This window comes from Dendrobates tinctorius, unplaced genomic scaffold (assembly GCF_039654945.1).
Source record: "Dendrobates tinctorius isolate UK_male_01 unplaced genomic scaffold, ASM3965494v1 ptg000025l, whole genome shotgun sequence".
NCBI classification, from domain to species: Eukaryota; Metazoa; Chordata; class Amphibia; order Anura; family Dendrobatidae; genus Dendrobates; species Dendrobates tinctorius.
The window spans coordinates 912,653-1,056,831 of NW_027361693.1; positions in this window are offsets into that span (position 1 = coordinate 912,653).

Consider the following 144,179-nt stretch of genomic DNA (forward strand, 5'->3'; position numbering starts at 1 on the left):
ACCTAGTAACAGTCACCAATAAATCCACCAAACACTTTCTCCAATAACAACCACCAGCCATGCAGCAAAAGCTAACTCTGACACTGAGTGCTAGCCAATGCCAAGATTATATAGGAGATGGGAGTGGGTAGCAGTGAACAGCTGAGCCTTAATGCAGCAAAGCTACCAGGAGCTCTGAACTGAGCAGATTACCCCCTGCACTGCTAAAAGAAACTTGCACCATTTAAAATGAAGGTGAAGAGCTTCTAATTATTATTATTATTTATTATTATAGCGCCATTTATTTCATGACGGTTAGCATGTGAGGAGGGGTATACATAATAAAAAAACAATGAAATCAACCCCAGATCCAAAAATAACTTGTGTTATATAAAACATCATAAAACCATTTACTGCCACTCCAAACTCTACTGCCAGAGATTAAGTGGACAGAGAAAACACAAGAACAAAAAACAATATACATTTTCAAACAAATTGCAATTTTATTAAATATACTATAAAAATTATATGTATTTATAATCTCTACTCAGCTTTTTATTCACCCCAATTAATGTAGGTCAAGGAGGCGCTATTAAAAAAAATAAACAAAGCCCACAATTAACAGCCTGAATGAAGGACTTGCATAAATGTGTGATGTCATGACGTCCCCTGAAGAAGTGTGGACGAAACGCGTGTAGGGGTGGAGGAACACGGCTCGGAAATCACACATTTATGTAAGTCCTTCATTCAGGCTGTTTATTGTGGGCTCTGTTTATTTTTTTGATAGCACCTCCTTGACCTACAGTACATTAGTTGGGGTGAATAAAAAGTTGAGTAGAGATTATACAATTGGAGGTGATCATCTTCATTTGCACTGAGTTGGTCTGCATAGCACTTTATTCATAAGCAAAATAGGCCCCTTTTTTGTCATGAATAGATATTGTGTTCTTTGATTCCAGGTGTGTTTAATGAAGTCATTAGCCTAAGTTGTTCCTTTAATCCTTAATAGGGTACTCAATTTGCTGTCATATTTTATACATATCATTTTTATAGTATATTTAATAAAATTGCAATTTATTTGAAAATATATTATTTTTTGGTTCTTGTGTTTTCTCTGTCCACTTACTCTCTGGCAGTAGAGTTTAGAGTGGGAGCAATTGGTTTTATAATAATAAACAAGTACAATAATCATAATCAATACAAGTCATATCTGGTACAGGAGGAGAGATGACCCTGCCCACGAGGGCTCACAGTCTATAAGGGATGGGTGAGGATACAGTAGGCGAGGGTAGAGCTGGTCGTGCAGCGGTTTGGTTGATCGGTGGTTACTGCAGGTTGTAGGCTTGTCAGAAGAGGTGGGTCTTCAGGTTCCTTTTGAAGATTTCCACGGTAGGCGAAAGTCTGATATGTTGGGGTAGAGAGTTCCAGAGGAGGGGGGATTCTAATCAATGCAAAAGTAGGAGAAATCAGATGCTGAGATCTTCTGGCTCCTCTCTTTCACGGTAAACAGATAGAAACGTTCATAAGACTGTGTACCCGCTATCTCTTGTATATATTCTCTACCAAGATCCCTTTCAGTAAAAAGTTTATTTTGGAATGATGGTCTCCCTCATTGAGCTAAGAAATATCTGGTTCTGGCAAACCAGCAACATCGGTTACATGCGGCCTGCACAGGCATGGAGCCCTGACAACACAAGTCCGCATACCCAGCCAGGACCCCCCACTTTCATGTAGCATACAGATGGCCAACAGACGAGTGCCTAGCCCATGGCTACAGCCCTGCACCTCTTTACACCAACATGATCACCATGATGCATCTGGATGTTATATTACAGGAACTCAAATAACTGTAATATCAGTGTAACATAGAAAAATTAAAATCCATACAAACATCCCCAGAGAAGGGGACATATTACTCTCACATTGAATATATAGGTAAAGGAAGCGAGTTGCCATCGCAACTAAGAGCATAGTAAGGGTCCCCGTGACTCAGCTCTATGGTGGTACTTCTGTAAAGACTGGTACGTGGCTGGGGTCCATAGGAGACTGTGATTAGAACTATGTACTGCAATTCAGTATTTAGAATTAATGATCAAACAGTCTCAGGTTCTAGTCCTCTATGTCTGTGTATTAGAAAAAGGTGAGAAGTAATATAAAATATTTCAAAAAAATATAAAAATTTTAATCACCCACCTTTTCCCAGTTAACTGCTATTATGTGGGGCATACCAGTGTTTAGTAAAACAGACACGTCAGGAGAGCTGCAAATGATCTCTATAAATTAGATATTAATTCATAAAGAATGATAAAATGAAGGAGCGGTTTACTTATCTGATGTAACCCAAGTATTTTTCACCTATAATGTAGTTTAAGAAAAAGCATTCCCCTCTCTGCCACTAGATGGCACTTTTTACCTTTTTATTTTTGCTGAAGCTCCAGCTCATCACATCTTTACCATGGCATTGCAGGACATTTATGAGCAGACAGCATCGTATTAATTTGCATGTTTAGTATAGGCCAATTATTTTTTGGATTTTCATGTCTGATCAACTTCTATAGTGACTCTAAATTTGAAGTCATAGTAGTGCCTTTACTAGAGAAAGCAACCTGTATGCTGTTTCTATTTTGGCAAATCAATTAATATGTTTATTATGTAAAACTAATTTGTTGCTGGAGATTAACATCTATTGGCAAGGCACAATTCACACTAGTACTGAGTCACGATGTCATTGCTTTTTGATGATCTGCTCTGTAATTTACTGGTAGTCATAACGCACTTTGGAACACAACCTCACTACACTGAAATAATAGGAATCTATCGTCTGACATCCCACTTTGACTGATTAATCAGAAAATCATTCAATCAGTAAGGCTATGTGCACACGCTGCAGTTTTTGCTGCGGTTCCACTGCGGTTTTGGCCCTGCGGAACCGCAGCAGTTCCGCAGACATGGTACAGTACCATGTAACCCTATGGGTTTTCAAAACCGCAGCATGTCAGTTGTGTCTGCGGATTCTGCTGCGGTTTCACACCTTTAACATAGTAGAGGTGTGAAACCGCAGAGCAAAACCGCAGGTCACTTTACCTGCGGTTTTACCTGCGGTTCCACGGGGAAAAACCCGCAGGTGATTCCACAGTGTGTGCACATAGCCTTAGGCACAAGCATGGTACAAAATGATTTAGCAGATATTGCCAAATTTGTATCCACATGATGATAAGCAGGTTTATGAACTAAATATTAAGGCATGAGATATTAAAATGCAAACCATACATTCATTAATACATTATCTTCAATCCCGTCTGCAGTTTATGATCATGCTGTGTAGTGCATTGCAGTAAATTCTCTCCAATAATTCAGCTGTTTCAGGGTAAAAGGTTGATTTTTATGCTTTTTTTTTCCTTCTTTCCCTTGGAGTTACTATGGAAACAACCAATGTTGCTAAGGAAGTGATGCTGTAGCAATTCAATAGGTAGAGACGCGTTTTACATCAGGCAGTAGTATCAGGCCATATTCGGTAAGAAGTGGCATGATGCACATTAATGCGTCCCTGCCACCTATCATGAGTGCGTACATGTGCAGCGCGTCTAGTACATGGAGAGATGCTCAGACACTTCATCTTTGTTCGCTCATGGAAGTGTTTTCTCTAATAATCCAATGAGAATCAGTTCTACCTGTAGAGAATTCGAACATTTGCTTACTTCTTTCTTTTTTAATTTAGCACCGAAAACAGAACCTTAATTATGTTACCATTTAAATCCTTTCAAAGCAAACAGGTGCATGAAAGCCAGGCTCCATTAAGAAAGAATACTGTGCCCATATACAGCATCTGTCGGTAGGGGGTTCAGCCTGTCTGGAATATCCCGTATTCTTAGCATGACTTTACGCTACAGCTCAAAAATGATTTTTCCTCCCTGAAAAAATACCATATAACAACTACGATATAGAGAGCAGATTCCTAGGGAGCTAAAGACACTTAAGTCTATCACTTTATACGTTTTGCTCTACAGTGGATATAAAAAGTCTACAGACCCGTTAAATTGCCAGGTTTTTGTCATGTAAAAAATCATAGCAAGAAGAATCAGTTCAGAATTTTTTCCACCTTTAATATCACCCACAATTTCTACAAATCCATTGAGAAACAAATGTAAATCTTTTCAGGTGTAAAAACAAAAATAAAGAACATAGTAAAATGGTTGCACAAATATGCACATCTTTAAACTTATACTTTGTTGTACCTTTGAGTTTATGACACCTTTCAATCTTTTTTGGTAGGAGTTTATCAGAACGGCAGATATAAAATTGGCCGTCTGTTATCTACTCTTCCTTGCAGTAGTGTTCCAAATCTGTCAGAGTGCAAGGACATATCTCATGTACAGCACCCTCTTTAGGTCAAGCCACATATTTTCAATTGGCTTCATGACTGAGCTCTGGCTGTCCCATTCCAAAACTTTGATCTTCTGGCATAGCCATTCTTTTGTTGATTTGGTGGTATACTTAGGGTGGTTGTTGTGCTGAAAGGAGACATCCCACTTCATCTTGACCTTTCTAGAAGACTCCTGAAGGTTTTGATGCAAAATTGATATTTGGAGCTGTTCATAATTCTCTCCACCATGATTAAAACTGTAGTTACAGCCATCAAAAATCATCCCAAAAACAATGCTGTCCACAACATGCTTTACTTGGGGTATGGTGTTCTTTTGCTGAATCGCCAAACTTACCTTTTGGAATTACGACTGGAAAACGCAACCTTGGTCTCATCAGACACATTTTCCCACATACTTTTGACAGACTTGATGTAGGTTTTGGCAAACTTAGCCGGGCTTGAAAGTTTTTCTTTGTAAGAACAGACTTCCATTTTGCCAATCTACCCCACAGGCCAGACATTTGAAGAATATTGGAGATTATGGTTACATGCTGTACACAACTCGTACTTGCTAGAAGTCCCTGTAGCTCCTTTAATATTGCTTTAGACCTCTTGATAACCTACTGGACCAATATTTTTTATTATCACCAGTTTTTTGGGGGGATATCTAGTTCCAGGTAATGTTATTGTTTTGCTAAAGTTAAACCACTTATTGAAGACTGTCTTCAGAGTTTTCTATAGTATGTTTAATGTGTCTGATTTTTTGTACTATAAGGCTGAGTTCACACGTAGCGTTTTTTTCGCGTTTCCGCGGCGGTTTTAAATGCATGATTTTGCCGTGAAAATGCGAAAAATAAGCATCCTATGCATTCCTATGGGATTCCGCAATGCTGTGCTAATGCGGTTTTTTTCCGCGGCGGAATCGCTTCGCTGTAAAAAAACGCAGCATGCTCATTAATTTAGCGGAATTGCGGCGATCCCGCACCCATAGGAATGCATTGTTCTGCTTACTTTCCGCATGTGGCTGTGCACACCATGCGAAAAGTAAGCAGAACATTTGGGGATGGTACCCACGGTCCAGAGGAGAGGAGACTGTCCTCTGGGCTCTGGGTACCATATCCCTGTAAAAAATAGAATTAAAATAAAAAATATTGTTATTCTTACCTTCCGGCGTCCCGCGCAGTCTTCCCGCCATTCTCCACACTCCCGGTCTCAGTAATCCTTTGCAAGAATGACCGCGATGGCGATGGCGTCCGTTCTGGCGGTATTGCGACGTCTCACGGTCATTCGCGATGATGATGTTCAGTTTGGAATAATAAATTAAGAAAGATTGTTTTGCTAGGGGCAATACACCCTCCTACTCCTATACCCTATAGTAGAATGGTCATACTGGAGTGACTTTTTTGCACTGACTAGCATGGATGCAGGTGGGCTTTCCCTCAAGTTTGACTGAGGGGCACGTGGTCAGCTGCATTTGGAATGAAATATCAAACCATGGGTCTAAGACTTCTGACGTGTCTGCGTATAAACATTCAATTGTTCTGGATATACAGCTCTTCTATAGCGAGAGGATGCTTAAGAAGAGTTGAACTCCATCAAGATAGCAGTAATAAGGTTCTTGGACCTCCAAAAGAGAGAAAGTGTTGAAAAAAAAATGTATTCCGGGTTATCATTATAATCAATTCAGAGAAATGTAGTAATATAATATTCGGTTTCAAAACATGGACCTACAACAGATACAGATTGCTACGAGATATATAGGAGAAATGGATTCAGCTAACGCACATGTTCTAGCATTAGAATTTGGCATTGATGAAAACACATGTTTAAGCACCAGGATGAGTTTTTCCTATGTCTGCAATGTCCTTTTAGATAGTTATCTTAAGTGTCCCATGTAATCTCTCCACTTTTCCACTGTTCTGTGGATGATTATAGGAATGGAATGCCTGCTCTATTCTCAATACCTGGGAACTTCCAGTTGTGTTCGACGCGGTTCACCGCACCAGCAAAATGACGCATGCGAAAGCATCCGCATACATCGGCATGGCCTGCATACTTAATGCTAAAGATAAGGTACGCAAGCCACATACCGATGTAGGCGGAGCTGACCGGAGGAGGTGCGGATGTGGGCAGAGCTTCACAGAGGAAGTCCGCAGCCCTCGGCAGCCCTGCCATACGCTAGTGTGAAACTAGCCTCAGCCAGCTATGTTTTATTTTCCCAAGGGTAACAGGAGAAATTGGACCACAAAAGTTGTTGTGCAATTTGTCCTGAGTACGTTGCTACCCCATATGTGGGAGGGAACCACTATTTGGGCGTATGGGAGAGCTTGGAAGGGAAGGAGCGCCATTTTGGAATGCAGACTTTGATGAAATGTTCTGCGTGCATCATGTTGCGCTTGCAGAGCCCCTGATGTGCCTAAACAGTGGAAACCCCCTACAAGTGAACCCATTTTGGAAACTAGACCCCCCAAGGAGCTTATCTAGATGTGTGGTGAGCACTTTGAACCCCCAAGTGCTTCACAGAAGTTTATAACGGAGAGCCGTGAAAATAAAAAGTCTTTTTTTTTCCACAAAAGTGATTTTTTAGCCCCCAATTTTTTTATTTTCCCAAGGTTAACAGGAGAAATTAGACCCCCAAAGTTGGTGTGCAATTTGTCCTGAGTACGCTGATGCCCGATATGTTGGGGTAAACCACTGTTTGGGCACACGTCTGGGCTCAGAAGGGAGGGAGCATGTTACACCCGGTCCCTGTCCTGGTGCGGTGCCCAGGCCTGCCTCTGCTCTCCATTCTGGGCACTCACCTCGAGCCTCACATGCTGCCCTTAGGCAGCAGCCGGCCTCCTCTGGATCTCATGCTGCTGCTGAGCATTCTGGCCTCCCTCCTGCCTCCACCTCCTGGCATCCTGTGAGAAGATCTGTAGCTAAGGCTTTTTGGGCACACCCGCCTACTCTCTTGCCTTCTTAAAGAGGCGGCGTGCATTATTCAAAAAGTGCAAATAACCAATGGCAGCGCACTGGCTATTTCTGGCCTTTCCTCCATAGGGAGAGCGCCGGAGCAATGAGTATCTATCATTGCTACATCCGGTTCTCATGCTAACCCATCTGCGCTGCGTCTGCAGTCTCTGTGCATTGTCTAATGCTCTCTGTCTCCACAGCATATCAGTATCCTGTGCTTCCTGGTTATATCTGCAACCATTTGGGCCTAAGCCATCCCTTTCCGCTAACAGCTATCCGTATCTGAGGACTGTGTGAAGGTCACTGAAACCAACTCCTTACCATCTACTCGGATCCAGGACCCAGCTCATTACGGACTCGGCTGTAACTACTGTTATTCCTTTTGGTGCTGCTGGGACAGCTGCCACGTGTTCGGGGTCTAACTGGAGGTAGCACCTGTGTCCTCTGGGTATTCCATTCTGGCCCTGTCTGAGGGACTTTGCTATGGGTACCCGGGGCTCACTAGTCACGCCCCCTTTGGAGTCCCCTGGACCTTGGACCCGAGGTTCCACTTAAAGAATAAAAATGAATGTGAACTTCACCATCTCTGCCTCCGCTTCCATTCGTTACAGAGCACCATTTGACTTTTTGAACACAAAATTGGCTTGAATCAATGGTGGCGCCATGTCGCTTTTGGAGACCCCCTGATGTGCCTAAATAGTGAAAACCCCTCAATTCTAGCTCCAGCCCTAACCCCAACACACCCCTAACCCTAATCCCAACCCTAACCCTAATTCCAATGCTAATCCTAACCCTAACCCTAATTCCAACCCTAACCCTAATTCTAACCCTAACCCTAATTCTATCTGTGGTTGTTTTTAGGGGGCTAATGCATTGAGATAGATGCAGGGGGTCCATTATGTATGGCACAGCACACACACAACGTAATTACATAGCATGGTGAATGGCGGAAATAGCCTTAAAGGCAGAAGAAACTATTCAATAAAATATCATGAAGAACAGATCAGCTGCAACTGCTATACAGTGAGCACTAGCAAGGGAATATAATAACTCAGCGACTGTGCTATGTTGACTTAAGAAACCAGAAGAGCTGAAAATCTAGAAACACAATCAGCTTCCAAGAGGCCAAGATGGCTACTGCAAAAAGGAAGGGGCGAGGCTAGTGAAGAGTCTGATGGAAAACTATGGAGGCCTAAGGAGCAAAGGTTAGTCTGCAAAGGAAACAAATGAGGCAAACATGAATAGGCTGCAATGAGAAAATATGTCAACAGATGGCGATGTTGGTTAAACTATCACAAGACAATAAATTCTGTGACGTTACAAAGGCATAAGTAATTGGTTATATGCATTTCTGTGAAGGAATGACTCTCCCCTCTGGTATCCATGGAACACCACATGAGAACTTCAACTAGAGAGAGACAAAATAAGTTTAGAAATGGGTCTAAGAAGCAGCTTTCCACTTTGCTTTGGGACCTTGATCTCCACCTTCCTGACCTTTCCATCTTGGCTTTAAAAGGTTTTAGTCACCAATCCTGGAGGCCACTTATTTCTTAGGGCTTATACTCACTTGCGAGAGACTCACAAGATTCTCGTGCGAGTCTCTCGCATGAAAACCAGGCACTGCCGCTGGCACTGGGACCGGAGTGTGTGGCTACATGTATTTCTATGCAGCCGCACGCTCCTATCCAAGTGCTGGCGACAGTCCCGGGTATTCATGAGAGACTGGCACGAGAATCTTGTGAGTCTCTCGCAAGTGAGTTTTAGCCCTTAGAATGGATGTTCTTTACCAGGACGAAATTTCTAGGTTCCTTGTTGGGCCCACCAGCTTGCCATTTGTCTCTTGCCTGTAACTTGGAAAGGTATTGTTTTCTCCACTTGGTCCAGGAAAGGTCTCCTAATATCTGGACTTTCTTCCACTGGGTTATCTATAGTTAGATATATTGTCGGATGTCACTACTGGGTGTCATTATCTTGCACTTTTTATTAATGTCTTGTTCTTGTCTATTTATATTGCCTCAATAAAGATTTTTGTATTTTTATAAAACAAAACACTCCTTTGATTCTCCTCTTTAAACATGCTATTTTTTGAGTGGTTTTGTTTTTGTGGCTATGTGCATTGCACTGTTTGCTCATAAAATTTCCATGAGACTGAGTACTTGTTTAATGATCATTAGTTACCAGGTTGTATAATGGCCCCCGCATTAGCTCCCATGCTGAGTAATGGCCCCCACATTAGTTAGCAGGCTGTATAATGGCCCCCGTATTAGCTTCCATGCTGAGTAATGGCCCCCGCAGTAGTTACCAGGCTGTATAATGGTCCCCGCGTTAGCTCCAACGCTGTATAATATCCCTTGCATTAGCCCCCACACTGTATAATGGACCCCAAATTAGCTCCTATTGTGTACAATGGACCCCAAATTAGCTCCCATGCTGTTTAATGGCCCCCGCATTAGCTCCCTCGCTGTATTATGGACCCTGAATTAGCTTGCATACTGTACAATGGACCCCGAATTAGCTACCATGCTGTGTAGTGGCACCCGCATAAGCTCCCACGCCTTGGATTCTGGTCTCTGTCTGTCCCTTTGATCTGCAACTTGCAGAAAAATAAAAACAGCCAGTAAGTGTGTATAGAGTCCAGAATATGGGTATAGCTCCCTGAATGTATCCAGGTAACCTTAAAAGGAATAGACTTGTCTGGACAAGACCCTAAAGAGGGGAAGAGAAAGAAAGAGAGAATCAGTAGAAAGAGGGGAAGACAAAATATCACACATGTAAAGAAGAAAGTGCACCCCCTTGTATGTCTTCTCTCTTTTTCCCTTCTCCCCTTTGGGGTCATTTGTCCACACTGAGTATACACTGTTCTCAGGTGTGACTTAAGCTTGGCCCAAACGGGTTTTGAGCATCAGAGCTGGCATTATAGTGGGCAATAAGCACATTTTCACACATTTGAATAAGTACCAGATATTTTAAAAGACTTTAGGCCACTATTCTTATATCACAGACACGCAGATAGGCATGCCAAACATGGGTTCTGGGCATCTAAGCTGGCATCAAGAGTGGGCAAATAACCAATTTTCACAGATTTGAATAAGTAACCGGCGTTGCTTTTGAAAGGGTAAATGACTTTGGGCCTTTGATTTCACATCACCGTTACACAGAAAGGGATTGTCCCGCATCAAACGCGAGTCATTTCAGGCTGGACCTAACAGACTCACTCTAGCCATCGGAGCTGGCATCAAAGTGAGAAATATCAAATTGTAACAGATTTGAATAAGTAATTGGTGTTTGAAAGGGTTAAATGACTTTGGGCCACTGATCCATCCATGCTCACACACAGAAAGTGATGGCCTATATAAATATCAGTTCCTGCCATCAACCTGGCGCGGCTTCAGTCACCGCTCAGTTCATAGTGAGTGGTGGCTGTAACAAGACCCTGACACTAACTGGCAGCAGGCTCTTTACTAATGCACTGCTGAGCCGGCTGTCAGTCAGTGCTGGGGTGTGATTACAGTCGTCGCTTACTATGTAGCGATCAGTGACTGAAACTGAGGCTGTGTCTCTATGACTGAAAGCTGCAGGCTGCCAGAGGAATAAAGATCATTCCCTGCCAGTAACAGGGCTCTCAGGGCAGGCGCCGGGCATATTTAGAACACCATTAACCTATAGATTAAACCCATATCTGCAGGTTAATAGTGTTCGGGCACATGGCAGGTTCACTTTAATAAAGCACCCACATGAAATTGTTTAATTTAAAAACTGTCAAATACCTAAGAAAAGTGCATGTAGAGAAGGTGATCACTATCTTCCCTGGTGTCACGCCGGTCCTCTTCCGAATCATGTGATGGCGATTCAGGTTTGTTGTCTCACACTGCGCTCTGTTTGTGAGCGGGAATTATTACAATGTAAGTGTATGGAGCCACGTGCTGCATGGACTTACTATATAATAGTGACTTCCGGCTCACACATAAAGTGTAGAGCGAGAAGGCAAGTCTGAATCGCCAAACACCAGTTACTCATTCAAAGCTGTGAAAATTGGATATTTGCCCACTTTGATGCTAGTTCTTATGCACAGGACTAGATTGGTCCAGGCTTTAGATGCCAGGCATGCTCCATCTGTGTAACGGTGGTGTGAGATCAGCGTACTAAAGTCATTTAACCCTTTAAAAACATCAGTTACTTATTCTAATGTGTTAAAATTTTCCATTTGCCCACCTTGATGCCAGCTCTGATGCCCGGAACCCGTTCTGGCCAAACTGGAGTGTAACGTGTTTGAAGCAGGGTATCTCTATCTGTGTAACAATGGTGTGAGATCATTTAACCCTTTAAAAACACAAAAATTGGATCTCCATCTGGCCACTTTAATATCACCTCTGATTCCCAGAGCCCACCTGAGCCAGGCTGGAGTGACCTGCATTTGTTAAGACATCGCTATCTGTGTCTGAAGTCTGAGATCAATGGCCAAGAGTCATTTAACTCTTTCTATAACAATCTTCGGTGCCTACTTTGATGCCCATTTTTATAATTTTTGCGATCACATCAAGACACCTCGCTGCATTGTATTTTATTAATGTGATTTTTTCTGATTAGTACTAAACCCTGTAAAATAAAGAACATTTTGCAATAAGAACCCAACTACAGCATGGAAGAAGGCTCTGTTCCATTCCATAGAATGTTGGAGGAGACCCCCAGGGTCATCGCCATTCATCTGTGTGTGGGGGAGGGGCTTAGGAAACGCTATTACTATATGTGAGTGGATGCTGCCTAATATTACTGTGTGTGGGGGAGGGGCTCAGGAGACACTATTACTATATGTGAGTGGATACTGCCTAATATTACTGTGTGTGGGGGAGGGGATCAGGAGACACTATTACTTTATGTGAGGGGACACTGCCTAATATTACTGTGTGGGGGAGGGGTTCAGGAGACACTATTACTATATGTGAGGGGACACTGCCTAATATTACTGTGTGTGGGGGAGGGGATCAGGAGACACTATTACTTTATGTGAGGGGGCACTGCTTAATATTACTGTGTATAGGGGAGGGGCTCAGGTGACACTATTACTATATGTGAGTGGATACTGCCTAATATTACTGTGTGGGGGAGGGGCTCAGGAGACACTATTACTATATGTGAGGGGGCGCTGCCTAATATTACTGTGCGTGGGGAGGGGCTCTGGAGACACTATTACTATATGTGAGGGGGCACTGCCTAATATTACTGTGTGTGGGGGAGGGGCTCAGGAGACACTATTACTATATGTGAGGGGACACTGCCTAATGTTACTGTGTGTGGGGATGGGGCTCAGGAGACACTATTAGTTACTATATGTGAGTGGACACTGCCTAATATTACTGTGTAGGGGAGGGGCTCAGGAGACACTATTACTATATATGAGAGAATAATGTCTAAAATTACTGTGTGTGGGGAGGGGCTCAAGAGACACTATTACTATATGTGACGGGACACTGCCTAATATTACTGTGTGTGGGGTAGGGGCTCAGGAGACGTTATTACTATATGTGAGTGGATACTCCTTAATATTACTGTGTGTCAGGGAGGGGCTCAGGAGACCCTATTACTATATGTGAGGGAGCACTGCCTAATATTACTGTGTGTGGCGGAGGGGCTCAGGAGACACTATTACTATATGTGAGGGGGCACTGCCTAATATTACTGTGTGTGGGGGAGGGGCTCAGGAGACACTATTACTATATGTGAGGGGACACTGCCTAATGTTACTGTGTGTGGGGATGGGGCTCAGGAGACACTATTAGTTACTATATGTGAGTGGATACTGCCTAATATTACTGTGTAGGGGAGGGGCTCAGGAGACACTATTACTATATATGAGAGAATAATGTCTAAAATTACTGTGTGTGGGGTAGTGGCTCAGGAGACGTTATTACTATATGTGAGTGGATACTCTTTAATATTACTGTGTGTCAGGGAGGGGCTCAGGAGACCCTATTACTATATGTGAGGGAGCACTGCCTAATATTACTGTGTGTGGGGGAGGGGCTCAGGAGACGATATTTCTATATGTGAGGGGCACTGCCTAATATTACTGTGTGTGGGGGAGGGGCTCAGAAGAAACTATTACTATATGTGAGGGGGCATTGCCTAATATTACTGTGTGTGGGGGAGGGGCTCAGGAGACACTATTACTATATGTGAGGGGACACTGCCTAATATTACTGTTTGGGGGAGGGGCTCAGGAGACGCTATTACTATATGTGAGGGGACACTGCCTAATATTACTGTGTGGGGGAGGGGCTCAGGAGACGCTATTACTATATGTGAGGGGACAGTGCCTAATATTACTCTGTGAGGGAGGGGCTCAGGAGACGTTATTTCTATATGTGAGGGGGCACTGCCTAATATTACTGCGTGTGGAGGAGGGGCTCGGGAGACACTATTACTATATGTGAGGGGGCACTGCCTAATATTGCTGTGTGTGGGGGAGGGGCTCAGGAGACACTATTACTATATGTGAGGGGACACTGCCTAATATTACTGTGTGGGGGAGGGGCTCAGGAGACACTATTACTATATGTGAGGGGACACTGCCTAATATTACTCTGTGGGGGAGGAGCTCAGGAGACGTTATTACTATATGTGAGGGGGCACTGCCTAATATTACTGTGTGTGGAGGAGGGACTCGGGAGACACTATTACTATATGTCATGGGGCACTGCCTAATATTACTGTGTGTTGGAGGGGCTCAAGAGAACACTATTACTATATGTGAGTGGATACTGCCTAATATTACTTTTTGGGGGGAGGGGCTCAGGAGAAACTATTACTATATGTGAGAGGGTAATGCCTAATATTACTGTGGGGGGGCTCAGGAGACACTATTACTCTATGTGAGGACACACTGCCTAATATTACTGTGTGTGAGGGAGGGTCTCAGGAGAAACTATTACTTTATGTGAGGGAATAGTGCTTAATATTCCTGTGTGTGTGAGGGAGGGGCTCAGGAGACACTATTACTATATGTGAGGGGATACTGCCTAATATTACTGTGTGTGTGGGGGAGGGGCTCAGGAGACACTATTACTGTATGTGAGGAGATACTGCCTATTATTACTGAGTGGGGGGAGGGGCTCAGTAGACACTATTACTAGCAGTGAGGCTCTGGAATTCTCTTCCTGAGGAAGTGGTGATGGCCAACTCACTGAATGAATTTAAGAAAGGAATGGATGCTTTTCTTTTGAGTAACAGTATAGAAGGTTACGAATAACAGAATATTATAGGTAGATGGTTGACCCAGCTTAGGGGAAGGAATTTTTTTCCCTATGGAGAAAATTAGCTTCTACTCTGTGGGTTTTTTGCCTTCCCCAGGATCAACAATGCAGAACAGCTGCACTAAAAATAGACTGAACTAGATGGAAATAAGGTCTTCCTTCAGCCTTCAAAAAACTATGTTGCTATGTTATGTTACTATATGTGAGGGGATACTGCCTAATATTACTGTGTGTGTGGGGGGTCAGGAGACACTATTACTATATGTGAGGGGACACTGCCTAACATTATTGTGTGGGGGAGGAGCTCAGGAGACACTATTACTATATGTGAGGGGACACTGCCTAATATTACAGTGTGTGGGGGAAGGGCTCAGGAGACACTATTACTATATGTGAGGGGACACTGCCTAACATTACTGTGCGGGGGAGGAGCTCAGGAGACACTATTACTATATGTGAGGGGGCACTGCCTAATATTACAGTGTGTGGGGGAGGAGCTCAGAAGACACTATTACTATATGTGAATGGACACTGCCTAATATTACTGTGTGTGGGAGGGGCTCAGGAGACACTATTACTATATGTGAGGAGACACTGCTTAACATTACTGTGTGGGGGAGGAGCTCAGGAGACACTATTACTGTATGAGAATGGACACTGCCTAATATTAATTCCGGGAAGACCAAGGAATTGGTGGTGGACTTTCGCAAGGGAAAAAATCCACCAGTAGTGGTGAACATTCAAGGAAATGACATTGAGATAGTCGACACCTATAAGTACCTTGGTGTGATCCTCAATAATAAGCTTGACTGGGCCCATCACTTGGATGCAGTGTACAGGAAGGGCCACAGTAGGCTTTATCTGCTCAGAAGGTTTGAGAGCCTTCGGAGTTAGGGGGGCACTCCTTGCATCCTTCTTCAACTCTGTTGTGGCATCAGTCATCTTCTTTGGTGTGGCGTGCTGGGGTAGTGGCATATTAACCAGGGACAGGAATAGGCTGGACAAACTGATTAGAAGGGCCAGCTTTGTCCTGGGATGCCCCCTTGATCCAGTTCAGGAAGTAGGCAACAGGAGAATACTGGCCAAGGTGAGCTACATGGTGCAGAATGATTCCCATCCCATGCATCAGACCGTGACAAAGATGTGCAGTACAGTCATGGCCAAAAGTTTAGAGATTGACACAAATATTATATTTTCACATGATCTGCTGCCCTCTGGCTTTTATGTGTTTGTCAGATTTTTTTTATCACATACAGAAATATAATTGCAATCATATTATGAGTAACAAAAGGTCATATTGACAGTTAGAATGAGTTAATGCAGCAAGTCAATATTTGCAGTGTTGACCCTTCTTCTTCAGGACCTCCGCAATTCTCCCTGGCATGCTCTCAATCAACTTCTGGATCAAATCCTGACTGATAGCAGTCCATTCTTGCAAAATCAATGCTTTTATTTTGTCTGAATTTGAAGGTTTTTGTTTGTCCACCCGTCTCTTGATGATTAACCACAAGTTCTCAATGGGATTAAGATCTGGGGAGTTTCCAGGCCATGGTCCCAAAATCTCTATGTTTTGTTCCCTGAGCCATTTAGTTATCACCTTTGCTTTATGGCAAGGTGCTCCATCATGTTGAAAAAGGCATTGTTGATCGCCAAACTGCTCTTGGACGGTTGGGAGAAGTTGCTCTTGGAGGACATTCTGGTACCATTCTTTATTCATGGATGTGTTTTTAGGCAAGACTGAGAGAGAGCCCATTCCCTTGGCTGAGAAGCAACCCCACACATGAATGGTTTCAGGATGCTTGACAGTTGGCATGAGACAAGACTGGTGGTAGCGCTCATCTGGTCTTCTCCGAATAAGCCGTTTTCCAGATGTCCCAAACAATCGAAAAGGTTGATTCATCAGGGAAAATGACTTTATCCCTGTCCTCAGCAGTCCACTCCCTGTATCTCTTGCAGAATATCAGTCTGTCCATGATGTTTTTTTCTGGAGAGAAGTGGCTTCTTTGCTGCCCTCCTTGAGACCAGGCCTTGCTCCAAGAGTCTCCGCCTCACAGTGCGTGCAGATGCACTCACACCTGCCTGCTGCCATTCCTGAGCAAGCTCTGCACTGCTGGTAGCCCGATCCCGCAGCTGAAACACTTTTAAGAGACGGTCCTGGCGCTTGCTGGTCTTTCTTGGGCGCCCTGGAGCCTTTTTGGCAACAAGGGAACCTCTCTCCTTGAAGTTCTTGATGATGCGATAGATTGTTGACTGAGGTGCAATCTTTCTAGCTGCGATACTCTTCCCTGTTAGGCCATTTTTGTGCAGTGCAATGATGACTGCATGTGTTTCTTTAGAGATAACCATGGTTAACAGAAGAGAAACAATGATGCCAAGCACCAGCTTCCTTTTAAAGTGTCCAGTGGTGTCATTCTTACTTAATCATGACAGATTGATCTCCAGCCCTGTCCTCATCAACACCCACACCTGTGTTAATGGAGCAATCACTGAAACGATGTTAGCTGGTCCTTTTAAGGCAGGGCTGCAATGATGTTGAAATGTGTTTTGGGGGATAAAGTTAATTTTCTAGGCAAATATTGACTTTGCAAGTAATTGCTGTTAAGCTGATCACTCTTTATAACATTCTGGAGTATATGCAAATTGCCATTAGAAAAAAATGAAGTAGTAGACTTTGTAAAAATTAATATTTGTGTCATTCTCTAAACTTTTGGCCATGACTGTACTGTCAGTGACTGGCTACTTCATCCTAAATGTGAGAATGGAGCACTATCGAAAGTCCTTCCTTCCTGCTGCAGTTAGGCTGTATAACCAGCACTGTCCAAAATGGAGAACGACCCAAACAGTGAACTGATAGATCCAAAGTTGTGATAGTCCGGTTATATCTTTTTTTTTTTTGTACATATACATACCTACTGTCAATGTAATGGTTTTAAGCATCTGTATCTGTACTTGTTCCTGCCTTGCTGCTGTAATGCTCTGAATTTCCCCATGGTGGGACAATTAAAGGTTTATCTTATCTTATCTTATTACTGTGTGTGGGGGAGGGGCTCAGGAGACACTATTACTATATGTGAGTGGATACTGCCTAATATTACTGTGTAGGGGGAGGGGCTCAGGAGACACTATTACTGTATGTGAGAGGATAATGCCTAATATTACTGTGTGTGGGGAGGGGCTCAGGAGACACTATTACTATATGTGAGGGGACACTGCCTAATATTACTCTGTGGGGGAGGGGCTCAGGAGACACTATTACTATATGTGAGTGGATACTGCCTAATATTACTGTGTGGGGGAGGGGCTCAGGAGACACTATTACTATATGTGAGAGAATAATGCCTAACATTACTCTGTGGGGGAGGGGCTCAGGAGACACTATTACTATATGTGAGGGGATACTGCCTAACATTACTGTGTGTGTGAGAGAGTGGCTCAGGAGACACTATTACTATATGTGAGGACACACTGCCTAATATTACTGTGTGTGAGGGAGGGTCTCAGGAGAAACTATTACTTTATGTGAGGGGATAGTGCTTAATATTTCTGTGTGTGTGGGAGCGGCTCAGGAGACACTATTACTATATGTGAGGGGACACTGCCTAATATTACTGTGTGTGAGGGAGGGTCTCAGGAGAAACTATTACTATATGTGAGGAGATACTGCCTAATATTACTGTGTGTGTGGGGGGAGGGGCTCAGGAGACACTATTACTAGCAGTGAGGCTCTGGAATTCTCTTCCTGAGGAAGTGGTGATGGCCAACTCACTGTATGAATTTAAGAAAGGAATGGATGCTTTTCTTGTGAGTAACAGTATAGAAGGTTACGAAAAACAGAATATTATAGGCAGATGGTTGACCCAGCTTAGGGGAAGGAATTATTTTCCCTATGGAGAAAATTAGCTTCTACTCTGTGGGTTTTTTGCCTTCCCCAGGATCAACAATGCAGAACAGCTGCACTAAAAATAGGCTGAACTTGATGGACATAAGGTCTTCCTTCAGCCTTCAAAAAACTATGTTACTATGTTATGTTACTATATGTGAGGGGATAATGCCTAATATTACTGTGTGTGTGGGGGGGCTCAGGAGACACTATTACTATATGTGAGAGGACACTGCCTAATATTACTCTGTGGGGGAGGGGTTCAGGAGACACTATTACTATATGTGAGGGGGCACTGCCTAATATTACTGTGTGTGGGGGAGGGGCTCAGAAGAAACTATTACTATATGTGAGGGGGCACTGCCTAATATTACTGTGTGTGGGGGGGGCTCAGGAGACACTATTACTATATGTGAGGGGACACTGCCAAACATTACTGTGTGGGGGAGGGGCTCAGGAGACACTATTACTATATGTGAGGGGGCACTGCCTAATATTACTGTGTGTGAGGGAGGGGCTCAGGAGACACTATTACTATATGTGAGGGGACACTGCCGAACATTACTGTGTGTGGGGGAGGAGCTCAGGAGACACTATTACTATATGTGAGGGGGCAATGCCTAATATTACAGTGTGTGGGGGAGGGGCTCAGGAGACACTATTACTATATGTGAATGGACACTGCCCAATATTACTGTGTGTGGGAGGTGCTCAAGAGACACTATTATTATATGTGAGGGGGCACTGCCTAATATTACTGTGTGTGGGAGGGGCTCAAGAGACACTATTACTATATGTGAGGGGGCACTGCCTAATATTACTGTGTGTGGGGGAGGGGCTCAGGAGACACTATTACTATATGCGAATGGACACTGCCTAATATTACTGTGTGTGGGGGAGGGGCTCAGGAGACACTATTACTATATGTGAGGGGGCACTGCCTAATATTACAGTGTGTGGGGAAGGAGCTCAGACACTATTACTATATGTGAGGGGGCACTGCCTAATATTACAGTGTGTGGGGAAGGAGCTCAGGAGACACTATTCCTACATGTGAATGGACACTGCCTAATATTACTGTGTGTGGGAGGGGCTCAAGAGACACTATTACTATATGTGAGGGGGCACTGCCTAATATTACTGTGTGTGGGTGAGGGGCTCAGGAGACACTATTACTATATGCGAATGGACACTGCCTAATATTACTGTGTAAGGGAGGGGCTCAAGAGACACTATTACTATATGTGAGGGGACACTGCCTAATATTACTGTGTGTGGGGAGGGGCTCAGGAGACACTATTACTATATGTGAGGGGACACTGCCTAATATTACTGTGTGTGGGGGAGGGGCTCAGGAGACACTATTACTATATGTGAGTGGATACTGCCTAATATTACTGTTTGTGGGGAGGGGCTCAGGAGACACTATTACTATATGTGAGGGGACACTGCCTAATATTACTGTGTGTGTGGGGGGCTCAGGAGACACTACTACTATATGTGAGAGAATAATGCCTAATATTACTGTTTGTGGGGAGGGGCTCAGGGGACACTATTACTATATGTGAGGGGACACTGCCTAATATTACTGTGTGTGTGGGGGGGCTCAGGAGACACTATTACTATATATGAGGGGTCACTGCCTAATATTACTGTGTGTGAGGAAGGGGCTCAGGTGACACTATTACTATATGTGAGGGGATAATGCCTAAGATTACTGTGTGTGTGGGAGGCGCTGAGAAGACACTATTACTATATGTGAGGAGACACTGCCTAATATTACTGTGTGGGGGGGAGGGGCTCAGGGGACACTATTACTATATGTGAGAGGACACTGCCTAATATTACTGTGTGTGGGGGAGGAGCTCAGGAGACACTATTATTATATGTGAGGGTATAATGTCTAATATAACTGTGTGGGGGAGGAGCTCAGGAGACACTATTACTATATGTGAGGGGGCACTGCCTAATATTACTGTGCGTGGGAGAGGGGCTCAGGAGACACTATTACTATATGTGAGGGGATAATGCCTAATATTACTGTTTGGGGGCTCAGGAAACACTATTACTATATATGAGGGGAAAATGCCTAATATTACTGTGTGTGTGGGAGGGGCTCAGGAGACATTATTACTATATGTGAGGGGATAATTAAAAAAATTCCAGAAAAAGGAGTTAAAACTTGCTAAAATAATAATAATAAGCAGGTATACTCCAATAAAACTTATAAATAAAAAAGAAAAAATTCAGGAGCATCAAATACCATATATAAATAATATTTTATTGAATATATTCATAAATATTTATTACAAAATACATAAAAAATTTTTTTTAAAAAAATCAAAACGACGTGAAGGACACAAGACATAAGGTCCAACACAGTTACTATAGTCACAGATCGGTGAAACTATAATCATATAAACAGCCTTATAGTATCTTCAAATGTACCACTAGTACCAAACATATAAAGAAATCTCTATGTCACCTTAGATATATTTATATATATATATAATGCACATACCAATCTGATAATCAACCCACAAAAATCTGATAAAAATCTGGATACTAAAACAGTCTCACCCGAATGTATGTGTGTAACTGGTCACACCAAGCAGCCCCAAGGGCACACTGCCTAATTTTACTGTGTGAGGGGGAGGGGCTCAGGAGACACTATTACTATATGTGAGACGATAATGCTTAATATTAATGTGTGTGGGGTGGGGCTCAGGAGACACTATTACTATATGTGAGAGGAAAATGCTTAATATTAATGTGTGTGGGGAGGGGCTCAGGAGACACTATTACTATATGTGAGGGGACACTGCCTAATATTACTGTGTGTGTAGGGGGGCTAAGGAGACACTATTACTATATGTGAGTGGACACTGCCTAATATTACTTTGTGGGGGGAGGGGCTCAGGAGACACTATTACTATATGTGAGAGGGTAATGCCTAATATTACTGTGTGGGGGGGAGGGGCTCAAGAGACACTATTACTATATGTGAGGGGGCACTGCCAAATATTACTGAGTGTGGGGGAGGGGCTCAGGAGACACTATTACTATATGTGAGGGGATAATGCCTAATATTACTGTGTGGGGGAGAGGCTCGGGTGACACTATTACTATATGTGAGGACACACTGCCTAATATTACTGTGTGAGGGAGGGTCTCAGGAGAAACTATTGCTTTATGTGAGGGGATAGTGCTTAACCCTTTTCTGCCATGAGACGTACTATCCCGCCCATGTGCCCTGGGACTTAATTCCCAGGGACGGGATAGTACGTTATAGCGATCAGCGCGCTCACGTGGTGAGCGCTGCTGATCGCGGCCGGGTGTCAGCTGATTATCACAGCTGACACCTGGCACAATGTGTCAGGGGCGGTCACGGACCGCCCCCGATACGTTAACCCCTTGTACAACACGATCAAACATGATCGCGGTGTACCGGGGTTAAAGGGAAGCATCGGCAGGGAGGGGGCTCCCTCCGTGCTTCCCTGAGCCCCCCACGGCAGCGCAATGTGCAGCGCTGCTTGGGGGGCTCTTTCCCTACAGGCCCCTGGATCCAAGATGGTGACGGGGACCTTCGGGGGCCTGTAGGGAGCTGACTTCCTCACTGCCCGCAAAGCGCAGGCATGAGGAACTCTGCAGCAGTGCCTGTGACAGATCGCTGATTTCCCAGTGATGTCCCACCTGGGACAATGTAATAAAGTTAAAAAAAAGTGTAACAATAATTCTAAAAAAATCGCTAAATAAATTAGTAAAAAAAAAAAATTCCCCAATAAATTCATTTTTTGAAAATAAAAAAAAACAATAAAAGTACACATATTTGGTATCGCCGCGTCCGTAACGACCCACCCTATGAAACTGCCCCATTAGTTAACCCCTTTAGCGAACCCCTTAAAAAATAAAAAACGAAGCAAAAAATAATGATTTATTATCATACCACCGAACAAAAAGTGCAATAATGCGCGATCAAAAAGACGCATATAAATAAATATCCATGGTACCGCTGAAAACGTCAGCTTGTCCCACAAAAAACAATATATAATTATTTTTTATATAAAATAGTTTTCATTACATAAAACCGCCAAAACATAAAAAAGACCTAAATGAGGTATTGCTGTAACCGTACTGACCCGAAGAATAAAACCGCTTTATCAATTTTACTGCACGCAGAACGGTGTAAACGCATCCCCCCAAAAGAAATTCATGTCACGTGCCCGAAAATGGTACCAATAAAAATGTCAACTTGTCCCGCAAAAAATAAGACCTCACATGACTCGGTGGGTCAAAATACGGAAAAATTATAGCTCTCAATATGTGGTGATGCAAAAACTATTTTTACAATAAAAAGCGTCTTTTAGCGTGTGACAGCTGCCAAACATAAAAACCGCCTTAAATAGTAAATCAAACCCCCCGTTATCACCCCCTTAGTTAGGGAAAAATAATAAAATATAAAAGTATTTATTTCCATTTTCCCATTAGGGTTAGGGTTTGGGCTACGGTTAGGGTTAGGGCTAGGGTTAGGGCTAGGGTTAGGGCTAGGGTTAGGGCTAGGGGTGTGTTGGGGTTAGGGTTGGAGTTATAGTTGGGGGATTTCCACTGTTTGGGCACATCAGATGCTCTCCAAATGCAACATGGTGTCTGATCTCAATTCCAGCCAATTCTGCGTTGAAAAAGTCAAATGGTGCTCCTTCCCTTCCAAGCTCTGCCATGCGCCCAAACAGTGTTTTACCCCCACATATAGGGTATCAGCATACTCAGGACAAATTGCAAAGCTACTTTTGGGGTCCAATTTCTCCTGATACCCTTAGGAACATAAAAAATTGGGGGCAAAAATATCATTTTTGTGGAAAAAAATGATTTTTTTATTTTCACGCCCAGGCGTTATAAACTTCTGTGAAGTATTTGGGGGTTCAAAGTGCTCACCACACATCTAGATAAGTTCTGTGGGGGGTCTAGTTTCCAAAATGGGGTCACTTGTGGGGAGTTTCAATAGTTTAGGTACATCAGGGGCTCTCCAAATGCACATGACACCCGCAGACCAATCCATCAAAGTCTGCATTCCAAAACGTCACTACTTCCCTTCCGAGCCCGACGTGTCCCCATACAGTAGTTTACTCCCACATATGAGGTATCAGGGTTCTCAGGACAAATTGGACAACAACTTTTTGGGGTCTAATTTCTCCTGTTACCCTTGGGAAAATAAAAAAATTGCAGACTAATTGATCATGTTTGTGGAAAAAATACGATTTTTTTATTTTCATGGCTGGGCATTATAAACTTCTGTGAAGTCCTTGGGGGTTCAAAGTGCTCACCACACATCTAGATAAGTTTCTTAGTGGGTCTAGTTTCCATAATGTGTTCATTTGTGGGAGGTTTCCACTGTTTAGGTACATTAGGGGCTCTCCGAAGGCAACATGACACCTGCAGACCATTCCATCAAAGTCTGCATTCCAAGACGTCACTATTTCCCTTCCGAGCCCCGACGTGTGCCAATACAGTAGTTTTCTGCCACATATGAGGTATCAGCGTACTCAGGACAAATTGGACAACAACTTTTGGGGTCCAATTTCTCCTTGCACCCTTGGGAAAATAAAAAATTGGTGACTAAAATATCATGTTTGTGGAAAAAATAAGATTTTTTTATTTTCACGCCCGGGCGTTATAAACTTCTGTAAAGCACTGGGGGGTTCAAAGTGCTCACCACACATCTAGATAAGTTCCTTGGGGGGTCTAGTTTCCAAAATGGTGTCATTTGTGGGGGGTTTCTACTGTTTTGGTACATCAGGGGTTTTCCAATCTCGACATGGTGTCCGATCTCAATTCCAGCCAAAAACGTCAAATGGCGCTGCTTCCCTTCCGAGCTCTGCCATGCGCCCAAATAGTCATTTACACCCACATATGGGGTATCAGTGTACTCAGGACAAATTGCGCAATAACTTTTACGGTCCTGATACCCTTGGAAAAATAAAAATTGGGGTGAAAAGATCCTTTTTTTGGAAAAAATATGATTTTTTAATTGTACCGCTGTACGTTATAAACTTCTGTGAAGCCCTTGTGGGTTCAAAGTTCTCACCACATATCTAGATAAGTTCCTTGGGGGTCTAGTTTCCAAAATGGGGTCACTTGTGCGGGGTTTCCACTGTTTAGGTACATCAGGGGCTCTCCAAACGTGACCTGGCATCCGATCTGAATTCCAGCCAATTTTGCATCGAAAAAGTCAAACGGCGCTCCTTCCCTTCTGAGGTCTGCCATGCGCCGAAACAGTGGTTCTCCCCCACATATCAGGTATCAGCGTACTCAGGACAAATTGCACAATAACTTTTGCAGTCCAATTTCTCCTGTTACCCTGGAAAAAAGTTAAATGTTCATTTTTTTAAATATTCAAAAAATTCCTGTGACGCACCTAAAGGGTTAATAAACTTCTTGACTGTGGTTTTGAGCACCTTAAGGGGTGCAGTTTTTAGAATGGTGTCACTTTTGGGTATTTTCTATCATATAGACCCTTCAAAATGGCTTCAAATGTGATGTGGTCCGTAAAAATAAAATGGTGTTGCAAAAATGAGAAATCGCTGGTCAATTTTTAACCCTTATAACTTCCTAACAAAAAAAATTTTGGTTCCAAAATTGTGCTGATGTAAAGTAAACATGTGGGAAATGTTATTCATTAAGTTTTTTGTGTGCCATATCTCTGTGATTTAAGGGCGTAAAAACTCAAATTTGGAAAATTGCGAAATTTTCAAAATTTTTGCCAAATTTCTGCTTTTTTCACAAATAAACGCAAGTTATACGAATGAAATTTTACCACTATCATGAAGTACAATATGTCACGAGAAAACAATGTCAGAATCACCGGGATTCATGGAAGCGTTTCAGAGTTATAACCTCATAAAGGGACAGTGGTCAGAATTGTAAAAATTGGCCCGGTCATGAACATGCAAACCACCCTTTTGGCTTAAGGGGTTAAAATTACTGTGTGTGGTGGAGGGGCTCAGGGGGCAGCTCAGGAGACACTATTACTATATGTGAGGGGGCACTGCCTAATATTACTGTGTGTGGGGGAGCGGCTCAGGAGACACTATTACTATATGTGAGGGGGTCACTGCCTAATATTACAGTGTGTGGGGGAGGGGCTCAGGTGACACTATTACTATATGTGAGGGAATAATGCCTAATATTACTGTGTGTGTGGGAGGGGCTCAGGAGACACTATTGCTATATGTGAGGGGGCACTGCCTAATATTACTGTGTGTGTGGGAGCGGCTCAGGAGACACTTTTGCTATATGTGAGGGGGCACTGCCTAATATTACTGTGTGTGTGGGAGGGGCTCAGGAGACACTATTACTATATGTAAGGCGACACTGCCTAATATTACTGTGTGCGTGAGGGAGGGGGTCAGGAGACACTATTGCTATATGTGAGGAGACACTGCCTAATATTACTGTGTGCGTGAGGGAGAGGCTCAGGTGACACTATTACTATATGTGAGGGGATAATGCCTAATATTACTGTGTGTGTGGGAGGGGCTCAGGAGACACTATTACTATATGTAAGGGGACACTGCCTAATATTACTGTGTGTGGGGAGAGGCTTATGAGACACTATTACGATATGGGAGGAGACACTGCCTAATATTACTGTGTGGGGAATGGGCTCAGGAGATGTTATTACTATATGCGAGTGGATACTGCCTAATATTACTGTGTGTGTGGGGGGGCTCAGGAGACACTATTACTATATGTGAGGGGGCACTGCCTAATATTACTGTGTGTGTGGGAGGGGCTCAGGAGACACTATTACTATATGTGAGGGGACACTGCCTAATATTACTGTGTGTGGGGGAGGGGCTCAGGAGACCCTATTACTATATGTGAGGGGGCACTGCTTAATATTACTGTGTGTGGGGCAGTAATATTAGGCATTATCCCCTCATATATAGTAATAGTGTCTCCTGAGCCCCTCCCCCACACACAGTAATATTAGGTAGTGCCACCTCACATATAGTAATAACGTCTCCTGAGCCCCTCCCCCACAGAGTAATATTAGGCAGTATCCCCTCACATATAGTAATAGTGTCTCCTGAGCCGCTCCCCCACACACAGTAATATTAGGCAGTGCCCCCTCACATATAGTAATAGTGTCTCCTGAGCTGCCCCCTCACAGTATTATTAGGCATTATCCCTTCACATAGTTTCTGTCTTCATGCATAGGAGAGTTAGTAAGCTGCGAAACGCCGAAGGAGGTGGTTAGAGATAAAAGGCAAGTTGCAGATGGAGAGAGGGGAAAAGCAATGGAGATGTTGAAGTCTCCCAGCATAAGGGTCGGGAAATCACAGAAGAGAAAATGTGGAAGCCAGGTGGCAAAGTGATCCAAGATCTGATGGGAGGGGTTTGGAGGACGATACACTCGCATGGAGAAGGGGAAGTAGAGTCTAACAGCATGGACCTCAAATGAAGGGAAGACACGTGAGGGTACTTGAGGGATAACCTGAAAGGTACATTTGGGTGATAGAAGCAGGCCAACACCTCCACCTGCTCTGTTGTCCGATCTTGGGGTATGAAAGAAGTGTAGTCCACCATATGAAAGAGGTGGTGTCTTACTGCTAGATCCTGGTTTCAGTAAGAGCCAGAAGTTTAAGAGAATCAGAAATGAAGAAGTCATGCATAAAGGAGAGTTTATTACACCCTGAGCAAGTGTTACAGGCACTAGCCGGTGATGTGCACACAGCATGGATCCGGTTAAGCCTGAGACAAGTGGAGCCAGGTTGCACCCCGCAGGCTACTGGGAGTGAGCATACCCACAGGGTCACAGGACCTGCGGCATGTGACCGCAGGAGGCGAGATTGGGGCGGAGTCCGCTGCGACACACCAGGGAGTCAGTGGAGATTGCTGGCAGGTAAAGGTCAGCCAAGTCGAGGTAGGGACTGAGAGGGCAGCAATGGTACCAAAGGAAGTATAACAGAAGAGGAGTCAGATGCAGGCCAGGGGTCAGAACTGTGAAGGACAGACGAGGTACAAGAGGGACAGACGAAGCGGGCAGTCAGAGCGGAGCAGGGGGTCAAGTACCAGGCAGACAGCAAACAGTACAGAATCACTAGACACAAACCAGGACGGGAGGATGGACCAGAACAGCAACAGGGAATCAAACACAGAGCAGGCACAAGCACACAAGGGTCAAACTACTCAGCCAAGGGCAAAAGTTTAACTGAGAGGCCACAACTATTAACCCCTGATGTGCAGGTCCAAAACCTGCGCTAGGATCATGACAGCAAGAATTCCAAAGTGCACAATTAAAAGAGACAGAAGGTATTCAGGGAATATTAATATTTTTACGAAAAAGAATCCTGCTGCCACGGGTGAAATAGAAGGCCGAATATGCCCTTTGTGCAGACTCTCGGTTATGTACTCCTTCATGGTTTGTCGCTCAGGGCCAGATGAATTAAACAAACGAGACTTGGGTGACTTTGCTCCGGGGACTAAATCAATGGCACAATCAAAGTTTCTATGTGGTGGAAGCGCCTCAGCCTCGCTTTCAGAAAACATGTCTTTGAAATCCTTCAGGTGTTCCGGAATACCTTCCAGACCGACAGACGACACAGATTTTACAGAGGTGATAAGAAGTACCAGGTTACAACAGTAATCATTATCCTTACATCATCAATGAGTTATCTCCCCCCTCACCCATTCAATGATAGGATTATGGTGTTGAAACCAAGGCAACCCTAGTACCAGTCCTGCAGGCAAGTTATCTAACACAAGACAACTTAATTTTTCCACATGAGTGGGACCCACTTTTAGTGAAAAAACTTCAGACATGAAACAAATACAGTCCCGGCTGAGAGGAGACGAGTCAATAGCCACAATTTTAACAGGATCCTTGAGCCTGACTGTCCCTATCTTATTAACCCTAGAACGCATACCTGGGGCCTCGCAGGCCTGCCAGGTTACTTGTTTTCTATTTTCTGTACTTTAGTTAGAATTTTGAAAATCTAGGTAATCCTCAGGTATATAGTTGTTAGTAATTTCCAGTTATTCATATATTTTTATGTTACAGACATTTCGGTATAACAACCTTTTTTTGGGACTAACCCATATTCACGCACCTGGGGCCTTTTAGGCCTGTACTAGGTTTACATGTGATACTCAGCCTTTTTGTCTGTATTGTTGCTGGGGAAGAACTTTTATGACTCTGCTATTGCTGGGAAGAGTGTGGGTTCTGCATGACAACATGGTCATGTGATCTTGGAAGGGAAGCTCCCTCACAAAGTCATGTGTCTCTGACCTCATCGCAGGTATTTTTGTCCTAATTGCTGGAGAGACTTTGGAGGAAGAAGTCAGCTTTCTTTTGTCTGGAAATAGAAACTTTCTGAGCTCCAAAACCAGAGGCTTCTACTGCACTACAAGAAAGTGATCTGTTGGAGGTAAGAGGAGGGGGGCTGCACTTTACCTGCTTTATATCGCTTGGTGTGCTGGGACCCAAACAAAAAGTCTTATCACATACTGTTTACAGTGCACAAGCCTGATTGTAATCTTTTTTTTTTTCTTTTCAGTTTACTGACATCTAAAATTACAATGGCACAGTCTACTTCCAGGGGATTGACTGACCATGAAATCGAGGTGATTGTTTTCAATAGTGATGAAGAAAGTGAAATTTCTTTGTCTGATGAAGAGTACATGCCACCAGCTAATGTATCAACTTCATCGTCCAGCGATTCTTCAGATCATGAAGAAGTAGTGGATCCAGCAGAACGTTCAAATAGAACATCTAAAACGAATATTTTTTGGAACAGTACTGCTGCGGCTCCTGCACGCACCCCATCACATAACATTATTAGAGTTGCTCAAGGAGCTGTCGGAATTCCCCAATTCATGTCCAAAAGAGATGTTTTCTGTAAATTTGTTTCGGATGATATTGCAGATGAGGTAGTTTTGTGTACTAACGTAGAAGGAAAACGTATCGCGTCAGGAAGAAAAAAAACATGGAAAAATATAACTAAAGAGGAACTATATGCTTATATTGGCCTTACTCTTCTGGCAGGGTCGACAAAATCATACGATGTTCCACTCAGAGAGTTATTTCAGAACCCATTTGCAGATCCACACTACAAAGCTACTATGTCCATCAATAGATTTGAGGGTATTCGGAGATGCCTTCGTTTTGATGAAAAGAGAACTCGCCCTGTGAGGTTGGCAACCGATAAATTAGCCCCTATTAGCTATATCTGGAATCTTTTTATCAAGAACTGTACAAAGCTTTACCATTCCAGTGATAATGTGACAGTGGACGAGCAACTTCTTGCCTTTAGGGGACGTTGCAAATTCATTCAGTATATGCCCAGTAAGCCAGCTAAGTATGGCATAAAAATTTTCTGGATGTGCGATTCAGCAAGCTATTATGGGATGAATGGTCTGATTTACTGTGGCAAAGAAGCTGATGCTCCAGTCCAGAAAGACCTATGTTCCGACATAGTAAAAACACTTGCTCTACGGATTACGGATCCATTACGGATCACCTCCTGGCGGACCCCAGCGCTAGTGGGAATGAATCCTTACTTTGCAATTGTAAAATAAATTTTGAAAAGTATTTTTATTTGAGTTATTCCATGTTATTTGCACACAGGCCTAAAAGGCCCCAGGTGCGTAAATATGGGGTAGTCCCAAAAAAAGGTTGTTATACCGAAATGCCTATAACATAAAAATATATGAACAACTGGAAATTACTAACAACTATATACCTGAGGAATACCTAGAGTTTCAAAATTCTAACTAAAGTAATTTTACAGAAAATAGAAAACAAGTAACCTGGCAGGCCTGCGAGGCCCCAGGTATGCGTCCGCCAGCCTTAGCTGGGGTCACCAGGAGGTCAGATCCATTACGGAATCCCGTCCTGGCGGACCCCAGCGCTAGTGGGAATGCATCCTTACTTTGCAATAAACTTTGAAAAGTATTTTTATTTGAGTTATTCCATGATAATTGTAAACAGGCCTAAAAGGCCCCAGGTGCGTGAGTGTGTAGATTTCTATGGGTATGCGTTCTAGGGTTAAGAGTCATCATCCGGGTATCAATCAGGTTAATGGTAGAACCACAGTCAACAAAGGCGGTAGTCTTGACAGGACCGACAACAAGTTCCAATTCCACCTGAAGCACAAGTTTAGCAAGTGAGAAAAAATGTACCTGAACATCTGGGTAGCCTCCTCGACTACTACCCAGACCTAGTCGTTTCCCGCCACCTTGGATGATGACGGACAAGAGGGACAGTCCTTCTTCCGGTGTCCTGATTCTACACAATAGAAGCACAGCTGCTCATCGCGGCGGCGTTTCCTCTCTTTCTCCTTACAGGTGACAGCGCCCACCTCCATAGCCTCAGGAGGAGCCCTGGCCTCATCTCCACTGGAGAACAATGGTGTTTCATGTTGCATAACGTCTATTGCCCGTAGTCTGCGATGCATACGAACCGCTTGGGCCATGGCATCCTCCAGGGAGTCAGGTGGAGGATGAAGTGCTAAGGCATGCTTCAGACATTCAGACAGGCCTCTGCGGAACAAACCCTGGAGGACAGCATCATCCCAAGAAACCTCAGCCGCCCAACGACTGAATTCAGAGCAGAACCACTCGACCAAGTGCTTCCCTTGACAGACGCTCATCACATTGTCCTCAGCCAAGCGAACTCTATCTGGCTCATCGTAAATTTGCCCTAGGGTCTCAAAAAATGCATTCACACACATTCTCTCAGGGGCGGAAGAGGAAAGAGAAAATGCTCAGGCTTGCGGGGCCCCCCTGAGCAGAGACATATTCACCCTCATCCTGTCTCTCATCCCCAGAGGAGTGGGGTCTCATGGAGAAAAAGAGTTTACAGCCCTCCTTAAAAACTCTAAATTCATTTTTGTTACCAGAAAGTGTATCTGGTAATTTAACCGGGGGTTCAGGGGGGACTAAAGTGACGTCTCTAGCCCCCACCTGTGGAAGCCCTGCGGATAGCACCCCCTGAACTGTGTTCACAACCTGCTGTTGGGACTGGGCTAGGGCTCGGTGCACCAAATTTAACTTCTGCAGCGCCTGAGTCAGGTGCTTCACCTGCTTAGACAGAGTATGCATTGGGTCCATGGTAGAGAACGAAAAAAAAGTTCACGTTCAGTTATAATGACACGGGCACTAACCGGTGATGTGCACACAGCACGGATCCGGTTAAGCCTGAGACAAGCACACAAGGGTCAAACTACTCAGCCGAGGGCAAAAGTATAACTGACAGAGTTTGGAGCTTCTCAGGGCTATAAGAAGACCTCCCTGATCCATAGAGAGGCCACAATCATTAACCCCTGACGTGCAGGTCCAAAACCTGCACTAGGATCATGACAGCGTGAATTCCAAAGTGCACAATTAAAAGAGACAGAAGGCATGCAGAGAATATTAAAGGGGTTTCTGAAGCTACTTCCCTGTATCTGTGTGCAGTGTTGGTGTGCTGCCCACTTTTAAAGACGCATTGAGCATGTCCTATTGTGATCCTCAAAATCGGATCAGAACCGGACATTCTCTGACCCTCACGGATCTCACGGATCTCATTCTCAGATCCATGATATTCATGTATGTGTGAATGGACCTAAAAAGCGCTATAAGTCTGTGTGCCGTCCGATAAAAAAACCTGGAAGCACACGGACATTTCACACAAATGTGAGAATGTAGAATAAGAGATTTTACAAAAAAATCATTATCACTCCACGTCACACAATACAGATACAGAATAATATCTACATCCAGGCACTTACCGCTGATGTTCCATCTGATTAGAGGCGCTTTCTCCTGTTTCTTTTCCATCTTGTCAGATCTTAATGTCAACATCTCCCAGGCACAACTTGTCATGATGATCTTCACAGCCCTGAAAATAACATGGTCACATACATTGTATCACATGTGTCATTCCCCGGAACTCAGATATGTACCCCACCATTAATATACTATTATCCACACACCATTAAAAATATAAATTGATAAGCAACACCGTGTCAACACTAACCCCTTTACCTCGAGATAGTTTGCACGTTAATGACCGGACCAATTTTTACAATTCTGACCACTGTCCCTTTATAAGGTAATAACTCTGGAACGCTTCAACGGATCTCGACGGTTCTGAAACTGTTTTATCATGACTTATTGTACTTCACGTTAGTGGTAAAATTTCTTTGATATGACTTGCGTTTATTTATATAAAAAATGGAAATTTGGCAAAAATTTGGAAAATTTTATAATTTTCAAACTTTGAATTTTTATGCCCTTAAAACTGATAAATATGTTACACAAAATAGTTATTAAAGAACATTTCCCAAATGTCTACTTTACATCAGCACAATTTTGGAATCAAAATTTCTTTGTTAGGAAGTTATAAGGGTTAAAAATTGCCCAGTGATTCCTCATTTTTACAACAAAATTTACAAAACCATTTTTTTAGGGACCGCCTCACATTTGAAGTCACTTTGAGGGGTCTATATGGCAGAAAACACCCAAAACCATTCCACAAACTGCACCCCTCAAGCTAATCAAAACCACATTCATGAAGTTTATTAACCCTTCAGGTTTTTCACAGGAGCAGAAGCAACGTGGAAACAAAAAATGAACATTTAACTTTTTAGTCACAAAAATGATCATTTAGCAACAATTTTTTTATTTTTACAAGGTTAAAAGGAGAAAATGGATAGATAAAGTGGTTGTACAGTTTCTCCTGAGTATGCCGATACCCCATATGTGGAGGGAACCACTGTTTAGGTGCTGGGCAGAACTCGAAAGGGAAGGAGCGCCATTTGACATTTTCAAACCAAAATTGGTTGGAATTGAGATCGGACGCCATGTTGTGTTTGGATATGCCTAAACAGTGGAAACTCCCCCACATGTGACCTCATTTTGGAAACTAGACCCCTTAAGGAACTTATCTAGATGTGTGGTGAGAACTTTGATCCCCAAGTGTTTCACTAAAGTTTACAATGCCCGGGCGCTAAAAAAATTTTTTTTTTTGAGAAAAATGATTTTTTTTAGTCCACAACTTTTTTCCCCCAAGGGTAACAGGAGAAATTTTACCCCAAACATTGTTGTCCAATTTGTCCTGAGTACGCTGATACCCCATACTGTATGTGGGAAAAAACTCCGGTTTGTGCACTCGGGGCTCGGAAGGGAAGTAGTGACGTTTTGGAATGCAGACTTTAATGGAATGATCTGCTGGCATCATGTTCCGTTTGCAGAATCGCTGATGTGCCTAAACAGAAGAAACCACCCACAAGTGACCCCATTTTGGAAACTAGACCCCCTAGGGAACTTATCTAGAAGTGTGGTGAGCACATTGAACCCCCAAGTGTTTCACTAACGTTTATAAGGCCATGCGTGAACATTTTTTTTATTTTTTCCCACAAAAATGTTCTTTTAGTCCCCAATTTTAACTTTTCCCAAGAGTAGCAGGAGAAATTGGACCAGCATCTACCACCTTGTCTTCCACTTTCTCACACTGGTTCTCCTTCTGACTTGCTTTCTTAACATGACGTTTTGCTTTTGCAACTTTGTCTTATCATCTTCCACCTCCTGAGAAAGTAAATGCCATTCGCCACTTTCTGACCATGGCTGCTCAAATATTTTGGCATTATCGCACATATTTTCCTCATGCCCTCTTGAAACTTGCACAGTGACAGGCCAAAAAATCCTAAATGGAAAGGTAAAAAGCTCCCTGGAGTTACTTGTCTCCTGGGACTCCAAATGGTGGGAGGTAGGAGGATCAGGGTGAGGATTATGTGGTCTAGACTCTTGGCTAGCAAGACTGGACCATGTGGAAGACAGGATAGTGCTGGGAAGTGTTATCTTTCACCCTACCCGCGACCTGCTCGCACTGTTCTGGCTTCAAAAGTTGTGTCCCACGCCTCCCTGAATATTGGGATAGCATGCTAGGTCTAGTGGTGGAGCATGTTTGTTGTGCTCACACAGCAGACACAATTTCACCTGGACCACGGCCTCTGTATGCGTGTCAGCAGCTCGTTCACTTCCCCATCATTTACTGCATGCCTTGCACATTTTAACTTAGCTACGCAGCTAAGACCAATATTTGTTATGAATGGGTCACTGAGGAGGAGAGCAGGCCCGAGCTGAGCCACAGAACCCCAGAGAGGTTGGTAACTAAGCGGATTGCAGACCCCTGATCCTATCCACACAACTAGCAGTAGCTGTGGAGCGTACCTACAATGATCCTAGATGCCTCAGCACAGCCGGAGAGCTAACTATGCCTAAAACAAGAAAGGGGAAAGCTAAACTGCCCCAGAGCAGACCCCAAAGGAATAGATAGCACCCAAACATATATTGTCGGTGAGACAAGATGAAAACACAAACGCAGGTAGGAAAATAGGCTGAGCAAATGATGGGGCCCACACTAACTAGACAGGGCAGGAAAGGATAGATACTGTCTGCAATCATGCACAAAAAACCCTGCATAATGTCCAACACGACTGATGCACAAAAACGCTGAAGTCACACGACTTCGCCTCCCACTATATCAGTACTCTGGTAGATTCTGAAAGCAAAGCAACAGAGACCAATATACCAGGAGGGAAAAACAAACTGGCACAAGCAGCAACATATGGCGGTGATGCAGCACAGCCCCAGCAGGAGCTGGCCGACCCGCACAAAGCAGGAATAGACAGAACAGTGAACAAATGCAAACAGAAAAGCAAATGAATCACTTAGCTGGACAATGCAGGGAAAGAGCTGGATACTTTAGACCTCAGGAGGCAAGGCAGCAAAAATCACCAGCAGGGATAGAGGGTGTCGGCTGTCTTAAATCCCATTCTGAAACCTCAGATCTCCAATCGTTGTCCTCATTATCAGGTGGTAAGCCTCTGTCAATCAAATCAGCTCCATTACCTCCATTAACCACCAGAGGGAGCCCAGAAAGAGAATTCACAACAAGTATTATTAGAGAATATAATCTATTTTAATTGTCCCTCAAAGGATTTTTTCTTGTACGTGGCAGCTACAAGATCTGTAACTCAATCAACCCGTGCTGAAATGTCTCTAATACGCTAATTCCTACTCAGGGAGCTAACCCTAAATTATTTTCAGATATGAGCCATATTCTGAAAGAATGAAATTAAATTGTCCCTGAATGGAACTTTTCTTGAACATGGCAGCCACAAGATCTGTAATACATCCTTTCTTTTTCTTTTAATCTTGCAAAAAGTGTTAATATTGTTTAGTATGATATAATATTCACATATTTCACAAGACGTTTTATGAGCCACATAAATTTGAACTACTGTATATCCGTCTTTGTCCCTGTGGTTACCAGAATTCATAGCCCAGTGTACTCAGCTACTTATTTCTGTATCACAATTTAAGTTGAGATCCTATTTCTTCTCATTTCTTTGCAATATTGTATATTTAACATTAAATTTTGTCTGCCATGTTCTTGCCTATACCACCTATGGTCCTAGTAATATTTTCCAGTTAAGCAGAGGCCAACAATAAGGCTCTGCATATTTGAGCAATGACTGTCTCCAATTTTACCAGATTTCCAGCACTGGGAAATGTTTAAGAACATCCTTAATAGGCACTGTAAGCGGCTTATACCTTGTGGGAATAAAAAGACAAGAAATAGGAAAAGCCCAATGTGGCTAAACAAAGAAGTAAGAGGGGCAATTAACAGTAAAAAGAAAGCATTAAAACTACTAAAGCAGGATGGCACCGTTGAAGCTCTAAAAAACTATAAGGAGAAAAATTCTTTATCTAAAAATATAATTAAAGCTGCCAAAAAGGAAACAGAGAAGCACATTGCTAAGGAGAGTAAGACTAATCCCAAGCTGTTCTTCAACTATATCAATAGTAAAAGAATCAAAAGTGAAAGTGTAGGCCCATTAAAAAATTGTGAGGTGGTTGTAGATGATGAGGAAAAAGCTAATATATTAAACACCTTCTTCTCCACAGTATTCACTGTGGAAAATGAAATGCTAGGTGAAATGCCGAGAGACAAAGGAAACCCTATATTAAGGGTCACCAATCTAACCGAAAGAAGAGGTGCAAATCTAGCTAAATAAGATTAAAATAGATAAATCTCCGGGTCCGGATGGCATACACCCACGTGTACTAAGAGAACTAAGTAATGTAATAGACAAACCATTATTTCTTATATTTAGGGACTCTATAGCAATGGGGTCTGTTCCACAGGACTGGCGCATAGCAAATGTGGTACCAATATTCAAAAAGGGCTCTAAAAGTGAATCTGGAAATTATAGGCCAGTAAGTCTAACCTCTATTGTTGGTAAAATATTTGAAGGGTTTCTGAGGGATGTTATTCTGGATTATCTCAATGAGAATACCTGTTTACTGCCATATCAGCATGGGTTTATGAGGAATCGCTCCTGTCAAACCAATCTAATCAGTTTTTATGCAGAGGTAAGCTATAGACTGGACCAAGGTGAGTCATTGGACGTGTTATATCTTGATTTTTCCAAAGCGTTTGATACCGTGCCTCACAAGAGGTTGGTACACAAAATGAGAATGTTGGGTCTGAGGGAAAATGTGTGTAAATGGGTAAGTAACTTGCTTTGTGATAGAAAGCAGAGGGTGGTTATAAATGGTATATTCTCTAACTGGGTCGCTGTGACCAGTGGGGTACAGCAGGGGTCGGTGTTGGGACCTATTCTCTTCAACATATTTATTAACGATCTGGTAGAAGGTTTGCACAGTAAAATATCAATATTTGCAGATGATACAAAACTAAGTAAAGCAGTCAATACAAGAGAAGATAGTATTCTGCTACAGATGGATCTGGATAAGTTGGGAACTTGGGCTGAAAGGTGGCAGATGCAGTTTAACAATGATAAATGTAAAGGTTATACACATGGGAAGAAGGAATCAATATCACCATTACACACTGAACGGTAAACCACTGGGTAAATCTGACATGGAGAAGGACTTGGGGATCCTAGTTAATGATAAACTTACCTGGAGCAGCCAGTGCTAGGCAGCGGCTGCCAAGGCAAACACAGGATCATGGGGTGCATTAAAAGAGGTCTGGATACACATGATGAGAGCATTATGCTGCCTCTGTACAAATCTCTGGTTAGACCGCACATTGAGTACTGTGTACAGTTTTGGGCACCGGTGCTCAGGAAGGATATAATGGAACTAGAGCGGGTACAAAGGAGGGCAACAAAATTAATAAAGGGGATGGGGGAACTACAATACCCAGCGAGATTAGCAAAATTAGGATTATTTAGTTTAGAAAAAAGACGACTGAGGGGCGATCTAATAACCATGTATAAGTATATAAGGGGACAATACAAATATCTCTCCAAGGATCTGTTTATACCAAGGAAGGTGACGGTCACAAGGTGGCATTCTATGCGTCTGAAGAAGGAAAGGTTTTTCCACCAACATAGAAGAGGATTCTTTACTGTTAGGGCAGTGAGAACCTGGAATTCCCTGCCTGAGGTGGTGGTGATGGCGAACTCAGTCGATGGGTTCAAGAGAGGCCTGGATGTCTTCCTGGAGCGTAACAATATTGTATCTTACAGTTATTGTTAGGTTCTTTAGTAGGACGTAGATCTGGGGATTTATTCTGACAGAATTTTATAGGCTGAACTGGATTGACTAATGTCTTGTTTCGGCCTTACTAACTATGTTACTATGTTACATGTCTGAATGTCTGACATGAGAGCATTGCAGCTGGTCCCTTGTTAATACTGTATCACATTAGAATGGTTGTTTATCTTTTGTGTCCGTAATTACTACTGTACTGTAATTACTACTGTTACTACATAAAGAGAAACTGTCACCTCCCAACCCCTCTTTGTTTTAGTAAATACATGAATACCGAGAGAACAATTCTGCATAATCATTTGTTAGAACTCTACGTACAGTGGTATGTAAAAGTTTGGGCACCGATGGTCAGAATTGCTGTTATTGTGAATAGCTAAGCGAGACAAGAAGAAATGACCTCTAAAATGCCTAAAATTAAAGATAGCACATTTATTTTGTATTTCAGAAAAAAATATATATTTTCATCTTTTATATTTTAAAAATTACAAAAAGGAAAGTGGGCAAATGCAAAAGTTTTGGTGCCCTTCATGGTTAGTACCTAGTAGCACCCCCTTTTGAAAGTATCACAGCTTGTAAAGGCCATAACTAGAGTTGAGCGATACCAGCCGATACTTGAAAATATCGGATCGGAATGGATCGGCCGATCTTTAAAAAAAGTATCGGTATCGCCGATTCCGATACCGGGAACCAATGCAAGTCAATGGGGCCAAAATATCGGAATTAAAAAAAACCCTTTCTTTCCTTGTAGGTTAATTCTACATGAAGAAAAACAACTAAGAATAATGTAGAATGTATTGTGGGAGGTGGAGGAGACATTAAAGCCATAGAGGTTTAGCCCAATCAAATGGAATAGCAGGAATTAAACTTTTTTTTTTAAAGATGTTAGGAGTTACAAAGATATTGACTATGTTAGCCTCATTTATATTTTGCCAGACATGTATGTCTTCTTCTTCTACTTCCTTTTTTTACATTCTTCTTCTTCTTCTTCTTCTACTTCCTTTTTTTACATTCTTCTTCTTCTTCTTCTACTTCCTTTTTTTACATTCTTCTTCTTATTCCTTTTTTTACATTCTTCTTCTTCTTCTTCTACTTCCTTTTTTTACATTCTTCTTCTTCTTCTTCTACTTCCTTTTTTTACATTCTTCTTCTTCTTCTTCTACTTCCTTTTTTTACATTCTTCTTCTTCTTCTTCTACTTCCTTTTTTTACATTCTTCTTCTTCTTCTTCTACTTCCTTTTTTTACATTCTTCTTCTTCTTCTTCTACTTCCTTTTTTTACATTCTTCTTCTTCTTCTTCTTCTTCTTCCTTTTCTTACATTCTTCATATTCTTCTTATTCAACAATTATTATTCTACATATTCAGCTTCTTCATCTTCTTCCTATTCTTCTTCATCATATTCTTGTTTGTGTCAGGCATTCCTGTAGTTGTTATCTAGAAAAGTTAGAAGTTTACACCTTCCGTTCTGCCTGTCACAAAAGATTTACAACAGGATTTGTCCGCGTTCAGTTTGGCCTGCAGAAGCAGGCCTTTTCCAGGGGCACCACGAGGAGGAACGGACTCACCCCCATACACTGCTTAGTCTTCTTCTGCTTATAAATAAGATAATATCATTTGCTCAGAGTATTAGTCTTATGCTTAATGTTCTTCTGCTTTGTTTTTTTTATGCTTCTTTGTCTTCTCTCTCTTGTTGTTCTGCATCTTGGTGGTTGTCTTCCTGTTCTTTGTCCTCTTGAACCAGCTGACGGTACTGGCACCCGGAGGGGCAGCAGAAGGAACAAGAGCCAATGGCACTACCGAGGACCAGCTGACGGTGCTGGAACCCGGTTACTAAGCAGGAGGTACCTGTGCTACAAAGCACTACCAAGGACCAGCAGACGTTGCCGGAACTCGGATACCGAGATGGAGGCACCTAGGCCAAAGGCTCTGACGAGAACCAGCTGACGGTGCTGGAACCCGGAGGGGTAGCATAAGCTGCAAGAGCAAATGGAAATAGCGAGGACCAGCTGACAGTGCTGGCACCCGGAGGGGCAGCAGAAGGAATAAGAGCCAATGGCACAACCGAGGACCAGCTGACGGTGCTGGAACCCGGTTACTAAGCAGGAGGTACCTGTGCTACAAAGCACTACCAAGGACCAGCAGACGTTGCCGGAACTCGGATACCGAGATGGAGGCACCTAGGCCAAAGGCTCTGACGAGAACCAGCTGACGGTGCTGGAACCCGGAGGGGTAGCATAAGCTGCAAGAGCAAATGGAAATAGCGAGGACCAGCTGACAGTGCTGGCACCCGGAGGGGCAGCAGAAGGAATAAGAGCCAATGGCACAACCGAGGACCAGCTGACGGTGCTGGAACCCGGTTACTAAGCAGGAGGTACCTGTGCTACAAAGCACTACCAAGGACCAGCAGACGTTGCCGGAACTCGGATACCGAGATGGAGGCACCTAGGCCAAAGGCTCTGATGAGAACCAGCTGACGGTGCTGGAACCCGGAGGGGTATCAGAAGTTACCCCTGAAAAGCAAAGTTGGCATGCCGCAAGCTGGCCGCAGTTACCGAATCACACAGTCCTACAGGGGGTGCTTGTCCTACTGGCACTATGGAACAAACCTTTCTTACCAGAACCCGCAGTCCACATAGGAAGCACCTAAACTGCTGGCACCCTAGCCTCGGCTAACCCAACCGCAACACGACATGGCAACTTGGGGTGGCAAACTGACATTGACACTTCCCGGAAACAGCAGGCAGGGCTGGAACCAAGCTGGGCAGGAGGGAGTACCCGTGCCAAAGTCAGTTATGAGCAGCAACTGGCGATGTTGGAGCCCAGGACAAGCACTTAGCAGGCTGAGGCCTGATGTGCTGTCAATTGGGAGGCAGCAGGACAGATTGCCATCAAAACAGCAGGGGAACAGCTGACGTTACTGAACCCCACAAACACAGGAGCTAGTGTTTTACTCTGTGAAGACGGCACTTCCGAGCAACAACTGGCTGTGTTGAAGCCCAGGGACAAGCACGGAGCAGGCTTAGGCTGCATTGAAGAAATTTTAAGATCGGTTGTAGACTACTAATTTGAACCAAGCTCCACTTAGGCCTGTGGCTTCACTGATTTTCGTATTTCCCCTGTCCTCCAACCCCGCCAGTTACAGCTCCAAAGTGGCGTCTGCACAATCCACACTTGTTCCTGTGTTACAGGTGTTCAGTCCGGTCAGTTAATCCCCTGATGTGTGTCCGGCAATGTCGCCTGCTCTGTCCACATTCCGATAATGGGAATGTGGACAGAGCAGGCGACATTGCCGGACACACATCAGGGGATTAACTGACCGGACTGAACACCTGTAACACAGGAACAAGTGTGGATTGTGCAGACGCCACTTCGGAGCTGTAACTGGCGGGGTTGGAGGACAGGGGAAATACGAGAGACAGTGTAGCCACAGGCCTAATTGGAGCACGGTTAAAAATCAGTAGTGGTACGACTGTGTAGGCAGCAGGAGACTTTGCCATCCACACAGCAGGGGATCAGCTGACATTACTGAACCCCACTGAGACACGGGAGCAAGTGTCTCTTTCCGTGTGGACGGCACTTCCGAACTACAACTGGCTGTGTTGAAGCCCAGGAAATAGGAGGGTGTAGGCAGAGGCCTACTGTATTTTGAATGAGTTTACAGCAGGAGAGACTGCCATCCACACAGCAGGGGATCAGCTGACGTTACTGAACCCCACTGAGACACGGGAGCAAGTATCTCTTTCCGTGTGGACGGCACTTCCGAACTACAACTGGCTGTGTTGAAGCCCAGGAAATAGGAGGGTGTAGGCAGAGGCCTACTGTATTTTGAATGAGTTTACAGCAGGAGAGACTGCCATCCACACAGCAGGGGATCAGCTGACGTTACTGAACCCCACTGAGACACGGGAGCAAGTGTCTCTTTCCGTGTGGACGGCACTTCCGAACTACAACTGGCTGTGTTGAAGCCCAGGAAATAGGAGGGTGTAGGCAGAGGCCTACTGTATTTTGAATGAGGTGACAGCAGGAGAGACTGCCATCCACACAGCAGGGGATCAGCTGACATTACTGAACCCCACTGAGACACGGGAGCAAGTATCTCTTTCCGTGTGGACGGCACTTCCGAACTACAACTGGCTGTGTTGAAGCCCAGGAAATAGGAGGGTGTAGGCAGAGGCCTACTGAATTTTGAATGAGTTTACAGCAGAAGAGACTGCCATCCACACAGCAGGGGATCAGCTGACGTTACTGAACCCCACTGAGACACGGGAGCAAGTGTCTCTTTCCGTGTGGACGGCACTTCCGAACTACAACTGGCTGTGTTGAAGCCCAGGAAATAGGAGGGTGTAGGCAGAGGCCTACTGAATTTTGAATGAGGTGACAGCAGGAGAGACTGCCATCCACACAGCAGGGGATCAGCTGACGTTACTGAACCCCACTGAGACACGGGAGCAAGTGTCTCTTTCCGTGTGGACGGCACTTCCGAACTACAACTGGCTGTGTTGAAGCCCAGGAAATAGGAGGGTGTAGGCAGAGGCCTACTGAATTTTGAATGAGGTGACAGCAGGAGAGACTGCCATCCACACAGCAGGGGATCAGCTGACGTTACTGAACCCCACTGAGACACGGGAGCAAGTATCTCTTTCCGTGTGGACGGCACTTCCGAACTACAACTGGCTGTGTTGAAGCCCAGGAAATAGGAGGGTGTAGGCAGAGGCCTACTGAATTTTGAATGAGGTGACAGCAGGAGAGACTGCCATCCACACAGCAGGGGATCAGCTGACGTTACTGAACCCCACTGAGACACGGGAGCAAGTATCTCTTTCCGTGTGGACGGCACTTCCGAACTACAACTGGCTGTGTTGAAGCCCAGGAAATAGGAGGGTGTAGGCAGAGGCCTACTGTATTTTGAATGAGTTTACAGCAGGAGAGACTGCCATCCACACAGCAGGGGATCAGCTGACGTTACTGAACCCCACTGAGACACGGGAGCAAGTGTCTCTTTCCGTGTGGACGGCACTTCCGAACTACAACTGGCTGTGTTGAAGCCCAGGAAATAGGAGGGTGTAGGCAGAGGCCTACTGTATTTTGAATGAGGTGACAGCAGGAGAGACTGCCATCCACACAGCAGGGGATCAGCTGACGTTACTGAACCCCACTGAGACACGGGAGCAAGTATCTCTTTCCGTGTGGACGGCACTTCCGAACTACAACTGGCTGTGTTGAAGCCCAGGAAATAGGAGGGTGTAGGCAGAGGCCTACTGAATTTTGAATGAGGTGACAGCAGGAGAGACTGCCATCCACACAGCAGGGGATCAGCTGACGTTACTGAACCCCACTGAGACACGGGAGCAAGTATCTCTTTCCGTGTGGACGGCACTTCCGAACTACAACTGGCTGTGTTGAAGCCCAGGAAATAGGAGGGTGTAGGCAGAGGCCTACTGTATTTTGAATGAGTTTACAGCAGGAGAGACTGCCATCCACACAGCAGGGGATCAGCTGACGTTACTGAACCCCACTGAGACACGGGAGCAAGTATCTCTTTCCATGTGGACGGCACTTCCGAACTACAACTGGCTGTGTTGAAGCCCAGGAAATAGGAGGGTGTAGGCAGAGGCCTACTGTATTTTGAATGAGTTTACAGCAGGAGAGACTGCCATCCACACAGCAGGGGATCAGCTGACGTTACTGAACCCCACTGAGACACGGGAGCAAGTGTCTCTTTCCGTGTGGACGGCACTTCCGAACTACAACTGGCTGTGTTGAAGCTCAGGAAATAGGAGGGTGTAGGCAGAGGCCTACTGTATTTTGAATGAGGTGACAGCAGGAGAGACTGCCATCCACACAGCAGGGGATCAGCTGACGTTACTGAACCCCACTGAGACACGGGAGCAAGTGTCTCTTTCCGTGTGGACGGCACTTCCGAACTACAACTGGCTGTGTTGAAGCCCAGGAAATAGGAGGGTGTAGGCAGAGGCCTACTGTATTTTGAATGAGTTTACAGCAGGAGAGACTGCCATCCACACAGCAGGGGATCAGCTGACGTTACTGAACCCCACTGAGACACGGGAGCAAGTATCTCTTTCCGTGTGGACGGCACTTCCGAACTACAACTGGCTGTGTTGAAGCCCAGGAAATAGGAGGGTGTAGGCAGAGGCCTACTGTCTTTGTAATGCGGAGACAGCAGGAGAGACTGCCATCTCCACAGCAGGGGAACAGCTGGCAGTGCTGAACCCCACTAACACTTGAACGAATGTGTTTGGCTCTGTGGAGACGACACTTCTGAACACCAACTGACGTTGTTGGAGCCCAGGATTAGGCGAGGAGCAGGCTGGGGCCTACTGGATTTTGGCAGGTGAATGCAGCAGGAGACTTGCCATCTCCACAGCAGGGGAACAGCTGGCAGTGCTGAACCCCACTAACACTTGAACGAATGTGTTTGGCTCTGTGGAGACGACACTTCTGAACACCAACTGACGCTGTTGGAGCCCAGGATTAGGCGAGGAGCAGGCTGGGGCCTACTGGATTTTGGCAGGTGAATGCAGCAGGAGACTTGCCATCTCCACAGCAGGGGAACAGCTGGCAGTGCTGAACCCCACTAACACTTGAACGAATGTGTTTGGCTCTGTGGAGACGACACTTCTGAACACCAACTGACGCTGTTGGAGCCCAGGATTAGGCGAGGAGCAGGCTGGGGCCTACTGGATTTTGGCAGGTGAATGCAGCAGGAGACTTGCCATCTCCACAGCAGGGGAACAGCTGGCAGTGCTGAACCCCACTAACACTTGAACGAATGTGTTTGGCTCTGTGGAGACGACACTTCTGAACACCAACTGACGCTGTTGGAGCCCAGGATTAGGCGAGGAGCAGGCTGGGGCCTACTGGATTTTGGCAGGTGAATGCAGCAGGAGACTTGCCATCTCCACAGCAGGGGAACAGCTGGCAGTGCTGAACCCCACTAACACTTGAACGAATGTGTTTGGCTCTGTGGAGACGACACTTCTGAACACCAACTGACGCTGTTGGAGCCCAGGATTAGGCGAGGAGCAGGCTGGGGCCTACTGGATTTTGGCAGGTGAATGCAGCAGGAGACTTGCCATCTCCACAGCAGGGGAACAGCTGGCAGTGCTGAACCCCACTAACACTTGAACGAATGTGTTTGGCTCTGTGGAGACGACACTTCTGAACACCAACTGACGCTGTTGGAGCCCAGGATTAGGCGAGGAGCAGGCTGGGGCCTACTGGATTTTGGCAGGTGAATGCAGCAGGAGACTTGCCATCTCCACAGCAGGGGAACAGCTGGCAGTGCTGAACCCCACTAACACTTGAACGAATGTGTTTGGCTCTGTGGAGACGACACTTCTGAACACCAACTGACGCTGTTGGAGCCCAGGATTAGGCGAGGAGCAGGCTGGGGCCTACTGGATTTTGGCAGGTGAATGCAGCAGGAGACTTGCCATCTCCACAGCAGGGGAACAGCTGGCAGTGCTGAACCCCACTAACACTTGAACGAATGTGTTTGGCTCTGTGGAGACGACACTTCTGAACACCAACTGACGCTGTTGGAGCCCAGGATTAGGCGAGGAGCAGGCTGGGGCCTACTGGATTTTGGCAGGTGAATGCAGCAGGAGACTTGCCATCTCCACAGCAGGGGAACAGCTGGCAGTGCTGAACCCCACTAACACTTGAACGAATGTGTTTGGCTCTGTGGAGACGACACTTCTGAACACCAACTGACGCTGTTGGAGCCCAGGATTAGGCGAGGAGCAGGCTGGGGCCTACTGGATTTTGGCAGGTGAATGCAGCAGGAGACTTGCCATCTCCACAGCAGGGGAACAGCTGGCAGTGCTGAACCCCACTAACACTTGAACGAATGTGTTTGGCTCTGTGGAGACGACACTTCTGAACACCAACTGACGCTGTTGGAGCCCAGGATTACGCATGCCGCATGCAGAGGCCAATGGGCATCGGTTTTTATGGAGGTTGTGGACTACTACTGATTCTAACCATGCTCCACTTAGGCCTCTGGCTCCACTGTCTCTACTATTTACCCTGGCCTCCAACCCCGCCAGCTACATCTCTGAAGTGGCGTCAGCACAATCTACACTTGTTCCTGTGTTACTGGTGCTCAGTCCCATCAGTTGATCCCCTGATGTTTGTCCGGCAAGTTCGCCAGCTCTGTCCTCATTCCCACTACTGGTTATGGGAATGTGGACAGAGCAGGAGACCTTGCCGGACACACATCAGGGGATAAACTGATAGGACTGAGCCACAGGAACACAGGAACAAGTGTAGATTGTGCTGACGCCACTTCAGAGATGTAGATGGCGGGGTTGGAGGTCAGGGGAAATAGTAGAGACAGTGGAGCCAGAGACCTAAGTTGGGCACGGTTAAAAATCAGTAGTGGTTTGAATGTTGATGGAGCTGGTGACTCTGCCGTCCACACAGCAGGGGATCAGCTGGCATTACTGAACCCCAGTAACACAGGAGCTAGTGTGTTTCTCTGTGCAGACGACACATCTGAGCGACAACTGGCTGTGTTGAAGCACAGGGATTATAGTTCAGGTGGTAGAAAAATGAACACACCAGCAGACCTGGATACAGTTGCCAACCACTAATTTAGTCTGTAAGAGGAATGGCAAAGTCTTTGGAGATCCAGGCCTTGTTCATTTTCAGAAAAGTCAGCCGGTCAACATTATCGGAAGATAGTCGCGTGCGACGGTCTGTTAGTACACCACCTGCGGCACTAAAGACACGTTCCGATAATACACTGGCAGCAGGGCAAGCCAGCACCTCCAATGCATACTGGCTAAGCTCTGGCCATGTATCCAGCTTAGAGACCCAAAACTTGAAGGGGGAAGAGCCATCTGGGAGTACAGCGACAGGGCAAGACATGTAGTCTGACACCATCTGACGGAAGCGTTGCCTCCTGCTGACTCGAGGCGTCGCTGATGGTGTAGACAATTGTGGTGGACACACAAAACTTTGCCACATTTGGGCCATAGTGGTCTTGCCTTGTGCTGCGGCACTGCCTCTGCTCCCTCTTTGTGCAGAGTTTCCTCCACTGCCTCGACGCACAGAGCTGCTTTGTAAAGCACTAGCAACAATGCTGTCGGGTGGAATGGAAAACATTATGGACTGCACCAGTGACTCTTCGTACTCCCGCATTTTACGCTCCCGGTTCAACGTTGGTATGAGTCTTTGTACGCTGTCCCGGTAGCGAGGATCTAGGAGGGTGTACACCCAATAATCAGCCGAGACGAGAATGTGGGCGATGCGGCGGTCGTTTCTCAGGCACTGCAGCATGAAATCAACCATGTGCTGCAGACTCCCAACTGCCAAAGAACCGCTGTCCCCTGTTTGAGGCGTGACCTCGACCTGCTCTGCATCACCCCACCCTCGCTGTACATACTGAGTAGAGGTTTGTGTACCTCCCTCCTCTGGAGAGATGTCTTCCTCCTCCATCGACTCCTCCTCATCCTCCTCACAAAGTGTCCCCTGCCTAGGCCTTTGTGAGGAAACACGTAGCGCAGACTGTCCAGAAGCAGATGGCATTTGGGACTCCTCATCCTCCACCTCTTCTGAAACCTCATCCCTTAGTGCTTGCAGTGTTTGTTGAAGCAGGCAGATAAGGGGGACAGTCATGCTGACTAGTGCATCGTCTGCACTCGCCATCCGCGTGGATTCATCGAAGGCACGCAAAACGAGGCAGATGTCCTTCATAGAGGCCCACTCAATGGTGCTGAAGTGTGAACGGCGCACAGTGCGACTTGTTTGCGCCTGATGCAGCTGGTACTCCATGACTGCTGCCTGCTGCTCACACAACCGCTCCAACATATGTAACGTTGAATTCCACCGGGTGGGTAGGTCACATATGATGCGATGTTCCGGAAGGCCAAATCGTCGCTGCAGAGCAACGAGGCGCGATCTTGCCGTGCTGGAACGTCGCAAGTGAGCGCACTCTATGCGGACCTTGTGCAACAGTGCAGCAAGATCCGGATAGTCCCTCAGAAAGCTCTGCACGACCAAGTTAAGAACATGTGCCAGACATGGGATGTGTGTGAGGTTGCCTAGGCCAAGAGCTGCCACCAGATTTCGGCCATTGTCACACACTACCAAGCCCGGCTGGAGATTCGCTGGCCCAAACCACACATCGCTCTCCAGCTTGATAGCATTCCAGAGCTCCTGCGCTGTGTGGCTTCGATTCCCCAAAGAAATTAATTTGAGTACAGCCTGTTGACGTTTGGCCACGGCTGTGCTCATATCGGTCGTAACAGGCTCCTGCTCTGCTGTTTCTGAGGAACTTGAGTAGGAGGAGGAGTCTATGTGTACAGACTGGAGTCCTGCAATCCGTGGCGTTGGAAGAACACGTACAGCGCCACTCTCCAGATCCGTACCCGGCTCCACAACATTGACCCAGTGGGCAGTGAGGGAAAGGTATCGTCCCTGTCCATGGTTACTGGTCCACGCATCGGTGGTCAGGTGGACCTTGCTACTAACGGCGTTTAGTAGCGCATGTTTTATTTTGCCCTCAACATGTTTCTGCAGGGCAGGGACGGCTCGCCTGCTGAAATAAAAGCGGCTGGGCACGTTGTATTGGGGGACTGCCAATGCCATTAAGTCCCGGAAGGTGTCAGTGTCCACCAGCCTGAATGACAGCATTTCAACTGCCAGAAGTTTGGCAATGCCAGCATTCAGAGACTGTGCTCGGGGATGGTTTGCCGAGTAAGGGCGCCTTTTATCCCATGCCTGTGCTACCGATGGCTGTGATGGATGGGAACGTGCTGTTATGGGTGGAATCTGACAGGGTCTCCGGACAACAGTGGCAGAGGTTCTTCCTTGGCGATCCTGTGAGGAAGCCGAACCAGCAGTGTGTGAGCTGGAGGAAGAGGGCCCAACACGAACTGAAGAGGTGGTAGGTGGTGCTGTACGTTGGCCTACGTCTTCAGGGTGTCTCTGCAACTCCAACTCGTGCTTGGTGCGCACATGTTTCCACATATTTGTGGTATTGAGGTTGCTGACATTTCTCCCTCTTTTGACTCTCTGATGACACAGCTTGCATTTGACAAAGCAAATGTCATCTGCAACTGTGTCAAAAAAGGACCACGCACTGCAACTCTTGTGAGCGCCCGGTTTGCCTTTGGAAGGAGGAATGCTCCTAACGGGTGCCGAAGTGGAGGGTACAGGCAACCAAGTCTTCCCCCTCCCTCTGCCTCCTGTTTTGGCCGGTAGGGGAATCTCTTCCTCCGAGCTGCTCCCACCACCTTCCTGTTGCTCACGCCATGATGGGTCAAGGACCTCATCATCTTCCCTCCCCTCTTCAAACAGCTGCTTCTCCGGGGTTGTCTCGCCAGCACCGTACGCACCAGAAAGTGGCAACTGAGTCTCGTCATCATCTGATGCGTACTGAGGTGTGCTGACCATAGGCACTGGCCCACTCGCCTCTTCAGATTCAGAGGGACAAAGAAGTTGCGCATCACTGCATACTCCCTCTTCTTCACATTCAGGAATGCTGCTTGGCTGGCCCCCTCTTTCCAAGCCAACAGATTCCGAGAACAGAAGTAGAGACTGTGATGGCTCCTGTCCATGTCTCTCTGACTGCCTGGGCACTTTGGCAGGTGGTGAAGAGACAGATGGTTGCTCTTCGGTGCTCTGACCCTGAGAGGATGCGGAAGTAATTGAAGTCGATGCGTTAGCTGCCATCCATCCGACAACGGCTTCAATTTGTTCCTCCCGCAGCAGTGGGGTACGTTGAGGTCCTACAAAGCTGCGCATAAAGGACTGTTGCCTGCTAAAACTGGGGGATGCTGATCCACTGGTGCCCGCAGCAGGCCCAGAATCCCCACGTCCTCTACCTGTAGAATCCCCACATCCTCTCCCTGCAGAATCCCCACGTCCTCTCCCTGCTGAAACTCCACGCCCACGCCCACGCCCCCGCGCCTTACTCCCTGCCTTCTTCATCTTGCAAGACTGCTTAAGATAGGCAAAAAAGTACAAAGGGGGGCCTTAGTGTGCTTATTCCTGAACAGCTGGTTACAGGTACAAGAAACACTAATTTTATGAAGTGTGTGTGTGTGGACTAGACTTTAATAGGAGCTGATGTGGCCTACACAAGTTCAAAATGTAGTGTTTGGTGAACTTTTTATGTGGTTTCTTTGTTTGAAACAAACTCAAAGTATGAGAACAAAGAATTGAAACTGATAGTATCACCAACTTTTTGGAGCTATTACAATGCAGGCAGGTAACCTACAATGCAAAAGATGAGGCTCCAAAAAAATTGGGTAATACTAATCTGGCTGCACCGGCAGGGCACAAGCCAGAAAAAAAGGCTCCTCTATCTACTCCTATATAGTGTTTGCAACCAACCAATGTTGATGGATACGGATGGATGCACACTAATAGGAGAAGAAAAAATGAGCTGCACTCAGAGACAAATATGTGTGAGGCAGTGACGCACGTTGAGCGTCCTACAACCAGACGTAGCTGCAGGACACTCTACTCAGCGTGAGCTGCACTCACACACAGTCAGAGACCTCTCAGACAGCCGTCAACAGTGCAGCTAAGTGGGCACTGGCACTGACAGGCTGCAGAAAGGCTCCGCTGTGTACTCCTATATAGTGTTTGCAACCACCGTAGATGGAGACGGATGGATGCACACTAATAGAAGAAAAAATGAGCTGCACTCAAATAAAAATATGTGTGAGGCAGTGACGCACGCTGAGCGTCCTACAGCCAGACGTAGCTGCAGGACACACTACTCAGCGTGAGCTGCACTCACACACAGTCAGAGACCTCTCAGACAGCCGTGAACAGTGCAGCAAAGTGGACACTAGCACTGAAAGGCTGCAGAAAGGCTCCGCTGTCTACTACTAGTGTTTGCAACCAATGTATATGGATACGGATGGAAGCACACTAGATTGAAATTATTTAAAAAATGCAGCTCAAAAAATAAAAGATGTATGAGGCAGCAGTGATCACACTGGGTGGCCTACAGCCTGACGTGGCTGCAGGACCCACTCCACAGCGTGAGCTGCACTCACACAGCCCTTGCAGACAGCTGTGAACACTGCTGCTAGGGCAAAGAAGGCTACAGTGGTGGTTTATGTAGCCTGGGTAAAGCACTAGATGTTTGGTGGAATCGCTATTTCTAACTGTCCCTCACAGTCTTCTACAGCAGCCTGTCCCTAACTGAATTCACAGCAGAGTGACCAGAAATGGCGGCTGCGGTGGCTTTTATAGTGCATCATGACATCATTTCGGCAGCCAATCACAGCCATGCCAATAGTTAACATGCCTACATGCCTAACAGGATGTGCCCACACTTCGGAGGATTCCCATTGGCTTAATCAAAGCAAGCAGGCTCATAGCATGATGGGAACTTCCTATTCCGATTCCGATCCCGGAATCCGATATGAAAAAAGTATCGGAATTCCGATACCGCTAATATCGGCCGATACCCGATACTTGCGGTATCGGAATGCTCAACACTAGCCATAACCCTAATAGGATAATTAAGATCTGAAACCTTCGTCAAAGTTATCTGAGCACACAAATCTCCCAGGGCCCATTTTCCTTTTTGTTATTCTTAAAATGTAAAAGATGAAAATATATATTTTCTTTTTTGCCTAAAATACAAAGCAAATGTGTCTTCTTTAACTTTAGGCATTTTAGAAATCATTTCATCTTCAACTTGATTAACTGTTCACAATAACAGTAATTTTGACCAGGGGTGCCCAAACTTTTACATTCCACTGTACATTTTAACATTCCTTTATTATTTTCCTATACATTTTTGAATTTATGGACAACTAGTAACCAGTTGAGGATAGGTCCATACCCTCTACGACATTGTCCAACTAGTGTTACCAGTTTCAAAGACACCCCACTTTTAGATGTGGAATTGTAACATCTAATTGTCAATCTATTCATAAAATTCATAAATACAGTGGGTATGAAAAGTATTCAGACCCCTTTAAATGTTTCACTCTTTGTTTCATTGCATCTGCACCCCACACTGCACCCCATCTTGACTGAAAAAAAACAGAAATATAGACATTTTTGTAAATTTATTAAAAATGAAAAACTGAAATATCACATGGTTATAAGTATTCAGACCCTTTGCTCAGACACTCATATTTAAGTCACATGCTGTCCATTTCCTTGTGATCCTCCTTGAGATGGTTCTACTCCTTCATTAAAGTCCAGCTGTGTTTAATTGAACTGATGGGACTTGATTTGTAAAGGCTCACACCTGTCTATATACGACCTCACTGCTCACAGTGCATGTCAGACCAAATGAGAATCATGAGGTCAAAGGAACTAGCCAAGGAGACAGAATTGTGGCAAGGCACACATCTGGCCAAGGTTACAAAAGAATTTCCGCAGTACCCAAGGTTCCTAAGAGCACAGTGTCCTCCATAATCCTTAAATGAAAGACATTTGTGATCACCAGAAATCTTCATAGACCTGGCCGTCCAGCCAAACTGAGTAATCGTGGTAGAAGATCCTTGGTCAGGGAGGTAAAAGAAGAGCACCAAGATCACTGTGGCTGAGCTTCACAGATGCAGTAGGGAGATGGGAGAAAGTGCCACAAAGTCAACTATCACTGCAGCCCTCCACCAGTTGGGCTTTTATGGCAGAGTGACCAGACGGACGCCTCTCCTCAGTGGAAGACATATGAAAGACCGTATAGAGTTTGCTAAAAAACACATGAAGGACTCCCAGACTATGAGAAATAAGATTCTATGATCTGGTGAGACGAAGATAGAACTTTTTGATGATAATTCTAAGCGGTATGTGTGGAGAAAACCTGGCACTGCTCATCACCTGCCCAATACAATCCCAACAGTGAAACATGGTGGTGGCAGCATCATGCTATGGGGGTGTTTTTCAGCTGCAGGGACAGGATGACTGGTTGTTATTGAAGGAAACATGAATGTGGCCAAGTACAGAGATATCCTGGATGAAAACCTCTTCCAGAGTACTCAGGACCTCAGACTTGGCTGAAGGTTCACCTTTCAACAAGACAATGACCCTAAGCATACAGATAAAATAACAAAGGAGTGGTTTCAGAACAACTCTGTGACCATTCTTGACTGGCCCAGCCAGAGCCATGACCTAAACCCAATTGAGCATCTCTGGAGAGACCTGAAAATAGATGTCCACCAATGTTCACCATCCAACCTGACAGAACTGGAGAGGATCTGCAAGGAAGAATGGCAGAGGATCCCCAAATCCAGGTGTGAAAAACTTGTTGCAACATTCCCAAGAAGACTCATAGCTGTACTAGCTCAAAAGGGTGCTTCTACTCAACACTGAGCAAAGAGTCTGAATACTTATGACCATGTGATATTTCAGTTTTTCTTTTTTAATAAATTTGCAAAAATGTCTACATTTGTTTTTTTTCAGTCAAGATGGGGAGCAGAGTGTATGTACATTAATAAGAAAAAAATGAACTTTTTTGAATTTACCAAATGGCTGCAATGAAACAAAGAGTGAAAAATTTAAAGGGATCTGATTACTTTCTGTATCCAGTGTATGGAGGAGGAACAACATGGGATCGACAAAACACAAACTAATGTGAAAACATGTTTTGGAATTATCAGATGTCAGAAATATTTAATAAAACAGACGTGCCAGGAATTTGCTTTTTCTACTTATAGCTTCTCCTATCTGCTATAGGGGTAGTCCACCCATTTTATTTCTTTATAATAATCAGTCCAGCATGATGTAAAATAAAAAATAATATATTTTTGCTTGATTTCCCAGCCACTTTGCTTTTAGTGCTGCTCATTTGTCCCATCCCATCTCTGTATTTCCTCTCTTGGCAGGGCCAATTGCTTCCAATCACCAGCCACAGTGTTGTCCCATCAGTTACTGCTGTGGCTAAAGATTGACTGAAGCAGTCTCATATCCAACCACACTAAATGAGGAAGCAATGAGACTGGCAGGGGACTAGAACAGTGCTAGGAGAGGAGTGAAAGGAATTAAGGCCCCGTTACACACAGCGATATCGCTGGTGAGATTACTGATTTTGTGACACATCAGCGATCTCTCCAGCGAGATCGCTGTGTGTGACATCCAGCAGTGACTGCCCCCCTGCCGGGTATCGCTGATCATGCTGCATCGTCCTGGGCTGTTTTTTCATTGCTGTTCTCCCGCTGGCCAGCGCGCATCGCTGCGTGTGGCAGCGGGAGCCAGCTATGAGCGACGCTGCACGCTGGTATCCAACGTAAACATTGGGTTTCTAAGAGCCACGGGGCTCTTAGAAACCCGATGTTTACCCTAGATACCAGCGTGCACTGCAGGCAGGGCAGGAGGTGGAGGTGGAGGCAGAGCGGCTCACAGACAGACCGGAGTAGCAGATAGCAAAGCTACTCCGGTCTGTCTGTGCGCCGCTCTGCCTCCACCTCCCGCCCTGCCTGCAGTGCACGCTGGTATCTAGGGTAAACATCGGGTTTCTAAGAGCCCCGCAGCTCTTAGAAACCCGATGTTTATGTTGGATACCAGCGTGCTCGCTGGTCCTGATCACTGGAGGGGCTGTCTATGTCCCAGCCATCCAATCAATGTCGGATCGTTGGTGGGATCGCTGGGACATCGTTATGTGTAATGGGGCCTTTAGTAGGTGAAAAGATTTTTATAAAATATTTTAGGCCATGCTGAGCCTCTTAAGCAAAAATGTAATAACACAAATCATTTAAATATGTAAATAGGTGCAAAAAAGAATCCAGTTTAACCTTCACAAACATGAAGATTAATGGCGTGCCTCTTTGGATGAAATTGGTTGAAAATTCTACAAAGACGTCTGCTTTTTTCACCAAAAGTGAGCACAATTTCCATACATTTTGCATGGGACAGTGCTATGTTTCACATTGTTTGTACAGAAGACAGAAAATAAATTACTGTTTTAACATGATAACAAAGTTATACCATTCTGAGATGTCACCTACCTTCCCATATCATTATTATATGGAAAAATAAAGTTTAATCCAACATACTCTAGTGGCATTCAAGATGGCCGTCTTGCTAGTAGACAAAGAAACCGTGTGCACTAATGCTGAAGGTGCCAAGGTAGGTTCCCACACCATGTGATAAGTATAAAAAGAACCTGGCACTCAACTTAATGCTGGTGAATAGTAGCTTTATTTGTAGTACTAAACAAACGTTTCAGTCCCAAGGACCTTCAGATATATTTGTCTGTACCGCTATACGCATGTTCTGGAACTATTAGTACCTAACTGATGAAGGGTCTTGGGACCGAAACAATTGTTTAGTACTACAAATAAAGCTACTATTCACCAGCATTAAGTTGAGTGCCAGGTTCTTTTTATACTTGGCCGTCATGCTAGTGACATGACCCAACATACTTCCTCCTCCCCCAAAGTCTGAGTCTTAATTATATCTGTCAAGCCATTTTCATTTTATATGGGTCCAGTGTATTAAATTATATATTACAAGGTTTTGCAACTTTGTAATCTTTACAGGATCTCTGCTCTCAGTGCATTGACACATTAGCGTTAAAAATTAGTTAGTGATCAATTAATGGTAAATTTTGGCAAATGACCACATAAATCGCACAACAATTGGTTGTATCATCTGTGCATGTGAAAGCACAATGGTCCTGATTCAAGACTGGTATTCTGTACACCAGACTTGAGGAACAGTGTCTTGGAGAAATATATTCTAAATTCATTAGGAGGCCATATGTGTCTTAATAAATTTAGCGCATCTTTCATCTGCCACCATAAGAAATACACATCGGTCTATGATTCAATATGATGCATTTGTCGTGTAAACATGGCTACACACCCTATAGGACGAGCTCTGCCCACTTTTCAACAAGTTGATGGATAGCTGGGTCTTGTGTGAAAATATACTGCTCAAAGAAATAAAGAGAACACAAACAGCCTGTTGCAAATGGAATAGTGTTCCCTTTATTTTTTTGAGCAGTATACAATAAATTGCCACTTTTTTAAGCAACTTATAATCTGTGTATACATTTTTCATATTTCAAGCTATTTTCCACCAGAAAACAGGTGTAGTCTGCGTGATAAATTGACTCCAAGATATGTTTTTACCACACAAGAAGACAATGATAAGCAATAGCAAGTTTACATATGACATATCATTTGATACATTAGGTTCCCACACATAGCTATGTATTTAATGTTATCATACACCACACCATTTGTGATAACCACCATTACCTTCAGTAGCCAGTACTCTATATATTGATAACGTATTTTTTAAAAAGTCTTTCTTTTATATGATCAGAATAGGTTTTTAGTCCTTGATGTAAACCGGAATATTGTTTTCCACTCAAAGCAGCAAAGATTTGTACGAAATGAAAATGAAACACAGAATAGAATCGTAATTTGCTTACATTTTCATTATACAGTAAATTAGCTTCACACAAATGAAAGTGGAAATCCCTTTAAGAGTTTTGTTTATTGGAATATTACACATTTGTGGATAAAATGTAATTCATTGCAGGGCTTGGCAATCTGTATGCTAAAAAGCAACAGCTCATTAAATATCAAAGAGAGACTTGAAGAGTTCTATTAAGCCCTCTCTAACGTCCAACGTATTATCCCGTCCATGTGACCTGGGCCTGTCTGACCATGGACGGGATAGTACGTCATATATTTTTAAATTGACCACCACAACTTTAGTCGCGGTTATCGCATTAAAATTCCGCCTCCATCTTACCTGTAGGAAGATTGTGTCGGCGTCCTGGGGGGTGTCCACGCCCACCTACACTCACGATCACTGTGACTGGCTGTTCAATTCTGAACAGCCAATCACAGCCTCTCTCATTGTTTCAGCCAATCAGATTGGCTGAAACAGTGATGTCACAGCCTAGGATTGAGTACCGATGTACTCGACCCTAGGCCGGTGCCTGGCATCGGAGAAAACCTCTTGGATTGGCGCGATTGATGATCACATCGATCACGCCAATCACAGGGCACAGCCGCAGTGTTACCGCACTGTGTCCTGCTAGGACTGGACTAGGATCGGTGCTGTAAGAGCACCGATCCTAGGCTGGTGAAAAGGGAAAGGCCCGCAGCTGCTGATTGACGCGATCGATGTAATTGTTGATCGTGCCAATCACAGGGCACAACCCGCGCTGTGCCTTGCTGGTGACGTGATGGTGACATGCCTAGGATCGGAGCTGTGAGCATCACCAAGGCCAGCTCTGACTGGTGGGATTGATGTGATCAGGTGACAGCAGTGGTATGACCGCTCTGTGACCTGTCTGTGAACTGAATGTGACCGCACTGCAGGTCCTTATACTAGCTGAGAATTCCTGCAGTGGCAGTCACACAGCTAGATCTCCTGCTGTGCTGGGACTTGTGGTGCCACAGAAGCCTGTGACACCACAATCCCTGCTGAAGAAGAAGACAGAAGAAAGAAGAGAGACTACAACCGTAAGTGTTAGAATCTGTTCAGTTTGTGACTATCCGCCATTTTCTTGTAGTGTTCTGGCTGCTGGTCTTTTTCCCCTGGTGCTGGGTTTGTTTTTGGTCAGGTGATTGTTTCACCCTTTATTAACCTGCACCTGTCTCCCATTCCTTGCTGGACAACAGTGTTAATCCACTTGAAGTCTGGCTTGGAGCCTTGCTTTGCCTTCTGTGTGTTTAATTAGTGCAGTTCTGGGACCTCTGTTTCTGCTAGTCTTAGTTTCTGTTTTCAGTTTGTTTCGGCAACCTTCTCTTTGTTTTCTATTAGGAGGTTACCCATTTTTGTATCCAGTCCTTAGATCTTTCAGGGACCCCCTTCCCCCTATCTATAGGTCTTCGTTTGAGATTAACCTACGATCGTCGGTGGGTCTATTCACAAGGAATGGGTCGCCCACTCCATCGTAGGGTATCAGCCTAGTCGCAGTGCAGGGTCAGTATTTCCCCCCTCCTACCCTAGTCCTATGCTGCATAACCATAGCAGTTTGTCCAGCCTGAGAAAGTAAAAAAAAAAACCCTCCCAGATTTCTGCAATATGAACAGCGTTCAGGATCTGGGTCAATGCCTGCAACGGTTAACGTTGGAAGTTGCCAGCTTACAACAGCACGTGAGTAATTGCCCAGGGGTCCACCCTGAAGAGCCTAAGGTGAGTTTGCCTGAATGTTTTTCTTTTAAACAGCAGGAATTTTTTTCGTTCAAAAATGCATGTTTACTTTATTTTCGGCTTAGACCCAGGTCTTCAGGAGCTGAATTACAGCGTGTGGGGATTATATGTCTTTATTGCGAGGGGAGCCGCAAGTTTGGGCATTTTCATTGCATCCAGGTGACCCTTGTTTGATGTCAGTAGAAGCTTCTTCTCTGCTATGGGGTTAATATATGATGATCCTGATCGGGTCGCTACAGGCAAAACTGATGGCTGAAACAGGGTTCTGGTGACGCTGAGGGATATTGTACCTAGTTCAGACGATGATCTGCAGAAATCAGCTGGAATGATCCAGCACTCAAAAGCTAGTTTTTAGCAGGTTTGAATGACAGGGTTAAAGATTTACTCATTGCATACCCTGCAGCTGCTACACTAGAGGCTGCAATGCAGTTAGCCATCAGGGTGGATAGAAGATTGAGAGACAGGCAGAATGAGGAGAAGGCTTCAATTCTGCTGGATCCTGTCTCTCAAGAGACCCCTGTGGACTATGGGGAACCGATGCAACTTGGCGCAATGTCCGCTCGTTCCCAGGAAAGGGAGAGAATGTTCTCTGAGGGGCTATGCTTTTATTGTGGTAAGACTGGCCATTTTTTCAAGCAATGTGAAGGTCGCATAAATCAGGAAAAGAAAAAAAAAAAGGGTCAGAGTAGCCCTCCCGTTCGTATTGCATTTTTACAGTCCGCAGGAGTTTCTTTTTCTGGTAGTTCTATCTATCATGGTCATACTATGGATTTTCAAGTGATGGTGGACTGTGGGTTTGCACTGAATTTGATCGACCAACAATTTGTAGACAAGTATAAAGGCCCCATCTCAGATAGCGAGATCACTAGCAAGATCGCTGAAGTGTCACCGATTTTGTGACGCAACAGCGATCTCGCCTGCGATCTGGCTACATGTGACACATAGCGGTGAGCGGCCCCCTTGCTGGATATCACTGATCGTGCTCGAATGGCCTTGACCATTTTTTCGTCATCGGTGTCCCGTTGGCCAGCATGCATTGCTGTGTTTGACGCCGACGAGCGACCTCGTTGGCGACGCAGAACTCAGGGACGCAGGCTGGAATCGTTCAGAATAGCTGCTGTGTGACAACGCACCAGCGATTCTTACCAGGTCGCATCGTTGTCGGGATCGCTGGTGCGTAGTGTTGAGCGATACCATCCGATATCCAGAAATATCGGATCGGATTGAATCGGCCCGATACACAAAAAGTATCGGGTATCGCCGATTTCGATACCGGAAGTCCCATTCAAGTCAATGGGACAGAAATATCGGATTTAAAAAAAACCCTTTCTTTCCTCGTACATCCAGTTCGGGAGGGGGGAAGAGTGTGGGCGGACACTGTGCATGTCTGTGTGTGCGGGCGGGGTCTGTACGGGCCTGCTGGGGGTCTGTGCCGGCTGCCGGGGGTCTGTGCCGGCTGTCGGGGGGTCTGTGTCAAATGCCGGCGGTCTGTACGGGCCTGCTGGGGGTCTGTGCCGCCTGCCGGGGGTCTGTACGGACCTGCCGGGGGTCTGTGCCGGCTGCTGGGGGGTCTGTGCCGGCTGCCAGCGGTCTGTACGGGCCTGCCGGGGGTCTGTGTCGGCTGCTGGGGGGTCTGTGTGTGTGCAGGCATCGTCCAATGGGACTACAAGTCCCATCGGGCGATGCCTGCTACAATGACAGTGATTGACACATTAGCCAATGATGGGACAGTAGTAGTCCCATCATCTGGCTAATGTGTTGAATGTTAAAAAACAAACAAACATACTACATTCATGCTTCATATATACTGCATTCATATAACATACATACATACATACTACATATATACTACATTCATACATACTACATACATACTACATATATACTACATTCATACAGCATACATACATACTACATATATAGTATGTATGTAGTATGTATGATTTTTTTTTTTTTACATTCAACACATTAGCCGGATGATAGGACTACTACTGTCCCATCAATGGCTAATGTGTCAATCACTGTCATTGTAGCAGGCATCGCCCGATGGGACTTGTAGTCCCATCGGACGATGCCTGCACACACACACAGATCCCCAGCAGGCCTGTACAGACCCCCCGGCAGCCGGCACAGACCCCCGGCAGGCCCGTACAGACCGCCGGCAGCCGGCACATTCCCCCCGGCAGCCGGCACATACCACCGGCAGGCCCGTACAGACTGCCGGCAGCCGGCACAGACCCCTGGCAGGCCCATACAGACCCCCGGCAGCCGGCATAGACCCCCGGCAGGCCCGTACAGACACCCGGCACAGACCCCCGGCAGGCCTCCACTGACCGCGCATCATGATGACATCATTTCAGCAGCCAATCACAGCTACAACAGTGGCTCATTGCATTGTGGGAACTTCCGATTCCGGTATCCGATATAGAAAAAATATCGGTACTCGGTATCGGAATTCCGATACAGAGAATATCGGCCGATACCCGATATTTGCAGTATCGGAATGCTCAACACTACTGGTGCATCGTTGCAGAGATCTGCCTGTTTGGCAGCTTACTAGCGACCATGTAGCAATGCACCAGTGATCTCTACTAGGTCGTATTGTTGTATTGAAGCTAAAATTTTGGACCATAGATTATTGTAAGCATTTGTAAGGAAATTATTCTCCTGATATCACTGATGACGACAATGCTTCTAAAAGCACCAACCGCTTAAGAAAATAAAAGACCAAAAAGGGTCAATAGAGAATTTACTTTGAAATTATTGATGCTCGACTGCATCGCACATACAGGTGTACTTTAGTCTGTGTGATATGTTTATATCTGTCTGTCTATTGATGCATGTGCACTTTTATTAGAAATCTTGGTGTTTCTTTTTAAAAAATTTTTGAAATAAAGTAGATTAGTTTTATGTTTATAGAGAAAAATCCCTAACAAGCTTGTATGTGTATATATATACACTCACTGGCCACTTTATTAGGTACACCATGCTAGTAAGGGGTTGGACCCCCTTTTGCCTTCAGAATTGCCTCAATTCTTCGTGGCAGAGATTCAACAAGGTGCTGGAAGCATTCCTCAGAGATTTTGGACCATATTGACATGATGGCATCACACAGTTGGCGCAGATTTGTCGGCTGCACATCCCTGATGCGAATCTCCCGTTCCACCACATCCCAAAGATGCTCTATTGGATTGAGATCTGGTGACTGAGGAGGCCATTTGAGTACAGTAAACTCATTGTCATGTTCAAGAAACCAATCTGAGATGATTCAAGCTTTATGACATGGCGCATTATCCTGCTGAAAGTAGCCATCAGATGTTGGGTACATTGTGGTCATAAAGGGATGGACATGGTCAGCAACAATACTCAGGTAGGCTGTGGCGTTGCAACGATGCTCAATTGGTACCAAGGGGCCCAAAGAGTGCCCAGAAAAAATTCCCCACACCATGACACCACCACTACCAGCCTGAACCGTTGATACAAGGCAGGATGGATCCATGCTTTCATGTTGTTTACGCCAAATTCTGACCCTACCATCCGAATGTCGCAGCAGAAATCGAGACTCATCAGACCAGGCAACGTTTTTCCAATCTTCTACTGTCCAATTTCGATGAGCTTGTGCAAATTGTAGCCTCAGTTTCCTGTTCTTAGCTGAGAGGAGTGGTACCCAGTGTGGTCTTCTGCTGCTGTAGCCCATCTGCCTCAAAGTTCGACACACTGTGCGTTCAGAGATGCTCTTCTGCCTACCTTGGTTGTAACGGGTGGCAATTTGAGTCACTGTTGCCTTTCTATCAGCTCGAACCAGTCTGCCCATTCTCCTCTGACCTCTGGCATCAACATGGCATTTCCGGCCACAGAACTGCCGCTCACTGGATTTTTTTTCTTTTTCGGACCATTCTCTGTAAACCCTAGAGATGGTTGTGCGTGAAAATCCCAGTAGATCAGCAGTTTCTGAAATTCTCAGACCAGCCCTTCTGGCACCAACAATCATGCCACGTTCAAAGGCACTCAAATCACCTTTCTTCCCCATACTGATGCTCAGTTTGAACTGCAGGAGATTGTCTTGACCATGTCTACATGCCTAAATGCACTGAGTTGCCGCCATGTGATTGGCTGATTAGAAATTAAGTCTTAACACACAGTTGGACAGGTGTACCTAATAAAGTGGCCAGTGAGTGTGTGTATATATATACACTCACTGGCCACTTTATTAGGTACACCTGTCCAACTGTGTGTTAAGACTTAATTTCTAATCAGCCAATCACATGGCGGCAACTCAGTGCATTTAGGCATGTAGACATGGTCAAGACAATCTCCTGCAGTTCAAACCGAGCATCAGTATGGGGAAGAAAGGTGATTTGAGTGCCTTTGAACGTGGCATGATTGTTGGTGCCAGAAGGGCTTGTCTGAGAATTTCAGAAACTGCTGATCTACTGGGATTTTCACGCACAACCATCTCTAGGGTTTACAGAGAATGGTCCGAAAAAGAAAAAAAATCCAGTGAGCGGCAGTTCTGTGGCCGGAAATGCCATGTTGATGCCAGAGGTCAGAGGAGAATGGGCAGACTGGTTCGAGCTGATAGAAAGGCAACAGTGACTCAAATTGCCACCCGTTACAACCAAGGTAGGCAGAAGAGCATCTCTGAACGCACAGTGCGTCGAACTTTGAGGCAGATGGGCTACAGCAGCAGAAGACCACACTGGGTACCACTCCTCTCAGCTAAGAACAGGAAACTGAGGCTACAATTTGCACAAGCTCATCGAAATTGGACAGTAGAAGATTGGAAAAACGTTGCCTGGTCTGATGAGTCTCGATTTCTGCTGCGACATTCGGATGGTAGGGTCAGAATTTGGCGTAACCAACATGAAAGCATGGATCCATCCTGCCTTGTATCAACGGTTCAGGCTGGTGGTGGTGGTGTCATGGTGTGGGGAATTTTTTCTGGGCACTCTTTGGGCCCCTTGGTACCAATTGAGCATCGTTGCAACGCCACAGCCTACCTGAGTATTGTTGCTGACCATGTCCATCCCTTTATGACCACAATGTACCCAACATCTGATGGCTACTTTCAGCAGGATAATGCGCCATGTCATAAAGCTCGAATCATCTCAGATTGGTTTCTTGAACATGACAATGAGTTTACTGTACTCAAATGGCCTCCTCAGTCACCAGATCTCAATCCAATAGAGCATCTTTGGGATGTGGTGGAACGGGAGATTCGCATCAGGGATGTGCAGCCGACAAATCTGCGCCAACTGTGTGATGCCATCATGTCAATATGGTCCAAAATCTCTGAGGAATGCTTCCAGCACCTTGTTGAATCTCTGCCACGAAGAATTGAGGCAGTTCTGAAGGCAAAAGGGGGTCCAACCCCTTACTAGCATGGTGTACCTAATAAAGTGGCCAGTGAGTGTATATATAAATACAATATCTTTATTTAATAATGGTGGCAAACAGTAGTACTGTGTAAAAACATGTGCACATATCAGGACAGAATATACGAAAATAAAAGGATATAAATATGTATATAGGCCCGGTGTAATAAATGGTGGATCCTAAAATAATGAAGAAAAGCAGTAAAAACCTCCTTAAATTGTCCACACAGATATCTCTGACGAAAATAAGGGGTACAGTGTAATTTGAAAAAATCCAAGTGAAATTAATATATTACAATCTAAAAATCTGAAACAATGTCCAAGAAACCAGATATAAAAAAATGTATACACTCAAAATTAGTGTGGGGTAACACCCCCTGGTAAAAACAAATAAAGTGCATAAGTGTCAAAGCGAACTTATAGTATACTATGCAGAACACAAAGTGCCTAAGTGCTGAAAAAAGCAGGAGTGTCAAAGACAATTAGTAAAAAATCAATACAGCACACAAAGTGCCCAAGTGCTATTAAGGACATTGCAGGAGGGGAAGGAGAAGTGTATACCTTTAAGGTCCTCCAATTCCTGATGACACGCACACCCCGATGCATGTTTCAGAAAGAGATTCCTTCATCAGGGGGTGGCGTGCTGTTAAATTGTTTTTTTTTTATATAAATTAGGATGTGTGGAGCCGATATGTGTGACCTGTGTATCAGCGGTGCATGCTTGGCCAGGAGGACCCGGAAGTCCAGACACCCACTTCACATGACCAGGTGCACGGGAGCTGAGTACCCGGCGTTGCCAAGGACACGAAGACGTAGGATGCCAGAGTGACGGGACACAGGCAGCGCATGCATACAGCACAGGACCAGGACCGCCATCAGGGCATGACAGCCCTTACAAGTGTATTGGGCGCGGTGATTAGGGGAGGCCCGGGCACGCTGGCAGCCCGGTGGGTGCTAGGGCCCCTCTACATTTTGTTCAGGCTTCTCCAGCTTTTTATTAAAATCAAAACCCTGTGCCTGCCAGGGCCCCAGGGCCCATGGGCAGGCCCCCACGCACCATGGTCCAGCTAGGGCCACAATCCCCCCTGTCCACAATGGTTCAGCCACAGCACCGCCCTCACGTGACGTCACATGCTGCTCTGCTCCACTTCCTCATTTCAGAGCAGAGCAGCGTGCGGTGTGTCACGCGGGACTGGGAGGCAGTGGGAGCAGTCGGACTCACAGAAGACGGTGGATGGTGGCAGGACGGCGGACGGCAAGGCACAGACCGACGGCAGACAGAGCTGCAGAGTCACATGGCGGCAGTGTAAGGTAAGTAGGCTGTGTCTCAGTCTGTCTCTCTCTGTGACGTCTCCGGTGGCCATGGGCCCAGGCTCATGAAGGGGGCATTGGATAAAGGGGCATGGCTGGAGATGTGGGGGCAAGATTGGAGACATGGGGCATGATTGGAGACGGGGCAGGATTGGAGACACAGGGGGCAGAATTGGAGACATAGACGGCATGATTGGAGACACAGGAGGCAAGATTGGAGACAGAGGGCATGATTGGAGACACAGAGGGCAGGATTGGAGACACAGAGGGAAGGATTGGAGACGGGGCATGATTGGAGACAAAGGGGGTATGATTGGAGACAAAGGGGGCATGATTGGAGATACAGGGGGCAGAATGGATACATGAGGCAGAATGGAGACACAAGGGGCAGGATAAAAGACATGGTGGTATGATTGTAGACAGATGGGGCAGGATTGTAGACAGATGAGGCAGGATTGGAAACAGATTGTGCAGGATCATGGGGAAGGATGGAGACAGATGGGAAGATTATATGGGGCGCAATGGATACTCATGAGGGCGGGATGGGAGAACATATGGCTGAAGCCAGGAATGAGACACATGGGGGCCAGGATGGGGAATATTATTACCATAGGGGCTAATTAAGGGATATTATTACTGCAGTGATGTATTTATTTTTATTTTTTAAATGGGGGCGGTCCTGTTACTGTGTAAAGTGATACTATGTTGCCTTTTTTATTCATGTGATGGAAGTTTGGAAAAAATAAGTAATGTGTTCTGCAAATGGAGCTCTAGATAACTGTGTTATTCCTGTAGAGACGAGCCCTGGCTGGAAGAAGTGATGGCGATCTGTGCTGGATGAAAGATGAAAAGCAAGGATGAAGCACTTCACCTAGAGACATCACTGGTGAGTTAGTGTGTTACCTAAACACTGACACTATACACTGTATACTATATACAGTGGTCCTGTGTACAATGTCACCAGTGATCACTGTATTACCTATACATTATATACAGAGCTCCTGTGTATAATGTCATTGATCACTGCATTACCTGTACACAGACACTGCATACTAAGTACAAATCCCCTGTGTATAATGGCACTTATGGTGATAGTATTTTTTTTTATTACTGATCAGTATTGTAGTATTCAGTCACTATTTGGTGGTAATATGTGGTCTGGACATGGTGTTGCAGTATTTGTCCCTTGTATGTGCTATTATTTGGTCACTTTGTGGTGGTAATATGTGGTATGGTCATGGTGTGTTGGTATTTGTTCCTTGTATGATATTTTTCGGTCACTGCTGGTAATATGTGGTCTGGTCATGGTGTGGCGGTATTTGTTCCTTGTATGTGATATTATTCAGTCACTGTGCTGGTAATATGTGGTCTGGACATGGTGTGGCGATATTTGTCCCTTGTATATGATATTATTGGTCATTTTAAAAATTGAAAAATAAATAAAAATATACCTAAATTATATTGCATATTTTAACAAATATTTAATAGGTTAGCATAGAGTAGAGCTCGGCCAAAAGTGTCTACAGTGTTGTGATGGCGACTTAAAAAAATCTTTTGGCCAAAACAAAAGCTGCTGGCTATATGTGTGATCTGGTGATGGGAATTGTTAATGTGTGGTTGGTGAGAAGTGGAGTTCTTCCAAGAGAGGGTGGTGGGACTGGTGGAGGCGGGGCTGGAGTCAGGCCTGGGTGGAGTCTCAAGGGGGCCCCGAAAATTTTGCCAGTATGGGGCCCCAAAATTCCTAGTGACAGACCTGTACAGGACACACAATATGGGCAGAGAACATTGTGTAAAACTTAATTGGGAAACAGCAATCAAAACAATGGTCGAGATAGTATATCCGGGACAAGATGCAGGAAGGGAATGACTGGATATAAAGGTATAAAGGTTTATTATATGGATACACCTAAATAAAATGGGAATGGTTGGTGATATCAACTTCCTGTTTGTGGCACATTAGTATATGGGAGGGGGGGAAATTTTCAAGATGGGTAGTGACCATGGCGGCCATTTTGAAGTTGGCCATTTTGGATCCAACTTTATTTTCAAAGGGAAGAGGGTCATGTGACACATCAAACTTATTGAGAATTTCACAAGAAAATCAATGGTGTGTTTGTTTTAACGTAACTGTTATCAATGGGTCACCGAGGAGAAAAAAACCTAAACATGCTAAGCCCAGAAAAACCAGAGAGGTTGGTAATTATGCAGATTGCAGATCCCTGATCCTAACCACACAACTAGCAGCAGCCGTAGAGCGTACCTACGATGAACCTAGACGCCTCGTCACAGCCGGAGGACTAAATAAGCCTAAAGCAAGAAAAGGGGAAAACTAACTGCCCCAGAGCAGACCGCAAAGGAATAGACAGCCCCCACACATGTATTGATGGTGAAACGAGATGAAAACACAAACACAGGCAGGAAAATAGGCTGAGCAAATGATGGGGCCCAAACTAACTAGAAAGGAGAGGAAAGGAAAGACACTGTCTGCAATCTGCCCAAAACCCTACAAAATAATGTCCAACACTTCTGATAACAAAATTAACCCTGAAGTCACTAGACTTCTCCCACTATATCAGCACTCTGAATTATTCTGAGACGGAGCAAAAAGAGGTCAATCTAATAAGGGACAAAAAGCAAATTGGCAAATACAGATAAATAAGAGTGGAAATTCAGCACAGCCCCAGCCGGGGCAGGCTGACCACACAAAAAACTGAATAGAACAACAAAATCAAGTGTGAACATTAGCAGAGAAACTTAGCTTGAGCTGACTGGAACAGAGCTGAGAACCAAGACCGGACAAGCAGAAGGAATCACCAGCACCAGAGTAGGGCATCGGCTGTCTTAAATCCAATCTGAGATTCCTGAGGTCCAATCGTCATCCTCATTATCAGGTGGCAGATATCTACTGATTAAATCAACCTCACTACCTCCTGTTAGACCAGAAAATGAACTCACAACAGTACCCCCCCTTGAGGAGGGGTCACCGAACCCTCATCCACGCCACCAGGCCGATCAGGATGGGCCAGGTGAAAAGCACGAACTAATCTATTGGCATGAATATCAGAGGCAGAGACTCAAGAATTATCCTCCTGGCCATAACCCTTCCATTTGACCAAATACTGGAGTCTCTGTCTAATCAAACGAGAATCCAATATTTTCTCTACCTCATATTCCACATTGCCTTCAACCAACACAGGGTCAGGAGGTGCTGCCATAGCAACCACTGGCTCAACAAACCTCTTCAACAGTGATTTATGAAATACGTTATGAATCTTGAACGTAACTGGAAGAGCCAATCGAAAAGAAACAGGATTAAGAATCTCCAAAATCTTATAAGGTCCAATAAATCTTGGCTTAAATTTTGGAGATGCATCCTTCATAGGAATGTTCTTAGACGACAACCAAACCATATCACCCACTTTAAACCGGGGACCAATGGTCCTATGCCGGTTGGAAAATCGCTGGGCCTTTTCCTGAGAGAGTGACAACTTATCCACCACTTGGTCCCATATCTGCTGCATTCTGTCAACCACAGTGTCCACACCTGGGCAGGACGAAGATTCCACTTGCCCTGAAGAGAATCGAGGATGAAACCCAAAATTACAGAAAAAGGGTGACATCAAAGTTGCAGAACTAGTTCTATTGTTCAGCGCAAATTCGACCAAGGGCAAAAATGAGACCCAATCATCCTGATCAGCAGATATAAAACATCTTAAATAAGACTCCAAGGTCTGGTTTGTTCTCTGAGTCTGTCCATTGGTCTGGGGATGAAACGGGGAGGAGAAGGATAACTGAATTCCCAGACTGGAACAAAAGGTTTTCCAGAATCTGGAAACAAACTGAACTCCTCTGTGGGACACAATGTTCTCAGGAATCCCATGTAACCGAACCACCTGTTGTAAAAACAAGGGCACCAACTCAGCGGAAGATGGCAACTTTAGGAGTGGTACAAGATGGACCATCTTCGAAAATCTATCACAAATCACCCAGATAACAGTCATTCTCTGAGAGACATGATGTAAGCATCGTTCCTATTCTGCTGTGTTCCGGACCTTGCCCTTACTGTTGCCCTTAAGCCTGGCTTCGTTCGGCCATACTGGTTCCTGTGACATCACCGCCTGTTGGTCCCGCCCGCCGGGTTTAAATAGCTTTCCTGGACGTGACTACCTTGCTTGTATATCTCGTCCTGTACCTGATCTGCTAGCTGGGAGTTGCACGCTGTGCTACCTCCTTCCTTCCTGCTGAATCCACCTGGATTACCTGCTGCCTAACTGCCGCTGCCTGGACCTTCTGACGGGGTCGGCCTGAAGGCTCCTTCCAGCCCTGCCTCCACCGCTCACCGCTACTACAGCACTCACGGTATGCGCTGAAGATCTTGACTGCTGTGTGCGTTCCACCTGAGAGACTATCCCTGCTACCTTTGCACATCCAGTATCAATTACCTAGTGACTTTCTCTGCCACTGCACTGTGCCCGAAGATTCCCCTCCCGCAAGGGAGAGGGCTAAGTGACTGTCCTTGCCTGCATTCTTCAGACTGTGTCTGCTTACATCTACACAGTGCCGGTGTACAACTTGCTATCTACTGGACTGAGTTCTGCTGCTGTTACCACTGCTGTCATTATCTGGCTCCGCCAGCACCTGTGCTGTTCTGTGCTGCTTGTTTAATACAAACTACTTTCACGTATACCTGTGTCTGTGACTCTATCATCTAGCCACTGTCTTCATAGAAACCTACTATACATCATTACAGGATATACAAGCCACCAATATGGAGACCGCAGGTGTAGAGTCCCTGGAGAAACGTGTAAGCAAGCAGCTTGCTTTGATACGGCAGGATGTGGCAGGCATTAGGACCCAGCTGGACACGCTGGAGCAACGTATTGAACACAACGCCGGGGCAGCAGAGGCACAGTTGCAACGACTGGCAAATCGGATTACGGCGCTGGAACAAGCTGCTCCTCTTCAGGGTGATCGTGTTCTGGCGTTGGAGCAAGCGATTCCTATGCAGCTCGATCGGATTGCTGCTCTGGAACAGGCCCCAGCCATGCAGGTAGCAGGTGTTGCCCGGGATACTACACCGACCTTCCCGAAGCTTCCACCCTTCCGGTTCGCTGGTGAGAGGGATAAATTCCGAGGATTTTTGAACCAGTGTCGGATCTTCTTTGCTGCTCATGCCCCACAGTTCACTACGGAACGCTCCAAAGTTCTGACCATAGTCATGCTGCTGTCTGGTAAGGCGCTCGCGTGGGCCAACCCTTTGATTGAGACCGACGACCCTCTGCTTAACTCTATGGACAATTTCATTGCCGCAATGACGCAGATGTTTGATGACCCGAACCGAGCTAATACTGCTGAGACGACGCTGCTGACCCTTCGGCAGGGGAAGCGTTCGGTGCTGGAGTATGCATTGGACTTCCGTAGATGGGCTTTAGACACCACCTGGAACGGGGCAGCCAAGCAGGCCATCTTCCGCAGGGGATTGTCTACGGCAGTTAAGGATGAACTGGCACGCGGGGACTCGCCCGTGCTTCTTGGGGACTTCATCAACCACTGCATCCGCATTGACAATCGACTCTCTGAGCGCAGACAGGAGCGCTGGTCTGATCTACGGTTTAATAACACTGTTCCGTTCTCTTCTCCCTCCAGAGATGTCACCAGCAGGAGGAATCCCGAGCCCGAGCCCGAACCGATGCAGGTGGATGCCGTACGTAGAAATCCTCCTGATGCCCGCAAGGAGCATCGCTTTAAGGAAAACCTGTGCTTCTACTGCGGGGGGACCGGTCACTTCATCTCCGAGTGTCCAGTCAGGAGACGTAAGACGGCTGCAGCTATCATTGATTGTAACTCTGAGGCGGGGGAGTCCTGCGTCCTAGATCTGAACAATTCGGGGGGCAGAGACAATCAGAGAGACCTGGACTTTGCCGATATGAATTCGCTGGCATCTCTTCCATTGAACGCAGTGGTGATCTCGATGACATCCGTCGTTTCCTCCTTCGCTACTAAGAAGAATTCCCACTATTACCTATCCTTGAGGGTCTGCTTCCAGGGTCGGTGTGTCGAGAGCGCCGCCATGTTGGACTCCGGGGCCAGTGGAAACTTCATGGATATCGCGTTTGCAAGGAAGCATGGAATCAGGGCAGTGAAGAGGGAGTCGTCAGTCTTGATGGAGACAGTAGACGGGTCACCACTTACATCCGGACCGGTAACCATGGAGACTGAGTCGGTGAAGGTATGCATTGGAGAGGAACATGTGGAACATTTGTCCTTTTTACTAATATCTTCTCCTCACTTTCCTATTATCCTGGGGTTACCTTGGCTCCAGGTTCAGAATCCTCGCATCAACTGGGAGACCAGGGAAGTGCAGTTCCCTCCAAGTTCTAACAGCAACCCCGCTATTCCTAAGGTCGCTGCTATCCCCAAGGTAGTAGCTACGACTGAGGGACAATTACCAATGGAGTATCAGGATCTGGCAGAGGTATGTGATAAGAAGAGGGCAGATATGTTACCTCCCCACCGGCCTTATGATTGCCCGATAGAACTGATATCTGGGGCGGAGATCCCATTCGGGCGTATTTACCCTTTGTCTGGTCCTGAATTAAAGGCCTTGAAGGACTTCATCGACGAGAATCTCGCCAAGGGCTTCATCCGACCGTCTACTTCTCCTGCGGGTGCACCAATCTTCTTCGTGAAGAAAAAGGACGGGGGTCTGCGTCCTTGCATGGACTACCGTGATTTAAACAAGGTAACGGTCATGAATCGGCACCCACTACCCTTAATCTCTGAACTACTGGAGAGGGTGAAGCAGGCTAAGATATTCACCAAACTGGATCTTTGGGGAGCCTACAATCTCGTGAGAATTCGGTCTGGAGATGAGTGGAAGACGGCCTTCCGCTGCCGTTATGGACACTTCGAATCACGGGTCATGCCGTTCGGACTACGAAATGCTCCTGCAACCTTTCAGCATTTTGTTAATGACATTTTCCGAGATGTGCTTGATGTATTTATGGTTGTGTATCTCGATGACATTTTAATCTTTTCCAGTGATCTCGAGGAACATCGGCTCCACGTGAGGACAGTGCTGCAACGCCTGCTGCATAACCATCTTTACATCAAATTGGAGAAATGCGAGTTCCACAGGGCAACAGTGCAGTTCCTCGGTTATGTCATCTCTCCACAGGGTCTCCAGATGGACGATCAAAAGACCAGAGCGATCCAGGAGTGGCCAGCGCCAGGATCGGTGAAGGAAGTTCAGAGGTTTGTGGGATTCGCCAACTTCTATAGGCGCTTCATCCGTAACTTCTCTGAGATTGTGGCTCCCATCACCCAACTGACCAAGAAGGGGGTACCGTTCCGGTGGACTCCGCAAGCCCAGGAGGCGTTCACACGGCTGAAGGACAAATTTGTGTCGGCTCCCATCTTAAGACATCCAGACCCAGACCTGAGCTTTACTCTTGAGGTGGACGCATCGGATGTCGCCATCGGCGCAGTGTTGTCACAGAGAGGAGGTGAGAAGGCAGTTCTTCATCCTTGTGCCTTTCTTTCTCAGAAGCTATCCCCGGAGCAGAAGAACTATGACGTAGGGAACAAGGAGTTACTGGCGATTGTGACGGCATTCAAGGAGTGGAGACACTTGCTGCTGGGGTCCTCAACTCCGATTACAGTTCTTACCGACCACCGAAACCTGGAATTCATGCAGTCCGTAAGATGTTTGAACCCACGTCAGGCACGTTGGAGCTTGTTTCTAAACCAATTCAACTTCATCATCTCCTACAGGTCGGGGGCACGGAATGGTAAGGCAGATGCGCTATCTAGGATTGCTGCTCCTGAGGAAGTGATTAAGTCGTCTCCTAGTACTGTTGTGTCTCCCGCTCATTTCATCTCTGCAATCCATCATCAGGATCTTCTGTCTGAGATCAAAGCAGCATACGCAGCAGATCCGTTGCTAAGGCAACCTACCCCCGAAGTAAGCCTAAATTACAATGGAGGAGTGTGGTTACAGGAGAATCGGCTGTATGTACCAGAGGTGACAAGACTTGAAGTCCTCCGACTGATCCATGATTCTAAGATTGGGGGACATCGTGGAATAACGAAGACCCAAGAGTTCCTGGCTCGGTACTTCTGGTGGCCTTCGTACCGGAAGGACGTGGACGGACACGTGTCATCCTGCGAGGTATGTGCTCGGTTCAAGACGCCTCGTGCGTCGCCTTCCGGGTTGTTACAACCCTTGCCTATACCATCTCGTCCCTGGAGATCCATCTCAATGGACTTTATTGTTGAACTACCGGTCTCCAAGGGTAAGAACACCATTCTAGTGGTCGTGGACCGCCTCACTAAGGCAGCACACTTTATCCCTTGCGCTGGATTACCCACAGCAAAACAGACTGCAGACTTGTTGATTCAAGAGGTGGTCCGTCTGCACGGAGTCCCGGATGAGGTGATCTCGGATCGTGGGGTGCAGTTCACGTCTAGGTTCTGGAGGTGTTTCTGCGCGGCTCTGGATATTAGAGTAAGTCTGTCTTCGGCTTACCATCCACAGACTAATGGACAGACGGAACGTACGAATCAGACCCTGGAGCAGTACCTCCGTTGCTACTTAAGTCATCTGCAGGACGATTGGGTAGATCTGCTTCCCCTGGCAGAGTTCACATATAACAACTCGCAGCACTCCTCGACTAAGCAGTCACCGTTCTTTGCTAATCAGGGTTACCACCCAAGCATCTTGCCGCAGTTCCCCAAGGAGGCTGCAGTGCCTGCTGTGTCTGACCATCTTTCTTTCTTACAGCAGAATTTGGAAGCTCTGAAGACCACCTTGACGACTGCGCAGGAAAGGTATAAGAGAGCAGCAGATCGTACCAGGAGGCCGGCTCCGGTGTATAGGGTGGGAGATACGGTCTGGTTGTCTACCAAGAATCTGAGGGTGAGGGCACCGACTGTCAAGCTGGGGCAGAAGTTTGTAGGGCCATACAAGATCGTGGCTCTAGTGAATTCGGTAGCGGTGCGTCTGAAATTACCCCCTGCCTGGAAGGTTCACCCGGTGTTCCATGTTTCCCTACTAAAGCCAGTTGTACCAAATTCTTTCCCAGGGCGTACTTCCTCTCCTCCAGCTCCAGTGCTCGTTGATGGACATGAACAATATGTCGTGGAGAAGATTCTGGATTCACGGATCTTCAGAAGGAAGTTGCAATATCTGGTCAAGTGGCAAGGATACTCTGTCGAGGAGAATTCCTGGGAACCGGTGGAGAATATCTGTGCTCCGCGGCTGCTGGAGCAGTTTCATCTAAGGTACCCGGACAAGCCTGGTCGAAGATTGTCCGGAGGTCATTCTTTAAGGGGGGAATAATGTAAGCATCGTTCCTATTCTGCTGTGTTCCGGACCTTGCCCTTACTGTTGCCCTTAAGCCTGGCTTCGTTCGGCCATACTGGTTCCTGTGACATCACCGCCTGTTGGTCCCGCCCGCCGGGTTTAAATAGCTTTCCTGGACGTGACTACCTTGCTTGTATATCTCGTCCTGTACCTGATCTGCTAGCTGGGAGTTGCACGCTGTGCTACCTCCTTCCTTCCTGCTGAATCCACCTGGATTACCTGCTGCCTAACTGCCGCTGCCTGGACCTTCTGACGGGGTCGGCCTGAAGGCTCCTTCCAGCCCTGCCTCCACCGCTCACCGCTACTACAGCACTCACGGTATGCGCTGAAGATCTTGACTGCTGTGTGCGTTCCACCTGAGAGACTATCCCTGCTACCTTTTCACATCCAGTATCAATTACCTAGTGACTTTCTCTGCCACTGCACTGTGCCCGAAGATTCCCCTCCCGCAAGGGAGAGGGCTAAGTGACTGTCCTTGCCTGCATTCTTCAGACTGTGTCTGCTTACATCTACACAGTGCCGGTGTACAACTTGCTATCTACTGGACTGAGTTCTGCTGCTGTTACCACTGCTGTCATTATCTGGCTCCGCCAGCACCTGTGCTGTTCTGTGCTGCTTGTTTAATACAAACTACTTTCACGTATACCTGTGTCTGTGACTCTATCATCTAGCCACTGTCTTCATAGAAACCTACTATACATCATTACACATGAAGATCAGAAATAAAATCCATTGAGATATGGGTCCATGGCCTCTTGGGCACCGGCAGGGGCATCAGCAACCCACTAGAACGAGAGCAGGGTTTAGACCGAGAACAAGTCCCACAGGACTGTACAAAATTACTGATATCACGAGATAAGGCAGGCCACCAAAAGGACCGACTCACCAAATCTCTGGTACCAAAAATACCTGGATGACCAGCCAATGCGGAGCAATGAATTTCAGACATCACTCTCTTTCTCCACTGGTCAGGAACATACAATTTTCCCATAGGGCAACGCTCAGGTTTATCCTCCTGAAATTCCTCCAGGGCACGTCTCAAATCGGGCAAAATGGCAGAAAGAACTACCCCCTCACCTAGGATGATAGTAGGCTCGGTCACAATAAGAGAATCAGCAAAGAAACTCCTAGAAAGGGCATCTGCCTTAACATTCTTAGAGCCCGGAAGAAAAGAGACCACAAAATTAAAACGCATGAAAAACAAGGCCCATCTAGCCTGTCTAGGATTCAAGCGTTTGGCTGACTCCAGATAAATCAAATTCTTGTGATCGGTGAGGACCACAACTTGATGTCTAGCTCCCTCCAACCAATATCTCCACTCCTCAAATGCCCATTTCATGGCCAACAATTCCCAATTCCCCATGTCATAGTTGCGTTCAGATGTGGAGAACTTTCGAGAAAAGAAGGCACAGGGATTCATCTTAGAAGTCACAGGGTCTTTTTGGGACAAAACAGCTCCTGCACCAATCTCAGAAGCATCTACCTCCACCTGAAATGGAAGTGAGACATCAGGTTGCCGTAAAACCGGAGCTGAAGTAAATCTCCACTTAAGCTCCTGAAATGATGAGACAGCCTCAGGAGACCAATTCAGCACATCAGCGCCCTTCTTGGTCAGATCAGTCAGTGGTTTGACAATACCAGAAAAATTACCTATAAATTTACAATAGAAATTAGCAAAACCCAAAAACTTCTGGAGGGCCTTCAAAGAAGTAGGCTGAACCCAATCATAAATGGCCTGTACCTTGGCCGGGTCCATTTCAATAGTCGATGGAGACAAGATAAATCCCAAAAATGAAATCCTCTGTACACCAAAGAGGCATTTCGATCCCTTAACAAACAGGGAATTCTCCCTCAAAATCCGGAACACAGTCCGGACGTGTTCCACATGAGAATCCCAGTCACTAGAAAAGATCAAAATATCGTCCAGCTAGATGATCAAAAACTTATCCACATAGTCACGGAAAATATCATTTATAAAGGACTGGAAGACAGAAGGGGCATTAGTGAGCCCAAAAGGCATCACCAGGTACTCAAAATGACCCTCCGGAGTATTAAACACCGTCTTCCATTCATCCCCGTGCTTGATGCGAATAAGATTATACGCCCCTCTGAGGTCAAGCTTAGTAAACCAGCAGGCACTCTTAACTCTGGAGAATAAATCAGACATCAGAGGTAACGGGTACTGATATTTAACCATAATCTTGTTAAGGGAACGATAATCAATACACGGTCTTAATGAACCATCTTTCTTGGCCACAAAAAAACCCAGCACCTAAAGGTGACGAGGATGGTCTAATATGATCCTTCTCCAACGACTCCTTAATATAGGATTGCATAGCATCATGTTCGGGTACTGATAAGTTGAAAAGCCGACCCTTGGGAAATTTACACCCAGGCATCAACTCAACTGCACAGTCATAACTCCTATGAGGAGGCAAAGATGCAGACTTACTCTCACTAAATACATCAGAAAAATCAGCCAGATAATCAGGAATATCACGAGACTGAGGAGAGGTGGAGAAAACAGGAGCATCCCTAAGAACACACTGACAACCCCAACTCACCACAGACCCAGATTTCCAATCCAAAACTGAATTATGAGTTTGCAACCAGGGAAATCCCAGAACAATAGTATCATGCAAATTATGCAGCACCAAAAATTTACAATTTTCTTGGTGGTCTGGGGTAACTCGCATTATCACCTGGGTCCAAAACCGAGGTTTATTCTCCACCCAAGGAGTAGCATCAATACCCCTCAAAGGAATAGGCGTCAGCAGAGGCGTCATGGAAAAACCACAACGTTTAGCAAAGTCCAAATCCATCAGATTCAACGCTGCTCCTGAATCCACAAAAGCCTTAGTGGAAAACGTGGATAGGGAGCAGATCAGAGTAATTGCCAAAAGGAACTTAGGTTGTACACTGCCCACAGCAAATGTGTGTGCAAAACGTTTCTCTCGTTTAGGGCAGACAGAAATAGTATGAGAGGCATCTCCACAGAAAAAGCACAGCTTATTACGCCTTCTAAACTCCTGATGTTGCGCCCTAGACAAAACCCCATCACATTGCATAAGTTCAGATGTTTGTTCAAAAGGTGGCAGCGCCTCCCGTGTAGTTTTACGTTCACGTAAACGCCGATCAACCTGAATGGCTAAAGACATGGAATCATCCTGACCAGAGGGAACAGGAAATCCCACCATAACATCTTTTACGGTCTCTGATAAACCCTTCCAAAAGAGAGCTGCCAAAGCACTATCATTCCATGTAGTAAGGACCTCCCACTTTCAAAATTTTTGACAGTATAACTCTGCAGAATCCTGACCCTGGTTTAGTGCCAACAGGGTTCTCTCAGCTTGATCAACAGCATTAGGTTCATCATACAACAAACCCAAGGCTTGAAAAAATGCATCCACATTAGTCAGAATAGGATTTTCAGGTGTCAGAGAAAAAGCCCAATCCTGGGGATCGCCGCGCAGCAACGAGATGACAATTTTAACCAGCTGCGCAGAGCTCCCCGATGAGTTAGGCTTCAAGGCAAGAAATAATTTACAATTATTCTTAAAATTCAGAAATTTAGACTGATCCCCAGAAAACACATCAGGAGTAGGGATCTTAGGTTCAGCAGCATGTGACTGAATGAGGTAGGTGGAAATTCCCTGCACTTCAGCAGCAAGTTGCTCCACACAATCAGACAATTGCTTAATCTCCATTAGGGGAAAAAAAATCCACCTACGGCCCCAGAGAAAAAGAGGAAAAAATACATATAAAAAAAATTCTGACACTTTTTTTTTTAACAACTTTTTCCTGCTTTTGAGTAACGTAGAATCTGCGGTATGGCTGGTGATTCTGTTATGAATGGGTCACCGAGGAGAAAAAACCTAAACATGCTAAGCCCAGAAAAACCAGAGAGGTTGGTAACTATGCAGATTATACCGCCACACCATGACCAGACCACATATTACCAGCACAGTGACCAAATAATATCATACAAGGAACAAATACCACACATGTATTGACTGTGAAACAAGATGAAAACACAAACACAGGCAGGAAAATAGGCTGAGCAAATGATGGGGCCAAACTAACTAGAAAGGAGAGGAAAGGAAAGACACTGTCTGCAATCTGCCCAAAACCCTACAAAATAATGTCCAACACTTCTGATAACAAAATTAACCCTGAAGTCACTAGACTTCTCCCACTATATCAGCACTCTGAAATATTCTGAGACAGAGCAAAAAGAGGCCAATCTAATAAGGGACAAAAAGCAAATTGGCAAATACAGATAAATAAGAGTGGAAATTCAGCACAGCCCCAGCCGGGGCTGGCTGACCACACAAAAAACTGAATAGAACAACAAAATCAAGTGTGAACATTAGCAGAGAAACTTAGCTTGAGCTGACTGGAACAGAGCTGAGAACCAAGACCTGACAAGCAGAAGGAATCACCAGCACCAGAGTAGGGCGTCAACTGTCTAAAATCCAGTCTGAGATTCCTGAGGTCCAATCGTCATCCTCATTATCAGGTAACATAGTAACATAGTTATCAAGGTTGAAGGGGGACTTCAAGTCCATCTAGTTCAACCCATATCCTATCCTTACTTGCCCTAACATGTTGATCCTGAGGAATGCAAAAAAAACCCATGTGGCAAACAGTAAGCTTCACATTAGGGAAAAAAATTCCTTCCCGACTCCACATACGGCAATCAGACTAGCTCCCTGGATCAACGCAATATTAAGCAAACTAGTGTATATACCCTGTAATATTATACTTTTCAAGAAAGGCATCCAGTCCCTTCTTAAATTTTAGTAGGGAATCACTCATTACAACATCATATGGCAGAGAGTTCCATAGTCTCACTGTTCTTACAGTAAAGAATCCGCGTCTGTGAGTATGCTTAAACCTTCTTTCCTCCAGACGTAGAGGATGCCCCCTTGTCCCCGTCACAGGTCTAAGAGTAAAAAGATCATTAGAAAGGTCTTTGTATTGTCCCCGCATATATTTATACATTGTAATAAGATCAACCCTAAGCCTTCGATTCTCCAAACTAACCCCAAGTGTAATAACCTGTCTTGGTATTGCCGACCCCCTAGTTCCCTAATAACCTTGGTCGCTCTTCTCTGCACCCGCTCCAGTTCAGCTATGTCTTTCTTATACACCGGAGACCAGAACTGTACACAGTATTCTAAGTGTGGTTGCACTAGTGACTTATATAGAGGTAAAATTATGTTCTCCTCATGAGCATCTATGCCTCTTTTAATGCATCCCATTATTTTATTTGCCTTTGCAGCAGCTGCCTGACACTGGCCACTAAATGTGAGTTTGTCGTCCACCCATAAACCCAGGTCTTTTTCAGTGACTGTTTGGCAGATCTCTACTGATTAAATCAGCCGCACTACCTCCTGTTACCACCAGAGGGAGTGTGGAAGGAGAACTCACAACTGATAGACCAGAAAATGAACTCACAACAGTAACTTTATTCTTTCATGAGTTATTTACAAGTTTATGACCACTTATAAAATGTGCTCAAATAGCTGCCCATTGTGTTGGATTGTCAATGCAACCATCTTCTCCCACTCTTGACACACTGATAGCAAATTTGATGTGGTCCCTAGAAAGAAATTGGTTCGTAAATTTTATTGGAAAAGTGAAAAATTGCTAATTATCATTTAACCCTTTTAACTTCCTAGCAAAAAAATATGTTTAAAAAATTATGCTGATGTAAAGTAGATATGGGGTACATGTTATTTATTAATTATTTTGTGTGGTATAACCATCTGATTTAAGGGCATAAAAATTCAAAGTCTTAAAATTGCCAAATTTTCACATATGTCAAATTATGGATATTTTCATAAATAAACGCAAATCAAATAGACAAAAATGTACTAAAGGCTTGAAGTAGAATGTGTCATGAAATCACAGTCTAAGAATCATTGGAATATACTGGCATGGGATGAACAGGGTTCATACCTATAGCACCAGTCATCAGGCACCTGGATGCACAGTCCTCGGGTCCCCCAGGGGCTTGGTGCTTGTGCGGGCATGGGCGGCATCTTCAGGAGGTCGCCTGATGGGAATCCGCCGTGCCTCCCTCCCCTCGTGCCCCACTTAATCAGCACGTGGAGCAGCGGCCGGGGGCGACTACCGGGTGCCTCTTGTTGCACAGCTTGTTGTATAGCTCCTGGATACCCACAGTTGCAGTAGAAAACTTTACAGAGAAGATTACATGGGATAATAAGCTTTTACTTGTCAGAACATGAGGTAAAGGAAAAATGCAGTCATACAATGCTGCATCATCAGGAAGTAGGAAAATAAAAGTGAAACTAACAAGAGAGACCTTTTCTCTTACAACACATTAAGCAACGAAACTTTACACAAAATTGCCATCTATTGTCAAAATCAGCATAAAGTCCTCCTTTACATAAACGAAGAAGTCCACAGCTGTTGCATATGCAAACACCCTTTCTCAACAGTAAGGACTTATTCAGTCAAACCTATTTTCTTCATTAGTCTCTGATGTTTTTCAGCATTCAATGCCTTTGTGAAAATGTCTGCTGTCATATATTCAGTTGGACAATATTCTAATTTCAGGATTCCTTGTTCCTGATAATCCCTCAAGAAATGATACATCACGTCAATGTGCATGGTTCTTGGGTTAACTCTTTGCATCTGAGCAAGAACAAGACATCCTTGATTGTCCTCATTTATTTTTGTTGGTTCCAATTGTGGTTGTTCTAGGTCTGTTAGCAATTGTCTTAACCATAGAACTTCTTGACTTGCATGTGCTCCAGCAACATATTCTGCTTCTGTTGACGACAGTGTTACTATTGATTGTTTTTTACTAGTCCAACTAATTGGTCCACCTGAGAGAAAGAAAAGATAGCCACTGGTAGATTTTCTGTCAGATCTCCAGCCCAATCTGCATCAACATATCCAGTTAAAATGCATTGATCACTTGTAGGCAGTTTCAGTTTAACATTGCTAGATCCTTTCAAATGTATTACTCTCTTCACGGCATTCCAATCCACTTTATTTGGCTTACATACTTTTCTACTCAGAATTCCTACTGCTGCTGTGATGTCTGGCCCTGTAACATTTTCTAGATACAGTAATTTTCCTATTGCCATTTTGTACTCTTCATTATTTGGTAACACATTTTTCTCACTATTCATCTCTTTAAGATAATTAGTTTCCATTGGAGACTTTGCTATCTTTGCATCTTTCAATCCAAATATTTTGGCTATGTCTTGAATCATGTGATTTTGATTAAGTAATAAACTTCCATCTTCTTCTTTTTCTATCTGTATTGCTAGGTACTGTTTCACATTTCCTAAGTCTTTGATCTCGAAATGTTGATTCAGGATTTTTAGTATGTTCTCTTTATGCCTTTCTTTTTCAAAACAAACTAAAATGTCATCAACATATGAGTACATAAATCCATCTGTCTATTAGTCTTTTTGTGTACAGGCAAGGATCAGCTTTGCTTCTTTGAAATTTTTCTTTTGTGAGCACTTCTATGATTTTATCATTCCATGCTTTAGCTGCTTGCTTTAAACTGTATATACTTTTTTGTAGTTTGCAAACCATGTTTGGGCTACTTTCATCTTTGAATCCTGGAGGTTGTTCCATGTAAATATCTTCTGTTAAACTTCCATTCAAAAATGCTGTCTTTACATCCAGATGTTTCAGTTCCATTTGTTTCATTGCTGCAACTGCAAGCAAAGTTCTTATTGTAGTATGTTTGAAAACTGGAATCAAAATCATAGTCTGCTCCATATTTTGAGAATAACCTTTAGCTACGAGTCTTGCTTGGCATCGTTCAGTTGTGCCACCTGTTTGGTACTTTACTTTAAAAACCCATTTACATCCTATAGCTTTTCATCCTTCTGGTAATTCTGTTAGTGTCCACATCTTTGAGTCATGCATGGATTTTATTTCTCTTTCTGCTGCTTCTATCCATTTATTAGCTTCTTCTTCAGGAAGTCGAGATATGTCTTCCCAAGAGGTAGGTTCATAAATTTTACTTGTACTTGCCTTGTATGAGAGGCGTTTTGGTGGTTTTCTCTTGTTGAACGTCTTGGTTCTGTGTCTGTAGTTGTATCTCTTCACTTTCAGAATTCTGTTTTTTATCAATTTCAACTTCTTTTTCATAAGATATTCCTTCAGCTAAATCACTGCTGTTTTTCTCATTTTTTGTTTCCAGTGAAATCGTAGTGTCTTCATTTAGATCCTCAATGAATGTCACACTGTTACTCACCGTAACTTTGTCTGTTTTGGGATCTAGGATTCTATATCCTTTGCAATCTTCACTATATACAACAAATATTCCTTCTATGGACATGTTTTGAAGTTTGGAACGTTTTTCTGTTGGAATGAATACAAAAACTTTACAACCAAAAACTCTTAAATGATTCACACTTGGTTTCATACCTTGCCACAGTTCATAAGGAGTTTTTTCAGTTTTCTGGAAAAAAGTTGGTTTTGTAGATATGTAGCTGTCATTGCTGCTTCACCCCAATATTTCTCTGGTAGTTTGGAATCTGTCAGCATACACCTTATCATTTCAGTCAGAGTTCTGTTTTTCCTTTCTGCTTCTCCATTTTCTTCAGGCGCATATGGAACAGTCTTTTGATATTCTATACCATTTTGTCTTAAGTAGTTTTCTATTTTGTGTCCTGTAAATTCACCACCATTATCACTTCTAATGACAATCGGCTTCCTCTGAAACTTGTTAATCGACTTTGTCACCTAGTCTACTAATTTATTGAAAACTTCGCTTTTGTAATTGATCAAGTATGTGACTGTGTATCTTGAGAAGTCATCTATAAAAAAGTCATCATATATCTATTGCCTCCTGATGTAGTCACTTTCATGGGTCCACATACGTCATTATGCGCACTTTCTTTAGGAATAGATATCCTTGTGGCTTTAGATTTTATACAACATTCACATCTTACGGTAATTAAGCAATCAGATATCAATAGATCCTTTGTCAATTCTTTCCTTTGTAGGTCCATTATATTTTCAGGATGTCTGTGTCCTAGATGTCTATGCCACACGTGAATACAATTCTTGTGATCATGTGTACACAACTTCATCTGTTACTTTAATGTGCCTAGATGATATAATTGTTCATCTGCCTTGACATTGATTATTATCTTGTTTCCTGCTAGGATTGTACATTCATCATCTTTGAATTTTACAGTAAGGGTCCTGTCACACTAAACGATGCAACCTTGTCAGGATCGCTGGTGCCTCACTACATGATTGCTGGTGAGCCGTCAAACAGGCAGACACACCAGCAATCAGGACCAGTGAGCACGCAGGTATCCAAGGTACACAGCGGGTAACTAAGCGATGCACGTGCTTAGTTACCCGATATTTACCTTGGATACCAGCTCCCAGCATCTGCTTACAGCGCTGGGAGCTCGCTGATCGTTGGTCTCCCGCTGCCACACACAGCGATACGTGCTGGCCAGTAGGAGACTAACGATCAAAAAATGGCCCAGGGCATTAGAGCACGATCAGCGATACCCGGTGTGGGGGGCGGTCGCTGATGCATGTCACACACAGCGTGATCGCTGGTGAGATCGCTGATGCGTCACAAAATCAGCGATCTTGCTGTGTGTGACAGGCTTAAGTCCTTTAGCTGTTAGACATTTTACAGATAACAATTTCCCTTCTAATCCTGGAATGTATAACACATCCTGTACAAGTATTTTTGAATCATGCCAAACTTGATAGAACAGTTTAGCATTCCTTGTCCAACACCTTCTGCATTTATTTTGCTTCCATCTGCAAGATAAATGGCTTCTTTCTTATTTAAATCAAGTTCAGTAAAGAAATCTTTACTTGTCATGTGGCTTGTTGCTCCTGAGTCAATAAACCAACCAAATGATGATATCCAATTATTTTCACATGAATCAGAAATTGTGTTTTTCACCTTCTGTATATTTTCCTTATGGTGTAATTTCTGTTGTTCTGCTTTCCATATAATACAGTCTTTCTTTAAATGTCCTTTTTTCTTACATCCGAAACATTCTCTTTTCTCTTTATTATAGGGTCTTTTTGATTCTGTAGCTTTAAGAGCATTTCCATTATCTTTTTCAGTAGAAGAATCATTTGTTTGTTCTTTCCTTCTTTGATATTCATCTATGAGTCTGGTCTTCACAAATTCTAATATTATATCTGTTTCAGGTCTTGTCTCTAGTGCATTTATTAAAGCAGTATATGAATCTGGTAAACTGCACAATAATATTGCTGCCACATGGCTTTCCTTAATATCTTCACCAATTGATCTCAGCTGTGATATCACTTCCATAATAGAGAATATGTGCTTCTGCATGTCATTGTCTGCACTTAGCCTCAAACTGTAAAGCTTTCTTATGAGAAATAACTTGTCATTTAAGCTGGATCTTTCATAACTACTTCTCAGTGCCTCCCACATTTCTTTTGCTGTATCCTCATTCCTTATGTGGATTAATTGAGCATCATCCACTAATAGGCTAATAGTAGCTCTTGCTTGCCTCTTTTTTTCTATCCAATGTCTGATTATCTTTATCAGGTCTATCTGTAGTTATTGCTTCCCATAAATCATCTTTAGACAATAACATCTCTACTTTGAACTTCCATAACTGATAGTTCTCATTATTCAGCTTAGCTACTGTGAGTTTTAGCTCTGTGCTACTCATCATCTTTAACTTGTCTTACTTGTTTGTAGAGAATAGTGCTGAAGAATTTTTCTGCATTCACCAGGGTCTTTGCTGAGAGTTCAGGAGTCCTGGGTGTCTGGTATCCTCTGTGCTTGGGATCCTTGGTGAGTCTTTGGGATTCTCTGTGCCTGGGCCCATAACCTGTTGCACAGCTTGTTGTATAGCTCCTGGATACCCACAGTTGCAGTAGAAAACTTCAAAGAGCAGATTACATGGGATAACAAGCTTTTACTTGTCAGAACTACCTCCAGCACAACCTACGGCTCACGGACAGCAGGGTCGCAAAGGTGACAACCGGTCAAGTGCCAGAATCAGCAGTCCTCCCAGCCACAGGTCTGGGGACTCCCCGATGTCCAGAGAAGACACATTTCGTGTCCCTCCACAGCCTTCGAGTCTGGTACTCTTGGTTATAAACGGGTGGTGAGTGATCTTCGTGAATGTTAGCTAGGTGATTAATAGGCCTCCATTGTCTGTTTGAATCTGTAGGAGAGGCCTAGGAAATCTGGGGCAAAGAAGAATAACAGAGTCTGTGCCCTGTGTAAAAGTCCCCTAGCGAAGGATTGTCCGAAGGACTTATGTTCCAACTGCATCCAGAGAACCATTGCAATGGAGACCCCAAATTTTACAGCTAGCCTTAGGTCAGCTATTAGGAAGTGGAGGGCTCCATTTAAACTCTATTAAAGAAAGGGAAGAAGAGGGTTGAAGATCTTCCATCTATCTCAGACTCTTCCTTGGTCTTGTCTCAGGGTCGAGTGCAGACTGAATCCCCTTCTTGCTCCTCCTCAGATAGTGACACAGGTGGTAAACCATGTTTTCCCATGGAAGACACGAACTGTCTCCTTAAAGCCATCAGGATAACGATGAGCCTAAAGGAAGAAAAAATGGCTAAGTCCTTGGAAAACGTTATGCTTGGGGGATTGCAGGAAAGAAGAAAGCGAACCTTCCCAGTCAATGACAATGTCCAAGCACTCATTAATAGAGAGTGGGGGAAACTGTAAAAGTCAGAAGCCCTACCCTCCTCCTCTAAAAGGAGGTATCCTTTTGAAGAAAAGGATACGGAGATGTGGGACAAAGTCCCGCAAATTGATGCTGCATTGTCCAGGTCATCCAAAAAAGCGGCATTGCCCTTAGAAGACTCAGGGGTACTCAGGGACCTGTTAGATAAAAAAGCAGATTCTTACTTGAGACATACATAGGAAGCAGCAGTGGCGGGATTAAAACCCGCAATAGCTGGAACTTGCACGGCACGCTCCTTAATGATCGGTCCCCAGCAGCTTGAAGAACAACTCGCTTCCAAGGTACCGAGGGAGAAGATCCTGTCTGATATGTATTTATTACATGGGGCGGTAGCATTTTTGTCAGATACATCTGTTGACACTATGAGGCTAACAGCTAGAGCAGCTGGATTATCGAATGCTGCAAGATGCGCTTTATGGCTTAAAGGCTGCCCAGGTGATCTACAGTCTAAGGTCAAGCTGTGATCTCTGCCTTGTGATGGCCGCTTTCTGTTCAGGAAGAATCAGGATGATATCCTAGATAAAGCGAGTGATAAGAAAAAAGGCTTTCCCAGGTTCCCAGCGGATCAGAGAAGGCTGTCTTTTCAGAGGAGAAAATTCAGCAGTGGCCGTTCTCCAGGAGAAAAGAGGAAATGGGAGGATAGGAGAAAAAAGGAGTCTGGATTCATGTTTGGCAGATCCACTTCTACATCCAAGATATCCCCGTAATGACGCCAGAATCCCGGTGGGGGGAGGCTGTCACTTTTTGCTCAGGCCTGGGGAAACATCTCTTCCAACACCTGGATCCTAAACATAGTGAAGGAAGGCCTGAAGGTAAAGTTTTATCATCAGCCAAGAGCGACATTAGTAATAACCCCTGTCAGGAAGGGGATAGGGGAACAATTGGCCCTAGAAACAGAGATTTTGAGTCAGGTAGACAAACAAGTCTTGTCCGAAGTCCCAAATAAACAGAAGGGGAAAGGATTCTATTCTCCCCTCTTCTAATAAAAAAACAGATGGTTCATTCAGGACAATTATAAATTCCAAAGCTCTCAATCGCTGGGTGGAAAATCATACCTACAAAATAGAATCAGTGACTACAGCCATAAAACTTCTACATCACAACTGTTTTATGGTGGTAGTCAATTTAAAGGATGCCTATTATCATATCCCCATTCATGCAAGCTATCAAAATTATTTGAGGGTGGCCCTATACATTCAATGCAATCTCAGGTATTTTCTATTCAGAGCCCTTCCCTTTGGACTGTCAATAGCCCCGAGGGTGTTCACCAAGGTCATAGTGGAGATGACAGCCTTCTTCCGGATCCAGAGCACAGTCATAGTGCCCTATCTGGATGATTTCCTGATAGTGGGGGGCTCGAATGACCATTGTGCTATGCAGTTGAGACAGGTGACCAAAATGCTACAAGAACTGGGGTGGATGATAAGTACCCAAAAATCAAGATTACAACCCCTAAGGAGGCAGGCCTTCTTAGGGTTTATCCCGGACTCCGAACTACAATCCTGTCTTCTACAAAGAGGACAAAATAGAAAAGGTAGTGAGCATGACCTCAGCAGCTATAGAATATCCCCATATGACTCTGAGAAATGCAATGTCTCTGTTTGGGACCCTGACGTCCTGTATCCCGACAGTCAGGTGGGCCCAATTCCACACCCGACATCTACAGTGGGAAATTCTATCAGCACAAAAATTGCTAAGAGGGCGTTTAGAAGGAAAGGTGTAGCTTTCCTTAGGGGTCAGAGACTCCCTCAGATGGTGGTCAAAAAGGACAAACTTGACAGCAGGTAAACGCCAGTAAGCGATGTGATCCTGACAGATGCAATTTCCTCAGGGTGGGGGGGTGCACTTAAGGGGTCAGGCAATCCAGGGGTCCTGGGTGCCTCAGGAGCGAGATTCATCATCCAACCTAAAAGAACTTTGTGCGGTGAGCAAGTCCCTAGAAGACTTTATTCTCCTCCTCTGGGGCCGCAACGTCCGTATTATGTCAGACAACAGGGCCACAGTAGCATACATCAACCATCGGGGGGGACGAGATCATACCCCCTAATGGAAGCGACCAACAGTATTTTTCTCACAGCAGAACAGCATCTTCTGTCCCTGATGGCACTACACATAAAGGGGGTGGAAAACATCGAGGCAGATTTCCTGAGCCGCAACAAACTAAAGCAGGGGCAACAAGCAGGTGGAAAAGTTTTGCTCATTAAACCCAAGGGAAAGGCCGTTTGTGGTAGACTCCCTGCAATTTCCCTGAGACTTCAAGATGGCTCCGCATTTCCTCCAGTAACTTTGATTCCAGCAGTGGTGAGGAAAGTCAGAAGGGAGCAAGCGAGAGTGATTTTGATTGCCCAATCCTAGCCAAAAAGACCCTGGTTTTCCCTGTTACGAATAATGTCGCTGTTAGAACCATGGATCCTGCCAGAGATCCCAAACCTTCTCAGTTAGGGTCCAATATTCCATGTGCAACTGAAGGGGTTCCATCTTGTGGCATGGAATTTGAGTGGTCGCTTCTGAGTAGTAGAGGGTTCTTTCTGGGGCTAGTTTCTACCTTGCTAAGGAGTAGGAAACCCATAACTACATGAATCTACAGCAGAACATGGAGTAAATTCATACAATTCTTAGAGAAGCTGTTAGACCAAAAACCTCCAATTGATCCCATCTTAGAGTTCCTACAATCAGGGTTGCAATTAGGATTGGCTGTGAATACCCTTAAGGTTCAGGTATTGGCATTAGGTGCATTATACAGCTGTAATCTGGCAGCAAATAGATGGGTAGCAAGGTTCATAAAATCTTGCCATAGGTCCAAACTTATCCCAATGCTGAAAATATCTCCGTGGGATCTAAACTTAGTGTTAGAGACCCTTACAAAGGAACTGTTTGAACCCATACAGCAGTTACCTATAAAGTACCTTACCCTGCAAAGAATTATATTAGTAGCTCTTACATCACCCCGTAGGTGAGTGATTTGCAGACCCTCTCTATAAAGCCATCTTATACGCAAGTATGTCAGGATAGGATTGTATTAAAAACAGACCCTGCGTATCTACCCAAGGTAGTGTCAGATTTTCATCAGAGTCAGGAAATTGTCCTTCCCTCTTTCTGTGAAATCCCAAAAAAATCCAGGGGAAAAGAAATTCCACAATCTAGATGTGAGGAGGGCCCTGCTAGAGTATATGTCTGTGACTAGCCAATGGAGGAGGTCCCAGTCCCTATTCATAGCCTTTCAGGGGGCCAGCAAGGGTTACGGAGTGTCAAAGGGGACCACTGCCAGAAGGATTAGGAAGGCCATTAATATAGCATACTTGGCTAGTGGTACTCCGATTCTTGATGGCTTCAAGGCTCATTCCACCAGAGCCGTGGCAACCTCCTGGGCAGAGAAAGCGGAGGTATCAATTCACCAAATTTGTAAGGCCGCTACCTGGGCCTCACCATCAACCTTCGTTAGGCACTATAGGTTGAACCTATCCTCCTCTGCTGACTTGACCTTTGGTAGAAGGGTGCTGCAAGCGGTGGTCCCTCCCTAGGTGTTTCGAAGTCTCCAAAAATCTCTCAGGTGTGCTGTCATGGGTGACGGGAAAACCACTAAGGTTACTTATTGGTAGCCGATCTTTCTGGAACCCATGACAGCATCCGTATATTCCCCCCCTTTTTTCACCGTATGGGTGTGGACAATAGTTGGATGTATTTATGATGTGGTGTTGAATAAATATGTAACTAGCCAGGAAGTCGTCTCTTACTCTGTAACCATCTGAAGTACCGTCACTTATATTTCAGTAGGTTCCTGTCCTGGCAGGGCAGATCCCGCGCTCAGGTGTGCTGTTCCAGAAAAACCGATAAGTAACCTTGGTGGTTTCCAACACTAATATTACCACTACTGATGTTATACACAGGTGCTCTGTATATAGTATATAGTGTACAGGAAATAAGTGATCACTGGTGACATTATACCTAGGAGTTTTGAATATAATGTACAGGTAATATAGTAATTACAATTGACATTACACCAAGGAGCCCTGTAACTAATGTAAATGTGCAGGTAATAAGTGAGTCACATGCAATACCTCCAATTTAAATAATTCATCTTGCTTTTTTTTATCTTGTGCAGACCGCTGTGACTTTCCAGCCATGACTACACCATGTAAAATGAAACACTTAGACATCTATAGATGATCGCTTCTAGAACCCCCTTCCTAATTTCCCCCCACTTCTACACTGCGGCACATACATAAAATGGAGGCATAGTGCCGCACCGCTGGCCTCCACAGTAACATTACCTTCCTTTTTTGCACCCCAGTAACAGTATGACAAAAATAAAATATATTACAGAAGTGATATCTCCCTTTGAGATACTCTCACAATAATAATGTCGCCCCCCCTTATCCTGCGGCCCTCATACAGTATTAATGAATACTATATGTCCTTTTTTATGAACCCTGTGCAATAATATAATTTTTCTTTTCAATATTTTGGCTCCATAAATTAATATTTTAAAATGTAAAAGGCTACCAAGGGAAGCATTGTTACATTATGGCAGAACAATGGGGTGCATTTTTATTTTCCCATATTGTGGCCCTATGCATTAATAATGTCCACCTCTGTGGCCTCATACAGTATAATGCCCCCCATTCTGCCTCCTATGTATTATATTTTCTTCCTCTGTGGCCCAAATACTGTATAATGTCCACTCTCTGGCCCTCATACAGGATATAGTTCCCCATTCTCACTCCCATATTGTGTAATATCCCCCCTGTCACAGTCCAATTATTGGATCTGTGTCAGATTCTGGATTCCCTCATTTAAACCTTTTTTTTTCCCTTCAGGCCTTTGGGGCTTTAATATGGGTTTTTTCCCCCAGTGGCCACTGGCTGAAAGCTGATCTGGTGCTGAACTCTGCTGCCCGGTATTTGCAGCAGAGAAAGATGGTGAAGGTAGCAGCTGGCTCTTTGGTGTCGAGCCACTGCTGAAGATGGTGAAAGTAGCAGCTGGTTCTCAGGTGTCGAGCCACTGCTGAAAGCTAACCCGGTGATGATCTCTGCTGCCCAGTGACTGCAGCAGAGGAAGATAAGTGTTTTGTTGTTTTCCCCCTTTTGGCGTATTTTTCCTTTGTGTGTATTAGTGCAGCGGTGGGACCAGTGTCCGCACTATCCAGTTCCCTAGTAAGGGATAGGTGCAGGGCTAGTGAGAGATTCAGGTATCCTGGTCGGCTACAGGTGAAGAGCCTGTACAGGGAAAGTAAGGAGTGTACAGGGACACTGCCTCAGGGGAGTGCAGGAGGTCTCCACGTCCCCATTCATCATTTTGGTCACCATACAGTATAAAATTTCCATTCTTTATCACATATTTTATGATTTACCACATTCTAGCCTAATACAGTAAAATGCACCATATTCAACTCACCATACAGTGTAATGTTCCCATTCTGGCCACCATACATTAAAATATATCCCATTCTGGTTCCCAAACAGTATAATGTCCCCCTCTCTGGTTCCCATACAGTATAGTGTCTCTTCGTCTGGTCCCCATTCTACAGTATAACATTTCCCATTCAGGCCCACATATTGTATAATGTTCAACATTCTTGCCCCCATACTATATATTTCCCATTCTGGTACCTATATGGTTTAATGTCCACCTCTCACCCCCATTCTGTATAAAATTTTTCATTCTGGTTCCCATTGTGTATAATGTACACTTCTCTATCCCCCATACAGTATAATATCTCCTATTCTGGTCCCAAAAGAGTGTAACATCATCCATTCTGGTCCACATATAGTATACAGTAAATGTGCCACATTCTGGCCCCGAGCAGCATAATGTGCCCTATTCTGGTCACCATACAGTATAATTTCCCCATTCTCCACACATACTGTAAAATATCCCCCATTCTGGTACCCAAACAGTACAATGTTACATTTCTGGCCCACATACTGTATAAGGTCCATGATTCTTTCCTTCATACAGTAAAATGTCCCCTATTATGGTGTCCATATAGTGTAATGTCCCCCATTCTGGTCCCCATATTGTAAAATATCCATGACCATATATGTACAAAGTGTAAAAAGCTAAAGCAAAACAAAAGAAGTGATCCAGAAACTCTTTTGATATAAGTGCAATGTGTAGGTGCACTTTCACACTGTGGGTTTTAACAGACAGAACTTATGATAAAAACAACTGAGCAGATACCTTCCAGTAAGTAATTAAGTAGTAATAGTACATGTAAATAGCATAGAGTACTTAGACAAAATTCATAGCCCAAAGAAGGGAAGTAAATGAACAACTACATATTGCACTTATGTCTTCTGGCTCATTTCTTTGGTTTTTCCCTAGTTTTTTGTACTGTAAACATATAGAGGTGTGGCTCCTCTTTTTTGTCTATATACAAGTGCCTACAAGTAGTATTCAACCCCCTGCAGATTTAGCAGGTTTGATAAGATGCAAATAAGTTAGAGCCTTCAAACTTCACACAAGAGCAGGATTTATTAACAGATGCATAAATCTTACAAACCAAAAAGTTATGTTGCTCAGTTAAATTTTAATAAATTTTAAACATACAAGTGTGGGTCAATTATTATTCAACCCCTAGGTTTAATATTTTGTGGAATAACCCTTGTTTGCAATTACAGCTAATAATCGTCTTTTATAAGACCTGATCAGGCCGGCACAGGTCTCTGGAGTTATCTTGGCCCACTCCTCCATGCAGATCTTCTCCAAGTTATCTAGGTTCTTTGGGTGTCTCATGTGGACTTTAATCTTTAGCTCCTTCCACAAGTTTTCAATTGGGTTAAGGTCAGGAGACTGACTAGGCCACTCCAACACCTTGATTTTTTGCCTCTTGAACCAGGCCTTGGTTTTCTTGGCTGTGTGCTTTGGGTCGTTGTCTTGTTGAAAGATGAAATGACGACCCATCTTAAGATCCTTGATGGAGGAGCGGAGGTTCTTGGCCAAAATCTCCAGGTAGGCCGTGCTATCCATCTTCCCATGGATGCGGACCAGATGGCCAGGCCCCTTGGCTGAGAAACAGCCCCACAGCATGATGCTGCCACCACCATGCTTGACTGTAGGGATGGTATTCTTGGGGTCGTATGCAGTGCCATCCAGTCTCCAAACGTCACGTGTGTGGTTGGCACCAAAGATCTCGATCTTGGTCTCATCAGACCAGAGAACCTTGAACCAGTCTGTCTCAGAGTCCTCCAAGTGATCATGAGCAAACTGTAGACAAGCCTTGACATGACGCTTTGAAAGTAAAGGTACCTTACGGGCTCGTCTGGAACGGAGACCATTGCAGTGGAGTATGTTACTTATGGTATTGACTGAAACCAATGTCCCCACTGCCATGAGATCTTCCCGGAGCTCCTTCCTTGTTGTCCTTGGGTTAGCCTTGACTCTTCGGACAAGCCTGGCCTCGGCACGGGAGGAAACTTTCAAAGGCTGTTCAGGCCGTGGAAGGCTAACAGTAGTTCCATAAGCCTTCGACTTCCGGATGATGCTCCCAACAGTGGAGACAGGTAGGCCCAACTCCTTGGAAAGGGTTTTGTACCCCTTGCCAGCCTTGTGACCCTCCACGATCTGGTCTCTGATGGCCTTGGAATGCTCCTTTGTCTTGCCCATGTTGACCATGTATGAGTGCTGTTCACAAGTTTGGGGAGGGTCTTAAATAGTCAGAAAAGGCTGGAAAAAGAGAGAATTAATCCAAACATGTGAAGCTCATTGTTCTTTGTGCCTGAAATACTTCTTAATACTTTAGGGGAACCAAACAGAATTCTGGTGGTTTGAGGGGTTGAATAATAAATGATCCTCTGAATAAACTTTTCACAATTTAAAAAAAAATTAAACAAAGAAATAACATTCTTTTTTGCTGCAGTGCATTTCACACTTCCAGGCTGATCTACAGTCCAAATGTCACAATGCCAAGTTAATTCCGAATGTGTAAACCTGCTAAATCTGCAGGGGGTTGAATACTACTTGTAGGCACTGTAGCTTTTCACGGGAATATATGTCTAATCATCCTTGTTTCTTCCTTTGGTGAGAGCTTGAAGTCCTGCTATTGCGGGATCATTATCACGTCAGTCACCTAGGACTACTTCACCATTTGTTTGGTCAACACAGTCCACAAAGCCAGGCGGACTGTAATCAATAGCATCGCGCCGTCGCAGGAAATTGTGCAGTACGCAACAGGCCATAACGACGGAGTCTATGGATTCTAGCTTCAGGTTAATAGGTGTGTGGAAAATTCTGAAGCGGTTGGCCATGATGCCAAAGGCATTTTCAACAACCCATTGTGCCCTTGACAAACGGTAATTAAAAATCTGTGTTTGGTCCGTTACACTTTTTTGGGGGAACGGTTTGTGAAGGTTGACATGAAGCGGGAAGGCTTCATCACCGACAAAAACAAAATTAAGATTGCCGGTTGTCTCTGAGTTGGGAGGCGAGTGCAGGTGTGATGTCACAAGTGACTGGATACTCCGGCTCCAGCAGGGCGAATTTCTATGACACCCGGGACCCTGGATACACCACCTCCTGCAGGGCGAATTTAAACAATGAAACGTGCAGCCGGATACACCACCTCCAGCAGGGCGAATTTACAGAGATAAGGGAAACACCAGGGAAACTGATACAAAGGAGGGCCCTGCAATAGGGAACGGGGACGTGGAGACCTCCTGCACTCCCCTGAATCAGTGTCTCTACACTCCTGATGATCCCTAGGCAGGTTCCGCACCTGGCGACGAGCAGGATACCTAAAAACCCTAGCTCGCCCTGCACCTATCCCTTTCTAATGAATTGGACGGTGCAGAAACTAATCCGACCACTGCACTAAAACACACATAAGGAAAGTTACAAACAGGGAAAAACCACTTAGCTTTGCTCTGTTGCTTTTGCTCCCAGCAAGAGTCCAGCACCTGAGTGCAACTTTCCTCCTGAATAGCTGCTATTTCACTAAAGCTTTGTCAGAGCTGCAAGGAACTCCTCACTGTTGCTCCTTCCACACCAGGACTCTGACTGAGCTGCAAGGAACTCTTCTCTAGCTCCTTCCTCCACCAAGGATGGTTGGAAATGACCAATATCACCAACAGTGAGTGAGACCACCTGATTCTCCTTTATAGGCAAGAGCCAGAGCCATCACACCTGCTAGTGATTCCCATGTAATAATACTAGCCACCACTGGGGGCAAAACTAGGACTAAAGACACCACTGTGTAAAGACCCTAATGGCCACTGGGACAAAACTAACTTTAAGCAAACAGCTTAAAGGAAAAAAAAAGGTTACGTGTGCTTTTATCTGTCACAATCCAGCATGGATCGAGACAGCAGGTCACAGTTGTTCAATCACTCTCCAAAATGTGTGTGCTCTAACACTCTCCCATCAGAAATCCTGTAGTTCGTGCCAACATCAACATTTATGAATTCATAATTTGCGTTAACAAGGGCCATCAGAATGACGCTGAAATAGCCCTTATAATTGAAAAAATAGGATCTGCTGTTCGGCGGTTGAGTGATCCGCACATGTTTCCCATCCAAAGCCCCACCACAGTTAGGGAACTGCCAAAGCTGCTCAAAATCGGAGGCGATAGTTTTCCATTCCGCCTCCATTTTGGGAAACTGAATGTAGCTCCGTAGACTTTGGACAATGGCATTGCATGTCTCAGGAATTAAAACGCTGAGCAGGGACCTTGAAACGACAGAAGAAAATTGCAAGTCTTGCAGTGAGCGTCCGGTGGCCAGGAATCTCAGCGTGACTGCCAATCTTTCGTCTACCGGGACAGCAGCTCGCATTGCTGTATTTTTCCATTCAATTAATGGTGTAACACTGGCCAGTAAAAGTTTGAAGGATTCCTCAGACATCCGCAGATAGTTCCGGAAATCCTGAGGATTCTTCTCCTGAAGCTCTCTCACTAGTTGCATGTAGGAGAATTCGGACCTCTTCACCAGCCATTCTCTGGTCCACATGCGCTGCTTTCTTTTGGAACGCCTCTCTTGCATCAGTGCCTCATCATGTTGCCGAGCACCCTTCAACAGCAAAGCAGCACACACAAGAGCTCGCTCCGCGTCGCTCATGATGTGAAAACTGCAAAATAACATAAAAAGATTAGACAATTTGCAAACAAATCATTATCTGATTATTAAAACTGTACATGTTAAATGTAACAATTAAACCCTTTACTTCCAAGGGTGGTTTGCATGTTAATGCCCGGGCCAATTTTTACAATTCTGACCACTGTCCCTTTATGAGGTAATAACTCTGGAACACTTCCATGGATCCTGGTGATTCTGACAAAGTTTTCTCATGACATATTGTACTTCATGATAGTGGTAAAATTTCATTCATATAACTTGCGTTTATTTGTGAAAAAAATGGACATTTAGCAAAAATTTTGAAAATTTCGCAATTTTCCAACTTTGACAGAGATATGGCACACAAAAAACTCAATAAGTAACATTTCCCACATGTTTACTTTACATCAGCACAGTTTGGGAACCAAATTTTTTTTTTGTTACGAAGTTATAAGGGTTAAAAGTTGACCAGCGATTTCTCATTTTTACAACACCATTTTATTTTTAGGGACCACATCACATTTGAAGTCACTTTGCAATTCTGACCAGTGTCCCTTTATGAGGTAATAACTCTGGAATGTTTCAACGGATCCTAGCGATTCTGAGATTGCTTTTTAGTGACATATTGGGTTTCATGTTATTCGTAAATGTAAGTCAATAATTTTTGCCTTTATTTGTGAAAAAATCAGAAATTTGGCAAAAATTTAGAAAATTTTGCAATTTTCACATTTTGCATTTTTCTTCTGTTAAACCAGAGAGTTATGTGACACAAAATAGTTACTAAATAACATTTCCCACATGTCTACATTGCATCAGCACAATTTTGGAAACAAATTTTTTTGGGGTAGGAAATTATAAGGGTTAAAATTTGACTAGCAATTTCTCATTTTTACAACAAAATTTACAAAACCATCTTTTTAGGGACCACTTCACATTTGAAGTCAGTTTGAGGGGTCTATATGATAGAAAATACCCAAAAGTGACACCATTCTAAAAACTGCACCCCTCAAGGTGCTCAAAACCAGATTCAAGAAGTTTATTAACCCTTCAGGTGCTTCACAGGAATTTTTTGAATGATTAAAAAAATGAACATTTAACTTTTTTTCACAAAAAAAATTACTTCAGGGTCAATGTTTTTATTTTACCAAGGGTAACAGGAGAAATTGGACTGGAAAAGTTATTGTGCAATTTGTCCTGAGTACGCCGATACCTGATATGTGGGGGGAACGACTGTTTGGGCGCATGGAAGAGCTCGGAAGGGAAGGAGCGCTGTTTGACTTTTTCACTGCAAAATTCGCTGGAATTCAGATCGGATGCCAAGTCAAGTTTGGAGAGCTCCTGATGTGCCTAAACAGTGGAAACCCCCCACAAGTGACCCCATTTTGGAAACTAGACCCCCCAAGGAACTTATCTAACTTATCTAGATATGTGGTGAGCACTTTGAACCCCCAAGGGCTTCATAGAAGTTTATAACCTACAGCCGTACAATTAAAAAATCATATTTTTTCCACAATAATGATCTTTTCACCCCCAATTTTTATTTTCCCAAGAGTAACAGGACCACAAAAGTTATTGTGCAATTTGTCCGGAGTACGCTGATACCCCATATGTGGGGGTAAACCACTATTTGGGCGCATGGCAGAGCTCGGAAGGGAAGCAGCGCCATTTGACTTTTTTGGCTGGAATTGAGATCGGACGCCATGTCGCGTTTGGAAAGCCCCTGATGTGCCAAAACAGTGGAAACCCCCCAATTCTAACTCCAACCCTAACTCTAGCCCTAATGAGAAAATGGAAATAAATACTTTTTTTTATTTTGTTATTCTTCCCTAACTAAGGGGCTGATTACGGGGGTTTGTTTTACTATTTATAGCAGGTTTTTATTTTTGGCAGCTGTTGCACGCTAAAAGACGCTTTTTATTGTAAAAATAGTTTATGCATCACCACATTTTGATAGCTATAATTTTTCCATATTTTGACCCACCGAGTCATGTGAGGTCTTATTTTTTGTGGGACGAGTTGACGTTTTTATTGGTACCATTTTCAGGCATGAGACGTTTTTTGATCACTTTTTATTCCGATTTTTGGGACACAGAATGAACAAAAACCAGCGTTTTATGAATTTCTTTTGGGGGGTGCGATTACACCGCTCCGCGTGCGGTAAAATTGATAAAGCGGTTTTATTCTTTGGGTCAGTATGGTTACAGCGATACCTCACTTATCTCGCTTTTTTATGTTTTGGCGCTTTTATGCAATGAAAACAATTTTATATAAAAAATAATTATTTTTGCATCGCTTTATTCTGTGAGCTATAACTTTTTTATTTTTTTGCTGATGATGCTTTGTCATGGCTCATTTCTTGCGGGACAAGATGATGTTTTCAGCGGTACCACGGCTATTCATATACGTCTTTTTGATCGCGCGTTATCGCACTTTTTGTTCGGCGGTACGATGATAAAGCTTTATTTTTTACTTAGTTTTTTATTTTAATTTTTTAAGGGGTTCAATAAAGGGGTTAACTAGTGAAACAGTTTTATAGGGCGGGTCCTTACGGATGTGGTGATACCAAATATGTGTACTTTTATTGTTTTTTTTTATTATTTTCAAAAAATTAATTTATTAGGGAATATTGTTTATTTTTTAAAATTTACTTAGTGATATAAATTATTTTTACCCTTTTTTTTAACTTTATTACATTGTCCCGGGGGGGACATCACTGTCATGTGACAGATCGTTGATCTGTCACGTGACAGATCGTTGATCTGTCACATCACAGATCGCTGTGACAGATCAGCGATCTGTCACTGGCAGTGCCTGAGGCTTCCTCATGCCGGCGCTTTGCAGGCATGAGGAAGCCGGCTCCCTGCAGGCCCGTGAAGGTCCCTGCCGCCATATTGGATCCAGGGACCTGCAGGGAAGGAGCCCCTGCAGCAGCGGAGTCTCAGGGAAGCAGGGAAGCACGGAGGGAGCCCACTCCCTGCTGATGGTTCCCTAAACCCTCGGTACACTGCGATCGTGTTTGATCGCAGTGTGGCAAGGGTTAACGTGTCAGGGGTGGTCCGTGACCGCCCCTGACACATAGTGCCTGGTGTCAGCTGAGATAATCAGCTGACACTCGGCCGCGATCAGCTGCGCTCCCCCGTGACGTTTTTCGCATAGCACTCATCCATATTCTACGGTAGTGTGTCTCCGGCCTAACGGTCAGGTCTGGATCCTGCTTTGCCCCCATCGATTTTGGGGCCTCTTGGCACATAGTGAGGTAAATTACAAGACATAGGGACCATCCTGATTGGGACCCTGTTTATACCTTGTTGTGGTGGGTGGGATGGCTTTTACACTCTTATGATCAAAATAATGTCAACTAAATTTCCTATGTTATTTACAAGCTAATGCTTATGAATTCTTTTACTAAACTGTTAAAGGTTGTAATTAGAGACAACTCTGGAGTCACAAACTGGGGAATCGATGCAATATGTTCATTTTCCCTTCAAGGAGCATTTTACAGTGAAAATCTCAGAATCACAGCTAAATCTAACAATGATACGAGCTTGTCAAAGTTGCGAAAGTGAAGAAAGCTGCAAGAGTAGAAGAATGGATGGATGCCATTTTCAGTAGGAACATGATATTCCCACGGTTCAACTTTTAAATGATTTTAGCTAATCCTGCATTGAGCTTCCATGTGTCAAATGATGAATAGGGAGGGCTTTAAGAACATTGGGTAATAAAAGGAACATTTAATATACAAACATTTTTTGACGTACTGGTACCTGCAATATATAACAATTGTATTATCGTTATACCTGTGTGAAACCTTACAGCCTTGTATTTTTGCTCAGTAAAAAGGTAATAAAGTAAAACCTCAGCTATGTTTTTATAATCCTAAAAAAGAATACCTTTCAAATGGATTAACAGCCTATAAATGTAAAACAAATGCAAACTGAGCAAACCACACAGACTAAATAACAAAGTAACACATGTTTTGCAACATTCTCATGCCATGAATAAAGCTCCATTAATAATTTAAACCTTGATCCATTTATACAGAGCAGCAGGTGAGCATATCTGGTCAGTAGCTGAAATTTTCCTAAGCCTCCAACATGTTCATAGTGGTTACTTTATTGTTTCTTCCATGCAAAACACAAACATAAAGACATCATATTACTGGGCTTTCACAGCACATTTTAAGTCTTTTTTTTTAAAACTGTACAGAAGTGCAACCATTTTTTAAATGGATGTCTGAAAAGGCAATCTTGGAGCCCAGGGCTATGATTTTCTTTAGTTGCTTAGCAACCTGTGCAAATATAGAACTGCAGATGCAAAATCCAGTGACCTTTCTTTTGTGCTGCTTTCATGTAAGTGATTGCTTATTCTTTCCAATACTATGATTTAGAAGTACCCAGTAAATATACACATTCATGTCAATATTTTGGTGGAAACTTATTTAGAATAGTAAATAGCAATACAATAGCCGAGAGAAATAGACTAAACTGACAGATATGAGATGGGTAGATAGATAGATAATAGATAGATAATAGATGGATAAATAGATAATAGATGGATAAATAGAAAAAACAGCAGCACAAACTTGAGCAGATTTTGGGTGCAATAGTCCTGAATAATGCGGTTGTCCAACTCAAAAATATAAATAGAAAAAAACCAGGCAGCACTCCAGTTAAAGGGAAAATTGTGACAGGACAAAACCGTTGGCACAACCCTATAATGTTTTGGTGGTGCACAAGTAGGGTCCCAATCCGTGACCAAATTGTTCAATGTATTTGGTGAATAACCCCTCTCCAAAAATTTGGTGAGCATTTCATGCATGCGTATTTTATGTACCTCCGTATCGGAAACTATCCTCTGAACTCTTTTCAATTGGTATTTGGGAATAGCATTTTTCATTTTTGTCGGGTGGAAGCTCTCGTAATGGAGCAAACTATTGCGGTCCGTTGGTTTTCTATAGAGATCGGTGGAGAGGTTGCCCAAGCTGTCTTTAATGACTAGCGTGTCGAGAAAATTGATCTGGTTAGAATGATGTGTCATTGTAAAACTAAGGCCTGGCCAAGATGTTTGTAACATTGAAAAGAAAGAATCTAACGTATCAGGTGGTCCACCCCAGATACAAAAAATATCGTCGATGAATCTCTTCCACACTATTGAATAGGTGCGGAAGAGATCATTTCGATATATGACAGAATCCTCAAATTGGGCTACATAGCAATTTGCATAAGGGGGTGCAGTATTCGAACCCATAGCGGTCCCCTTAGTCTGTAGGTAATATGTGTCCTCAAAAAGAAAAAAATTCTTTGTCAATACAATGGATTTTTGATATGTAACTCTTATTCAGTGGCTCACCATATTCTCTCCTACAGAGAGACGGCCCTCTGTGCCTCCTCATATATCGGTATGTAATCTAGGTTCTATACACTTTTTACACACAGTGCACTTTGAGTCCTACAACAATACCTTTTCTCTATAGGATTTCTAGTTCTATGCCCAGCTTAATTTGAGCTCACAGTACAACCTTACGGTATGTGTCACTCTTTTTACTCAGCAGATCTTGGTTTTCATCATTATTCCCTGTGACTGTACACATATGTGCATTAATGTTTTTGATGTATCTGCATATGACCATGTTTGACTTTGATTCAGTTACCCAGTTTCTTTGTATATACTTTATTTGTATTCATGTTTACTTTATTTTTGTATTTATTTTACGTTTCCTGCCCACAGTACACTGATGAAGGTCATAGACCGAAACGTCTGTATGTATGTACTGTATTTTATTAAACAAATCACGTTTCTGCATTAGAATTCACAAGTGTGTGCCAAGTTTTTGTATAGAAAGGGAAAATTGTGGACTTTAATCCAGCACCAAGTGGTGCAACGTTTCGACCTCAAAGCATGGTCTTTGTCAAGCACAGTGTTACCATAGAATAGTGCACTTTTTATACATATACAGTGGGGCAAAAAAGTATTTAGTCAGTCAGCAATAGTGCAAGTTCCACCACTTAAAAAGATGAGAGGCGTCTGTAATTTACATCATAGGTAGACCTCAACTATGGGAGACAAACTGAGAAAAAAAAATCCAGAAAATCACATTGTCTGTTTTTTTTTCATTTTATTTGCATATTATGGTGGAAAATAAGTATCTGGTCAGAAATAAGCAATCAAGATTTCTGGCTCTCACAGACCTGTAACTTCTTCTTTAAGAGTCTCCTCTTTCCTCCACTCATTACCTGTAGTAATGGCACCTGTTTAAACTTGTTATCAGTATAAAAAGACACCAGTGCACACCCTCAAACAGTCTGACTCCAAACTCCACTATGGTGAAGACCAAAGAGCTGTCAAAGGACACCAGAAACAAAATTGTAGCCCTGCACCAGGCTGGGAAGACTGAATCTGCAATAGCCAACCAGCTTGGAGTGAAGAAATCAACTGTGGGAGCAATAATTAGAAAATGGAAGACATACAAGACCACTGATAATCTCCCTCGATCTGGTGCTCCACGCAAAATCCCACCCCGTGGGGTCAGAATGATCACAAGAACGGTGAGGAAAAATCCCAGAACCACGCGGGGGGACCTAGTGAATGAACTGCAGAGAGCTGGGACCAATGTAACAAGGCCTACCATAAGTAACACACTACGCCACCATGGACTCAGATCCTGCAGTGCCAGACGTGTCCCACTGCTTAAGCCTGTACATGTCCGGGCTCGTCTGAAGTTTGCTAGAGAGCATTTGGATGATCCAGAGGAGTTTTGGGAGAATGTCCTATGGTCTGATGAAACCAAACTGGAACTGTTTGGTAGAAACACAACTTGTCGAGTTTGGAGGAAAAGAATACTGAGTTGCATCCATCAAACACCATACCTACTGTAAAGCATGGTGGTGGAAACATCATGCTTTGGGGCTGTTTCTCTGCAAAGGGGCCAGGACGACTGATCCGGGTACATGAAAGAATGAATGGGGCCATGTATCGTGAGATTTTGAGTGCAAACCTCCTTCCATCAGAAAGGGCATTGAAGATGAAACGTGGCTGGGTCTTTCAACATGACAATGATCCAAAGCACACCGCCAGGGCAACGAAGGAGTGGCTTCGTAAGAAGAATTTCAAGGTCCTGGAGTGGCCTAGCCAGTCTCCAGATCTCAACCCTATAGAAAACCTTTGGAGGGAGTTGAAAGTCCGTGTTGCCAAGCGAAAAGCCAAAAACATCACTGCTCTAGAGGAGATCTGCATGGAGGAATGGGCCAACATACCAACAACAGTGTGTGGCAACCTTGTGAAGACTTACAGAAAACGTTTGACCTCTGTCATTGCCAACAAAGGATATATCACAAAGTATTGAGATGAAATTTTGTTTCTGACCAAATACTTATTTTCCACCATAATATGCAAATAAAATGAAAAAAAAAACAGACAATGTGATTTTCTGGATTTTTTTTTCTCAGTTTGTCTCCCATAGTTGAGGTCTACCTATGATGTAAATTACAGACGCCTCTCATCTTTTTAAGTGGTGGAACTTGCACTATTGCTGACTGACTAAATACTTTTTTGCCCCACTGTATCTTCAATTTACCAATATATAAAAATTCTATTTAGATAGATAGATATGGGATAGATAGATAATAGATGGATAGATATGAGATAGATAGATAACTACATAGATAATAGATAGATAGATAATAGATGGATAGATAGATATGGGATAGATACATATTAGATGGATAAATGGGTAGATAATAGATGGATAGATAGCTAGATAGATAATAGATGGATAGAAATAGATATGGGATAGATATATAGATAGATAATAGATATAATAGATGGATAGATATGTAGGGTCGGTGGTGGGGTGCCGAGCTGGGGGGGGGTGGTCCCACTTCTTACCGCGCAGAGATGACTACAGAGACACGATGGAGGCAAATTCTGGGTGCAACAGGTCCAAGTTTATTTCTTCACTTGCCGTCCGACTGACGACACACCTCGCGGCCCTCCGTTTCCAGAGCCGCTTCTCACACCGTACACTGGAGACGTGTCTGCACACACCGTTCCCTCCTTTACTGTCGACGCTCCTGACAGTTCCGTCACTGTGGCCGCCTTAGGCCCATTAACCAACAGCGCTTCTACTGCTCAGTCGTCGTGTCACATACGGTGTCTTACACCCAGTACCTCGTCTCAACTGCGGTCCTTTCCTGTCAGGACCACCCCCTGACGTTCTCTCTCCTCAGTCCCCCTGGTCTGGATTCTCCTCAGAGTGCACAGACTGTCGTAGTCCTCCTGTCACTTGAGCTCCCCCTGGGGACTGGAACGTTCTGGAACCCTCCCTCAGTATTTATAACTCTCCCTGTTCCTTGAAACTGTCACTCTAACTGTCACCACGCCCCCCTTGACCAACGGTTTCTAAAGCCCTAAGCTGCTGTAAAGTCCTTTGCTCACACTCCTCCCTGCCATCTACTGTCCTCTCAAGGTACTGCACGTCCACTACACTTTCCTAGCTGTTTTCCCACTGTCATTACTAACACCTGTCTGCACTGTGCATCCCTTTCCTTCTTCTTCAGACTAGTCCGTCCATCCGTCAGGTCACCTTCCCTACACTCTCCCTTCCTTTGTCCATTGTCGTCCTCGACAATCGTCATCCCTGCCTTCGTCGTTCTGAATCTACACCTACATTCTGTTGTCGGACCAGCTGTTGAGCCAAACCCATTATCTGCGGGGGCCGAACCATACTGGGAGCACTATGCTCTGAGCAGCCTACTGCGACTCACCAGCGCGCACGCCACATGACAACGTCTTTCAAACTGGGCAAGGTACACCCGTATTCTCTCTACAGCGTGTATCTTTCCCCTACTCTCCCCTTCTGTTACCTTTCACTATCCGGTACGCCATGATCGAGGCCACACACCTACCAGATCATTGCCGGTGCCTGCCTTTCCTTCTACAGGGGTGTCCGTGGTGTTGGGGACCTGACCTAGGACGGCTGTCACTTTCACATCTTCCAACTCATTTTCCCTTCTTTCAATTACATGTCATGGTCGGCGTCCCGGTCTCCCAGACCTCAACTCTTAGATCCCTACCGGATCTCACACTTTCCTTTGGTCCCGCAGACCTTCCCTTACCCGGACCTGTTGCATTTTACTTTGGCATATCATACAATACACAACTTTATAATAGCACAAGTACCCATTTTTTATAATTTTTTTTTTTCATTTTCTTTTGCTTTAAAACTCAACGTTCAACAATAAACATCGCCAGCACTCCTTTTCCCTCCCCCTTCCTTGGACATGGACACTCCCTCTTGTCTTCGTATCCCCGTTCTGTCAAGTTTCCAAATCAGTAAGTAACATCCTGTAAGAGGAACATTCTAAAAAAAAACAGCTTAATCACATAAAACATTTTTTCTTTAAAACTAGACTCTGACAGTCCAGGCCATCTCCTGATGGCCGGTAGCAAGGGGCCCACAGCCGTGGAACTCCTGGGGTGAAGGGAGTGTCCAATACAGTCCTCTTTACCGGGGTTCGCGTTCCTCAGGTACCGCCAGTACTGCCACCGCATAATACCCGCGGGGGGCAGTATTCTTTATAATAAGAGACAAAGTCCCCTTTTTCCAGGGCACAGCCGTGGCGTATGGAGGCTACGTTCACGTATACCTTCTGGCCAGTCTGATCACGTATGAAACCATACCCCCGGTCCACATTGGTGTACACCAGCCGCCCCCGGGATCTTTCCACCGCCATGCCAGCCTCCCCTTTTGAATGAAGCAGGCTCCATACCTCCTGCTCTCGAACCTTCTTTTGTTTTACCACCTCCGCAACCCAAACGGAGGGTACCGCGCCAGTCCCAGAGTCCGGTGGGCGGGACCTTGCCGAGAAAGGGCGCGGGGCAGAGGCGGCCGATGATATCTGTGGCCCAGCAGCCGCTGGGGCCGGGTAGCGGATGGGAGCAGCCGTGATTCCGGAGGGCTGGTCCACAGGGCCCGTTAAACAGACCCCAGCCGGTTCCAATACTGGCATTACCGCGGCCGCAGGGTAGGCCGCATCCACAACTTCCAGCAAAGCCGGAGTAACGGCTGGTTCGGGTGATGAGTCTGACACCGGCCGAGGGAGCGCAACCGCGCCTTCTGTAAATAAGCTCCGCCCTGGTGACTCCGGGCGGGAAGGCTCGGGGACGGGAGCGAGGGCCTTGCTCAATTCCGCGTATAGCTTAGGGCCCTCCGCAGCCGGGCCTTCCGATACACTGGAGGCTGCGTGTTGTGGCAAAATGATAGGGGCCGCTTGTGAAGCTGCCGGCAGGGCCGGGGGAACTCTCACCTTCCCCGGCGCCGCGGCCTCCGTCACACCACCGCACGGCTCATCCCGCAGCCTCCGCTCTCCAACTTGCTGCTCAGCGGGCCTAGCTTCCAGACTCAGGGGCTCCGCGGGGAGACTCTCCGCCGGTATCAATGGCGGCCGCTCCGCACGGGCTCCGCACGGGCTCCGCACAGACTCCTCTTCTTGCCCATGGACCCGAAGATGACGTCTTCTGTCTCAGCTCGTTCTCCTGCCGCCATTGCCATTCTAGGCAGCCAATGCCCTGACACCCGCAGCGTCTCATACCGTCCGGTGGGCAGCAATCGAATGGCACCAAACAGCCGCTCCCAGGCTTTTCTTCGGTGTCACTCCCTCTGTGGGGTGGGGCGCTGGCAGGCCTCTCCACCCACCTGTCAGGGTCCAATATATGGAAACGTCAGCCTCCGGGCACATACTGCTGTCCACGGGGGTACATTGGAGGGGGTCCCAGTCCATTCAACACGACTGCAAACACCCGGACCTCTCCCCTGCGCTGTAGTAATGCCGCCATCTTGCGCAGCTCCTGATACCGCCCCGGATCTTCGGTCAGCACCCCGGAGTCACCACAGCGCTCCCAATTTGTAATCCACAGGTAAGCCAATTGTAATCCACAGGTATTAACAATCCAAGCAGCACAGTCCAAGTCCTTTTCCATTCTTTAAGGCAGGTCTGCCGCAGAAGATGATGTATTAGCGGCGGCGATCCTGCCGACTACGCCAAATGTAGGGTCGGTGGTGGGGTGCCGAGCTGGGGGGGGGTGGTCCCACTTCTTACCGCGCAGAGATGACAACAGAGACACGATGGAGGCAAATTCTGGGTGCAACAGGTCCAAGTTTATTTCTTCACTTGCCGTCCGACTGACGGCACACCTCGCGGCCCTCCGTTTCCAGAGCCGCTTCTCACACCGTACACTGGAGACGTGTCTGCACACACCGTCCCCTCCTTTACTGTCGACGCTCCTGACAGTTCCGTCACTGTGGCCGCCTTAGGCCCATTAACCAACAGCGCTTCTACTGCTCAGTCGTCGTGTCACATACGGTGTCTTACACCCAGTACCTCGTCTCAACTGCGGTCCTTTCCTGTCAGGACCACCCTCCTGACGTTCTCTCTCCTCAGTCCCCCTGGTCTGGATTCTCCTCAGAGTGCACAGACTGTCGTAGTCCTCCTGTCACTTGAGCTCCCCCTGGGGACTGGAACTTTCTGGAACCCTCCCTCAGTATTTATAACTCTCCCGGTTCCTTGAAACTGTCACTCTAACTGTCCCCACGCCCCCCATGACCAACGGTTTCTAAAGCCCTAAGCTGCTGTAAAGTCCTTTGCTCACACTCCTCCCTGCCATCTACTGTCCTCCCAAGGTACTGCACGTCCACTACACTTTCCTAGCTGTTTTCCCACTGTCATTACTAACACCTGTCTACACTGTGCATCCCTTTCCTTCTTCAGACTAGTCCGTCCATCCGTCAGGTCACCTTCCCTACAGATAGATAGATGATACATAGATATGGGATAGATAGATAATAGATGGATAGATAGATAATAGATGGATAGATATGGGATAGATAGATATGGGATAGATAGATAATAGATAGATAGATAATAGATGGATAGATAGATAATAGATAGATATGGGATAGATACATAATAGATGGATAAATAGATAGATAATAGATGGATGGATAGATAGATAGTAGATGGATAGAAATAGCTAGATAATAGATGGATAGAAATAGATAGATAGATAGATGATAGACAGATATGGGATAGATAGATAATAGATGGATAGATAGATAATAGATGGATAGATAGATAATAGATAGATATGGGATAGATAATAGATGGATAGATAGATAATATAGATAGAATATGAAATTGATAATTAGATATGTAATTGATAGATCTTTTATGATTTATAGACCAATAGAAAGATCAATAGGCAATAAATCAATATGAGATAGATTCAATTTACAGAACATGCTGGCCTTCTACTTTTCTGCTTTTCAGCAAGATAGCTGCCACAACTCAGCACCATTTTCCTGAATCCATGAACATGTTATAAGACATCAAGTATTCTCCAGAATACAATTTTTTGAAAATTCGAGTAGAATTCAATTCCACTTGAATACATTTGCCCAGCTCTAGTAGATCACAGGCTCACCAATGTTAATTCACTAATTACACTGATGTTTCAAAGAGAAGAATCATGCTTATATGAATGGCACTTTGCCAGGTCCATATCATTCATAGTATGAATTAGGAGACTGGTCTTTTAACATATATTACCGTATATTTCGGACCATAAGACACACCCCAAATTTTTGGGTGGAAAAAAAAAGATTTTTTTAAGAAGGGGTCTGTCTTATGGTCTGAATTTAAGGCATCTTACCTGGGGGTTGGCGTTGGTGGAGCGGGGTCACAGGAGGCATGGTGCCTTCCTCAGGAAGCCGGCGTGGCAGAAGTGTGGCAATGCTGCGGGCCCTGGGTGGTAGGAGGAGATATCCCGGCAGTGCAATGATGCTTGCCCAGTGATGGTGGTGAGGCAGAGCAGAGTGTGCTGCGCAGAGCAGGGTCCCTTTTTCGGGAAGCAGGCAGCAGCAGAAGTATGGTGATGCTGCATGCACGGTGAACAGAGTGGATTGCATCATTGGTTTCCCAGCTGCCACTTTCCTGAAGCAGAGGGCTGCTGGAGGCGGCGCATGCGCAGATTGGGATCTTGGCCCAGCCAAATCCTCAATGTGTGTACACACGGCCTCCGGCGGCCGTTTCCCTGAAGTCCACAGCCTCAGGAAAATGACCGCTATAGGCAGCGTGTAAGCACATCGAGAACTCGGCTGGGCCGAGATCCCAATGTACGCAAGCGCCGCCTCCAGCAGACCACAACTTCAGTAAAATAACTGCCGGGAGACCAGTGATGCACTCCGCTCTGCTCCCCACCGACCCCTGGCCCGCAGCATTGCTAAACATTTGTCGCCACCGGTTTCCCGAGGAAGGGACCCTGCTCCACCCCCTTTGCAACCCCCAGTAAGCCTGCATTCAGACTATAGGATACATCCCTCATTTTCCTCCAAAATTTTAGGAGAAAAAAATGTGTCATATAGTCTGAAAAATACAGTATTTAGACTCGTGGAAAAAAGGCTATCAAAGATTTGTTCATGCATGAGAGCTGCTGAATCTCACAAAACCTAAGTCACATCTTGTAAAAGAGACTTAAATCTATGTACAGTACAAGCTGCAGCTTTTGTAAGCTAAGGGACAGTTTTACTAACTAAAATTAAAGATGCAGTATTATCAGGTGAACAGCCAGGGAATCAAACAGATCCTACCGCTGCAACCAATTTGTCAGGTAAGCAGCCGAGAGCTCCCGCAGATATGTCCCCGCCTTACCAGGTAATCATGAACCAACATACCACTGTTTCCAATCATCAGGACAATTGCGCAATTCACTGATGAGTGATGGACAAGGCCACGGCTGTTCTCACTACTAGGCCAGTTGTTGGGGAACTCACAGTGAGCATATAATATACTATATATACATCCGATTCCAATGCATAGAATATGTATATGTATATACACTGGTAAAGTCACTGCAAGAACAAAAGGACAAAACTAGCTGCCACCACCCATCGTTTATACAGACCGATTGGACACCCGTCATAGATAATGTATTGCTACAGTGATGCGATTTATAGAGAAAGAGGAACAAAGCTATTCTATTTTACATATTTAATCTGAAAAGTAAGGAAAAACTGGAAAGGATAAAAAGCGCAAATAGGGTCTCACCTTGATTAAAGTTGTTAAGATAACATGTACAGTGTTGCTCCCCTGTATGATTGTGTGCACACAACCACTGATAGAGTTTAAGGCTGCTGCAGACCCATGAGGAGCTACAGAAGATAAAAACCGGAAACAAATGAGTAAATCTGCGCTGCCATTGAAGAAGAATCCAAATGTAGGCAGGTAATTCGTTAACCCGTTTCAAAGTTTTACAACGTTTTCATCAGGACAAATCACGATATAAAACTTCGAAAAGCGTTGACGAATGAATCGCTTATATTTGAATTCTTCAATGGCAGTGCAGATTAAATGAAATGGAATGGACAAGGCAACTGTTAGGTGGATTCATAACTGGCTTAGTGATCGGACCCAAAGAGTGGTTGTAAATGGCTGCACATCCAGTTGGAAGAATGTCTCAGGTGGGGTACCACTGGGCTCTGTCCTGGGCCCTGTATTGTTCAACATCTTTAGCAATGATTTAGATGAAGGAATTGATGGTAAACTGATTAAATTTGCTGATGACACAAAGCTAGGAGGGATAGCTAATACTAGAGAAGAGAGAGAGAGGATTCAAAAAGATATAAATAAGCTGGAGCAGAGGGCAGCAACTAACAGAATGTTTTTTAACAGGGAAAAATGCAAAGTACTACATCTGGGCAATAAAAATGAAAAAAGCATATATAGAATGGGAGAAATAGGGCTAAGCAACAGCACATGTGAAAAAGACTTGGGTATACTAATAGATCACAGACTGAATATGAGTCAACAGTGTGATGCAGCAGCAAAAAAAGGCAAATGCAATTCTAGGATGTATTAACAGAAGCATACAGTCTAGATCACGTGAAGTCATTATTGCCCTCTACTCCTCTTTGGTCAGACCTTATCTGGAATACTGTGTCTAGTTTTGGGTGCCACATTTTAAAAAAGACATCAACAAACTGGAGCAAGTTCAGAAAAGAGCGACCAGAATGGTGACCGGTCTGCAAACCCTGTCTTATGAAGAAAGGTTGCATGATTTCGGAATGTTTAGCTTGCAAAAGAGAAGACTGAGAGGAGACTTAATAGCTGTCTACAAATATCTCATGGGCTGTCACATTGCAGAAGGATAATCTTTATTCTCATTTGCACAAGGAAAGACTAGAAGCAATGGGATGAAACTGAATTGGAGGAGACACAGACTAGATATTAGAAAAAACTTTTTGACAATTAGAGTGATCAATGAGTGGAGCAGGCTGCCACGAGAAATGGTGAGTTCTCCTTCAATGGAAGTCTTCAAACAGAGGCTGGAGGCTGGACAGACATCTGTCTGGGATGATTTAGCGAATCCTGCTTTGAGCAGGGGGCTGGACCAGATGGCCCAGGAGGTCCCTTCCAACTCTACGATTCTATGATTCTAACCCAGTTGTTTCCAGTTTTTCTAAGCTGAAAAGTAGATAGTGTTTATAAAAATATACACAATATGTTGCAAAATGGTCAAACCAATACAGTATATATGATAAAAATAAATAAAAAGGATAAACAAAAGAAATATACTAAATCTGTGTTACAGAAATGGCACGGATCACAGTGGAGGGAAGCACTCCTTTTTTTAATGAAACGGTACAGAACCACAATGACAAAAATCAAACCTCTAATTTTATGAGATAAAAACTACATCCACATACCTCTCCTCACTGAGTCCATCTGGGGGCTGGTCATAGGATGTTGCTAGGGTCCCAAAAATTAAGAGATCTCCAACTTTCAGTTTATCTTCGCCCCTGGAGGTCCCAGAAGGGATATATTAACGTCATATCTCCTATTATGATTTTAGCTTTCCATAGATAGGAAACAAGGCATACAGTATAATTGTCATTTATCTCTCAGCTTTTAATTTTGGACTGATCGACAGGCCTTACAATGGCATTAATAGATATGTTACTTTCGTTCCTTCGTTACAACTCCAGAAACATATCTTCATAACTGTAGGATCTACACCTGTTATGCCTTGGGGTTTGATCCAGTGACCTTTTATTCTGTGGTCCGATTGCTTCCATGTTCAACTACAACTTGGGATCTGTAAGGTTTAGATATTAGTCTTCCAATATTCATAATTTGAATGTGAACTTCTGGACACAGGGAGTCCAGTGTTCATAGGTCACCTCCACAGGCCATAAATCTGTCCTGTTCAAATTTCTTCTGTAAGCTGTGCCTAGGAAATTGTGTCTGCAATCGACAAGATAACCAACTGAATAAGAGTCAAGTGGAGGTTAGAATGCTATATTTGTTCCATGTAATTCATGATGAAGCCATGCTTCAGTGTTCGCTATGAGAACTGTGAGATGACTTTATAAATTTTACAATGACATTTATGATAAATATGTGCCACAATTACTGTATTTAAGGTTTTAGACAATTTTTTGCAACTTTCTAAATACTTTCATAGATTGTCTGGAAAAGGGAATATGGTTACATGAATTTAGTGATCTCTAGTTTTTTTGTGCAAAAAGTAGTGTTGAGCATTCCGATACCGCAAGTATCGGGTATCGGATGATATTAGCTGTATTGGAATTCCGATACTTAGTTCCGATACTTTTTTCATATCGAATACCGGAATCGGAAGTTCCCATAATGCTAGAAGCCCGCTCGATTTGATTCAGCCAATGGGGATCCTCAGAAGTGTGGGCACATCCTGTTAGGCATGTAGGCATGTTAACTACTGGCATGGCTGTGATTGGCTGCTGAAATGATGTCATGATGCACTATAAAAACCGCTGCAGCCGCCATTTCTGGTCACTCTGCTGTGAATTCAGTTAGGGACAGGCTGCTGTTGAAGACTATGAGGGACAGTTAGAAATAGCGATCATCCAAAATATCTATTGCTCTACCCAGGCTACATAATCCACCACTGTAGCATTTTTGTAGCCCAGCAGCGCTGTTTTAATAGCTGTCTGCAAGGGCTGTGTGAGTGCAGACCCACGCTGTGTAGTGTGTCCTGCAGGCACGTCTGCTTGTAGGCCGCCCAGCGTGTGTCTCTGCCTCATACACATTTTTCTTTTATTGCTGCTTTTTTTTTCTCCTGTATAGTGTGCTTCCATACATATCCATATACGTTGGTTGCAAACACTAAAGGAGTGGACAGCGGAGCCTTTCAGCAGCCTTTCAGTGCTATAGCCCATTTCTCTGCACTGTTTTTGGCTGTCTGATAGGTCTCTCTGTGTGTGAGTGCACCTCACGTTGCAGTGTGTTCTACAGCCACCGCTAGCTGTAGTCCGCTCAGCGTGCGTCACTGCCTCATACATAGTCCTTTTTTTGCAGCTAATTCAGCCAGATTTTTGCTCCTATATTAGTGTGCTTCCAACCGCATCCATTGTCATTGGTTGGTTGCAAACACTATATAGGATTAGATAGAGGAGCCTTTTTGCTGGCTTGTGCCCTTCAGGGCCAGCCAGACTAGTATCACCCTATTTTTTGGAGCCTCATCAATTGCATTGTAGGTTAGCTTCCTGCATTGTAATCGCTCCAAAAAGTTTGTGATACTATAGCTTTCAAACTTTGGTCACATCCTTTTCTTTCCCCCCCCCCAAAAAAAAGGAAATAAAGTTCACCAAACACTCCACTTTACAGTTGTCTAGGCCACATTAGATCATATTAAAGTGTAGTACACACACTCTTTGCCAAATTAGTGTTTCTTATACTGGTTAGCAGGTGTTCAGCAATAAGAACACTAAGCCACCCCTTTTTTACTTTTCTGCCTATCTTTATCAGTCTACCAAGATGAAGAAGGCAGGGAGTAAGGCACGTGGTCATGGCCGTGGAGTTTCAGCAGGGAGAGGACGTGGGGATTCAGCAGGGAGAGGACGTGGGGATTCGGTGTCTGCTGCGGCCACCAGTGATCCGGCATCCCCCACTTTTACCAGGCAACAGTCCTTCATGCGCAGCTTTGTAGGACCTCGCCGTACCCCACTGCTGCGTGACGAACAAATTGAAGCCGTTGTCGGATGGATGGCAGCTAACGCATCCACTTCAATGACTTCCGCATCCTCCCAAGGCCAGAGCACTGAAGAGAAACCATCTGTCTCTTCACCACCTGCCAAATTGCCCAGGCAGTCTGAGAGCCCTGGACAGGAGCTATCTCAATCTTTACTTCTGTTCTCAGAATCTGTTGGCTTGGAAAGAGGTGGCCAGCCAAGCAGCATTCTAGAGCGTCAAGAAGAGGGAGTATGCAGTGATGCACAACTGCTTTGTCCCTCTGAATCTGAAGAGGCGGGTGGGCCAGTGCTTATTGTCAGCACACCTCAGTGCTCATCTGATGATGATGAGACTCAGTTGCCAATTTCTGGTGCGTACGGTGCTGGCGAGACAACCCAGGACCAGCCGGTGCTTGAAGAGGGGAGTGGAGATGATGAGGTCCTTAACCCATCATGGCGTCAGCCACAGGAAGGTGGTGGGAGCAGCTCTGAGGAAGAGATTCCCTGAACGGCCAAGAGGAGGGAGAGGGCGGGGGCAGACTTGGTTGCCTGTAGCCTCCACTTTGGCACCCGTGAGGAGCAATCCTCTTCCAAAACACAAAACGGGCGCTCCCAGGACTTGCAGTGCGTGGTCTTTTTTTGACACAGTTGCAGATGACATTTGCTTTGTCAAATGCAAGCTGTGTCATCAGAAAGTGAAACGAGGGAAAAATGTGAGCAACCTCAATGCCACAAATATGTGGAAACATGTGCGTACCAAGCACGAGGTGGAGTTACACAGACACACTGAAGATGTAGGCCAACCGTCAGCAGCACCTACCACCTCTTCAGCTCATGTTGGGGCCTCTTCCTCCAGCTCACACACAGCTGGTTCGGCTTCCTCACTGGAACGCGCCATGGAAGAACCACTGCCACTGTTGTCCAGAGACCCAGTGAAATTCCACCCACTGAACCACGTTTGCAGTCATCAGCACACTCCGAGGCCACTCACCAGCAATCGGTAGCACAGGCATGGGAGAAAAAGCGGCCATACTCGGCAAACCATCCCCGAGCACTGGCTCTGAATGCCGGCATTGCCAAACTACTGGCCCTTGAGATGCTGTCATTCAGGCTGGTGGAGACTGACACCTTCCGGAACTTTATGTCATCGGCAGTTCCACAATACAATGTGCCCAGCCGCTTTTATTTCAGCAGGCAAGCCGTCCCTGCCCTGCAAAAGCATGTGGAGGGAAAAATTAAAAATGCGCTACTAAATGCCGTCAGTAGCAAGGTCCACCTGACCACCGATGCGTGGACCAGTAGCCATGGACAGGGACGATACCTTTCCCTCACTGCCCATTGGGTCAATGTTGTGGAGCCGGGTACAGATCTGGAGAGTGGCTCTGTACATATTCTGCCAACTCCAAGGATTGCAGGAATGCAGTCTGTACATATTGAGTCCTCCTCCTACTCTAGTTCCTCGGAATCAGCACTGCGTGAGCCTGTTAGGCCAGATATGAGCACAGGTGTGGCCAAACGTCAACAGGCCGTCCTTAAATTAATTTCTTTGGGGAATCGGAGCCACACAGCACAGGAGCTCTGGAATGCCATCAAGCAGGAGAGCGATGTGTGGTTTGTGCCAGCGAATCTCCAGCCAGGTTTGGTAGTGAGTGACAATGGCCGAAATCTAGTGGCAGCTCTGGGCCTAGGCAACCTCACTCACATACAATGTCTGGCACACGTGCTCAATTTGGTCGTGCAGAGCTTTCTGAGGGACTATCCGGATCTTGATGCACTGCTGCACAAGGTTCGCCTAGAGTGTGCTCACTTGCGGCGTTCCAGCATGGCAAGATCGCGCATTGCATCTCTGCAACGCCGATTCCGCCTGCCAGAACATCGCATCATATGTGACCTCCCCACCAGGTGGAATTCAACGTTACATATGTTGGAGCGGTTGTGTGAGCAGCAGGCAGCAGTAATGGAGTACCAGCTGCATCAGGCGCAAACAAGTCGCACTGTGCGCCGGACACACTTCACCACCACTGAGTGGGCCACCATGAGGGACATCTGCCAAGTTTTGCGTGCCTTCGATGACTCCACACGGATGGCCAGTGCAGATGATGCACTAATCAGCATGACTGTCCCCCTCATCTGTCTGCTTCAAAAAACCTTACAAGCACTAAGTGAGGAGGTTTTTGAAGAGGTCGAGGATGAGCAGTCAGAAATGCCATCTGCTTCTGGCAAGTCTGCGCAACGTGCTTCCACACAAAGGCCCAGGCAGGGGACACTTAGTGAGGAGGATGACGAGGAGTCAATGGAGGAGGAGGAACACATCTCTGCAGAGGAGGGAGGTACACAAGGCTCTAGTAGTCAGTGTGTACAGCGAGGGTGGGGTGATGCTGAGCCGGCAGAGATGCTGCCTCAAGCTGGGGACAGCGTTTCCGGTCCAGTTGGCAGTCTGCAGCACATGGTTGATTTCATGCTGCAGTGCTTGTTAAATGACCACCACATCGCCAACATTCTCCACACGGCTGATTATTGGGTGTACACCCTCCTAGATCCTCGCTACGGGACAACTTACAAAGCCTCATACCACAGTTGAACCGGGAGCGAAAAATGCGGGAGTACCAAGAAACACTTGTGCAGGCCATCATGTTCTCCATTCCCCCCGCAAGTGTTGCTGGTAGTGCTTTTCAAAGCAGCCATGTGGGTAGAGGCAGTGGAGGAAGCTCTGCACAAAGAGGTAGCAGAGGCAGAGCCACAGGACAAGGCAAGGCCAGTATGGCCCAAATGTGGAAAAGTTTTGTGGGACCGCCACAAAAGGCTACACCATCACAGACGGCTCCAGTCAGCAGGAGGCAACGTTTCCGTCAGATGGTGACAGACTACTTGTCTTGCCCTGTTAGTGTTCTCCCAGACGGCTCTTCCCCGTTCAAGTATTGGGTCTCTAAGCTGGATACATGGCCAGAGCTTAGCCAGTATGCATTGGAGGTGCTGGCTTGCTCTGCTGCCAGTGTATTATCGGAACGTGTCTTTAGTGCTGCAGGTGGTGTGGTAACAGACCGTCGCACGCGACTATCCGCCGATAATGTTGACCGGCTTACTTTTCTGAAAATGAACAAGGCCTGCATCTCACCTGAATTTGCCAGTCCTCTTCCAGAATAAATAATTGGCTGGCAACAGGATCCAGGTCTCCTGTTGTGTTCATGTTTCTAGGACCTGAACTTTATTTCCTGGGCTACAGCAACGCCCGTTGTTGCTCAGAAGTGCTGTCCACACAGACAAAACACTCGCTCATGTGTAAGTGGGGTTCGGTAACGTCAGCTGATCCCCTGCTGTGAGTATGGCAAAGTGTCCTGCTCCCTCCACAGTCAAACAACCTCAGATTTACACCTGGCTCCAAGTAGGCCTCGGCCTACTACCTGATTTTCCCTGGGCTCCGACACCGCCAGTTGGTGCTCAGAAGTGCTGTCCGCACAGACAAAACACTCGCTCATGTGTGAGTGGGGTTCGGTAATGTCAGCTGATCCCCTGCTGTGTGTACGGCAAACTCTTCTGCTGCCTACAACTTCTGACTACCTCTGATTTAATATGTTCTCTGATTTGCCCTCTGTCTCCACTCTGTTTTGAGTATTTCCTCCGGCCTACAACACCGCCTCTTTCTGCTCTCAAGTGCCGTCTGCACAATCCACACTTGTTCCTGTGTTACCTGGGTCCTGTAACATCTGCTCATCTCCAGAGGTGAGCACGGCAATGTCTCCTGATTTGTCTACATTCCCACTACTTGTAGTGGAAATGTGGACAGAGCAGGAGACATTGCCTGACTCACCTCTAGGGAGAAGCTGCTGTTACAGAACCCCAGTAACACAGGAACAAGTGTGGGTTGTGCAGACGGCATTTCAGAGCAGCAACTGGCGTGGTTGGAAGCCAGAGGAAATACTCGAAACAGAGTGAAGACAGAGGCCTAATTGGAGTACGTTGACAGTTAGTAGTAGTCTAGAAACAATCGCAAACTGCCACCAAGTAGGCCTCGGCCTACTACCTGATTTTCCCTGGGCTCCGACACCGCCAGTTGGTGCTCAGAAGTGCTGTCCGCACAGACAAAACACTCAGTCATATGTAAGTGGGGTTCGGTAACGTCAGCTGATTCCCTGCTGTGTGTACGGCAAACTCTCCTGCTGCCTCCAAATTCAAACAACGTCTTATCTTAAACTGCCTCCAAGTAGGCCTCAGCCTACAAAATGACTAACCCTGGGCTCCAACATCATCAGTTGTTCGGAAGTGCTGTTCACACAGAAAAAAACACTTGTTCATGTGAAAGTGGGGTTCGGTAACGTCAGCTGATCCCCTGCTGTGTGGAGGGCAAAGTGTCCTGCTCTCTCCAAAGTCAAAATACCTCAGCTTTACACCTGGCTACTAGTAGGCCTCGGCCTGCACCCTGATTGTCCCTGGGCTCCAACAACGCTAGTTGGTGCTCGGAAGTGCTGTCCACACAGAAAAACACACTTGTTCATGTGAAAGTGGGGGTCAGTAACGTCAGCTGATCCCCTGCTGTGTGGAGGGCAAAGTGCTGCTGCCTCCAAATTGTAACTACTTCAGATTTAAACATTCTCTGATTTGGCCTCTGTCTCCACTCTGTCTCTAGTATTTCCCCTGACCTCCAACACCGCCAGTTCCTGCTCACAGTTGCCGTCCACGCATTCCACACGTGTTCCTGTGTTCCTGGTGTTCTGTTACGTGAGCAGATCCCCCAATGTGTGTCCACCACTGTCTCCTGCACTGTCCACCTTCCCACTGCAAGCGGTGGGAATGTGGACAGAGCAGGAGACAGTGGCAGACACACATCAGGGGCTCTGCTGACATTACAGAACCCCAGTAACCCAGGAACACCAGGAACACGTGTGGATTGGGCAGACGGCTGTTGTACGCATAAACTGGCGGTGTTAGTGGTCACGTGAAATCCTGGAAACAGAGTGGAGACAGATGCCTAATTGGAGCACGTTGACAGTCTGTTGTAGCCTACAAACAATCTAAAACTGCCACCAAGTAGGCCTCAGCCTGCACCCTGATTGTCCCTGGGCTCCAACAACGCTAGTTGGTGCTCGGAAGTGCTGTCCACACAGAAAAACACACTTGTTCATGTGAAAGTGGGGGTCAGTAACGTCAGCTGATCCCCTGCTGTGTGGAGGGCAAAGTGTCCTGCTCCCTCCAAAGTCAAAACACCTCAGCTTTACACCTGGCTCCTAGTAGGCCTCGGCCTGCACCCTGATTGTCCCTGGGTTCCAACAACGCTAGTTGGTGCTCGGAAGTGCTGTCCACACAGAAAAACACACTTGTTCATGTGAAAGTGGGGGTCAGTAACGTCAGCTGATCCCCTGCTGTGTGGAGGGCAAAGTGTCCTGCTCCCTCCAAAGTCAAAATACCTCAGCTTTACACCTGGCTCCTAGTAGGCCTCGGCCTGCACCCTGATTGTCCCTGGGTTCCAACAACACTAGTTGGTGCTCGGAAGTGCTGTCCACACAGAAAAACACACTTGTTCATGTGAAAGTGAGGGTCAGTAACGTCAGCTGATCCCCTGCTGTGTGGAGGGCAAAGTGTCCTGCTCCCTCCAAAGTCAAAATACCTCAGCTTTACACCTGGCTCCTAGTAGGCCTCGGCCTGCACCCTGATTGTCCCTGGGTTCCAACAACGCTAATTGGTGCTCGGAAGTGCTGTCCACACAGAAAAACACACTTGTTCATGTGAAAGTGGGGGTCAGTAACGTCAGCTGATCCCCTGCTGTGTGGATGGCAAACTGCTGCTGCCTCCAAATTCAAACAACGTCTTATCTTAAACTGCCTCCAAGTAGGCCTCAGCCTACAAAATGACTATCCCTGGGCTCCAACATCGTCAGTTGGTGCTCGGAAGTGCTGTCCACACAGAAAAAGCACTTGTTCATGTGAAAGTGGGGGTCGGTAACGTCGGCTGATCCCCTGCTGTGTGTATGGCAAACTCTTCTGCTGCCTCCAAAGTCAAAATAACTCCGATTTACACCTGGCTCCTAGTAGGCCTCGGCCTGCACCCTGATTGTCCCTGGGCTCCAACAAAGCCAGTTGGTGCTCGGAAGTGCTGTCCACACAGAAAAACACACTCGTTCATGTGAAAGTGGGGTTCGGTAAAGTCAGCTGATCCCCTGCTGTGTGGAGGGCAAAGTGCTGCTGCCTCCAAATTGTAACTACTTCAGATTTAAACATTCTCTGATTTGGCCTCTGTCTCCACTCTGTCTCTAGTATTTCCCCTGACCTCCAACACCGCCAGTTCCTGCTCACAGTTGCCGTCCACGCATTCCACACGTGTACCTGTGTTCCTGGTGTTCTGTTACATGAGCAGATCCCCCAATGTGTGTCCACCACTGTCTCCTGCGCTGTCCACCTTCCCACTGCAAGCGGTGGGAATGTGGACAGCAGGAGACAGTGGCAAACACACATCAGGGGCTCTGCTGACATTACAGAACCCCAGTAACCCAGGAACACGTGTGGATTGGGCAGACGGCTGCTGTACGCATAAACTGGCGGTGTTGGTGGTCACGTGAAATCCTGGAAACAGAGTGGAGACAGATGCCTAATTGGAGCACGTTGACAGTCTGTTGTAGCCTACAAACAATCTAAAACTGCCACAAAGTAGGCCTCAGCCTGCACCCTGATTGTCCCTGGGCTACAACAACGCTAGTTGGTGCTCGGAAGTGCTGTCCACACAGAAAAACACACTTGTTCATGTGAAAGTGGGGTTCGGTAACGTCAGCTGATCCCCTGCTGTGTGGAGGGCAAAGTGTCCTGTTCTCTCCAAAGTCAAAATACCTCAGCTTTACACCTGGCTCCTAGTAGGCCTCGGCCTGCACCCTGATTGTCCCTGGGCTCCAACAACGCTAGTTGGTGCTCGGAAATGCTGTCCACACAGAAAAAAACACTTGTTCATGTGAAAGTGGGGGTCAGTAACGTCAGCTGATCCCCTGCTGTGTGGAGGGCAAAGTGTCCTGCTCTCTCCAAAGTCAAAATACCTCAGCTTTACACCTGGCTCCTAGTAGGCCTCGGCCTGCACCATGATTGTCCCTGGGCTCCAACAATGCCAGTTGGTGCTCGGAAGTGCTGTCCACACAGAAAAACACACTCGTTCATGTGTAAGTGGGGTTCGGTAACGTCAGCTGATCCCCTGCTGTGTGGAGGGTAAAGTGCTGCTGCCTCCAAATTGTAACTACTTCAGATTTAACATTCTCTGATTTGGCCTCTGTCTCCACTCTGTCTCTAGTATTTCCCCTGACCTCCAACACCGCCAGTTCCTGCTCACAGTTGCCGTCCACGCATTCCACACGTGTTCCTGTGTTCCTGGTGTTCTGTTACGTGAGCAGATCCCCCAATGTTTGTCTGCCACTGTCTCCTGCGCTGTCCACCTTCCCACTGCAAGCGGTGGGAATGTGGACAGAGCAGGAGACAGTGGCAGACACACATCAGGGGATCTGCCGACATTACAGAACCCCAGTAACCCAGGAACACGTGTGGATTGGGTAGACGGCTTCTGTACGCATAAACTGGCAGTGTTGGTGGTCATGTGAAATCCTGGAAACAGAGTGGAGACAGATGCCTAATTGGAGCACGTTGACAGTCTGTTGTAGCCTACAAACAATCAAAAACTGCCACCAAGTAGGCCTCGGCCTGCACCATGATTGTCCCTGGGCTCCAACAACGCCAGTTGGTGCTCGGCAGTGTCTTTGGCACGGGTACTCCCTGTTGCCCAGCCTGGTTCCAGCACGCCAGCTGTTTCCGGGTAGTGTCAAGGTCACTATGCCACCAATCCATTATCCTGTCATCTTGCGGCCGGGTTAGCCGACTCTACAGTGCCTACAGTTTAGGTGACTCCTATGTGGGCTGCGGGAACTGGCACTGAAGGCTGGATCCGTAGTGCCAATGGGACATGGACCCCCTGTAGGACTGTGGGTTTCGGTAACTGCGGCCGGCTTGCGGCCTGGCTACTTTGCTTTGAATGGGTACCTTCTGCTACCCAACCGGGTTCCAGCACTGTCTGCTGGTTCTCGCCAGAGTCTTTGGCCTAGGTGCCTCCGTCTCGGTATCCGAAGTCCAGCACCGTCAGCTGGTCCTTGGTAGTGCTTTCTAGCACAGGTACCTCCTGCCTAGTAACCGTGGTCCAGCACCGTCAGTTGGTCCTCGGTAGTGCCATTGGCTCTTGTTCCTTCTGCTACCCATCTGGGTGCCAGCACTGTCTGCTGGTTCTCGCCACAGCCTTTGGCCTAGGTGCCTCCATCTCGGTATCCGAGGTCCAGCACCATCAGCTGGTCCTTGGTAGTGCTTTCTAGCACAGGTACCTCCTGCCTAGTAACCATGGTCCAGCAACGTCAGCTGTTCCTCGGTAGTGCCATTGGCTCTTGTAGCTTTTGCCACCCATCTGGGTTCCAGCACCGTCAGCTGGTTCTCGGCAGTGTCTTTGGCACGGGTACTCCCTGTTGCCCAGCCTGTTTTCAGCACGCGTGCTGTTTCCGGGTAGTGTCAAGGTCACTATGCCACCAATCCGTTGTCCTGTCGTCTTGCGGCCGGGTTAGCCGACTCTATGGTGCCTGCAGTTTAGGTGACTCCTATGTGGGCTACGGGAACTGGCACTGAAGGCTGGATCTGTAGTGCCAATGGGACATGGACCCCCTGTAGGACTGTGGGTTTCGGTAACTGCGGCTGGCTTGCGGCCTGGCTACTTTGCTTTGAATGGGTACCTTCTGCTACCCACCCGGGTTCCAGCACTGTGCTGGTTCTCGCCAGAGCCTTTGGTCTAGGTGCCTCCATCTCGGTATCCGAAGTCCAGCACCGTCAGCTGGTCCTTGGTAGTGCTTTCTAGCACAGGTACCTCCTGCCTAGCAACCGTGGTCCAGCACCGTCAGCTGTTCCTCGGTAGTGCCATTGGCTCTTGTAGCTTTTGCTACCCATCTGGGTTCCAGCACCGTCAGCTGGTTCTCGGCAGTGTCTTTGGCACGGGTACTCCTTGTTGCCCAGCCTGTTTTCAGCACGCCTGCTGTTTCCGGGTAGTGTCAAGGTCACTATGCCACCAATCCGTTGTCCTGTCGTCTTGCGGCCGGGTTAGCCGACTCTACGGTGCCTGCAGTTTAGGTGACTCCTATGTAGGCTGCGGGAACTGGCACTGAAGGCTGGATCCGTAGTGCCAATGGGACATGGACCCCCTGTAGGACTGTGGGTTTCGGTAACTGTGGCCAGCTTGCGGCCAGGCTACTTTGCTTTGAATGGGTACCTTCTGCTACCCATCCGGGTGCCAGCACTGTCTGCTAGTTGTCGCCACAGCCTTCGGCCTAGGTGCCTCCATCTCGGTATCCGAGGTCCAGCACCGTCAGCTGGTCCTTGGTAGTGCTTTTTAGCACAGGTACCTTCTGCTTAGTAACCGTGGTCCAGCACCGTCAGTTGGTCCTCGGTAGTGCCATTGGCTCTTGTTCCTTCTGCTACCCATCCGGGTGCTAGCACTGTCTGCTGGTTCTCGCCACAGCCTTTGGCCTAGGTGCCTCCATCTCAGTATCCGAGGTCCAGCACCGTCAGCTGGTCCTTGGTAGTGCTTTTTAGCACAGGTACCTTCTGCTTAGTAACTGTGGTCCAGCACCGTCAGTTGGTCCTCGGTAGTGCCATTGGCTCTTGTTCCTTCTGCTACCCATCCGTGTGCCAGCACTGTCTGCTGGTTCTCGCCACAGCCTTTGGCCTAGGTGCCTCCATCTCAGTATCCGAGGTCCAGCACCGTCAGCTGGTCCTTGGTAGTGCTTTTTAGCACAGGTACCTTCTGCTTAGTAACCGTGGTCCAGCACCGTCAGTTGGTCCTCGGTAGTGCCATTGGCTCTTGTTCCTTCTGCTACCCATCCGGGTGCCAGCACTGTCTGCTGGTTCTCGCCACAGCCTTTGGCCTAGGTGCCTCCATCTCGGTATCCGAGGTCCAGCACCATCAGCTGGTCCTTGGTAGTGCATTTTAGCACAGGTACCTTCTGCTTAGTAACCGTGGTCCAGCACTGTCACTTGGTCCTCGGTAGTGCCATTGGCTCTTGTTCCTTCTGCTACCCATCCGGGTGCCAGCACTGTCTGCTGGTTCTCGCCACAGCCTTTGGCCTAGGTGTCTCCATCTCGGTATCCGAGGTCCAGCACCGTCAGCTGGTCCTTGGTAGTGCTTTTTAGCACAGGTACCTTCTGCTTAGTAACCGTGGTCCAGCACCGTCAGTTGGTCCTCGGTAGTGCCATTGGCTCTTGTTCCTTCTGCTACCCATCCGGGTGCCAGCACTGTCTGCTGGTTGTCGCCAGTTTCTCAGCCTTCTTGTACTTTCTGCTACATTTCCAAGATCAAGCTTTTTGAAATTGTCTTTGGTAATCCTTATTGATCTCCATGACGACGACCCTGATGACGACGACCCTGAAGACCACACCAAAGAAGACCAGAAATATGACCCTAAATAATAAGACCAAGAGGACAAAGAACATGAAGACAACCACCAAGATGCAGAACAAAAGACAGAAGAACAAGAAGCAGAAGAAGCAAAAGCAGAAGAACAGAAAGCAGAAGAACATTAAGCATAAGACTAAAAATCATCATAGAAGAAATCAAAATTATAAGCAGAAGAAGACTAAGCAGTAAATGGGGGTGAGTCCGTTCCTCCTCGTGGTGCCCCTGGAAAATGCCTGCTGCTGCAGGCCAAACTGAACGCGGACAAATCCTGTTGTAAATCTTTAGTGACAGGCAGAACGTAAGGTGTAATCTTATAACTTTTATAGATAAGTACTACAGGAATGCCTGTCACCATAAGAAAATGAAGACAAAGAAGAATAGGAAGAAGATGAAGAAATAGCATATTAAAATTAATAATAGCTGAATAAGAAGAATATGAAGAATGGAAAAAAAAAATGAATGGGAAGAAGATGAAGAAGAAGAAGATGAATAAGGTGAAGAAAAAGTTGATGAAAAAAATGCTACTGCTACGGATCATGAAGGAGAAAGTGTGGGAGAAGTACAAAAGAAGGTGAAGAGCATGGAACTTGTGAAACATACATATCTGACAAAATATAAAAAAGGTTAACATAGTCAATATCTTTTTAACTCCAAACGTCTTGAAAAAAAAAATTGGAATTAATGCTATGCCATGTGATTTGAATAAACCACTATGCCTTTAATGTCTCCTCCACCTCTCACAATACATTCTACATGATTCTTATTTGTTTTCAATTATGTAGAATTAGCCAACAAGGAAATAAAGGCCTTTTTTTAATTCCGATACCGGAAGTCCCATTGACTTGAATGGGACTTCCGGTATCGTAATCAGCGATACCCGAAATTTTTTTCGGATCGGGCGATACCATCCGATACGATATTTTTGGGTATCGAACGGTATCGCTCAACACTAGTAAAAAGTAGTCCCCTTCCCGACCTTTGATACAGCGTGTGTGTCATGAAAGTCGGTGCCAATCCAACCTGTAACGAATATGCTATGTCATGGGGATATCGTGTTCCTGCGGGTCGGGTGACTGGGGTCACTGAAAAGTCACCCAACCCACAGGTACAAGGGGACTTGTACATCACCCCAGGGGGGTGGCCTTGCCCCCCCATGGCAACAATTGCTCTGATTGGCTGTTGAAAGTGAAACAGCCAATCAGAGCAATTGTAATATTTCACCAATGAAATTTGGTGAAATATTACAATCCAGCCTTGGCAGATGCTGCCATATCATCGGCCATGGCTGGAGACCACAATCTGCCCCCCCACGACTCACGGTGACGATCTGCCGCCGTCAGTATTTGATCCCCCTCCCCTGCCCTCCACCTTCCGATCCCCCACCTTTCCCCCGCTACCTCCTGAGTCCCGGTCTCCCTCCCGGTGCCCCTCCTGGATCCTCCACGGGGTTCGCCATCTTCCAAAATGGCAGGCACATGCGCAGTGCTCCTGCCGAATCTGCCGGCCAGCAGATTCATTCATTCATTCCAGGTACATTTTGATCACTGTGATAAACCCTATCACAGTGATCAAAATAAAAAAAAGTAAATAAACCCCATTTATCACCCCCATAGGTAGGGGCAAATAATAAAATGGAGAAAATATATTTATTTTTATTTTTCCATTAGGGTTAGGGTTAGAATTAGGGTTAGGGTTGGAATGAGGGTTAGGGTTGGAATTAGGGTTTGATTTAGGGTTGGAATTAGAGATAGGGTTGGAATTAGGGTTAGCATTGGAATTAGGGTTGGGGTTGGAATTAGGGTTAGGGTTGGAATTAGGGGTAGGGTTGGAATTAGGGTTAGAATTAGGGTTAGGGTTGCAATTAGGGTTAGGGTTGGAATAAGGGTTAGGGTTGGAATTAAGGTTAGGGCTGGAATTAGGTTTGGAATTAGGGTTAGGGTTGGAATTAGGGTTAAGATTAGGGTTAGAGGTGTGTTGGGATTAGGGTTAGGCTTGTGATTAGGGTTAGGGTTGTGGATAGGGTTAGGGGTGTGTTGGGGTTAGGGTTGAGTTAGAATTGAGGGGTTTCCACTATTTAGGCACATCAGGGGGTCTCCAAATGCGACATGGCGCCACCATTGATTCCAGCCAATTTTGCATTCAAAAACTGAAACAGTGCTCCCTCCCTTCCGAGCCACGACGTGTGTCCAAACAGTGGTTTACCCCAGCATATGGGGTATCCGCGTACTCAGGAAAAATTACACAACAACTTTGGGGGTCTAATTTCTCCTGTTACCCTTGGGAAAATAAAAAAATTGGGGGCTAAAAAATTATTTTTGTGGAAAAAATTATTTTTTTACTTTCACGGCTCTGCGTTATAAACTTTTATGAAGCACTTGGGGATTCAAAGTGCTCACCACATATCTAGATAAGTTCCTTGCCGGATCTATTTTCCAAAATAGGGTCACTTGTGGAGGGGTTTCTACTGTTTAGGCACATCAGGGGCTCTGCAAACGTAACATGATGCCAGCAGACCATTCCATCAAAGTTGGCATTTCAAAACATCACTACTTCCCTTCCGAGCCCCGATGTGTGCCCAAACAGTGGTTCCCCCCCACATATGGGGTACCAGCATACTCAGGACAAATTGCACAACAACTTTTCTCCTGTTACCCCGGTGAAAATAAAAAAGTGTGGGCTAAAAAATCATTTTTTCAGGAAAATTATTTTTTTATTTTCACAGTTCTGCGTTATAAACTTCTGTGAAGCACTTGGGGGTTCAGAGTGCTCACCACACATCTAGATAAGTTCCTTGGGGGGGGTCTAGTTTCCAAAATGGAGTCACTTGTGGGGGAGCTCCAATGTTTAGGCACACTGGGGCTCTCCATACGGGACATTGTGTCCGCTAACGATTGGAGCTAATTTTCCATTTAAAAAGTCAAAAGGCGCACCCTCCCTTCTGAGCCCTGCCGTGCGCCCAAACAGTGGTTTATGACTACATATGAGGTATCGGTGTACTCAGGAGAAATTTCCCAACAAATTTTATGATCAATTTTATCCTGTTGCCCATGTGAAAATGAAAAAATTGACGCTAAAAAAAATTTGTGTGAAAAAAATACTTTTTCCTTTTTACTGATCAATTTGTGAAGCACCTGGGGGCTCAGAGTGCTCACTATGCATCTAGTTCCTTAGGGGGTCTAGTTTCCAAAATGGGGTCATTTCTGGGGGAGCTCCAAAGTTTAGGCACACAGGGACTCTCCAAACACCACATGGTGTCCGCTAACGATTGGAGCTAATTTTCCATTCAAAAAGTCAAATGGCGCTCCTTCCCTTCTGAGCCCTGCTGTGTGTCCAACCAGTGGTTCACCCCCACATATGGGGTTGCAGCGTACACAGGAGAAATTGGACAGCAACTTTTGGGGTCCACTTTCTCCTTTTACCCTGGGGAAAATAAAAAAAATTATTGCTAAAAGATCATTTTTGTGACTAAAAAGTTGCTTCTGCTGCTGTGAAACACCTGAAGGGTTAATAAACTTCTTGAATGTTGCTTTGATCAGCTTGAGGGGTGCAGTTTTTAGAATGGTGTCATCTTTGGGTATTTTCAGTCATATAGACCCCTCAATCTGACTTCAAATGTGAAGTGGTCCCTAAAAAAATGGTTTTGTAAATTTTGTTGTATAAATGAGAAATTGCTAGTCAAATTTTAACTCTTATAATTTCCTACCAAAATAATTTTATTTCCAAAATTGTGCTGATGTAATGTAGACATGTGGGAAATGTTATTTAGTAACTATTTTGTGTCACATAACTCTCTGGTTTAACAGAAGAAAAATGCAAAATTTGAAAATTGCTAAATTTTCTAAATTTTTGCCAAATTTCTGATTTTTTCACAAATAAACGCAAAAATTATTGACCTAAATTTACCAATCACATGAAGCCCAATATGTCACTAAAAAGCAATCTCAGAATCGCTAGGATCCGTTGAAGCATTCCTGAGTTATTACCTCATAAAGGGACACTGGTCAGAATTGCAAAAAATGTCCAGGTCGTTAAGGTCAAAATAGGCTGGGTCATGAAGGGGTTAAAGTAAGCCAAACAATAGTTTGTGTAAAGTTACATAAGATAGTATAAAATATGCTTCAACTGTATTATTCTGCTTAAAAAACTGATACATTTTGTGAATTTCAGGACTGCTAGGCTACATTTACCCTGTCTATCTACAGTGGGGCAAAAAAGTATTTAGTCAGTCAGCAATAGTGCAAGTTCCACCACTTAAAAAGATGAGAGGCGTCTGTAATTTACATCATAGGTAGACCTCAACTATGGGAGACAAACTGAGAAAAAAAAATCCAGAAAATCACATTGTCTGTTTTTTTTTCATTTTATTTGCATATTATGGTGGAAAATAAGTATTTGGTCAGAAACAAAATTTCATCTCAATACTTTGTGATATATCCTTTGTTGGCAATGACAGAGGTCAAACATTTTCTGTAAGTCTTCACAAGGTTGCCACACACTGTTGTTGGTATGTTGGCCCATTCCTCCATGCAGATCTCCTCTAGAGCAGTGATGTTTTTGGCTTTTCGCTTGGCAACACGGACTTTCAACTCCCTCCAAAGGTTTTCTATAGGGTTGAGATCTGGAGACTGGCTAGGCCACTCCAGGACCTTGAAATGCTTCTTACGAAGCCACTCCTTCGTTGCCCTGGCGGTGTGCTTTGGATCATTGTCATGTTGAAAGACCCAGCCACGTTTCATCTTCAATGCCCTTGCTGATGGAAGGAGGTTTGCACTCAAAATCTCACGATACATGGCCCCATTCATTCTTTCATGTACCCGGATCAGTCGTCCTGGCCCCTTTGCAGAGAAACAGCCCCAAAGCATGATGTTTCCACCACCATGCTTTACAGTAGGTATGGTGTTTGATGGATGCAACTCAGTATTCTTTTTCCTCCAAACACGACAAGTTGTGTTTCTACCAAACAGTTCCAGTTTGGTTTCATCAGACCATAGGACATTCTCCCAAAACTCCTCTGGATCAACCAAATGCTCTCTAGCAAACTTCAGACGGGCCCGGACATGTACAGGCTTAAGCAGTGGGACACGTCTGGCACTGCAGGATCTGAGTCCATGGTGGCGTAGTGTGTTACTTATGGTAGGCCTTGTTACATTGGTCCCAGCTCTCTGCAGTTCATTCACTAGGTCCCCCCGCATGGTTCTGGGATTTTTGCTCACCGTTCTTGTGATCATTCTGACCCCACGGGGTGGGATTTTGGGTGGAGCACCATATCGAGGGAGATTATCAGTGGTCTTGTATGTCTTCCATTTTCTAATTATTGCTCCCACAGTTGATTTCTTCACTCCAAGCTGGTTGGCTATTGCAGATTCAGTCTTCCCAGCCTGGTGCAGGGCTACAATTTTGTTTCTGGTGTCCTTTGACAGCTCTTTGGTCTTCACCATAGTGGAGTTTGAAGTCAGACTGTTTGAGGGTGTGCACAGGTGTCTTTTTATACTGATAACAAGTTTAAACAGGTGCCATTACTACAGGTAATGAGTGGAGGAAAGAGGAGACTCTTAAAGAAGAAGTTACAGGTCTGTGAGAGCCAGAAATCTTGATTGCTTGTTTCTGACCAAATACTTATTTTCCACCATAATATGCAAATAAAATGAAAAAAAAAACAGACAATGTGATTTTCTGGATTTTTTTTTCTCAGTTTGTCTCCCATAGTTGAGGTCTACCTATGATGTAAATTAAAGACGCCTCTCATCTTTTTAAGTGGTGGAACTTGCACTATTGCTGACTGACTAAATACTTTTTTGCCCCACTGTATATGTAAATCAGTCCTTAACTATTTTTAGTTTTGTCTTGCACCCTAAGCTATTTAGACCTAATGGGACTTACTTTCATAGAGGCATCTTCTATATATTAAAAATATGGCGCAGAAAACTGAAAAAGTAAATCAATACATTTGTATGTCAATAAATATCTGGAATATTGATGCATTCGTTTTGGACCCTAATTTACTCAACTTTCTGTTGGGATTTATTCTAATTATGTTGAAGATATGGGCTTAGTAAAGTAAAAAACAATATCTATACATTTTACTATTTCTAAAGCTATAAAGCAAGGTATTTGTTTGAGCCTGAACCCTTTTTTTTTTCATTTTGGACAGCTGGTTCAGCCTTGTCCCAAGTACTAGTAGTTTTCTGAAGAAAGGTTTGCTAGAGTTACATTCAGAAACACCTGATGTTCATATATTTCATATATACTGTGACAAAGTCACTGGCAAAGTGCTGGAGGGGAGATTCATTTCACTGTGACGGTTAGCTTCAGTGATTTGAAATCCAGAAGTTTGCTCCAGCACACTACATGTTGAGACCGGTTAATAGGCCATTTTAAGGGCTTGGTTTTTGTGGACAACCATGGAGCAGGTGGGAGGTTGTCCACCTTATCTCCACCCCAGGTTGTGATCTCCAGAGGCATACAGTGTCCAGTAGTTTAGGAGAGATAAACCCCAGCGCTTTGTGTCCAGAGAAGGAAAAACTGAACCAGTGTGTGATTATTATCCTGAGTGGTCGGATCCCCAGAGTTACAGAGACTGTTTACCACTCAGGTTTGCTTACTTGTTTTACCTGAAGGGCTGTGCTTATTTTCACTTTGTGTTGGTTTATGCCACATGTATAATACACCAACAGAAGATTTAAAGAGACATTGGACCTGTATCTACCTCTGTGTGCAGCCGAGTGAGCCGATCTACCACAATACACACAGCCAAGGCACCCTTCCCCATGGTTTTATAGTTATCTCGCCACAACGCAAAGCTAATTATTCAAAGTGCTTGTTTGTATGATCAACTTGGAAGTGCTATAAAAAGACATAACTAGAAAAAAAATGTGTTATTATAATATTATAATCCACTTTGTTGCATTTTTATGTGGCAGTTTAGATTTAGAATATAGTAAAGTGGTAATTCCTCTAGGGCAAGTAAGAGAATGAAAAACATAATTAACCTCTGAAGGCCTTTTTAATTAACAGCTGACTATAATGATCGCAATTATATAGGGACAGACATTGGCATTGAAATAATCTTGTATTTTCCTTCAGATACAACCTATAAGGAAATGTTTAATTACATAAATTTCACCCAAAATATTGTATATAATTATCTCAACCAATGAATAGAAAAATTAATGATTGGTCTAGCTTTGAATAGATATTAACAAAGATTAAATATATAAATAAAGAGATAAGCAGCCAATAGAAGAGCTTTCTACTATCTGTATGTACACATTTTATTGAAGACATGTTTGGCCCAGGTCATTTGTTATTTGATGCCAAAAATGGTACACAAAGCTATAGTGTATAGAGTGCAAACATGCCACTAACACACTGCACATACCACACCATAAAACTGTACAGAGGGTATGTCAGCATCTGCAGCACAAACTTCTTTGATTCATAATTGTTGCCTCACCTACTATTCTGTACACACAACCCATAATTATTTCAGAGACCTAACTGGAAGAAAACCCATAGTATAGAGTTTCTTATGTGGTTAGTATCAGACGCTGTGTGCTCACCAATACATCTTTTTACTGACTTGTGATATAAGAGACTAACATCCCTCGATGGGTGACAATCCAGCAGCTATCAGCTGTACACGATAGCTGACAACTTGCTGCATCAGCGATGATCAGTGTTAGCACCAACCATAGCCGTTTAACCCCTTAAATGCTGCTGTCAATAGTAACTACGACATCTAGATAGTTAACAGTGTGTGGGGGCTCCTTCTTTAACCCTATTGGCACCCTGAGATCTTAAACGTGTGGTCCTGATGTTTACTATGGCAATTCATGCCCAAATAATGGTCAAAGTATTCCAGCTACAGTGGCTGTTCAAAAGTTATCAAATTTTAGGTGGTAAAAATAAACTTTTTCATTCCTGTCATGCCATTTTGCGTTAATTCCTGAAAAGCACTTGAAGGAACTAATTAACTTCCTGAAAGCAATTTTAAATATGTTGAGGGGTGCGGTTTTTTAAATGGTATCGCTTTTGGGGATTAAAACTATCTAGGACCCTCATAGTCACTTCAAAACTGAACGTGTCCCTAAAAAAATTTGAAAAAATGAAAAATTACTGCTACATTTTGAAACCTTCTAAAATGTTAACAAAATAAAGCACCATTTTACAAATGGTGCTGATACAAAGCAGACATGAGGGAAATGTTATTTATTAATGTTTTTGTGTGGTGTGACTATCTGGATTAGGCCAGAGTCAGACACAACGTATAAAAATATGGATCGCATTTTACAGTCGTAATACGCAGAAATGTTCCCTGAACAGTGATCCGTATGTCATCCGTTGGCAAGATGTGGCTGTGTTTTTTGTGCATATAAGACTCCGTATGTCATCCATATGGCGTGTTTTCTCGCTAGAGATGAGCGACTTTCCCTTTTTTAGGGTCGAGTTGGGTTTCATGAAACCCGACTTTCTCAAAAGTCGAGTCGAACAAAATTGGCTGACTATCGTGAAAAGTCGGACATCCGACTGAAACACGAAACCCAATGCAAGTCAATGGGGAAGCAAAGTCGTCAGGGTGTGGAGGACAGTAAACACACATACAGTGCCCATTTCAATGCCAACAACATCAATTCTTATTACTTAAGCTTGTCAACCTTAATTTACTTTATAATAATAGTTACGCATTGAAAACATGGGGTTATTTGGCTAAAGTTGTGGGGGGGTAGGGCTGGCTCCAGGTTTTCGTGTTCCCCGGGCGAAAGAGTGTCAGTGGGCCCCTTTAACACATACCACAATTCATGATGCTCCGATATGGCAGAGAAATATTGGTATAGTGCAATGAAAAATACTTAACTTCTTACATTACATGACTGATATCTATTTTAAATTCTACAATAGCTCAAAAACCGGACAGTATATTCCTCGATACAGTATTATGGCCACCACATAGTGCGCCATACAGAATAATGAGCCCCATATATTTCTCCATACAGAATAATTGGTCCCATATAATGTTCCATACAGTATATGATGAGCTCCACATAATGCTACAGTATCTGATGTCCCCATAGGATGCTCCAGTATATGATGGGCCCCATGGATGATGCTCCATTGTATGATGGACCTATATTATGCTCCATATATAATGGGCCCCATATGATGCTGCAGTATATGATGGCCCCATGGATGATGCTCCAGTGTATGATAGGCCTATACACTGTGTGCAGAATTATAAGGCAAATGAGTATTTTGATCACATCATCCTTTGCATACATGTTGTCCTACTCCAAGCTGTATAGACTTGAAAGCCAACTGCAAATTATGTAAATCAGGTGATTTGCATCTTTGTAATGAGGAGGGGTGTGGTCTAATGACATCAACACCCTATATAAGGTGTGCTTAATTATTAGGTAACTTCCTTTCCTTTGGCAAAATGGGTCAGAAGAGAGATTTGACGGACTCTGAAAAGTCAAAAATTGTGAGATGTCTTGCAGAGGGATGCAGCAGTCTTGAAATTGCCAAACTTTGTTCAGTGATCAGTCACTCTTCCAATCAGGCGTTTCATGGCAAATAGCCAACATAGAATCATAGAATCGTAGAGTTGGAAGGGACCTCCTTGGCCATCGGGTCCAACCCCCTGCTCAAAAGCAGGATTCGCTAAATCATCCCAGACAGACGTCTGTCCAGCCTCTGTTTGAAGACTTCTATTGAAGGAGAACTCACCACCTCTCGTGACAGCATGTTTCAATCATTGATCACTCTCACTGTCAAAAAGTTTTTTCTAATATCTAATCTGTGTCTCCTCCCATTCAGTTTCATCCCATTGTTTCTAGTCTTTCCTTGTGCAAATGAGAATAAAGATGATCCTTCTACAATGTGACAGCCCTTGAGATATTTGTAGACAGCTATTAAGTCTCCTCTCAGTCTTCTCTTCTGCAAGCTAAACATTCCCAAATCCTGCAACCTTACCTTATAAGACAGGGTTTGCAGACCGGTTACCATTCTGGTCGTTTTTTAGTGAACTTGCTCCAGTTTGTTGATGTCGTTTTTAAAATGTGGTGCCCAAAACTGGACACAGTATTCCAGATGAGGTCTGACCAAAGAGGAGTAGAGGGTATAGTTGAGCGAAACGGGTCGAAAAATTTCAAAAGTCGTCGACTTTTGGTAACGTCGGGTTTCATGAAACGAAACCTGACCCTAGGGTGAGGTCGGCCACGAGCTCGGCGACTTTAGCGTCAAAGTCGCTTTTCAAAAGTTTGTTTTCCGCCCTTTTTCAGCCAATCAGGATCCACGGACACTGTGGGCAACGTGATGACATAGGCAGGGGTCACCACCATCTTTGAGAAGGGCATGCAAGTGATTGGCTTGCTTTGGGGGGCGTCACAGGGGGTAAAAAAGGGCGTGCACGCCGACCGCCATGTTACTCATGCTGATCTCAGAATAGGGAGAGCTGCTGCTGCTGCTGATTCTGTAGTTAGAGCGTTAGGCAGGGAAGAAGACACCAAAAACTGCTGCTAGCGATTTTGCCTGTACAACACACCAGTCACTGTGTGTGCAGTGCAACTGGAGGCTATATTTTGCTGGATCAGCTGTGTTGGTTGTTAGGCTGCCTTATAAGGCTTCCTGATAGCTGCATTGCTGTTTTCCCACAGCTCTGCAAACTGCTTTTTTAAAAGCAATCCAAATTTTTTTTTGTCCTGGTGAGGTACTGAGCGTGCATTTTTTCACACCATACAGCGGTGTACGCTTCTCACACAGTACCGTGTAACGGCTGTTATCACGGCCACAGTGAAGCTATCTGTGTGTGACTCTGTAAGAATAAGTCGAGGACATGTTCCATTCTTACAGACCTCCACCTTCTAGTTTTGTCTGCTTTTCAAACAGTTAAGTATATTTACTGTTTGATCACATTCAAAACTATAGAGAGACAGCGTGTGTCAGTCCGTATACTTAAAAAACACGGAGCTTGACAATTTTATGGACACCGGACAGCGGTGTACGTGCACGCTCCTCTCTCAGTACCGTGTAACGGCTGTTATCACGGCCACAGTGAAGCTATCTGTGTGTGACTCTGTAAGAATAAGTCGAGGACATGTTCCATTCTTACAGACCTCCACCTTCTAGTTTTGTCTGCTTTTCAAACAGTTAAGTATATTTACTGTTTGATCACATTCAAAACTATAGAGAGACAGCGTGTCAGTCCGTATACTTAAAAAACACGGAGCTTGACAATTTTATGGACACAGGACAGCGGTGTACGTGCACGCTCCTCTCTCAGTACCGTGTAACGGCTGTTATCACGGCCACAGTGAAGCTATCTGTGTGTGACTCTGTAAGAATAAGTCGAGGACATGTTCTGTTCTTACAGACCTCCACCTTCTAGTTTTGTCTGCTTTTCAAACAGTTAAGTATATTTGCTGTTTGATCACATTCAAAACTATAGAGAGACAGCGTGTGTCAGTCCGTATACTTAAAAAACACGGAGCTTGACAATTTTACGGACACCGGACAGCGGTGTATGTGCACGCTCCTCTCTCAGTACCGTGTAACGGCTGTTATCACGGCCACAGCGAAGCTATCTGTGTGTCACTCTGTAAGAATTAGTCGAGGACATGTTCCGTTCTTACAGACCTACACTCTTGGTAGATTCCTATTCTGCCCAATTCTATATACACCTTGTAGTTTGTCATACACTAGCCAATATCTGCCTGTGACATAGCGGTGTGATATTCACTGGGCCTCACACAATCCAACAGTGTCTACAAGTGTGTTCAGAAATTCTACATCTCCCCTGTCCTATAGTGACATTTTTCACACCTACGACATTGAGCCTGTGACATAGCGTTGTGATATTAACTGGGCCTCACACAATCCAACAGTGTCCACAAGTGTGTTCAGGAATTCTACATCTCCGCTGTCCTGTCCTATAGTGACATTTTTCACACCTGCGACATTGAGCCTGTGACATAGCAGTATGATATTAACTGGGCCTCACACAACAGTGTCCACAAGTGTGCTCAGAAATTCTATATCTCACCTGTCCTATAGTGACATTTTTCACACCTGCGACATTGAGCCTGGGACATAGCGGTGTGATATTAACTGGGCCTCACACAACAGTGTCCACAAGTGTGTTCAGAAATTCTACATCTCCCCTGTCCTATAGTGACATTTTTCACACCTGCGACATTGAGCCTGTGACATAGCGGTGTCATATTAACTGGGCCTCACACAACAGTGTCCACAAGTGTGTTCAGAAATTCTACATCTCCCCTGTCCTATAGTGACATTTTTCACACCTGCGGCATTGAGCCTGTGACATAGCGGTGTGATATTAACTGGGCCTCACACAACAGTGTCCACAAGTGTGTTCAGAAATTCTACATCTCCCCTGTCCTATAGTGACATTTTTCACACCTGCGACATTGAGCCTGTGACATAGCGGTGTGATATTAACTGGGCCTCACACAACAGTGTCCACAAGTGTGTTCAGAAATTCTACATCTCCCCTGTCCTATAGTGACATTTTTCACACCTACGACATTGAGCCTGTGACATAGCGGTGTGATATTAACTGGGCCTCACACAACAGTGTCCACAAGTGTGGTCAGAAATTCTACATCTCCCCTGTCCTATAGTGACATTTTTCACACCTGCGACATTGAGCCTGTGACATAGCGGTGTGATATTAACTGGGCCTCACACAACAGTGTCCACAAGTGTGTTCAGAAATTCTACATCTCCCCTGTCCTATAGTGACATTTTTCACACCTGCGACATTGAGCATGTGACATAGCGGTGTGATATTAACTGGGCCTCACACAACAGTGTCCACAAGTGTGTTCAGAAATTCTACATCTCCCCTGTCCTATAGTGACATTTTTCACACCTGCGACATTGAGCCTGTGACATAGCGGTGTGATATTAACTGGGCCTCACACAACAGTGTCCACAAGTGTGTTCAGAAATTCTACATCTCCCCTGTCCTATAGTGACATTTTTCACACCTGCGACATTGAGCCTGTGACATAGCGGTGTGATATTAACTGGGCCTCACACAACAGTGTCCACAAGTGTGTTCAGAAATTCTACATCTCCCCTGTCCTATAGTGACATTTTTCACACCTGCGACATTGAGCCTGTGACATAGCGGTGTGATATTAACTGGGCCTCACACAACAGTGTCCACAAGTGTGTTCAGAAATTCTACATCTCCCCTGTCCTATAGTGACATTTTTCACACCTGCGACATTGAGCCTGTGACATAGCGGTGTGATATTAACTGGGCCTCACACAATCCAACAGTGTCCACAAGTGTGTTCAGAAATTCTACATCTCCCCTGTCCTATAGTGATATTTTTCACACCTGCAACATTGAGCCTGTGACATAGCGGTGTGATATTAACTGGGCCTCACACAACGGTGTCCACAAGTGTGTTCAAAAATTCTACATCTCCCCTGTCCTATAGTGACATTTTTCACACCTACGACATTGAGCCTGTGATATAGCGGTGTGATATTAACTGGGCCTCACACAACGGTGTCCACAAGTGTGTTCAAAAATTCTACATCTCCCATGTCCTATAGTGACATTTTTCACACCTGCATCATTGAGCCTGTGACATAGCAGTGTGATATTCACTGGGCCTCACACAATCCAACAGTGTCCACAAGTGTGTTCAGAAATTCTACATCTCCCCTGTCCTATAGTGACATTTTTCACACCTACGACATTGAGCCTGTGACATAGCGGTGTGAAATTAACTGGGCCTCACACAACAGTGTCCACAAGTGTGTTCAGAAATTCGACGTCTCCCCTGTCCTATATACACCTTGTACCTTGTTTTACATTACTATATAGTTTGTGGGACTTTGTGTACATTTTTACCAAAAATGAGGAAGGCTGGTGGAAGAGGCCATGGAATTGGGTGGGGGTTGCCAGCTGGTAATGATGGTGTTGGTGGTGGATCTGATGGTAGTGGCAAAAGCAAAATAGGACCGAATGCAGGAGGTGTTGAGCCTGCGTCGTCGTCTGGCTCCACAAGGCCTCGAAGGCTTAGTTTTCTAGGAGTTGGCAAACCGCTTTTAAAGACAGAGCATCAGGAAAAAGTTTTGGCTTACATTGCTGACTCAGCCTCCAGCTCTATCGCCTCCTCTTCTGAAGTTGTAAAAAATAAAAGCACTGAGTCGTCATTGGAGGGTCATGTTCATGAACCACACCTTTCCTTGTGTCCTTCACCCCAACCAAGATTGAAGGATGATGCAGGCCACAACTGATTACTCCATGGAGCTGTTTTCACATACCATGCCTGGCTTATCAAGTGAAATGGTGAATTACCCAGGCAAAGATGAATCTGACATGGAGTGCACTGATGCACAGCCACTGATAGATGATTCTGCTGGTACATTCACTCAGAGCACTACATTGTCCTCGCAGTGTAATGAGCCAGATTCTGACCCTGATGAGACTCAGGTGCCTCTTCCCGCATACTATACCACCATACACGGTGACACAGAAGAAGGTGCTCATGACATTGAAGAGGAGGTGATGGATGACCCAGTTGTTGAACCAGATTGGCATCCATTGTGGGAAGAGGGTGCTGCTTCCAATAGCTCAGATGAGGAGCAGGAGCATCCACAGCAGACATCGACATCGCAACAGCTGTTATCTGGTAGACCCGGAGCACTCCAAAGACAGGTTCCAAAAATCAAAAGAGTTGCTGGACAGCTTGTCCAGACGGTCAAAATAGCACAGCGTGCTAGGCCGCAAAATGTCTTCCAAAGTAGGAAGAGTGCAGTGTGGCACTTTTTTGAACAAAATCCTCATGATCAGGCCAAGGTTATCTTTAAGAAGTGCGCAAAGACCTTTAGCCGAGGGAAACATCTGAAAAATTTGAATGCCAGTTGCATGCTGAGACATTTAACCAGCATGCACTTGCAAGCGTGGACACAACACCAAACCTCAAGTACCACATGTGCAACTGATCACAAAGAAGGTAGTCAGCAACGCTACATTGTTTCCCCCACTGTAAGCCCACCGGTTAGCACAGCAGCAAATGTTGAGGTGTCATTGCAAGGCCAAAGCAGTCAGGGAATTCCACAGTTATATCAACGAAAGACTGAATCTAGGCCATCAGAAAGAACACCAACTCCATCACCATCATCAACCCTCTCTCAGTCCGCCCTGTCCACCGCTAGTTCCACCATATGCAGCTCTCAAGTCCAGCTCACCCTCCCAGAGACTATGAGTAGGTCAAGAAAGTACTCAGTCTCTCATCCGCGTACACTGGGTTTGAACGCCCACATTGCCAAACTAATCTCGTTAGCGATGATGCCCTATCGGTTGGTGGAAAGCGCAGCTTTCCGCGAACTCATGGCCTATGCAGTACCACGCTATGACCTACCCAGGCACCACCACTTCTCTCGCAAAGCCATCCCAGCCCTCCACCATCATGTGAAAGACCGCATTGTCCATGCACTCAAGCAGTCAGTGAGTGGAAAGGTGCACCTCACAACAGATGCATGGTCCAGTCGGCATGGCCAGGGCCGTTACGTGTCCATCACTGCGCACTGGGTTAATGTGGTGGATGCAGGGTCCACAGGGGACAGCGGTGGTGGGACAGTGCTGCCTAGCCCACGGTATAGGAAACAGTTGGCTGTAGGTGTTCGACCCTCCTCCTCCTCCAGAAGCGAAAGCTCGTCCACAGAGCGCAGTCGTATGAGCACTCCTTCTGCAGCTGCCACTGTTGCACACGATGTGTCCCCCTATCGAGCAGCTAGTGGAAAGCGTCAGCAGGCTGTGTTGCAGATGATGTGTTTGGGTGACAGACACACCGCGGAGGTGCTGGCCGAGTACTTTCAGCGACAAGCTGAGTCATGGCTGGGCAGTATACATCTTGAGGCAGGCAAGGTAGTTAGTGATAACGGCCGTAATTTTGTGGCAGCCATAGCCCTTTCAAAACTCAGCCACATACCTTGCTTGGCTCACACCTTGAACCTGGTGGTGCAGTGCTTCCTCAACAATTATCCGGAGTTAACAGCCCTGCTCCAGAAGGTGCGAAGACTGTGCGCGCACATCCGCCGGTCGCCTGTACACTCCATTCGTATGCAGAAGCTGCAGCGATTGCTCCACCTTCCCAACCACCACCTCATTATCGACATTGCAACTAGGTGGAACTCCACCCTGCACATGGTTGAGCGGCTGTGCGAACAGAGGCAAGCCATAATGCATTTGTGGGAGGATACACGGCCAGGCACTTTGAGAGCAGACATGGAGTTGACAGGTGTGCAGTGGTCGAAGCTGAAAGACCACTGTAAAAGTCCTTCAGTGTTTTGAGGAATGCACACGGCTGGTAAGCGCAGACGACGCCATCCTAAGCATGAGCATCCCACTTATGCGTCTGCTCATGCAAACTTTGACGCACCTTAAGGAGCAGGCGTCTGCAGCCAATGTTGACGAGGAGAAAGAGGAGGAGGGAATCCTTGATGACATTCAGCCATTGTCTGCTCAGGGACCTCTCCTGGACGAGATGGAGGAAGAAGAGGAGGAGGAGGATGATGATGGGGATGATTACTTAGGGGAGGAGGATGCATCTCGTGGGGCAAGTGAAAATGTTGGCGTGGCAAGGTCTGGTACAGGGTTTGTGCGTGACTGGAGGGATGTGGATTTGCCAGAAAGTGCTCCTCCAACCAGCACTCGCAGTGCATCATTGACACCGGGAACATTGGCCCACATGTCAGATTATGCCTTGCAGATCCTAAAAAGGGACCCCCGCATTGCCAAAATGATGAACGATGACGACTACTGGTTGGCCAGCATCCTGGATCCACGCTATAAAGGCAAATTACAAAAGATCATGCCACACGAGAACCTTGACCTAATATTGGTAATAAACAAGCAACTCTGGTAAACCGGTTGGTTGAGGCATTCCCAGCACAGAACAGCGGTGATGGTTCTCAGACGAGCCATACGGGCCAGGGGCAGCTTGGCAGAGGTGTTCGTGGTGTACACAGCAGAAGTGGCGTTGGAGACATGGGTTTCATGACAATATTGTGGACTGATTTTTCAAGTACCGCTCACACAACTGGTAATACTGCATCGATGGAAAGTGACAGGAGACAGCAGTTGTCAACTATGGTTACAAACTACTTTTCCTCCCATATCGATGTTCTCCCGCACAGGTCATTCCCCTTTGACTATTGGGCCGCTAAACTGGACACCAGGCCTGAATTGGCACAATATGCCTTACAGGAGCTCGCTTGCCCAGCTGCAAGTGTGCTATCGGAAAGAGTCTTCAGTGCAGCTGGATCAATCCTGACAGAAAAAAGGACCCGTCTGTCAACCCAAAATGTGGATGATCTAATCTTCATTAAAATGAACCATGCATGGGTTTCCAAGGATTTTGTCCCACCTTCTCCTGATGACACATAGGGTGACAGGAAAATGGCTTTCTTTGGTCCTCCTCTTCCTGGGACTTGAACAATTTCGCCTTTTGCATCAGCTGAATGTCCAACATCAACATATGCCACTTTCTAAAACTCCCTAACTGTGCTGCCCCCCCCCCCATGGCCGGGGTCACCACCTAGCGCATGAAACCGTGCGAGTGCCGCTGCCCTGGACAGGTGGGTAGGCCGACTCTTGGGCGCGGGCACTGGCACAGGGTCCCTCATAGTGCAATCAAGTGTCTCTGACGGTGGTGGTGCACACCCGCCGTCTTACACACTGCCGTAAAATGAGGGGCCCAGTGCCAGTACCGACGCCCACGAGTGGGCCCCCCTTGCTTGGGCAGGGCCCCAGCATTTGCAATCTTTACCTCTCCCTGCTCCTCCGCTGTGTAGTCTGGGCCGTCAAATCTATACTGGGCCTGACACCGTCAGAGCCTGCCTCCTGATCTATAGACATATATTTTGAATGTGTATACTATGCTATCCATACATGTTATCCGGGGATACGGTACCCTTTCTCACCTTTGTACAATCACGTGTAATCCATACTGGGCCTGACACCGTTTGAGCCTGCCTCCTGATCTATAGACATATATTTTGAATGTGTACACTATGCTATCCATACATGTTATCCGGGGATACGGTACCCTTTCTCACCTTTGTGCAATCACGTGTAATCCATACTGGGCCTGACACCGTTTGAGCCTGCCTTCTGATCTATAGACATATATTTTGAATGTGTACACTATGCTATCCATACATGTTATCCGGGGATACGGTACCCTTTCTCACGTTTGTGCAATCACGTGCAATCCATACTGGGCCTGACACCGTTTGAGCCTGCCTCCTGATCTATAGACATATATTTTGAATGTGTACACTATGCTATCCATACATGTTATTCGGGGATACGGTACCCTTTCTCACCTTTGTGCAATCACGTGTAATCCATACTGGGCCTGACACCGTCTGAGCCTGCCTCCTGATCTATAGACATATATTTTGAATGTGTACACTATGCTATCCATACATGTTATCCGGGGATATGGTACCCTTTCTCACCTTTGTGCAATCACGTGTAATCCATACTGGGCCTGACACCGTCTGAGCCTGCCTCCTGATCTATAGACATATATTTTGAATGTGTACACTATGCTATCCATACATGTTATCCGGGGATACGGTACCCTTTCTCACCTTTGTGCTATCACGTGTAATCCATACTGGGCCTGACACCGTTTGAGCCTGCCTCCTGATCTATAGACATATATTTTGAATGTGTACACTATGCTATCCATACATGTTATCCGGGGATACGGTACGTTTTCTCACCTTTGTGCAATCACGTGTAATCCATACTGGGCCTGAGAACGGCTGGCGAGCTGCTATGCAAGCTACAGCACCTCTGGTTTGCACACGTAAGTTTTTCATTTTTTCAGGAATGACGGTTAGGCCTAATTCCGGAACTGCGGTTGACCTGCACTTACTGGGAAATCATCGTTCACGGGTAATAATTGTAATCCCAGATGCCCATCACTAACGTTGTTCAGCGGGTTATCTGCACCTGTATGTGACAAACGCTGACCTTTTCAGTGTAGCGCACATGCAGCCACGGACATGTAAGGGCATGACACACCAGTTATTGGCCAATCTCACGTGCCAGAGCCTCGCGTGTCCCTCTAGTAAGCCGGACTCGGACCGCGGGGCATGACGGAGTCTCGTTCGTTAACGGAATTAAGCTTGCAATGTGTGCATCTTTTTTGTTGCCGGATGGTTGAGGCTGCCCATGTTGAGTCAAATTACGCCATAGGCTCCACTCCTGGTGGTGCCCTTCTGGACATTCCTTTAAGGTTCAGCTTTGCAACCATACTGCCCACATAAAACAAACAGTTTGCCTTCATGAACGCTGTTTGGAGGGTCGTGACTCGTGGGAATAACGCCGCCCAATCAGTTAACCTGCTAGAGAGATCCTTTGTTGCTCCCAAGCATGACATCACACCCCCTAGGAGGAAGGTAATGCCACTGTGGCGACCGTACTCCTGGGGGCGACACAAGTGCACTGATGCCCAGCCACTGCTCGATGAATCTGCTGGTACATTGACCCAGACCACTACATTCCCCTCGCACGCTACACGGCCTGAATCTGACCCTGATGAAACTCAGGTTACCCTTCCCATATACAGTTCCATCTTACACGGTGACAAAGAGGAAGCTGCAGATGAAAGTGCAGGTTCGGCCCACCCGCCGTCAGACACACCACCGTACTACCAGGGGCCCTGTGCCAGTGCCGTCGCCAACGAGTGGGCCCCCCCTG